At 39.2% G+C, this 144179-nt stretch overlaps 2 protein-coding genes across 6 annotated transcripts; one reads left to right on the top strand and one right to left on the bottom strand.

Annotated features, from left to right (window-relative positions):
* Positions 1–1155: 1155 nt before the first annotated feature.
* On the top strand, positions 1156–93295 carry CDK17 (cyclin dependent kinase 17). 4 transcript variants are annotated; one of them, XM_075080464.1, is made up of 18 exons: positions 1163–1306; positions 37521–37669; positions 42236–42274; positions 52072–52236; positions 58687–58820; positions 75748–75873; positions 79817–79873; positions 81469–81583; positions 82121–82215; positions 83065–83127; positions 86295–86418; positions 87411–87531; positions 88057–88154; positions 88462–88567; positions 89436–89478; positions 90692–90782; positions 91017–91094; positions 91513–93295. In XM_075080464.1, the coding sequence occupies exons 2-18, from the start codon at positions 37552–37554 to the stop codon at positions 91548–91550; spliced, it is 1611 nt and encodes a 536-aa protein (XP_074936565.1). In that variant the 5' UTR covers positions 1163–1306; positions 37521–37551; the 3' UTR covers positions 91551–93295. The 4 variants fall into 4 exon arrangements, with proteins under 4 accessions (XP_074936572.1, XP_074936565.1, XP_074936578.1 ...); XM_075080471.1 differs by lacking the exon at positions 42236–42274 and having other exon boundaries at positions 1156–1306; XM_075080477.1 differs by lacking the exons at positions 42236–42274; positions 52072–52236.
* A 5709-nt stretch (positions 93296–99004) lies between these two features.
* Positions 99005–140515, bottom strand: ELK3 (ETS transcription factor ELK3). 2 transcript variants are annotated; one of them, XM_075080490.1, is made up of 5 exons: positions 140062–140515; positions 122932–123140; positions 111939–112733; positions 106436–106558; positions 99005–100636 (listed from the first exon to the last, which is right to left on the bottom strand). In XM_075080490.1, the coding sequence occupies exons 2-5, from the start codon at positions 123136–123138 to the stop codon at positions 100538–100540; spliced, it is 1224 nt and encodes a 407-aa protein (XP_074936591.1). In that variant the 5' UTR covers positions 123139–123140; positions 140062–140515; the 3' UTR covers positions 99005–100537. The 2 variants fall into 2 exon arrangements, with proteins under 2 accessions (XP_074936591.1, XP_074936596.1); XM_075080495.1 differs by lacking the exons at positions 122932–123140; positions 140062–140515 and adding an exon at positions 114020–114044.
* Positions 140516–144179: the final 3664 nt, after the last annotated feature.

Raw genomic sequence — 144179 nt, forward strand, 5'->3', positions numbered from 1 at the left:
TGCAAACTGGATCACTTTCAGGGGGAAAAGATTCTAAGTGCAGGAAGGAAGTGCAGTTGGCATTGGCAGAGCGATCGTGAGGAAGGCGAGAGGGATGCTATGGGGACTGTGAAGGCAGGAGACAAAGGAAAGAAAATACCACAAGAATAAATATGGAAAGGATGTTTTTGTAACTACTGAGTCAGAAATCGATCTAAAAATGCACATGGCTTCCCTTAACTTCAGTTACTGATTTGTCAGCCGGGGGAGAGGGTCGAGGGGAATGCCTGCTGCCTCAGAGATGAGCTAAATCACCCCACAAAAGCAAGCGAAAACACTGCCAGGAGCCGGAATACGCGAAGCGAGCCAACGCCCCTTCCCGCACTGCCCTCCCCGAAGCCGCTCGGGGAGACCCCCGGACGGAGAGGACCGGGCAGGGCCTCGGGGCGGCCTCCAGGGCCTGGGGAGCCTCTGCCGGGGAGAGCCGCTTCCTCTCGCGGGAGGAGAAGGAAGAGGCGGAGGCTGCGCAGGGCCGCTGAGGAGGGAGCAGCAGCGCCCCCTCGCCTGAGCTCGGCTCGGCTCGGCCCGGCCCGGCCCAGCGCTCCCCCGCAGGGACGGCGCCCCGGCGAAGGACCGCGGCGGGAGCGTTCCTCCCTCCCGCCCCGGGCATTCCCCGCGGGGAGGGCCCCGCGCTCCGCCCTCGGTCCCCCCGCCCGCTCCCCGCGCAGCCACTGGCTAAGCCGCCGCCGCCGCTAGGTGTCGCCGGCGCCCGGGCGTCCCCCGCGGCCCCTCCTGCGCTCCGGCAGCCGGTGGGGCTGTCTCAGTGCGAGCCTCCGCGCTGCGAGCGGGCGGAGACGTCAGTCCGCAGCGGGGACCCGCGGCTCGGCTTGCCTTGGCTTGGCTCGGCTTGTCCCGTCCTTTCCCCGCGCAACGCCCGGCTCAGCTCGGCTGGGCCCGGCCCGGCTGACGCGAGGCCACCCGGGCCGCTCTCGGCACCGCCAGCGGCCGGGCGGGCGGCTCCCCAGCACGGCCTGCGGTCGCTCTCCGGCGGCGGGGAGCCGCGGCAAGGCGAAGGCTGCGGGGGCGGCGCGGTGGCGGCGGCGGGGGGAGCAGCCATGTTGGAGCGGGGAATAAAGTGACTTTTCCTCGGGGAGGGAGCGCGGCCGGCGGCCCGGCGGAGACAGCGGCTTTCGGGGCTGCGCGGGGAGGGGGGGGGGGGGGCTCGGCTCGACTCCCGGCGGCCGGATACCGCTTCTGGGCGGAGGAGGAGGGGAAGGCGACGGGGGAGAGGAACCGCCCCCGGACCCGCGGAGCTCCGGCGCTGCTGGTGAGTTGTGGCCGCTCATTGTCTGCCGGCCCCGGGCTGCGGGTCCGGCTCGCGGCGTTGGGGCCCGGCCCGCGGGGGCTCTCGGCCCGCGTGTGCGTGGGACGGCGCGGGGGGTGGGGGGCAGTGTGAGATGGAAAGGCGGCCGTGGAGGAAGGGGGAAGGTGATGGGAGCCGGGGCGGGGGGCACTCTGCGAGGGGCCGCGGGGCTGCTCGCGGGGCCGGGGCCGGCAGGGCCGCTCTGCGCGCCCGGGCCGGGCTGTGGAGGGCCGGGCCGGGCGGGCTGTGGGGGATTTCCGCTGCCCGCTGGCGGCCGGGAGCGGCTCTGCGGGGGCTGGGGCAGCGCCGGGGGGCTTAGCCCCGTCCGCAGGGGGAGCCGGGGCTTGCAGCCGCTGAGCGCCGCGGGGCTCTTTGGTGATCCTGTGTTGGTAACTATCCTTTCCCCACCGCCTCCTCCCCTTCAAACGAGGCTGCCTTCTCCTGACAGCTCTTCTCCTCTCAGCCTCCGCACGTATGACACATTCGCTCCTATTGCAGGTCTCCCCCTCCCCCCACACACCCAAAATCTGTAGGTTTCTGTGCGTGGCATAAGAGGTTTTGTGCCCTGAGCCCGGAGTTCGTAGATGACAGGATACGTGAGCATTTGCTGACCCTGAACTTGTGTGAACTCCTCTCCTCCCTCCCCTTCCTCTCTCCGATATGTAACGGCTTGAGTCCGGTGAGAGCAAAATGGTTCTTTTCGTGCAAGGACGGGGGAAATTAGGTGGCATTGGGTATATTTTAGATTTCATGGAAATTTACTGAGCCCAGCAGTTCCAGTACCGTGCTTGCAGGAGTGGATTAGCTGCTGCGTTAGAAGAATGTTGACCTTCATCCCTTTTGTCTCTTCTGCAACAATTTCGGTAGCTGGCTGGAGTTGCTCTGAACTCATCGCCGTCTTCGGCACTTTGCTAATGGTGGTCAACAGTATTATGGGTGTTGTGAGGGAAACAGGGCTGAGGTATATCATAATCCAAACTAAATTTTAAAAACATCTGGGTTGTTGGGTTTTTTTTAATTTTTGGTGAATAATTTATGGTGGTTTTTTTTTTCTTTTTATAATTTAACAGAACAAAGATCAATACCAACTTTCTTGTAGCTGTCATGGCATAGATATGAGGAGAGGAAGCCTGGTTTAACATTCTTCCATTCTCCCCCCCCCCCCCCCCCCCTTAATCATATTAATTGAATTGGAAACTGGATAACCGAAGGTTAAATACTCAGATGATGTGGGGCAGAAGAAAACATTTATGAAATTGGACTTAGTACCAAATTCAAGTTTGTTTTCTTATTAGAATTGGATAAAAGTAAAGTAGGTGATCTGGTATTTTATGTGCTTAAGATGTTAAATAAATTGCCATACTCCTTTGCTGTAGGAATTCTGTATCCTCATACGCAGCTCTTGTTTTTTATATCTGCACTTCAGTAAGTGATGTGAGAGAGACTTGTTTTGAATAATTAACACAAAAGTAACAGTTATGAAAACATGAAATCATGTTTGAAATGCATAGTAAAAAATTTCCTTAAAAATTTTCTATACTTGAAAGAACAAACTGAATTTACTTCTCCAACATAGAGAAACCATTATAATGTTAACTTGGCATTAAAGGGGCCGCTTAAATTTGAAAGATGAAAGCATAATTTTTGACGGTGTTATTTAAATACTGCTTTGGCAATAATGAGTCTGGCTTACAAAAATCTTTAGTAAGGATAACGCAGTGAAGTTCCTACCTTGCATTTGCATGCTGTGTGGTGTAGCCCTGTGTTTACCTGGGATGGAGCGCTATACAAATCAGTAGGTGGGGTCTGCCTACATCCATACCAAAGAGTTTGCAAATTGGAGCCTGTGTTGTCTGAAGGAAATTACAGCTTGAAAGTGGCGAGTCATTCATTTTAAGCTTGGCTAAGGGTGCAGTGCATTAACTGATCATCTTAATATGTAAAATGCCACTAATGTGTAGTGCAAAACTTGATTTATAATTCCAAATATAATTAGATTGAGAATAACTGAAAACCAGAAGAGGGCTATGTTTTTTCCCCTGAATGGCTCTGGCTTCAGTTTTTGCCCAATGCTGCAGTGTGACAATATGATACAGCTTATGACATGTATGTTAAGATCTTCTGTATGCCTGTGTTGTTGTTACAATGTGGAGCTCAGGGTAAAACTATGCAGAATTTTTTGAATGGCTTACTAACATACGAAGTCTTCTAATTTCTTAAATTACTACCTGCTGCTAGAAGAAAAAAAAAAAGAATGTTTCACTAGTCTTAATAAGTTCTGGTTCAGTACAGTGTATTTGAGTAATTGCATGTAACAGTGCAATCAGGAACGGCTTCGTTGGAGACTGATTCAGTGAACAGTCCGCATTAAAACCTTTCCAGGAATTTGCTGTTTACCCTCTTTTCCCATTTAATGGAAGCTGTTCATATTTCGCGTACTGATCAGCTTCTATTTGCTGGCCAAGAAAGCTGGTCTGCTTTTTTTAAAAAATGCATATGTACTAGTTGTGTGCTTATTGAATGCATAATCTAGTGCGATGTGGAAATGTACAAGATCACGTCAAAAAATCAAGCTCAATAGTAATAAAGCTTTTCTAGCATAAATTCACCTTTGTTAAATTCACTGAAAGTTGCTTACAATTCTTAAGTTATGGATATCTTAAGTTCTTAGTTGCATGCTTTTTAATGCTTGCTTTTTAAATTTTATAGCAGACTCTAAATATGTAACTCCTGAGGCAGCTGGACGCCACTGTAATCAGTGGCACTCCAGAATTTGATCTAAAACACTGCTCCACAACGTTAGCTTGTAAAAATGCTTTTAAAATGCCAAATGTTTACCTGACAGTTACACATCACATTTAAAGAACAAACTAAACCAGTATTGCTTGTGATAGTTGTCTTTTTTGCAATGCATGTAATTGTAGCAGTGACTTTTTCCTTCTGAGTTTAAGAACTGGAATTTTACTTTTGTGCTTGTTCACATGCTGATGTAGAGATTATCTTACTTGGATGTTAGAGGTAAAAGGATTTTATATTTAAATATTTTGATCACTAGACAGTAGTTTTAATTTACTTAACATATTAAAGAAAACTTTAAGAAATGTAAGACTAGGATTTTGTAAAGAAACTTTACAAATGTTTTCTGTCTTGCTGTGTATACCTTTTGAGGCCTAGTAATGTTTTTCCCTGTTAAGAAGGGAAGAACAGACAGTGCTTCCTCCAGGAATACTAGATTCCCAGAAATGCCCATTAATGATGTAGAATGCTTTCATTTTCCTGTGTATTTTGTGAAGAGTTGTGATGTACTTTTGACAGCTCTTTCTCTGAAGGGTGAGAGTTAATACTTCTTTTGCCCAACGAGTAGTGACAATTCTGTGTCCGATACAAATCCATATATGCACACTCTTAATCAACCTGATGGATCGGCAGTTCTTTCTGAGTTGTTGGTTTCTTGGACTCCTTCAAGTGGAGATGTCAACTCCAGAGTTCGGTAGAACTGGCTAATTAGAACATCTACAAACAGTGGCTTAAACCTGGAGTGTTTAACCACTGATGTTGATAGTCATAAGGAATAAACATAATTGGAGGTTGAGCTAGTTTGTCAACTTGGAGCACAAACACATAAAGAACCATTTTTAACAAAAGTTCTTCAGTTCTGTGATCTGGCTGTATGGAAAATAGTAACCTTAATGGATGCATAGATCAGTTAATTCACATCAGGCCAGCTTTTGATACCTCAGTCCTCATGTAATAAGGCTTTTGGCACTTCCTTGGAGATCATTATACCCAATGTCTGCCTGTATTGTAAAATACCATAGACACATTGATACTGGAAATAATAACAACTCTGTGCTTTACTGGCATATTTGGACTTTAAAAACAGTGCCTGTTTTTAAAGGATTAGAAATTTCTTTAAAGAGGGGACATCAGGCTATCACAGGGCGCCATGTATAAGCATGAACATTATAAAGAGAAGAGGGAAATGGGTGAGTAGCATCGTCAAGAAATGCGGCAGCAGGAGTAACTGTCAAATCACATTTTAATTTTTCATGTGGGGCAGATATAAACATAATGATTTTAAGAAAAGGGAAAGTACCAACTTTATAACATTCTAAAATAAACACTCAAAGGTTTCTGTGAATTTTAAGAAAATTTTCTGCTTTTTTACTTCTGCAATACTTTGAAAATACAGTAAGTTGAAGAACAGTTATGTCATAGATTTTGATTACGACCTTTTTTTCTTATTTTTTTAAGTCTTCTTTGGAACAACTGATTGTGCATATTTTATGATGAACAAGGCTGTGTTGTTATTATTGGGGGTTGGACAAGATGATCTCCAGAGGTCCCTTCCAACCCCTACCGTTCTGTGATTATACCAGAACAAAGAAATGACATGTCTCTCATTTATACTCCTACAGTTCTTGCCTGTCTCTGTGTTTTAGCTTGGACTTGCTATGTATCTTGCATAAGTGAATGTAACTGTGTGCTCTCTAATCATATTTCATTTAATTAAAATCCATACCTTGTAGCTGCATTCCTTTCTCTGACTGCTGCTGGTTTCAAGGCTTGGTAGAGTTGCACGATGGTCTCTGATTTTTAACATCTGCACTTTGTCAGCCTTGCTAAGGATACTTGCATGCTTTCAGTTTGCGTTAAAGCTGGCAGGATCGTGACTTTCTCTTCGGCGCTCAGTGGATTAGGGCATTTTGCAGGCATGTAGCAGTACTGGTGCACTTATAGGGAACTGCCATAACCTGCATAGTTGTCTTTTGGGAGTTTCTCTCCAGGTATTTCTGACTTCCCACTCTTACCTTACTGATATGAGAGTATCTTGATAGGTTTGCGTTTTGTTCAGGTATGTGCAAAATGTTTTTATACAGCAATCTTTAAAGGTAACATTTAACAAGGTTTACAGTAATGGGTGTTGATTGGTATTCACTGAAGTAGAGATCTTCGAGAATTATCAAAGAATATTACTTAGCAAACCCATTGTCCTGTCATTGAGAGAAAACTGTTTAGGTTAAAAAGTTACAGTGGCCTATAGGAATAAAGAAGCTAGTTTACAAAAAAATGTAAAGTTGAATTTGAATTACGTGAATGTGATTGGTAAGGGAAGCCGAAGACTGTGATGAGGAAAACCCATGCTGTCACAGACTATGACAATAAGGCAGGGCATGTTTTAGGAGGAAAATTAATTCTAACAAAGCCATTAGCCAGTTATAAACGCTGAAGAAAATGTTAGCATTTGATGTTCTTCAGAAAAGGTTGATGTTCCGAAGTAAGACCAGGTGACAGCCATAGGTGATGCTGTGAAACACTTCCTAGGAGAACTTGAGGGTGTTAAACAGCAGCCACTGAAATTGTAGGGTAAGAATTGTAAAAGTTGATAGGGTGCTTTCTTCTGATGTTGTTTTTCAGCATGTCTCAAACCACTGAGAAATTCTGTAATTTTAGCCCAACTTCAGGTTTCTTTCAGTGGTTTTAAAAGTTACTAATATGCCTAGTAGTGGGTATTGACCGGACAGGAATTTAAGTAGAGGAAATAATTGTTCATTGTATATTTATAGAAGACTGACCTTGTGAAATCAACTTCTGGTTCTCTTGATAAGATTAAAAACTTCGTGTGGTATAACGTTGTTGATGTTGCAGACAGGCTTCTCTGAAACCTTTTGCTTGTCTGTTATGTGACATTTTGATTAAGGAACTAAAATGATAGATCAAGTGTCTCCATGTGAAATGGTTTAAAACCTGGCGGATAATGTGAATCAAGTGGTTAACTATAAATAGTTGCCGTTACATAACTGCGTGTGATGAGGGCTCCTCATCGTCACAGTATGCTCATGAAGGAGCACTGGGAAATCTGCTCAGTGCCTGCCGTTGGGCATTGCCACTAATGAAGTGAAAGCCAGTGAATATTGCTGATCGTTTTTGTAGCTCCCAGAAAACTGGGGAAACAATAGATACTGCAGAACGGGTCATTAGCGCAGGGTGCGTGCTTGGAAAAATGGCAGCTTCCTGGTTGTTTACTTGATATGGCATTTTATATCAGGCTCTGAAATAATGAATAGCATGTTAACTTTTTAAGTAATGATATTTTGCTGTGATTTTGCGTGAAATATAAGCAGCTATTAACATTAGCTTTTAGCCAGGGAATTTATTTTGTGAAGCTTTGGAATAGTTTCTTGTGCATAATACAGAACAGATATTAAGTGTTGGTCTGCATTCAGTATGTGGGTTTTAGGGAAGGCTGTTATTCATTGATTAATTAATAATTCATTAATAAGAGGAGGATAATCAGTTATGCAAGAATAGATTACATTTTATTATATTTCCACCAGTTTTCTGTATATCTTGAACCAAAGTTGGATTTCTAAATGTAGAATTCATAAACATTCTGTGTGGGCCAAAAAAATTATGTTCATGTACATATGTTTAACTGGGGAAGATTAAAAGCCATTTTTTGAGTCCATGCTTAATTTATTGCCACAGCAGCTTCCTCTGTTCTTTTCGTCAAGATCTTCTTGTCATAAACAGCAGTATTGACATAAGCAGGGGGCTTGTTTCCTTAAGTACTATTCAGTCTTAAAGCTCAGCCGTAAATATCTTACTAAATTGTTTAAGCATCTGTTTGTAAAGTGTGAAACTATTTTGTAATTCACCTTATTTATGTTTGCTCTGAAAACTAAATATAAAACTTAAGTCTTCCTGTATGACTGTGGGAGACTGAGCTTGGGCTGGTGCTGCATGTGAATAACTTTGTTGCTGCACAAACAGTTTAAACTGGCGTAACTTTGGCACTATTGCTTAAAGCTGTAGTTGTTTTCCCCTTCGCTGGCTGCTGCTGTCATCCCATGCTGCTGGCTTTGTACTAGCAGGTGTCTTGTGACCATTTGATGACGATGTCAGGGAACTGATAGAGGTTAAAATAGGCATTTGGGTTCAGCTTTGCTTTTGTTTTTACATTTAAATAATGGTCACTTTCTGCAGAATCAATGGAAAACCAACAGTTTGTAATTATTTATTTTTTTAAATATCCTGAGTAGATGGGAGGGGAAGCTTCCTGTTGTACAGAGAGGAAAGGAGGTCCTCCACTGCTAAATATATCAAACGTATATGCGGTACTGAAGTCTTTTAAAAATGATGTGTTAGAACAGCAGCTCAGAAACTTACTTTGGTACTGAATAACAAGGGACAGTGGGGAAATAATAACTGATAAATCTTATAAAATATAATCTTAGTTTTAAATATGGGTACATCTTTGAGGTGGGAGTTATGAAGGAAATAGGGGTTTCGGTGTGGAAATCTAGTGTTGGAGGAAATAAACCTTAAGGAAGATGAAAATAATTTTTTTTTCTTGAAAATAATATTTAAAAACTGAACTACATAAGCTGAAATTAAGCTATGGTAGGAGTTCAAAACTTTTTGGAATATGCAACAATTAAAAAAAAATTCAGTAACTATAGTGGTCGTATTTTAAGGGGGCCCAGTAGGGGAGTTGTGCAGAGTCCTTGTTTGTTCCGAAGAAGTGATCACCTCAGAAGAGACAAGATGAGGTCTTTGGCTTCATTGAAGCTACAGTTTGGATTTAAATAACTGAAATTTATGCTGAGTGTTTTTGAGAACAATGTCCTGTACAATGCTCAGATAAAGCAATTTCAGAGGCAATTCCGAAAGTTTAAGATTCTGCACAGTATTTCATTACCTCTGTCAATATGATTCAGTAGGTTATGGCAAAGAAGGAAAATATTTTAAAGCTTATGCTATTTACCTTCAGGATTAAACAAGATAAACAGCTTACCGTGTTCCCATTTGCACAAGGCACAGTATTTTTAAACCCGCTGCTTGTAATTCTGGGTTGTTCAGGTTAACTGCATTCCCTGATAGATGTTTTATTGTTGCTTGTTTCTGATACATCTCAATATAATTCTCAAAAGCAAAATGTTTGATCCATAAGCCAAAAAAATAAGCTTTAAAATTTATTTAGGCAGAAGGCCTTTTGTTATTAAGCATACTCTTTTTTTTTCTGGACAGCACAGGAGAAACCACGTAATGGTGTATAGTAATTAATTTGCTCTGCAGGTATATGCTTTTCTTCTTGAATATGCAGTTTTAGTATTTTAGGAACAATACCAAGTACATTATGAGTTCTGAATGTATGGATTTTATATCCTTTGGTGGTAAGCTTGGTTACTGCATTTTAAAATGCATTCAGTTTTAGTTTGTGTAGAATATGTAAAGTGTTGTGTATTATTAACGTGTTCTGAACCTGCTTCCTTTAAAAGGGACATTTTTTTTTCGGTGGTCTTACATAATAGGAGTTCTTGTTTCCTGGTATTTGTGAATATTTCTGGTAGTGGAAGAAGTAGATGTTAGTTGAAGGATTTAAGTCATAAGTTGTTTGTCATTGTTAAAAGTTCTTTTGGGGATGAATGGGTGTCCAGTGACAATTTGTACCTGTAGATGTGTCTTAATAAAATACTTGCATTCTTTTTAACCATATGTTTCTAGGACTGGGTAGATGGAACCTTGATTTTTTTCAGCAAATAATCTATTCACATCTAAAATATGAATTGTGCCAGATGGACTGTTTGGGTTTTGCTTTTTTTGGTTTTTTTTTTTTTTTTTTAAATGTTGATCTCTATAATCACTAGAGAGAAACAGGTTCAGAGAGTAATCTAAAGATCTTAATATAGAGTTGCCTCTCTTTCCGCATTTACCTTGGAGGGAGCCCATCACAGTCATTGTTTTTGTATTACAACATTACAGTTTGAGCTGAATGAAGCGCTTGCTTCAGAATAATTTTTGCTGCATCAGTAAACTGGATAGGTTTCCACTGCTGTCTGGAAAGTACTAGAGGGAAGAGAGAGCAGGAATTACATGGTTGATGGTGAAGAAGGAAGAGAGGGTGGCTGGGGGATGGAGCCAAGCATTTTCTTACTGGTGGTGGGAAACTGTTAACTGACCCCAGAACTGGTATGAAACTTTCTCCTAAGTGCCTCAGGTGCCTAAAGACAAATAGTATGAACCCCACCACCCCTGCAATTTATGCAGTTGGGTCTTTCATACGGAAGCAAGAAAACATGTAGGTTTTTCTTTATTCTTCACTTCTGCTTGCAGGTGCTTAGTATGAGTTAAAGTTCCAGTCCTGTGAGTAGTAGTGATAGTGTATTTTAATATTGAAGTAGGTTGCTGAATGATCTGGTTATATTATGTCTCATGGCAATTTCAGAAACCAGGGTTGCAAGGACAAGTACAAATGATCTGGTTTTTTGTATTATGAGAACCTTGTTCTTAGAATATATATGCTCCACGATAAAATAAGCCTAGTGAAGATTTGAGCATATACTACACCTGCAGTTGATGTTCGTTATTGACTGTTTAATGACATTGCACTGCATAAAGTTAGTTGTAAATTTACATCTTTACATGATTGGATTGCTGTATCTGCTTATGGTAACTGAATTTGTATCTTAATTTAGAGTTTGTTTTTGCTTGGAAGATAGGACGTGACATTTCTGTTTTACGTGTATATTGAGAATGATTTCCTTGGGTTGGTTGACATTATTTGCCCAATTTTATGCTAGTTTAGATAACCTGTTGAAGATGTTATTTTAGGATATAACTGCAATAGGTTTTGTGTAGTGACTTTGCCGGTTTTCATGGAATGTGGCACATCACTAGCTAAAGAAGTAGGTAGGGATGGATTATGTCAATTTCTGATTGCCTAACTTGAGGCTTCTTCAAGATACTAATCCTCAGGTTGCAAGTGCTGAGGACATTTTGAAAATCAGTCTTAACAGTGTCGGCTGGAGAGATGTGTTAAACAGATATAATACCCTGACAGTGTCTGAAAACCTAGTGGTATAGATTCTGATAAACATTTCTAAGAAACAACTGGAAGAGAAGCAAAGAAGGTGTATCTGTAAAATACTGGTAAGCCAGACTTATACTAACACAATTGGATAGCTTTCCTTTTCTGTGGCTAAGTGGTATCTTGCTCTCAGTCTTTCTATACAAATGAATATGAATGTATCCTGGACCATTTAACCCACATTAATGCTTTACATCTCAGCCTTGTTAATTGCACTGGTGCCTTTTCCAGCTGTATGTCAGACAGAACTAACACATACGTAACCTCACTGCTTCCAGACTGGCCTGAAACACAGGCTTGGAAAGCAGTAGTGTTGACTGTCTTCTACAGGGAATATTCTCTCTTTTACATTCTCTCTTAACTACATTGGGTATACAGAGCTTCCAGTAGTAGAGTATTAAAAAAACCACAACTTTATCACTTAAGGAGGAAAAAAATCTCAAACTTCTGATAAAGCACAGGAAGCAAAATTGTTGACAGAGAAAATTCCTTTTCTGTATAGTCACTTTTATGAGAAGAGCCACACCCCAAAGGTAATATATTTAACTGTTAGTGGATCCTAGTGACATAATAGGATTTTTTCCCCCCTTGTATTCAGAGGTTTAAAAGGGATAAAGAAAATCATATGGGTTAATATCCTTTCAGAGTTATTTGTGGTATTTGCCGCGTTATTTGTGTTATGTTCTAATTAAAATTATTTGTTCCTCTATGTTCCTAAGAGGCTTCGGAAAAATAACATGTTCTGTTCTGTGCAGAGGTTGGAGATGTTTATGATGGTCCTTTTGTCGTCTTTAACTCCTGACAGAGCTCTTTCCACAGTGTGCACAAGCCTTGCTTTTTCTGCTAGGTAGTAATACTATTCCAGTTGGATTGAATTATCATGACTCTTTATCACGAAGTCTGGGAAGCTTTTTGATTAAGTAGTCTGAAAGACAGAGAAGCTGCACTCTGTTTTACAGCATAGAGATGAACTTTTATTTCTAATAATGTCCCATTCCCCTCCTGAGATGAGTAGCTTCGCTGTATTTTTGAATGAGACCTTACGAGTTAGCAGTGGTCTTGTTGGGTAGCAAAGGGGACTAATTCAGGTGTTAGAAGCAAGGGAAGGAGTGCATAGCTAGGACCAGATGAGAGCTTTACAGGTAGGGCATGGTATTGTGGCACACTCCATCCAGTGTCTGATATTACTGCAGTGCATTCTTGTGAAGTATTGGGAATCTGGTGGGTTTTTTGTTTTGTTTTTAAGCCAGAGGAAGGCCTAGGGGTTGTCTTAGGGGTTTGCTGTCTGTGCTATAAAAAATATTTTGATCTAAAAAGTCGGACATCTGCATTTATGTAGTGAAACACAGCATATGTAAATCTGCTCTTAGATCCCTGTGCTGCAGGTTTTCTTTGAGAGATGCTGTATAAAGTATTATTCATGATACATGCCGATTATGTGTTCTAAGGCTAATTAAACATTTTGAACTTTAGTAGGCCACAGGGAGGTGTCCAGGTATCCCCTTTTATTTTTTTAAATTCCCGTCATGAAATGCTCTAGATGGAATAATACAATGTTGTAGAAAAGCTAGAGGTCATTACTGGATGGTGCTGTTCGTTGCTCTCGAAGACATGCTCTGCACCATCAAAAGTTTTATGTCAGGAGATTGAAGAGAGGCTAAGAAATGTTTCTTGTGTCTTAACATGTTGTTCTATAGTGATACTAGTTTAATCTTACCTGTGGTTCTGACACAGTTTTTCATTGACCAGCCCTTCAGTAGAACATTGTTCACCTCTGCGCCTCTGTACCCATGAATGGAGTGCTGGTCTCAAGAGTTATGCTATGAAATGCCTTGTACTACTACGCTTTTTTTTTTTGCCTTTTTTTTTTTTTGAAATACCTTTAAGCTTTAAGTGTATGGAAGTTAAATACTGGGAATTCCAGTATTCCAGTAATAAGGTTTAAATTTCCTAAAGGCGAAAACCATCTTTTCTGCTTAATTTCCTATATCGTTTTGTTATCTTTTTTGTCTATCAATATTTGGAGAAGTGCTGTGATCCTAAAAACTGTCACAAGGGAACATCACAGGAGGCATGCTGTATTCTTGTTGTTGTTGGATGTTTTTATACACTTAAATCTTTGCAGCTTATCCGGTCCTTGTCTTTTTTAGTAATTGGATGCTACTAGAAATTATTAATATTAACATTTGAATTTTAGATTTTTTTTTTAAATTGCTCTTGAGATATTTTTTTAAACAGCCCTTAGAATAGTTTTCATCTGCCTTGTTCATCAGATGGCAAAGCTGATGTTTTCAATGTTAATTCAGGCTTCCAAGATCACTAAGTGGCAGAGCGGCAAAGTTAGTCATAGGATCTTATTCTCAGCCCAGGTCCTCCTTGCACTTTTCTGGCATTCCTACATACATGGTGCAGAAATTTACTCACTCAAATAATTCCGTGAGATTAGCTGTAAGAAGTTGTATTGCTATAATAAAGATTGACACTTGTAGCTTCTGATCTTCAACTTTGCTGGCTTAATTGTTATGTTTGATTTATTTTAAATAATTCATTTTAAAAGGATACTGATGTTTCAGTCTGCAATAGTACAATATTTAGGGCTATTAATTTTTCTACAGTATAACAGAATGTATAATACTGGCTTTATTTTTTTTCACTGATCCTGTTTGGAACTCTGCTGGTGTGTATGCTTTTAAGAGTATTGATGAGGGCTGGCGTAATCTGAAAATTATGTATTTTAAACAAATGTTAAATTTCATATGTGTATTCCTTCCCCCTTACGTAATTTCCTAGAATGGGGTAGCTATGTTTGAAAACAATAGAAGATTGCCCTGTAGAATGATTTGACTTGTGTCATTTTTGACACTACTTAGAGACAGCCTATCTATTATATTGAAGGTTTTCTTTAAATTTTGTTGTAAAAGTGGTGTGCAGTCTAACTCTAAATTCAAACAAAAAGAGAAAGCATTATCTATATTAAATGTTAATTAAAATAATAGAAAATAGAAAGGCAGCTGATGGATAGAAGGATATTATGACCTTGTAGAAAACAGATGGTATTTAGGATTATAATAAGCATTAGTAGGCTTTATGTACCATAGGCCTTTATATATTTTGTTTTAGAGATCTGGAAGCAACTTTAATAAATGTGACCTATTTTTAGGTATAGTTACTTTGTTGCACTGTTGAAAACCCTGCTTATGATCTGTTATTGAAAGATCCAATGTAAGTTTCAGGTGTTAGTGAAACATTCATATATATTGAGAGGAGGAGATCAAAATTGCAATTTTAAGGCTGAGTGAAATTTGTATATAGCAAATGAGATCTAAAGAAATGCAACCACGTTTTCGTCACACATGCAAGAGCATGTTCTGTAAGCAATTTCTGCAGTTACCTTTGCACACTTCGTGATTAGTTAAGGTACATTGGACATGTTATAAATACATGTCTGGCACATCGGAGTATGATTGATACTGTGTAAATCATAAATACTTTATTCAGTATTTTCACTGCTCATTACACAGAATTGTCTAGCAGCACTTGAGAGAGTAAATGAATTCTCTTAAGACCCAATTGCTGTCATCAGCAGTATCTATGTGTTTACATTCTCAACTGCATGGGCTGTATATAGACCACTTTTTGTAATCCTCTGTGTGAATAAAGGATATTCAAGTCTTTATCATGCTGAAGTAAACTAAATCAGTTTAAAAAACTGTTCTTTGTTGGTAGTGAAACTGTATCTCTAATTTAGATGTCCTGTCTTAAAACAGCAGTGGTAATCATGTCATAGCATTAAAAGAGAAAGTTGCATTTTAACAGCTCTTTGTAATTATTCAAAGTTAATTGTTTATTTTAAAGGGGGAAGTGAGCTTCCTTTGTATGAAATGGTGTACAATGCTAAAATTAACCTGATCTGTATCACGTGATAAACACTGTTTATCAAAATGATGCACTGTAGTTTAGGATTGTTTAATGAAAATAGCAATAGCTTCAAGTGTTTTTATTTATACAACCAGATCAACATAAATAATTTGAATTAAAAACAAAGTCTGAGGCTTTTTTTCAAGAGGTTGTGTCTCTCTAGGAGTACAGGTAGCTGGGAATGGCGTTCTTGTCCCAGGGGGTGTAAGGCTGACAGGGATCAGGCACGGCCAGCACCAAGCTCTTCGTAGCATGGCTGTGCCAGGGAGAGTGACGTGGCCACCATCGCTTCCCTTCTGGTGGCTCTAGTGGGTGCACTCTTTAATGACAAAACTAGCTTGCTACCTCAAATCTCAGAAAAAGCATCTTAAAGTGCTGCGTTAATCATCATCTTTCTAAGAGCAATATTTGGTAAATTCCTGTGTTCCTGTTCCTGTCTGTATTCTCACTAACTTGGTCATTTGGTCTTCCTAGTCAGCAGACTTGCACTCTGTAAAAACTTAGTGTTGGTACCAAGATAAAAGTTTCTGTCTCTAGGGAAGAGATTAGGTTGAATATATTGTGAGATAGAGGGTAATGAATGCTCATTTGCAGCGTGCATATTTCACCTGTTTGTGCTGTATCTGTTTTAAGGATAGAAAGAAGTTGTGGTGTAACAGTAAAAAAAGCTTTGAAGTGAATATGTCACCTCCAAAAGTCATTACTGACTAGATTATACACCAATATGGGCAGGATCCTTCTGTGGTAAGGTATTTCCTTGGTTAACTCTACCTGTCCATATAAAAGCTAGTAAATCTGGGTGGTCTGACACTTGTTTTTAGTTCACAAAGTTGTAATGTGAGGCACAAAAAAACCTTTGCTTTGATACTCTAAAAAGGGTTCTTGAACTGAGGATTTGTGCCTGGCATTACCCCTGCTATTCTACAGATCCAGCTGAAAAATTGACTGTAAGCCAGCTCTGGTGATGGCACTGGTAAATGCTATATATATAAAGTCAGGATAGATTTGTTTGTGCTCAGTACCAGGCTGTTCTGAAGCTGAACCAACTTCAATAAATTCTTTTTTCCCCCTGCTGCACTGTACATGAGGTTGAAAATATAGACTTTTGAAAAAGTAAACTGGAAATGGCCATGCGTAACACTGACTATGCTTGCTTTAGCCTTGTCCTCACGCTGTGTTTTCCATACAAGGTGGTGATCATGGGGCTGCTGTAGAAAGGTGGCCCTTTCCATCACCTGGTGCTCTAGGGCAGCTTTCCTGCTCTGCAGATTTCAGCAAAGGAGGGTTCCCATAATAGGACTGCAAACAGGGTGGTAAATATGCAGTGCTTTTCTCTCTGGGTGGTACCTTAATTTAATGCCGTTTAGAGGAGTTCATGATTAGTCATTACTGTCTCTTTAGTCAGTTATTTGCTGTGAAGCTATCTGCTGTATATGCTTGTTGACCTAAACATTAATATGTTGAACTGCTGTTCATCAAACATGTACGTTCCAAAAAATTGCACGTTTTTAACTTGTCCTCCAAGATGCTCTGCAAAGTACATGGAGTGTTTACATAATGAAGGGAGATGGTTAGGCCTTTCAGTTGACTTGGTGACTAAATTAGGTAATTCTCACAGAGGATACTTTGACATTGGTCATAAATTAAGTGATCACATGAAACCTGTTCATTACAAGCCTTATTAATAAGAAACATTTATTGTAGACTTACCCCTCATATCCTTGTTGTGTTTTACTAAATGCCAGTTAGGATAATACATAATTAAAACATTTTGAACAATTTCTCAAGTATCATAATAAACTGTGAAACAAACGATGTCAATCTTGTAAGTCATAACAAAACAGGCTGATTTTTGAGCTTGTTGAGCTGTCTTAAGGAAATGCATTCAATAAGAATTTTTCTCAAGGTCTGCAAAACGCAAACTGCAGTAGAAATGAAGTTCCAGACGTAGGTTGTTGAGCAGCAGATAGAATAATAGTGTTTTGATAGTAGTAGAAACACTTTGATCGTTGTTCTTCCTTTTATTTTATTGTGGAGACTGAGTGTTTCGGTATGAGGGGTTCAGCATGGTACTTAAAACTGTTCTTGCTGCGCCTGAAAACGGAAGGTTAACAAGGCTTCTTGCTAGTATGAAAGGCAGTATCAGTGTTTTGATTCTTTGCCTCCCCTTATTTTTCTGATGTTCACTTTGCTCTGTATTACTGTGAAGGAAATGTAATAATGTGTATTTTAAAGCGACGATACAATATGTAGAGTATATTTCAAGTGTTCAGAAATCATCATATTCGGCTTAAAAAGCATACTTGACCTCTGCTTATACCAGCTGTTTTGGGATGCCATATGTGTGTAGATTAGTTTAATAGTCTTCAGATTCCAGTTTGGTTTTTCTCCCAAAAGCTGTGTTCCTTCTACTAAATAAGAGTTCAGTCTGACCTAGTATATTTTGATATCTTACATCACCTTGCTGGGATACACATGAGCTTTTAGAAGGCTAATCTTCTTTATTTTGAAATTTCTTATCAACCAACAGTGTCTTCTGCTTCATTTTCTTATTTTTCTCTTACGCTGTCAAGTTTGAATGGTAAGCAAGAGCAAACCTAGCCTGGAAAGAGGCAAGGTACCTAGTTTACATAACTCTGTTGTAATAGATTTGTGCAACATGCAGAGAGCAATATTTAAGCAATAGGCTTAAAAAGCATTGGTCCCAACCTTTCTTTTCTTTGTAAATCAGATTTGAATGTTTAATGTGCAAATTTAATGATAACTATATACTTGAAAAACAAATCAGTGTTAACTTTATTAACCCTATGATAGGAGATTCTTTAATAGGATGATAGAGATTTTTATTGTGGAGTCTTGTTAAGAGTGATCAAGAGGTGTGGAAGTGGACATGGGGAAAAAGGACAGCTGATAGAGGTCAGTCAGTCTCATCCCTAGGGCATCCTGAGTCTGTGTGTGTCTCTGACATTCAGCACATGAATTCTGCAGTTTTTTCCCCTCTGATGGTCTAATGTGGGACATGTAGTAAACTTCATGTTTACTCTTACTCATGTTTAGTCTTAAAATCTTTCAAACTCAAAATTTAAAGCAGATTATCAGGTAGTTGTGTATTTAGTTACTTCAGAAGTTAAATGTGCAAATATGTTAGTTTGATCCCTGCTGAAGGGAGAAGGTGCTCTTCAGGTATCACTTTATCAGGTGCAGTATAAATGTATCGCCATGAGTCGATCTTGTATGTGTGTAGGCGTGCAAGCAGCATATAGTTATGTTTGCATGTTCAGTATTTTTTTTTTTTATAGTTTCTAACACTTTGTAAAGTTCTCCAAGCTGCTGCCAGGTACAGACTGATTCTTGTGAAGGTAGCTGATCTGTACGTACAGAACTTATGCTGCATATGGGAAGCATATGATCTTTGTTAAGGAGCTGGTAGGGGTTCATGGAAGCGTGTCATGGGGAATTAGGTGTTGGGAAAAGAGGTACCTCCATGCTTGGTTTGTTTCGGATTTGCCTCGGCAATGTTTGAATGACTTTGCTTTTTTTGCTGTCAGAATGTCATTACTTGGATCTTTCCCAATGTTTTTACTCAAGTGATAGGAAACAGAAGGGAAGGAACTAATTGGTATGAGTCTGGAAATCATGCTCTGAATACATGTACAAGCGCATGTGCTTTCTTATCCAGATTTCCAGCATGTGATATGTTACATCAGCAGCGTCATTCTGGGAATGTAGTTAGAGCTCTTGGGGAGTCCAAAATATATTTTCATCCTTATTGCCACTGAAGGAAAGTGCGGGTATTTCTCTCCTTATTCAGCTTCTCCTAAATTCTTGCTTTATAATGAAGAGCTTGTCTTGCTAGTTCATTAATAATTGCTGCCTCCTACCATCTCTGTTGTCAGTTAGGGGGTAGGATTTCCTCCTACGCTCAGGGGGAAAAAAAAAAGAGAAAAATAGGTAGTGATAGAGGCTAAAATTAAAAGAACTTTGAGAAGAAATAGGACAGGTTAATCTCTACATTCTGTAAGACAATTTCTTTCTTTCTGTAAGACAAATTCTTTCTTTAGATTTTAGGTGAAAAACATCATTCTTTTATTGATAGTGGTATATTTAGTGGAACAGGCAACACCAGTGTTGCTGGGCAGAGAATATTTCCATGTAGATCATCTGCTTGTACTTGGATTAGCTAGCATGTATTGTCATTACACATTTGATTACAGCATTTCTGAGTGGAAAGCTATCTACAATTCAGAAGCAGTTGCACCTGATACTTCAGTTGCCTCACAGTGAGAGGCCAAGGCACTTCTAAAACTTAGTAAAAACCTAAACTGTGAAAGCTTATAATACCCTTTGTGCTTTGGCATATTGTGAGGACGGTATAGGTAGCAACACTTCAAACAAAAACATGAGAGGAAATAGTTTGTCACAAGTCTGATGTGGTGGCTTGCATATCTTTTTCATTATCTCGGCTTATGTCTGCAGTGCAGTCACAGCAGCAGCGTTACCGGAGCTGGCTAGAAAGTAATTGGTTTGCATACTGCTACCGACAGCAGCAGTTTGTTGGAATTAGGGGCAAAAAAATGTTATAAAACTTTCTCTAGTCTTCGGTCACCTCCCTCCATGACTTGAAGGTTAAAAACCTTTCTGTTTCACTTTTCCATGTTCCATTTAACTTTAACCTTTGGTGATTGGAGTAAATGCTTTTTCAACAATTAATCTGTTTCTCAGTTTGTGGTTGCAAGTGATCAGCGAATATTTATTTCTCCATCATCCCAAGGATTTGCTACACAGTTCGAAAATGCAGTTTAAATATGCAGAATAAAAATAGCCCATGTTGTGCTGAAGTTGAGATGTTTGCTGAGGCTGTGTGAGGCAGGTGCCTGTTTTTTATTGGATTGTCATCACCTGTTGTCATATTATGAGTTTTTGAAACTAAAGAGAAAGTATTCCACTGTCAGTACTGAAATATGCAATAACAAAATGTTTTATGGGAAATAACATGTGACAATCCTTGTAATAATCCTTTCCCTCTGCTGTTGTCATGCTAGTGAGTTTTTTTTCTTGTGGGGGTAGACAGTTTATAACTTCCTTATGTGTTCAGAGAAGTATATGAGCTTAAGTGGTCACGATCTCAGTTTGAATCATCAGTAAGAGTTATGTTATAAAACAGGTTGTGTGGCATTACTGACACTTTATTCTACTGAACTAGAAAAATGCTTGCAACTTCTTGCCTTTAGACCAAGCCTTCTTTTTTCCCTGCATCTGGAAAGTCAGGTAATTGGTTTTCAGGAAGTAATTTTTGCCTTTTTTTCTTCTTTATTTCTTTAATAGCTTGATTATTTTGCCTGTTCCTTGAACAACAGGTGTCTATAAGCATGATGACTGTCAGCATTAATTGACTTTCATATTGTCAGTCTAGTGGCAAGATTGAGATATACGTTCATATGGAAAAGACAAATAATACTCATACAAAATAGGAAGTAATGCATTTTTAAGTGTGAAGAGGATGAGGTTCATTTGTTTAGATTCAGACTCCTCCTAAGATTTTTAAGGTTAAGGTGTAACATTAATATATTTGTGTTGATTCTCCAGTCTATATGATAGATAAGTATTGATTCTTGGGGATCAGTAACTGGGGTGAATATTTTGATGGTTGATAAAGAAATTGGTTCAGTATTTCAGGTTAGCTATTGATGTACAAATTACAGAGATTAGCCAGAAAAGCTAAAGCAAATGTGATGTTTATTTTTCAGAAGACTTGATTGCGTACATATCTTCAGCTTTTCTTCACAATAACTTACCTTGACTCAGGTTTGGAAACTTCAGAAAAATGATATGATTTCTTACGTATTTCTTACGTATCCTGAAAAGGACAGGATTTCGTATGGAATTCACTCAGTATCTCTCAACAATAAAAATAGATCTGTGAAATTCTTTCAAGTTTTTGGCAATTTCTCATTGTAAACGTTCAATGTTAGATATTTTCATTTGTAATAAAAATCATAGCTGATGTTGAAACAAACTTTAGCCTAGCTTGAAAGTGGAAATTTTTAAAAACAATGCTAGAAGAGGTAAAAAATGAGTACTAAAAGCATTTGTCAAGATTTCAGCCTTATAGTAGGTAATTTCTGATGCTTTCAGTAGAAGCCTCAGTCACAAATTACTGTTTTGTTCTTTAGATTTCAAATCTTAACGTAGCTTTGCTTAATTTGGCTGTGTGTATCTATTTCTTTACCTTTGGCAGAGCGGGAGAATTTATGTCTTGTATCCAGTGCAATCAATAAGCTGTGACACACAAGGCAGAGTAAAATAAAAAGCAGAAATGCTTATTAAAGTACACTTACATAGGGAGGATATTTTTAGATTATACTGGCTTAGAGGTATGGATTTTGTACAGGCACTCTCATATGGTCTTGTAAACACATGCAGTTAAAAACCAAGATGGTCTTATCTTGAGCATGAGACTTCTGAGGATTGAGACTAAATCCATTTTCAATGCTTTTTCTTATTTTGCTTGAAAGGTTTGAAGGTTATTTACCGCGTTTTATTGTTATTGTTCTTACTTCAGAGCCATATTCAACTTACATGCAGTTTGCAAGAGCTTTCACATTTTCCTTTGTTAATGCTTAAAAAAAGATAATCACAAACAAAAAAAAAATCCCACTACCTCTAAGGCATACTCAAGGTTCTGAAAAGGCTTTTTTTGAGTGTTGCCTATCATAATGGAGTCTGAATCAGAAGAGAAGCAACTGTAAAATGCATTTTCTTCCTTCCATTGTTAGAATAACAAGATGTGAACTTCTAAACATGGCTTTAATATTTGATTATACTATCACGTAAGATAAAATATCATAGATTAGGTAATGGGGCAAGAGAAAGAAAAATGGATTCTAAACCCACATTCATATGTTATGCTTTGATGTCAGGCTTTTAGTTGAATCTGTAGCAAGGTAAACTGTCCTGAAAATTGTCAGGAAAAATGGGCATGTTCCTGTACTTACTGACCGCTTTATACTGTTCCTTGTTTGATTTTGATGCTTAACTGTTCTGAATGTGTTTCATGTTTCAACTCCTTGAAAAGTTTTCATCCCAGCACTGAATCCCGATTTGTCTACTTCATGGCTTAAATGATCCCTACAGAGAACTGCAGATTGCTATGTACTTTTGTCCAGGGCAAATGCTTCTTTGAAGATTAGTATACAGGTCTATTGTTTGCATTATTTTCTTTCCGGAAGTACTGTTTTTGATTACATACTTTTCAACGGTAGCCATGCAAATACAATAAAGGAAGTTATGATTTTTTTCATGTTAATATTTTTCTTGTTGAATTTATCAATTTGGGGCAAAATGGTGAGACTATTCACCTTCAGGGATGAAAGCATCAAGTAGCTAGTTAATGTGTCTGTATCGCCTTTTTTCCCCAATTCTAATAGATACCTATTGTTTAGCCATACCTGCTCTTATATATAGTGCAAAAGTTTTAAATAACTGTACCTTCAGTAATAATACATTTATTCCCAAGCAGTCTTGTTTTGTCTCTTGCTGTTCACTGAAGGTAAAATAGTTAAAAAAAAAATTGTTAAGCATTGAGAAAACTAACAGAAAAATCAACACTGATCACCGTATAGCCTTTAACTATAGTGTGTTGCTTTTCACAGTAAAGAATAATCTTTTTTGCCCCCAAGAAATCGATTCTGTCATTAATGTTTAGGCTTAAGGGCTATGTTAATGTACAGCTGTTAGTGTTGAGGGTTTAAAAAAATGTTGCAAGTTAGTAGTCAATTGTATTGGAAATTTTAGTTGTAATTGCTTCAAAACCAGATATAAATATGCATTGTGACAGCTCTGAATTATGTAAAATATCAAACCTTCCTGTCAAATTGGCTGAGTCACATGTTTCTCTCAACTTTTTTTTAAAGCTATTTCAAACTTAAGAAATGGCTATGCAGGGTACAAGATAATTAGAAATAATAGCATGCTTCAGTATTTTTACTTGAATAGTTTCAGCTGCATGGAATTTAAATTGGCCATCTAGGCTAAGGGGCTGAATGCAGATGGCAGTGTAATGGCTGGCTGGTGATCTACTTCACAATTGAAACGACTACTTTAATTTTACAGGCAAGGAAATACAGTTTTAAAAACATAGACTAGAACAACTGAAAATTTTTCAGAGCAAGCTGTTTAAGTGCAGAAGAATACAGGATATGGAAACTGAATTAATAACTTTTAAGTGGTTTGCCTTTGTTTTAAGATGCATCTGATTTAATAAGAATAGTAAATTTTTTTGCAGCGCACATTGAAAATGTAAGCTAGACCATGTAAGGAAGAAGTTTGCGTAATGCTCTGGTTCTTGTTTTGTGTAAGAGTTGTTTGTTTTTTATGCCAGCATCTTCACATAGATTACCGCATGTGTCTCTTGCTGTTTCTGAAAAGGAAAGAAATTGTTGTTGGATTATGTTGCAATTAATTCTGTTAAAGATCCTTTTGACTATTACTTTACTTCTGAATAAAACAAAATTCCTTTTTGGGTTTTGAGGGCTTTGATAAATCTGTTCTTAGACTTTATTCTTTACTTCAGTTCCTCGTGGCCTGACGTCTGGTTTCATCACACTTTTGGTCTTTCCACTTTCTTTGAGGATGGGGTAAGTGAAGAGAGTATCAAAATAGAGCTCACTTGGTGTATTTGTGTCTCTGAGGAATTAGAAGAATTTCTGTGGTATCAGTAGGCATCACTCATTTGACTTGAATGTTCAAATGATTTTTAGATAGTAACACTACATTGACTTAAGCCTTATTGTGAACAGTAAAGGAAACCAGAGGTCTTTGAAGCTCTGGAGATCTTGCGTTTCATTCTCTTTTAAAGATTAAAACCTGCCATAGGCACTTAGGGTTCACTAACTGGATGTGGCAAATCATTAGCATATTTTGTGATGGAGCAAAAGGGATGATAAATCTTCAACCATCCTTTTGTGGTTTTCATAAGACGACTTCACGACTACAAACTAGCCCAAACTTTGTCCTTTACTCTTGTGTGTCCTTAGGAGTCATTTCTGAAGGAGCAACCCCTTGAGACCAGACACTTTATAGATATCTGACTAATTTTGCAAAGTTAAGTAAAAAGTGATAATCATGGCATTGAATAAAGAGGAGAATGGTATCTTGACTGAATGTTTCAATTCTTGCTCCAATGCAAGACAAAGCCTTAGTTTCAAGACGGTCCTGTGGAATAGGAGGTTCTTAAACTTTTCTCTCTTGAATACACTTGAGAACTGGGAAAGTGAGGGTTGGGAAAACAGAAGATTTCATATTTTACTATAAACCTTCGTGAGCTGATGTAAATTTTGGAAAACTTCCATTGAAATTTAAAGCAAGCCTTTTAGTCTCTGAGGTGTCTTACGTTGGCTTAGTGGTTCTTCTGGAAGTTGATGGGAGTTTTAATGTCTTTAGTGGGTGAGCAATTAGGTCAGTGATAGAAATAAAAAAAACCCCTATATCAAGTAATGGTGGAAAAGATTTCTTTAAACAAAATATGAAGTAAGAATGTTAACCTGTGACTGGACTTGTTGAAAACAATTGTTTCTTTGATGCCTGGAATAAGATTGTTTAGGGGGCTGTAAGGTTTTTTGGTTGCTGTTTTACTCCGGGAAACATTCTGTACAGCTAGTTTTATGCAGGGTCCTGTACCTCAGACCACAGCTTCACCTCTAGCAATAGTAGATTTGTTCATTACTCTCGCTGCAGGATCACCCATCAGTACAAACTTGATCCAGATCAAGTGTAAGCAAGTAATAACACTTCTGTTGATTTGATCAGAACACAGAACAATGCTGCTTTTCAGCTTTGTGGTGGCTGTGGTAGCACAGCTGATCCTCTCTGTTCAGTGTAGGTTTGGAACAGAATTACGCTTACAAAGCGTTTTGAACAGATTCATACAGAGAAGCCGGAGAGCTCTGGTGCTCTACATTGTGTGAATGTGTGGGGTTTTGATCTTGTCATTAGGCAGCCTAATACCTGGCTTACTGTCTTGAGATGTAGATCAAGTCTCTGTCATCGTTTTCCCTTTTTATTGGTGAAAGGACTTGTTGCATACAACTTACTCCAGCCCTTTCTCTTGCTTCTGTCCTTGTCCTTGTCCTTGTCCTTGACCTTCCTATACCTTCTGAGTCTTCTCTCTACTTCAGTTTCTTCTCTTATCATTTCATAGCTTGCATCTGTCTGTCATTCATTGCCCATTGCAGTTCCTTGCTCAAGCTTCATTCTCCGATGGCTGTAGTTGTTTTATCATGGAAATATCATGGAAGTCTTTTTAGCCTTAAAAATGGTTTTGTTGTAACTTTTTAAATTGTAGATTCCAGAGTAGCTTCGCTAACAAGAGCAAGCTTGTATGTACTGCTTCTGACATGTAATTTGCTAACCGTCTTTTTTAGTAGACATTTAAATATTGGTACAATACTAGCAATGAAAATAGCTGATACTTTTTTTTTCCCCCCTCCCTAGGACTGCATGGTGGTAGAATATAATTTCTCTTCAGTAGCTCATATGCTTTAATGTAATTGAAGACTGATAAGCTGAAGAGACAATTGAAGTAGCTTTTGTATAAATTATAATGTGGACAGCAAAGCACAGGTTGAGCTGTTAAACAGTAATCATCACAATGAGGTTAGGATCGTGTTTTGATCTTCATAACCCATGCAGTTCTTGTATGTTTACTTGGTTGTTTACCATCTTCAAAGATATCTGTATGAGATTTCACTATCAGTTTCTTTTACATCTGTTTGGTTTCAGTAGCAATATACCAAGGTAATATGTATTTCTTACTTGTTACTTCTCTGAAAATTGAAATGGATTTTTTTAGCAACCCACCTTTAGTGTAGTAAATTCAGTCTTGATTCTTGGAAACGACCTTTACTTTCATTAACTTGAGTGTGTTTTATGTTTTTTCTGTAAAGCAAAAGTGAATGTGCTTCTACTGCAATTTTAGTCAGACAGAAGGCACTTCATGCCTACCACATTTGCTGCCATCATCAGGTTTCTCCTACAGCTCTTTTCTCGATAAAGTTAATGAATTCAGAAGGGAAATGTTTTATAATCACGTAAAAATTAATATCTTTTTTTTTTCTTTCGTCACGGCCAGTAACTACATTTTTGGACCATGCTTCCAACAGTAGAGATAGCTAAGTTGTAAAGCACTAAAGCTCTCTTGATTTCTGAAACAATTTTCTAAACGTTCATCATTTTACTATATTATGACATTGTTTTAGTTCTCTGGTGGTTTCTATTCTCTACTTTTAGGTTTTCATAATTCAGTTGATGTCCTGAGCTCTTCATCTGCATTTTGTTGGAGCATCTCCTCTCCAATAAGAATACATTCATAGGGGTGGAAAGTGTAGTTGTTGGGATAGTCTGAAGAATTGACAGAACTTAATATAATGTCTGTAGTACCTCCTTAAAGCTGTTGAAATTGACTCGCTTGTATTTTGTGTGCAGTAGACAAAGTAAGGCAATCCTGAGGAAGTTCCAAGCTAAGGAGTTACTGACTGTAGTAGAGGAAGGAAGGAAATTAAAAACAAAAAAAGTAACAAACCCACAAAAAAAAAAAAGAGATGGTTCTTTATTATGCAGAGGGCAAGTTTATGCATGCCTGACCAGGTAAAGGAAAGAGGAGAGTGTCAACTGATAGTCCTTTGGCAAGAAATCTTACAGTCTATGGTCACCATACCATTATAATGAAAGAATAACCTGAACTACTGAACTGCTGAGGCAATGAAGATCATCTACAAGAGCTAGGAAACCTCCAGATTATGTCAGAACCACTTATTTAAATACCCTGGTAAAACTATCCTGGAGTTTTACATTAGGGCTCTTTTTTCCTCCCCTGGATTTTTACAGTAAAACTTTCAGCACTTGTCTAAGTGAAAAAACTTATTTTCAGTACAGATCTACATTAGACCATGATATTAAATGTTCCTGAAGGTAAGATTCTGGAGGGAACATTGAGTCTCTGTAGAGGCAGTGATTTAAATTTAACTTTTTATAAACCATTTTCTGTTTATGAGACAAATCTTACAGTTTGGCAGCTTTATCCAGGTCACAGACAGCAGTAGCAATATCAGCCTCTGCAAAGCATTTAAGATCCAGAATGGGAATTAGTTTCCTGTGGATGGGATTGGCCCACTGTTAGTCCTTGGCAGGATGAGACTGCATAAGCATTAGGTTCTAACAGCAGAAGAATTATAGTGTTTGTAGATGAGAATAAATTATTTTGAAGACAAACATAAAATTTCGCTTCTTTATTCTGCCAGGGAAACAAAAGAGAGCAAATGTGTCTGCCCAGCACAAATATGTATTTGGGAACAGTGCTTTGTACATATGGTGTGATTCTTTTGCTGCTTCTTTACAGAGATTTCATAATAAAATAGCCAGCTATCCTTACTCTGCCCTTAAGATGCAGCTTGCAAGATCCTACAGAAATTCTGCTTTGTTGTGTGTGTGTGCCTGCCTTCGTTGACAATATCAATGTTGCTTGCCAGACATTAGTCCCAGTTATTTTACCTTTTTTAATTCTGTTTAAAAAAATCTGGAGACTATTTGTCTTTTAGGTTTTGTTTGCTAATTATTCATGGTTTAATGCTATTGACATTAATAGTTTTTACTTTCCCAGGTTTCCTGCATACTTATGCTGTCTTACTGATGTTTCAGTTACAGATAGCTATTTTTCCACTCTTGCTGGTTGCCATTTGTCTCTCCTTCACTGAGTCTAGCTAACATTTTGTCACTGTCTCAATTCTGTATGACCTCTTTTTTTGTTGTTGTTGTTTGTTCCTTAATCTTCCAGTGGTATCTGTTCAAGGTCCAGAACACTTGCTTGGGTATCTCAGGTAGAGAATTGGTTATGCTAAGAGAAGCTAATGTAAAATTTGAGCAGCGTCCCTAGATGTGCTAGACTGTTTGCGCAGTCGGGGAGGGCAGTTGCCTCTCAAACTCATTAACCAGAGTTGCCCAGATTAAGTATTTGTAATTTAGTTGTTCTGCTTAGTTTCAGAATTTGGGAACCCTTGTCTGGACAGTCTCAGTTACCTGGTGGAAGAGCAATATGTAAGATTGTGTGTTCCCTGACATGCAGGGAAGAATTACCTGCACAGGCAAAGAAAAGGAACATCCTGTGACAGAGATCTTCAGTCTCCAAATCTGTTAGTCTTTTTGTAGGGTTCTTGTTTTTGAGCCAAAAGTGACAGTTGTGACAGCTTGATGCATGGCAGTTGCGTTATTTTGTATGTTTAAATGAATATGTACACTACCACCCCACCCCCCCACTCCTTGAAAGCACCCTGAAAAATACCTTTTGTGAGGCTTGGCAGAACAGCTTAATTTGGGAGTGGGACGTTGCCGCAGGAGAAGCATGGTGACAGAAAAAGAAGAATCTGCTTGTGGTTATTGTGTGATGGGAATCTTAATGCCCTGAACCTATTGCAGAGGATGAAGGCACTTGTGCTGAATGGTTTTGCTTTATTTCATATCCATTTGTTCTTGTTTTCCCAGGTCATCTTTCCTTAACAGCATTTGCTGTTGTCCTCCTTTTGTTCACAGATTGCATTTATTTCAGATCTCAGTTTTTGTTTACCTAGGCCAAATAAGCTTAAGGCAAAACTGCAGTTTTTGAGGCTACTTTTCTGGTACACAACAGTTATATCACACCAGTTAGGACAGTCTTACCTTGCATTTGATGTGCACGAGTGATCAGTACTCTAGTTCTGTGGAGGTATTAAATTGGCTTAAGCAGGCTCGTGTTTTCTTCTCTGCCTTGTAGGGCATATTGCCACCACCTTTTTGTTGCCAACATAACTATTTGCAAAGCTGCTTGGCAAACATATGTCAAAACTCTTCGTTCTTTCCCAGGTTGTCAGCTAGATAATAATTTGCATTAGGAACAGTGGTTTTCTTATGTGTTTGGTATCCTTGGCAATGGGTACTGAAGTGATCCATGTGTGCCTATCCAGTTGACCATTAAATGGCAGCATGAACACTTCAGACAGACGTAGCAACATTTGTCTGAATGTTGTAACAGAACAAATTGGTCCCATGCTGGGACATCTTGACTGCTATGTAAAAATTAATACAGCAGAAAAAAATTTAATTGACTTATACCAGTTACAGAATTGGAGAAGGGAAGAAAAGACAATAATTTGTGAGTTCTTAAAAAATACTGAATCAGAGAAATTTATAAGTTTAGGTAAAAGGCGTTCATTAATTCTAACAAATTTTTGAAGCATAGTTCAAAGACTGTTTATTGCAAGAATGAGTTTATTTACTGACTCTGTTGAATTATCTTCAAAGTATCTCAGTGGAGGTATTACAAGCACTCAGCCTGACTAGGAGCGATTTGTTTAGGCTATTGTTTCTGTCAGTAGTTACTTTCTCAGTTGTAGCCAAGATATTCCATCTCTCTGTTATTTCAGAAATGGTAATAGTACCACAGCTTATTATTGTTAGAAATCTGTAGAAAAATACAGAGTACAGAAGAGACTGTTAGATCTTATGCATTAAGCAAGTCTCCAAAACTGGTATGATATTTTATCATACCAGTTTTTTCTTTGTCTTGTTTTGTGTCTCAATATAATGCCTTCAGTGTATCAGGTCTTCAATGTGGCTTGGTATTTGTAGAAAAAAATATGCATATATGGTGTCAATATTGTAGAACATCATCTATATCATGCTGCTTATGGTGACTCTTACTTGCTAATTGAAAATTTTCCTGTGTTGCTATGTTGTGCTTTCTTCCAAAAAAACCAAAAGAGTACCAGCAAAACGAAACCCTCTATTACTGTGAAACAGCTTTGTTTCTCTTGTCTTTTTTTTTAAGTTGTCTTCGGCACACGCATAGAAATATGAGAGGAATGCATCCAAAGCTGTCTGTTTCTAAACCATACCTTACTCTTTGATATTACCCATATGTACAGACATGTATGCATTCAGTAGCAATGGAAGGGTTTGGTTTCACTTTTGCCTTGTAGTTTTTAAGGTAAGGCCTTTCCTTCTGGGTTGTTTGGTGGTTTGTTTTTTTTTTGTGTTCACACCATACAGAACGTGTATTGAGGTTCGTCAAGTAATGAGCCTAAAAATTTGGCATTTGGAGGAAAAACAGCTGTAGATTTACAGGGATCATACCAATTAACCATAGAAAATAAAATTTTTATCATGGTCTTCGTTTTGTCTTCAGTGTTAATAATTACAAAGCTTTTTTCCTGGGATGAGCTCTGTTAGAGCTATCACTTGGTGGTTAATTTCCAGCAGGCCCTGATACGATTTCCTCAACAACTTCTCCGGTGTAATTAATTTGTGTTTTAAGAGAAAAAGGACAAAAACTTATTTTATTTTGTTTAGAAACTTGTACCACTGTTCTTTGTCCAAATCGGAAGCGTCATTAGTTTATATCTTAGTTTATATTGCTATGGTGTATTTGTTGTGTCTCTTGGTGCTCAATTCAAGAATACTGAAATAACTTGAAAGCTTTTCATTGCATTAGGTCTTGGGTTGTAAATGGAACTTTTTTGTAAGCACAAGAAGTGAATGCTGAAGACTCTGATTATGGAAGTTCAGATGCTTGCAGGACGGGTGGTGCTGGGCTGAGAGCTACTGGAGGTTGAGAAGGCTCTTCAGTATGAGATTCTTTGATTTGGTGCCTGAATCGTGTTGAGGGAAGCAAGCCTTTAGTTTTGAAAGTCCATGCCTTTTATTGATAAAATTGCTCAGTCTCTCAAAAGATTGCAGGTACTTCTCAGTCTCAGAACTAACATTGTCTTCTTGAGCCTAGGAGAGGTTTTGTGCTTAGTTTTCTTCCACAGACTGGCTCACATGCAAGAATGAGGAAGATGGTCCCAGAAGTGATGACTGCTATGTTGTAAAATAATCTCAGTGTTAGGAGCAACAAGCTTGCTTTTCTTAATATTTTTTTCTTCTGAAAGCTCGATTAAGGCATTATGCTTATTAATCAAAGCTAGTAAAATTATAGACATTGCTTTTAGTTTTCAGTGCTCATTATATCTTGAGATGGAAAGTTCCATGACTTATGGGTAGTATATATGCTACCTTCATGTAGCCTTCTGGTTTTTGCCTTCCCCTTCAAGAGAAAAAAGACTTTTAGTTTATGGGTCTGACATCACATGCAAGAAGCTTTTCCAGTCAGCTCATTCATTTCATTGGCTTAAATGTCAGCCAACTTACCCAGACTCATACTGTGTTTTTTTAATTGGCTGTTGAGAGAACAGAACCCTTGATAATTAATGTGGAACTATTAATCAGTACAATCTATCTAATTTAGGGAGACCTATCAAATAGATCTATGATTCTGTCTATCAAACAGAATGTCTCTATTGATTTCTGCTATTTGATATTGCTTGTTTCTCTATGGGGAGAAAGCTTGTGTACATTTTAAAGAATGTAAACTTTCTGTGGTTACCCAAGTAAAACTTGATTCCAAGAGAAAGAAGACAGGCATAGATTATGAAAATGACTGCAAGATATATTTTATTTCTTCTAAATTCTGTACCAGTACTGTAGTTAAATATGCCTGTAGTAATGATCAATATATTTTTTAACTTAAAGGATTGTTTTTAGAAATAACTTCTTTTGATTTCTGTCCTTCGTTACCCTTTAAAGGAAAAAGGATTGGGGGCATGAAGGTAAGGAAGAGTATTCACAATCTAAATTAAATTAGAACAGGCTACCTTCCATATATTTCCTCCATTCACAGAGGTTCTTCCAGTTGATAATCTAGATCAGGAACTGAATAGAGATGCTCTTATTCACTTTGGGAGAAGCCTCTTAGCTTATATTAACTAGGAAAACTAGCCTTGAATAAGAAGGTAACCTTTGTGAATACCTTTCTACCTCCATTTTTCAGTAATTGTTTGGCTGTGATTCTATAAATATGTAAAAAGGGTCTTGACCTCAAAAGTTTAACTCCATATTGAATATTGTTTTATTCATAAAGAAAAGGCTGAGAGGATTCTTATGCTTTTTTCACTGGAAAGTCAAACTGGGCTGTGATACTTTGTAATTATTTTTCTTTCATCAGTAACAAAGGCCTTGTTTGTCAGATGTTGTTTATGTCTGTGCGGTGTCAGTTCTTTGACCTGATGCAGCATAAAAGGTAATAACTTTTTAAGTAGTTCTATTCCTGACAAGATAGTCTGGTTGGCCAGAGTCATGTTGTTTCCAAAGACCAAGTGTGGAAGAATGCAGCAGAAGGTTTTTTTCACTGATGTGAACAAATGTGAGTTGAAACCAATACAAAGGACAGATGTAATGAGTAAGATGGCATATTTATAATCCATTCTTGTAGAATAGAATTGTGATTATATGAAAGTGTATCTGTGTTAGATGTGAATTTAATGAGTGCTCAGACTGTTTTTTTTATGATGTTAGATAAATTATCCATATATTTCTCATTAGTGTAGTAATGGTTTGCTCTGTATTTGATGTGCAACATGCTCATGTGATCAATAGCTTTTTAATTTTTTTTTAAATTTGGGTAAATTGAGAAGTTTAATAAATATAATCACTATGCAAAGCTGGTTTTCTTTTCCAATTAAGGGGTCAATATCCTCAACAGGTGTCTTCTGCTTCTGTTGTTAATTAATATTGTTTTCAGTACTCTAAGCTTTTCAGACCTTTCTTTCTGACACAAGCTTGGATTGTCACCTTCCGAAATACTTATTATTTTAGAAGTATCTAAAATTATTAATGCAGCCAAAGATATGAATGATGTATGGCTTTTTATGTGCTTGAAAATATTTAATAAATCCATAACTGGTGTAATTGAAATGCTAGTGGAAGATTAAATTATTATCTGTTCAGACTTAAATGATACAGTGAATGACACCATGGATTTTGATAATCATTAACAACTGCAGTGCTGAGGAGGACCATATTATTCTTGTTATTCCTGTTTCCAGCTGTGTGGACTGTTTTATTCTTCAGTCAATAATGACTTACTTGATTTTATTTTTTTTTAATCTTCGATCCTAAAAAAATGCCTATTGATAGAATCTTCAGGTCTATTCAAAGCCCTGCCACAGTAAAACTTTTTGCAGTTTTTTAAACCATCCTTACAGAGTTTGGCCCACTGATGTGTCAATGTACCCATTTGGTTGTAGCGATTTTATGAAATCAGGTTGAGTGTGCCACATGTGTTTGCACCTCTTCCTATCCTAGGAGTTCACATGGAGTGCTCTTACCTGCTTTCTTTGAAGTCTTACGCCTGTGGCTTTAGTTTGTTAACTCATCCTGAAGGGCCATGCTGTTGTTCACGTGCTGCTGTTATGTAGGGTTTTTGTTCCTGTCCTTTCCTCCCACTTCAGCTGTCGTCTTCAGATAATAAGTTTTTCAGAACAAGAGCTGCCTTTAGATGTTTGGAAAACAACTACCGCCTTGTAAAGAAGCTTGTAAAAACAGTCAAATAGCAACTTTAGTGTGTATCTAAGTGGAAAAACAATTTTTAAATGCCTAATCTCTATGTAGATGCATCTTAACGCAATATAATTTCTGGGAACAGAAGAGTCAGCACTTAGTCTGATCCAAAACTTATTGAAGTGGCAGGACAGGTTCCCTTTGACTTCAAAGGACTTTAAATTGGCAAAATCTTAGTGAGCTTTTTGTATTTGTGACCATCCTGAAATAAACTGGCTAAAATTTAAGCTATTAAATTGCTTCATTGCTTTTGAAAACTTGAGCTGAATTTGTTTAAATGTACAAGGACTAAGCACACAGCGTATGTTAAATGTGTATAACCATCTCATGCATTCCCTTTTTCACTTTCAAGGTAGCAAGGGTCTGGGAGCTTGAAGGAAGTGGTGAGGTTTTTTTGAGAATTTTAGACATCGGCATTTTAAGGCCCCTGATTTTGGGTGAATAGATGAGTGCAGATTCTAGCTGAGTTATTGCTTTGGAATCAAAATGCTTTAATGTCTGTCTGCTGTATAGCCAGGGTGTTGTGGGCATCTGTGTTTACTAAATGAGAAGTGCTCTTCTACAAGCATAGGAAGGATTGGTCTAACATAGAGAAAGGGAACCAGGACTCAGTTGTTTAAATCTGATCTTACCTGGATGATTTTTAAAAACAGTGGAGTTTTTCAGAACTGTTACAGAGATCACTTTTAAATGAGATTAATAGCAAAGCTACTGAAGACTAAAGACTACTGAAGCAGAGTCAATAAATGTTGAAAAATACTTTTTCTACAGGTTTAAGGAGAAAAATGTGTACGAAACGTAAATTTTAGCATAGTTTTCAGTGATTAACTTGTGTTGCTTTTAAAGACAAAAATACCAACTTTTCAGTGGTAGACTGGAGATCATTTGTAAGAAGCAGCAGTTCCTTTTAATATATTGTCTCTTCCTTCATTTCATGTCAGTATAAGGACTGAACAAGTGTGTCTCTGCCAGCTTTTCTGGATTGTATCAGATTGCCTGTCCTCATTGTGTCTGCAGAAGACTAGAATTTGCATTAGTTGCATTCAAGTGTATGCGTCTATCTGCCGTGACATCTAAAATATTTGATTTGGGTTTGACTTATTCAAAGTAGATAAATTTACAGAATAGAAAAGTCAAGCCCTGGGCTCTGTTCTAAAACTCAAAAATAAAAATAAGTGTATTCTTTTCACAATTGTTAAGAACTCAAGGGAACATCAGGAGTCTCACTGCATCTCATCATAGCTACTAGATGCATGTTACTAATCAAGTAACTCCATTTTGGATTTAAATTAGATTTACTGTTAAATAGAGGAAAGAAGTATGCATCTGTTATGAATTGTAAAAATTAATATCAGACACGTTCCCTTCAATTTTGTTAAACTGAATTAAAATTTACTTTTCTGTGGAATTGCTGTCATTTTAGAGAACCAATGCTAACTTTGGATTGCATAGATCATATTTTCAAAGCTCTGTTCACTGAAATCTTGTCTCAGACGACAAAGATTTAGCAGTTTCTACAACTTTGGCCAGAAATGAGAATAAAGAAGTCAAAAAGCTAAGATATTTCCAAGTGCTAGATACTGGTCACTCCTCGTATCGGTGAGCATCTTGTCCTTTAACAAAACTGAATTACATTTCAGTAGAAGGAAGCATTCACTCACACATGATTCCCGCTCCTGATTCCTTTTTGATGTTAAACTGTTTTAAAGTCAAGCCCTGAACTTAATTCAGAATCTTAGTAAAAAATGGTGCTTCAGCGGTCCATGAAACCCTCCTTTAACAGGAGAAATTTTGTAACTATAGTTAACAAAATATTTGCCTATTAGCCTGAGATTTCGAATGTCTCTCGGATTTTCTAATCCACATGTCTGTTAATTTATATGTAATATTCTTCAGCAGTAGACCTTCTTTTTGATTAAAAAATTGTGTAGGCTTAAATATTTGCAAGATCAAAAGCCAGGAACAGACTGTTCCCATATAAAGGCATCTCCTTTTTTTTTTCAGTTACTGCCCAAGTGGAAAATTGGAAAGAAATTGTTGTGCCGTCAGGTAGCTTTAGGGCATTACATAGCTAAAAATTGCACATATCCTTTTTGAGAATAATACACATAGGAAGATGCAGGCTTCAGAGAACACTATAACAGAATTGAGTAAAACCACATATAAAGGATGCATCCTGCCAATTTAAAAAAAAAAAACAAAAAACAAAAAACAACTAGGTTTTTAAGAGAAACATAGGCTACAGTTTTGGAACAGTTAAAATAAAAGTAGAAATAAAGCAGTTTCAAATCAGGTCTTGAAAGCAGGTCCTGAACAGGAAAAGTAAATGTTCCCCTTGGAACATTCTCTGAATGCAGGTTCTTAACAATAAGAATATCCTGCTTTTGAGTGAGAGAGAGCAAAATTATTCATACTAAGGTGTGGCTTTATTGCACACACAGTGACGCTTTGAAAGGGCAGTTTAGAAACTGCTGGCTTAACTGTATCTGCAGCAGTTATATTTTTATTTCCTACGTATCTTACCTGGTGCCTGACTATTTCTGCTTATAGTAGCTGTAGTTCTCTAAGACATTATTCTGTTTTGTAATCCACCTCTTTCCCCTTGGATGCAGCTGCTGCTGCTTCGCCAGTGATTGTGCTGCTCATCTCAGACTTCGGGGCTCAAATCCCAAAGGTCTGCTTTTATCCTCCCTTAAGTATTACTTACTGTCCTGCGCAGTCTAGTCTTGTTGTGGTTTACTCTTCGTATGTGTTCTCCTAATACCAGCAGACCCTTCCAACTTGTTACACGGATTTATTCTCTTTTTCATTATGTAGCATCTAAACAAAGAATAAGCTACGCAGTTGAAATGTGCATACTTAAAGGGGCAATGTCAATATAAAAGTAATCATATTCACCATTTGTTATTAAATGTACATCTTCAGCATACTAATTCTTGCATTTCTCTGCTTAAAGGAGGACATTGAGGAAGATTTGATTTTTTTAAAAATTTTGTATGTGAATTGTGCGTTTTGGAGTGCAAAGAGGGTGTTGCACAAAAAAAAATACTTAAAATTGTGCTGTGCTTGTCTTTATTGCTGCCTGTGTGACTCTTGGGGGCTATGAGCAGGTGAACAAGTTACTGTGAAATAACATCTAGGTTGAATTGTCCATATGGAGTAATGAAGGACAGGGCAGTGCTTCTTGTCCTGTAAGGGCAAACATGGCACGCTGTGAAGTTCACTTACGAGCTTAGACTTGAGGCAACATGTTTATTGGCCTGGACCTTTGTTATTTTTGCTTGTTTGCTTACCGCTTTCCATGGAGAAAGTGCCTCCTGCTTTGTTCCCAGTTTAGCCTTATTGCCTGACCGTAGAGAAACGTCCATTCTAGCTGCAGTTATCAGGCCCTGGCTATCTATTTCCCTAGGTGGGATTGGGTTTGAGAATTGCTTTTGTTTTCAAGGCTTTTAGTGTTGTCCCTTTCCTCCTTTTGTGAAAAGGGCAAAATATAGAGAAGTTCGGTAACTTCTCATCTGTAAACAAGGGGGCTGAAAGAGAGAGAAGGTTCCAGCGTCGTCGTCCTCAGCAGGTTTGGTGAAAGAGGCTGTGGAGGAGGTGGCAGCGGGCGCACTCAATAAGTTTTCAGATGACTGTTTTATTATTGGATTTTAAAAACTGTTTTGTTCTGGCTTTTAAAAAACAAAGATTCTCATTTTCCCTAACAGAAATAAGAAATGCAAAAAAGTATGGACACCTACCTCTCAAGATATTCTTCTTCAGTCCAGTACAGTAATCTATCTTTAAGGATATTGTTCGAAGGATAACTTGCATATTAACTAAATTTTCTGTAAGCCTTCCTGCATTTTTAAGTGAGGTAAATAAATTTTGTTTTCTGATGAACTAGTTTTTTCTCACTTTTTGCTTTTTAATCTTTTTTTTTTTCAGGCTTCCTTAAGCCAGACTTAATATTGATAGAATGAAAAAGTTTAAGAGGAGACTTTCCTTAACCTTGCGCGGAAGCCAGACCATTGATGAATCGCTGTCTGAGCTAGCAGAACAAATGACAATTGAAGAAAACAGCAGCAAAGATAACGGTAAGCATATCTTTAATTTCCCAGAAATTTAAGAATTTTATCAAGCCCCGCTCAAGTGACTGTTGTTGGGTTTTATTTCAGTTTTCACAATTGCATGGACTTCCTCACTAACCTGTTCCTTTGATTTAACTTACATTTGACTACCCTAATTCTTTTAACAGGTTGATATGTTGTCACGTATTGGTTTGGTTTGCTTTGATATTGAAATGTTATATAAGCTATTTATGAAAAGCTACCTAAATTAATATTTTATTGTGGTGTGCAGCAAGAATCATAGATGCTCTTTCAGTAAACAGATCCATTCTTGTATGAATTTAGTGGGTCTCACATCAACTTCATATGGCTTCAAATTTTTCTCAAAACCATTATTCAGTAATATGACTGATAGTAATTGCTTAAGTATTATAAATAAAACTGTTTACCTTATCATTGGTGATGCAGTGCACTAGTCTGAGAATTCTGTCACCTCTTCATGTCTCTGAATAGTACTTCTCTTCAACTAGAAACGTTCAGGGTAACCAGCTTGTCGGTACATTCTTGTGCAAGTCTTTGGCTGATCCAGTATGTGTACTGGCTGCTATAAAGTCCACATTAATGACGATACCGCTTTTGAATGCAACTGCAGTAATAATGACTGGGAGAGATTTTGCTGCTTTGTTCTGTTTCATGGGCTGCAGCATTTAAGTTATATTTCATCTTCTATGCTGATTAGTGTTATTTCTTGCTCTGCTGACATCTAAGACTTTCGCAAGTGTCAAGTGGTCTGAAATTTATGGGTTTTTTTTCCCCCACTTCACACCAATAAGTGATTCTGAATTTTCCCATTGAAAACTGACAGGGCTGGGAAACTTGGAGTAGAGGCAATGGAATTTGCCCTGCAGACTTTTAAAACCCCGTCCAAGATCTGTTGCATACCAAGCTTTTGAAAGCTGAATTTACCTTTGGCAAAACAAAGCTATTCATATTTTTCGTTTTTATCCTTAATCCCTAGTATACTCATTGCTATTGTCCTGTCTTCATCACGGGCCATGGACAATAATTTGGAAAAGGCGTTTATTACAACTTTTTATCTGTTGATACAACAGGTCTACTCTGAAACAATAATTGTAGTATTTTTGCACTGATGTCTAAGTGCTTTCCAAGACACCAAGCAGTTGTACCACGTGGCTTCATTTGTACTAGCCTTTGTTACTGATGCATATTTTGTTCAGACCTGTATATACTTCTGACAGATTGATTTCATTATGCCAGTAAGTACTAAGAATATTACTTTCATGCTGGGAAGAGGCCATGAAAAGTTGTCACCAGCATCAGTGAGTCCAGTGAACGGGGTTCTTGAATTGATTTGGTTGAAAACCGGATCCAGGTTGAAAACAAGGAATAATGAAAAAAACCTTTAAACTGGGCCATATTCTGGGTGCCAGCTCAAGGGACAGAGGACACAGCAAGTTGTTTACAGAAGCATCAGCTTACTCTGTCTTAAACCATGTATGAATCTATTTGCAGTTTGTAATATTTATCTGAGACTTATCTTAAACAGCAATACTTAGATGTCTTCTGCATGCTTAGATGTCTTCTGCACGCTTGTTGCCAAACTGACAAACTTATCAGTCAATATTTAAAGTGATAAAAGTACAATTCAAGAAAATGTTTCTAATTCATTGTTTAGCTTGTAGTGCTCTTTTAATTTGCTTTCCACATTTTATCGGCCAAAAGGAAGCTTATGTGCTAATATTGTGTGATACAATACATGTTATGCTTACAGCTGCAAAATGTTGTTAATGCCTTAGTAGAGTGTCTTTGGATACATGAAAGTGTTGTTGATCCTCTTCAAAGAGGAAGAGTAATAAATTGTGCTGTTGCTATGTGTCATCTTTAACTCATCATTTTATGTCATTTAGAAAAGTTCTACTGACATTTGCTTCCTTTTTCTGATACTTCTAGAATGCAGATACTAGTATCTGTCCTATCTTTGATCTTGCAGAGATGAACAGGATACTACTTTGTGGATTTTTGTTTCCCTTTGTTTTTCCTTTCTTTGCCAATCCTACTTTTCTTAGAAAGTAGGGTTAGAAAAATGCTTGCTATACCAGCTAGTCCTGCTTTTCTAAAGGAAGCTTGAACTTTCCCACAGATTGAGATATTTTGGAAGGAGTAGTTTTCAGACAGACCATAGAAATCAGGGTTTGGGCAACAACAATTGCTGGAAAAAACAGTAAGGGAATGAGTTCTGTCTTTTGGTGAAAGACAAGTTTGGTAGAGAACATAGCCTGGAAAAAATCCTTAAATGGATGTTATTGTAAAAAAAACTACTTACAGAGGAGTGCTTAAATGAGAAAAGTTTGCCTTGGCATCTTAAAAAATGGAAGTGCTAAGAAGGCAGTGCTAACTGTAAGCGTCCAGCTGGGACACATGAGAGGATGTAGTCTCTTGAAGAATAGTTTATAAGTGATGGCTGCATTAAGATCTTGAAAGTGCATCTTTTACTGCGATGGTGCTGATCCCAGAAGGCAGGAGTAACCATTTTCCTAGTCCTGCTTTTAAGAAGAATAAACAGCTCCTTTGCCCCATGGAACAAAGAAACACAAATATGCCTAGTTTGCAGGCTTTGGATCTGTTCCTAAAGGAACTTAAAAAGCACATCTAGTAAATCAAAGGCAAGCCAATATCTTGATCTACAGAGAATCAAAGTCAGGGATACAAACAGTCTTCAGAAAATGATTCTTCATATGTGGTTTATTTTGAACCATTACATCATGAACTTGAGAAATGAGAGTTGAAGGGCATTGCAGCTGTTGTTCTCATGCCAGAAGGCAAGGATAGACCCTGAACACTGAAGGCCTTTACAGCAGAATTTTCTTCCATTGTTGTCCAATTTTGTTTTGGTTTGGTTTTTTTCTTCCTCGCGAACACCCATCTATGTCTCCTGTCATTCCATTCTGATAGCCATGTTCACTGAAGGATGTAATTTTATAGATGTTAGCTTTTTTTCCTTCCTGAAGAACAGCTGTGTAACTGGGCCTTATTGGTTGTAGAGGCTACATCCATAGAAAAGCCACAGAACCTGAGGTCCACACTCATCTCTGATTTTCACATGCATATCTTGTAAATATTTATTTATAATAAAGTTCCAGTTAAGCACTGCGATCCAGCTGTAGATCACACGCACATAGTACGAGGGACCTTTCTTCATGGTCACCCTTTTGCAATAACCTGTCTTGTTCAGCCCCCTGGCAAATGTTTCCTCTCCCAGAACAATTGCTTCTGATTTCAAATGACTGCTGCTCCGATCCAGATACCTACTTTGACATTATCTCCAGCTTTGAGTGGGTTGTTTGAAGATCTACTTTTAAAGAACAGGACTCCTAATGCAGAACAAATTGTCCCATTTGCAGTTCACAGACGTAAAAATAGATAAGTAAGTTTTAATTTCTTCACAGTGCATTGATACCACTGAATCAGCTAACCTTTTGTATGCAATCTCATTTCATAGGCAGCCTCCTTCATCGTGTGATGTCAGTACAATCTCAGTATGCAGCGCTCATCCATCAGCAGGAAAATGAGATTAGCAGTGATCAACCCATATTGTTCGAGGCAGTAGCACAGAGCTATTGCACTGAATGTAGAATAACCAACAGTTTTGCTTTTGGTTTGGGTGTTTTTTTTGGAACACCATCAAATTATTTTGTGACAAGGAACCCATATATAATTAAATCTGCCTTACAAATTATGTACATCATAATTGGCTTCTGGGTGAGGAAGCATTGCAAAATCAGGTGCATAAACCATAAAAATAGAAGGATCAGTGAAACGCCTAATATACATCTGAAGCCTTATGAACTGTGGACTGTATGAAGTATACTTTGGGCTATTCTTTTATCCAAGTACAGAAGCTTCTCATGGTCTGTTTAAATATATAAAGCCAGTTAGCTGGATTTGTTGTTTATTTTTCATTCTGTCTTGATTGAAGCACACTAACAATGTGCTGGCTTGCTTTTTTAATTCTAGGTTCTATTTTAATATATGTATTCAGATTAATATTAAAAATACTAAATGGTAATTTGTGGCAGTTGACAACTAAATTTGCTTCTGAAATTCTTCCTTGCCAATGACATACTAATGAAATTTGGCTAGAAGTAACATCCAAATCATGCATATTTAAAGCCCAATTAACTGTAAAATTTATGCAAATACTTTAAATACATATGAATACGCTCTCTAATGAAAGCGGAAAATGTGGCTGTATTGTCTAATATTATGAAATACATTATCACAAGCTCCAAGCATGCTTTTAAGAATAATTACAAGATACGTTAAAAAATACATCCACAGCTCTTGCATTAATGTATAAGTAACTTGGAAAGCCATTCTATATTGCCAGTTTTTATTTTATATATAAATGTATACACACATACATACTAAACCAAAACAAGTGAGGCTCTGATAGAAATGGCTTCATTAATTTCTAGAATAATATTTATCTCCATTTGGTGTGTTTTAGCTCAGTGATGTGATCATAGGATCCAGTCTCTCAAACACTTGCATAATTTTTTTGTAATTTTACAGGTGTGAGTAATAATGGAAGGATCAGCTACAGTAAAGTGCGTAAGTGTTTTTTAGGTTTAAGGCCTTAATGACTAGTTACTACTCTGATAAGAGGAATGAATGTTGATAAAAACTGACACACTGCAATACTGTCTCAGAACATCCAAATGTCTTTGTAGTTGTAGTCGTTTCATATCATCTTCAGTACAGCTGAGAAACTCCCATTCCATCTGCTATGTGTGATTCCTTGAGTATGGAAGGAAAACAATGTGTTGCAACATATTTTCAAGACAGTGTTCTTGAATTGAAAATATGAGCACAGAAATACTTACTGGTAATAAATCAATACAATTTCTCTGTTGATACTGGAGGAAAGAATCAATATAAAAATATTGGGGGGTGGAGGGGGGGAAATTCCCAGAAGTGATAGAGCTCGTTCTAGAGCTACAGATTACTGCAAAACACTGACAGTTGCCACAGCTAAATACTGAACCTTGTACTGTCCCTTACACTGTATGGACAATGTTTTTATTATAGTCTGTATGTACCCTTCTGTGCTGTTGGCATTCATCAGTTTTGGTTATTACTGTTCAGTGTGGTTTCTGCATCCCACGTACGCTGCACAACATAGTGTTCTTTCTTCCCTTCTTTTTTAATTTGCTTTTTCCAACAAAACTGGGAGGCTCTGTTCATGTGTGGAAGTGCTTCTAAAGTGAAATGAGCATGAAAATTCAGTGCCTGAAAGCATGCTGCAGAGACCTGTAGTCTTGCAGGGGGTGTGTGTGTGTGTGTCCACTCCTAAGTGTTTTCCTTCACAAGCAGAATGCAGATTTGGCAGAACATGGTGCTTATATGCAGAAGTGGACTCTCTAAATACACCAAATTTCTGCTAGCGTAGGCTTACTGATGGACATGTAGAGGTTTGTTCTCAAATGGCATTCAGATGGACTTGTTAAGTATAGAAAAGTAAAATAGATGTAACTATCCAACACCATTATTTTTGAAAGCAGGGCAAAAAGGAGCTAGATCCTATGTTTCCTGATTTGCTTGGCAGTGTGGCCTCACAGATGCTTGCATTGGGAGCTACAGGGTAGTTGTGTGGGGAGGCAAGGATGGAGGCCAGGGATGCTTTGTCTTGGCTACAATGCTGACTCATGTTGATTTAAATTGTACCTGAAACAGTGTTCTGAAGAGTTTGGTGTAGTGCGATGCCTTCTGGGGTTACACTTTTTAAAAGGAAGATCAGTAAGTTGCAATGTGTCATGCATATATGATAGGAGGTACGGGACTACCATGCTTATGTTCCAGTAATGCTTATGTTCCAGATGACCAGAAGTACTGTCTTGAGAATTATCTTTTAAACAGTATGAAATGTATAAATCTCAAGGGCAGACATTTGGCTTTGAATATTTTTCATTTGATTGTGATCATCTTTGTCTTGGTACCTAGGCTGAAGGCAAAAACTTACTGGCTGTGAAGTCAACTTTGAAAGGCTTTTTTGTAGTGCTTTGTAGATGTCTTGATCTCATTTTTTGCCTTGTGTAGTATCTTCTGGTTTTGTAGTTTAAACAGACTCCTTGGAAATATTTCTGACTTTTCCATCTCAGGTTTAAAAAAAAAAATTACAGGACATTACAGTGCCATTTTAACCATTGAGGTACTTAATTTCTGGGAGCAAGTGGCTAAATGAGTTTAAGTTTCCCTTGGCACATTTCTTCAAACATGCTACCAGTGTTTTTATTCCCTGTTTCTTCCAAGTGAAGAACATTTGCTCTGGACATTACTGCTGTACTGAAATGGATTAATTCTGAGCAATGGGGGCAACCCCTTGAGGTTCTGCTAAGTTTTTAATATAGCACTAGTCAATAATTAGAAGATTTCATTTTATTATTTAATGAATTAATACAGTTTTAAGTGGTTGCTCTATTTTTAGAGTGACTTAATGTTTTCCTGGGTACCACATAATGGAGTCCAAGGAAACAACCCCATAAAATAATGTGTAAATATACAGTATTTTATACAGTGCTTCTCATATAGCTCCCTGAGAATACAAATAGAGCAAACGCATAGACGTATAGCTACTTTATATATTTAAATATTTCTTCTATGGGAGCCATCACCTGCAGTCAACTAATTTTACTGAGCAGGTCTGACAGCCTTAGAGCAGTGTAATTAAATATTTTACTGTGCAGCACACCACCTCTAAGATGTCAGAAATTCACCTGCTTACATTCTAGGATTTCTGAATAAATAAAGGGCTTCTTGACAACAGCTTCTTTAGGAAAGCAGTTTGTTCAAAATATTTTTTAGTACAAGTCCAAAACAAAAAAATTCTTTATTGCCAGTAAACATGTAAAAATTGAGTTATCATTAATAGAGCATACATTCACATTAGTTAAATGAATATGTAGTAGATGATGCCAAAGTATGATTAAGCTATATGACAGTAGCATTTGAGATAGTCAATATAAATAATTTTAAAAGGTTACCATGATGGATCGCAAGCTTCATGAATGCAGGGCTGTTTAGAGAATGACTATTTAGTTCCACATATGTAGAGTTTTGACACTTCCCCATAATCTATCAAAATGGAAAAAGAAATCAACAACCTTGGAAGTTTTCTGGAGCAAGGTTGAGGTCAAGGTGGAAAAGAAACTGTGTAGATCCTGTCCTATAAAAACCAGTAACTGATTCTCAGCGTGTTTATTGAGATTTTGTTACAATTGAGCTGGTCCAAAGTCAAGCTGCAGCTAAAATGGCAAGTGAGGTTCTGCTTCCACCCTTCTGTCAGCACCCGCACTCTGCATGCCCTGTGGTGATCTAGTTCAAAAACCTAAATCAAAATGATACTACTTTTTTGCTGGGGGAGGACCCTAGGCCACCTTTTTGGTAGCAGCAGTGAATTGTGGCAGGCTTGCTGTCACACAACAGTTCATCCTTACTTAGAATATGGAGCATGCCTGGGTTCAATCCCCATTATATACCCAAATCAGATATCATAAATGCTAGGTCTCTGATATTTGTCTTATTTTTTTTAGAAAAAAAACTCCTCTTGTATACTTTATTTGTATGAAAGTAAAATATATATTTATGTATTTGTATGGTTACCATGTCCAGAATGGATAGTGGTTACTGAATAATACATTTTCTTGCAGACTTATTCAGCTCTATCAGAGATGCTTGTTTTAAGGGAAAATGTCACCGTCTATGACAGGTGATTTTGATTCTTTATTAAACGTAGCTGAAGCAAATATTCCAAAATTTTAGGCAGTGAAATCTGAAAGCCAGCTTGGTCTTTTTGTCACATAATAGAGATACTCATGGGACACAAAAAAAGAAAAAGAGGTAGTTGAATATGTGGTATTAGATATTCTTGAAATGTGTTTTAAAATGCATTTACATTCCTAATGAAAACTCTTTCTTTCTTTAATCCACCAGCTGACTGATGTGTGACAGTATGTCAGTTGCTCAGGCCTTGCGTAGAAATGCCAGAATTCTGCAGTCTCTCTGGAACTCAGATTAAGTAAATCCAGTTAAGTAAATCCAGCACAGGAAAGAGTGGTACTGTGGCTCTTTGTTAGGATAGATGGACTAGGACAAGAAATATTGGGGATTTATTGAAAAATTGCTTAACTTGGGAGTAATTTCAGGTCAGGGTTTGTGGTTAATTTAAATTGCGGTTAAAGGAAAAAGAGGATACATCTTTATAACCTCATAAAATAGTTGTGTTTAACTAATTCCTCAGACAAGCTTCTTGGTTATATACACTATTGTCCTACTTGGCTCTGGCAATTCTTACAATTACAGAATAAAAAAAATCAGTTCCACTTATGTTCAAGCATAAATTTCTGTCACTTCACAATTGAAAGACTTCAGCGTCTCATGTGGGTTACTTTCTGTTCTTGTATGTTTGTTAGCATTGGTGTTGGCACTATTTCAAACTCAGCAAAGCAGTGGTACCTTACTGGGCACTCTGTTTTCTTAAAATATATGTGTGTATTCTAAAGCAGATAAGCAACATGATTTAGCAACTCTTCAACATTAGTAAGCCAGGCTGGTTGTATTTTAAACAGTGTTTTCTTTGAGTGGTGCTGTTGTAGTTAGCTTGCATTATGCCAGTAATAATGGAAGTTTGAATGATAGGATGCAAGAAATACAAGAAAACGATCCAAATGAAATAAACTAGAGCTCAGCATTTGCCAAACTTGAAAGTCAAGTAGTACAACAGTGCAGTCACCATGCATTGCCCAATTTTAAACCTTGCTGAAGATGCACACTTGGCAAGATAACATGGATGTGGCATTAAAAAAAAAAAAGTGTGTGTATATACACGTGTGTGTGTTTGTGTGTATGTCTATATACATATGTAAAAAAACCAAACAAACAAAAAAAGCAGGCCACATTCCTATTTCAAGAAGCGTTTAGGAGCACTGGAAAGAAAACCATGTGTTCATCCTGGATGCCAGCATAGTATTTCTAAATACTCTCATTCAGAATGTTTCCAGTAACTTTTTTTCACATTTAAAGACTAGATTTGCATGATAGCTTAGTATGTTTCATAAGAAATTTAAGAATTGAGCTGACACCCCCTGAAAGATGAAAGATGAAGTGCTTTTTTTAGCCAAAATAAGAAGATAATAAAACAACAACTGACCAAATACAATCAAAGAACAACTACTGAGAAGCCTCTCTTTCAGCTTGCTTTCTATATTTACAAATTTTATCAGTTTGGAATTACAGATTACAGAGCAGAGTGAGGAAAGAGAGCTAAAGAAAAATAATTAATAAGGCCCTTGCTGGGGTGGTTGTGCCAGCAGGAGCCAACACCAGCGAACTGCCCAGGTGCGGCAGAAGTCTTGTGCCGTGAGGACAGCCGGAGATCCGCCTGGATGTTCTTCAGTCTCTGAGGATGACAATTAAGGGCAAGTCTAAGATTAGAGCCCAAAATGTAACAGCATTTCCCTAGAGTACTCTACCAGTTTCTAGTTCAGAGACTTCCTGAACTAGATGAGTCTCTATGCAGTTAGTAACCCTGAGCAGATTTCTTGTTCAGTCTCGCCTTGAGTGTCCTAAGCTTCTCATAGTTGTAACTTCCCGCGTTGAGGAGTTTCCACAGACTGCACGGTGTGAAAAACCGCTTCCGGGCGCCATATGCAACCTGCCGTGGCTGGCTTTTTCAGCAACCCTCGCTCTTGTGCTGGAGGAGCTGGTGGATGTAGCTGATTCCTAGGTGCCCTCTTCAGCCCTCCTACAAGTCTGCGGGTTATATCATACCTTCTGCAGTTTTAATCTGTTTGAGAGAGGTAGACCAGAACTGTGCACGATAGTCAAAGTGCAGTAGATCCATGCACTTGCGTAGAGGCATCATGATTTTCTGGTGGTTTTCTACTTTCCTCAACTTCTATCATTCATTTTGGCTGAGACTAAATATTAAGCCAATACACCATGAAAATACCTACTGTGCTACCAGGAGCACCTCCATCATGTCGGCTAAGCGTTTGAGTCGTTACTGAGTTATATTTATCAAGTACAGTGACAATAGCCTAAGGAACGTTAGTGAGTTTTATACAGGGGAACATTTTCTTAAAGACAAATCAAACCTGTAATCACAGAGATAAAATTATAAGAGGCAGTTTATGTATGTATGTAGTAAAGGCATTTAACTTTTACAGTTTTGACTCATCTTATTCAAGACCAGGTAGTTGCACTAAGTTCACACCTTAAAGACTGCAGTGTTGTCCTTTAAATGCAGTGATTCAACATATTAATACTCCTGCAAAAAACTTCATTCTTTACATGAATGAAATTAAATTCTAACTTTGGAAGGAGTACTTAGTATTTAACTCGCTCTGTCCAAAGATTCCTTTTTTCAACAGTACTTTCTTTAAATCTTGTATCTCATAAATGCACAAAATTAAACAGTCCTGTAAATTAATTTCCAGCAAGAGGTTGCTTGATAATTTCAGTATTTGTTCCAGCTCTTAGCTGTTATTGTCACGGTCGCAGAGAGGAGGCAGAGAGCAATGCAGAATTCATGTGAACATTTCTTTTGAAGTTTCTCGCATACAACAACGTGAACTTGCCTGTATATACAAAAATACTTTTCCAGACCATAAGTCTGCATGTGATACCATTGCATAAAGAGAATGCCATGTGATCCTTCCTTTCTGTAAATTAATGTGTATTATGATTTTTAAAAACACTTATAAATCAAGTACTATTCATATTTCTCTTAGTCACAAGTACACTAGTAATCTGAGAGTTTTTGTAACCTTTGTTTCATTGTCTGTTGGTAGTTATGCCTGTCCTACTACATGACCTAAATTATTGTTGCTAAATTTTGTAATGGGCTCCATGATTTAGAACAGTACTTACGACAGTGCAGGAAGGTAATAGTTGCTTGTGATGGCAAAAGTTATTTCTGTATAATTGGATCTTACTAGGTTAACTATTTGTCTTTCATTTTTATATATGTGTGCTGTTTGCATATTAATTTTGTCTGTGTTTATCCCTATAACTGAGCTGAACTCTTTATACGTTAAGATATTTCAGGAATTTGTTTTAAACTCTAAAATCTACCAGTGCCGTGGAAACAAACCTTTCAAATAATAATCTGTTCATCACACTGTCATGTTAGTAATGAACTTAAAACTAAATCTCTACATAGTCATTCAGTGCATTCATAAACTCTGGTCTTTTTTACGTGCTACACAGTTTATGGAGATAGATTAATTTTAGTATGAGTAGGCAAAAGCCATAACCTACAAGCGAAATTACCAACTCAGTGCTCTGTGAATGCAGCTGTAGCCCACATGTGTGCATACACTCCGGTGTGGTTTGTGATACTGGAATCCTCAGTGACTGTGAATGTGCAAGGTGGGTATGGCTGGCCGGGGTGCCTGAGGCGACGTGCTGTCACACTCGCAAGCAGAGTTTTGCTTCCAGACGTGTGACCCTGCCCCTTTCCTGTGCTGCCTTTGGTGCTTCTCCGACCTTTGCTGAGATGTATCTTCGCAAGTTCAGTTTCTTACTAGGATGAGAAAAGTAACGTTTACTTTGATGCAGAATTTGCATTTTTGTGTTTTGTCTTGCCATGGGAGATATGTTTTCAATTACCAAGCATCAGTCTGTCTCAGCACCTTGCTCAGGGTTTAAGTTACCCTCCAAAGCGTAAGGCTATTGACACTAGTGGCAGAGCCAAGAAATATTTGAGTGATTTTTAGCAGTATATTTCCATATTAAAAAAAAAATCTGAAAACTTTCTTCCTATGATTATTATTATTAGGGCTTCAAAACAAAACAAAGAACTGAGCGAGGGACTTCTGCTTTGCTTGGTGTAGCAGGGCTTGGTCAAAAGGCGGAGAGTTTTATTTCCCAGAGATTCCTAGAAAAAAAAATCTTTTTGGCTCTTTTTTTTTTTCCTTTCATAAAAATTTAGTTTCAGAAACACTTAAAATGAAGTTGAATTACATGATTAATGTGTATTATTTATTGCTTATATAAGGAATACAAATGAAATAGTAACTTTAAAATGATACAAACTAGCCACTAAATCCCACCAAACATCAGTTATAACTGGTGATGACTGTCTCAACAAACTATGTACTCATCAGGTATTTGGATTTTCAGCATTACCATTCATTTGTTCAGCACTGTGTGTAAACTTACTGTGAGGTTTTTAGTCTAGAAACTAGATCAGATTCAAACCAAAGACCAGTAAGAAAGTTTGAAAGCAGAAGGTAAATTTTAATATCTAAAAAGTAAAAGCAGTAGTTGTGCTGTATGTGAACCTGTGTTTCCTGTCATGTTGTAATAATAGGAATAGTAATCCAAAAACTGATGAGGGATTTGCTGCCTGCTCCCCTAGGCTAAATCTGCTGTTGAAAGCAGGCAACAAGGCAGCTGATAACGCTCTTAAATTGAAAGGGATGATGCAATGCATTAGAAACAGAAATAAGGATTTGGGACAGAGATGTGCAGAGTTTTGAAGGTGAAGACACTGATCGTACTTCGTGAATGTATACATGGATGTATGGTGTATTTTGCCTCATGTTCACCCGCTTTGAAGCTGTGTTTATGAGGGTGCTTATTGAAAGATGCAGGCAGGTTTGTGGCAGTGCTTGTGTGTCCTTTCACATTCTGTTTTTTGCCTGAAGCTTTTATTTTGGCTTGGTTTTTTTTTCCCTGCAGCAGTTGTGTTAAAAGTGATTTTTTTTGTCTTACTGTATTACTCATATTTATATGTAAAAATCGCTTGCATAATTGTTTTTTGAAGTAACTGGCCTGTCTTTGGGTAGTTCTGTCTGTGTACTTCTGTCTCTTTGCTTCAGACCAATCATCATAATATAGCCAAAATGTTTTTGTATGTGTGGGGAGGGATGGGGCTCCCCTCAGGATCCTCTTGTTAGGTTATTAGGTATTTGTTGCTGTTTTTTCCTTCACTGTTGAAATCCTGCTTTCCATAAAATAAGTTCTCCTAGCTATATTCTTATTTTATTTTGGAAAGGAAAGCAAGATTTGGGGTCTCTGCATGTGAGAATATAAATCAGGGTGATGAAATAGCATCCCAGACTGCTCCCTGTCCCAGTAGGCGTGAGTGAGCTCTGAGCAGATCCCTGCTGTGTTAAGCCCTGGGAGCAGTGGCTCCAGAAACGCCTCGGGAGGTGCCACTCTCCATCCAGCAGCACGCACGCTGCAGTTGCTCAATGCATGGCTGCTGCCTTTTCCATCTTCCGAATAATAGCAAGCACATATCTGTAATGGTAATAATCAAATGATGGAAAAATAAAATTACTTTAAACTGTTTTGGGGCACATGTTTGGGGACAGTGCTTGTACATAGCTGCTGGGTGACTCTCACCCCTGGGTATGTGTTCTGTTGCGACAGTATTTCTTCTTTAATTTCTTGTATGGATGATTTCATCGGTGGTTCTGATAAGTCTAGTTTTGTGACACAGGGCCGACTTCTGTTCTCCTCCTTGTTGGGGTAAAAAAGGCACTGTGTGTTTAGAGTTAGACTGATTCTAGTACCATGGCAGTCCTTGAGTGCCAGGTGATGTGTGCAGAGTGAGGTTACTGAGAGAACATGAATGCTTAATTTCTATGCATATTTGTATATCGGATTTTAAAGTTTCTAATGTTTCATCTTTTTTGAAAGTGCTTATCAATAATAAGTAAAAAAAACTGCAATCCTGGTTTTGAATCTAAGTACAAGGAACTGTTTGAGAGACAGTCCAATAGAAAGCCAAAATAACTCACTGAATACTTAATTATTATGATATCGTTTAAGTTAATAACCTTAATTATGACATGACAGCTCTGGTGGGTATAGACAGGTATGTTTCCTTCTAAAGACTTCCAGTAGTGAGGGCTCACTACTAGTGACCCTTAAGAATTTCAAGAGGGAGAATATTTCCAAAGGCTTGCTGTTGAATTTGCTCATCATGTGAGTTGATTTAACAGCTGGTCTGTTTAAATTACAGTGGAGATGAAACATTATGCAATAAGACAGAACATTAATTTGGAAGAACAAAAATTATACTAATATTAAAAGCTACTTTCTGGTTTTATTAATATTTTTAGACTGTATATTCAGGTCATTTACTGATCCAGCATCAGAGTGACAGAATTTAATAAAATGAAATTCAGGTAATATATAATGCCATGTTTTGTATTAATTTGTTAATAATGAAATGGCAGTAGTGGGATGGTCTACTTCTAGTATGAAAGAGAATCTTACCAGACTGGTGGTTTCCTGTCTAGTAACTGTTTTTTTTCTTTTTTCTTTTTTTTTCTGGCATGTTCCTGACACTCCTACTTGCTTGTGGGAATGAATATTTTGATCCTTGTGAATTGTAGAGCCTATTGTGAAGAATGGCAGGCCTCCAACGTCTCACAGCATGCACTCATTTCTCCACCAGTACACAGGATCTTTCAAGAAGCCCCCTTTACGGAGACCACATAGCGTCATAGGGGGCAGCCTCGGCTCTTTCATGGCAATGCCCAGAAATGGGAGCAGATTAGGTAATTTACTACATTGTTTGTTTAAGTTCATTTTTCTGTGAAGAATAATGTCTGTATTGATTCTTAGCAAGAGATATGGTTATTCTAATGCGTTAATAAATCTCTGGGAATGTAGTAGTCTTTTTCTTGGGTTAGAGAAATTTGTTTTTAAGATAGTGAATGTCTCTTAAGATTTTCAGGAAGAAAGCAATTACAAGAACACACAGAAGTCACCCAGGAATTTTTTGACAAGTTGCAAGGTTTCCAAAGTTAGAAAATATTCTTTCTTAACACTTTGCAAGAGACTTGTGTGTCCATCTCAGTTAAGCGTTGGTGAGAACTACAGTAAATTGAATATGATAAAAATAGAGGATGATCATCCTATATGTGGAATTGAAAAAGGACTGGTATATTACTTAGATTTTTAATTATTGTAAGAGAAGAACTGCTTTTTTTCAGTGATAAATTAAGGCCACTCGACCATAACTATCTTTTTGTTGTGGTCAGGAGCTGTATTTGTGGTTCTGTGGGGGAAATAAGTTATGAAAATTTTTTTTCTTCAAGTAATTTGTCATGTTGCTGCCCCCAGTCATCATTAGTATTTTACCCTGCTTTTATGTTATTTTAAATTATGCTTAATTAATTGATACTAGAAAATGAGAGCAAGTCACAGTTTAATTTGAATTTTATGAATTTTTCAGTCGTCTGTCCTTCTTTAGAAGCATGATAAACTGATCTCCTTCAAGATTAAGCTATGAGTCTTCAAGATAGTAGTCAAACCACTTATATACTCCTCTGCTGTAATATTACTCATCATGTTCAAAACCTTGCCTTTTTATTGTTCGTGCTACCATTCAAACTGAAAAAATCATTTTGTCCTCTTGAACGGACTTTAGCAGCTATTATCACAGAATAAAACAGGTTTTAGTGTGCACGCTTTGACTATTGTATCAATTCCTGATTTTACTCAAGTCCTATGCAATTTTTTCCTTTCTTCTCCCCGCTTTTTTCTCCCCGCTTTTTTCTCCCCGCTTTTTTCTCCCCGCTTTTTTCTCCCCGCTTTTTTCTCCCCGCTTTTTTCTCCCCGCTTTTTTCTCCCCGCTTTTTTCTCCCCGCTTTTTTCTCCCCGCTTTTTTCTCCCCGCTTTTTTCTCCCCGCTTTTTTCTCCCCGCTTTTTTCTCCCCGCTTTTTTCTCCCCGCTTTTTTCTCCCCGCTTTTTTCTCCCCGCTTTTTTCTCCCCGCTTTTTTCTCCCCGCTTTTTTCTCCCCGCTTTTTTCTCCCCGCTTTTTTCTCCCCGCTTTTTTCTCCCCGCTTTTTTCTCCCCGCTTTTTTCTCCCCGCTTTTTTCTCCCCGCTTTTTTCTCCCCCCGTTATGAATATTTAGTCTTTTATGGTTTATTTGTCAAATCAGATGTATACTAACAGCAAAGATGTATACTTCTGTACTCTTGTTCTTCTGTGCTGCCTTTAAAAGCATTCTGTAGAATTTTTTAATGTAAATTTGCTAATAACTTACTCTTCAGAATTTCGCTATGAACTTTCAGCTTTGCAAAAGGAAAAATCATAAACGCTTCTTGGTTTTTTAAATGATTTTTCAGTTTTCTCAAAGCTTTATTTTTCACCTGAGAAAAACACATATATACGTATTGTTGAAGAATGCCATTAGTTTTACTTTGCTCAGGTGATCAAGTTTTATAGGTGATCAAGTGTTTAAATAGCACTCACAAATTTAATGTTAGTCTGTAGGAAGTGTTATAACATGGTTTAAATAGCTACAGACTCATGTACAATTTGTAATGTCACTGTAGTATGGAATAGATTTACTGAGTGTATGTACATATGTGTTAAACACCTCTTGATTTGGATGCAGTGATGCCATTAATGATGCCTTTTTTTTTTACTCCTCATGTAATGAAAATCTAAGCTACTTGTACATGTTATTTGGTGGTAGATAACACAAGCATATACAAGCATAATTACTAATGCTTTTTCTGCTCCTTCTTCACATCTTTCCTTCTTTTCTTCCTGCCATATGAGAATGGTTATTACTCAGCAGGATACTGAGGTTTTCTCCAATGGGATAATGACATTGGAAATGAAACAGTCAAATATTCCATGTTACACGAGACTTTTTTCCTTTGCTTTCTTCATTCATCCTCTTTTCTTTCAGCTTTTTCCTCTATTCCAGTAGTAGAAAAGTGCTATCAGAGAGAGATCCTTGACATATCATGAAATAATGGTGGTTAAAGGATGGTTATTTGGTTAAAAAACACATTAAAACAAGACCTGCCACAGGTGCATCTTCACATAGCTTGCTTTTGAATGAGATTATCAACACAAAAATGGGTTGAGAAGTCCAGGAGGGTTTTTGAGTTTTGTTTTCTAAGCACTGAACTTGGGTTCCTGCTGTTGTGGTAACATGTAAAATCCAAAAATACTTTTAAATAATTTCTACTTGGAAACATCTCTGTTAGCTTTAGGTTTTATAAAATGTTTTGTAAAGACAAAAATTCAGAACTGATCTCTAAAAAGTGTGCCTTTGTTTAAAATTTTGTAGCTATTTTTAATTTAGTATTCAGTTACCATAATGACTTTAAATAATGTAGTTGACCCTCGGGCCAAATTGTGAATCAGCCGTGCCACTGGTGCCGATTAAGGTCTAGCTGAGGTTTTTTTAGTTCATGTATTGCTGTACAGCTTCTGAATTCTTGCACCTCCAGAAGCATTTAACTACTGCAGTCCATGATGGAACCACAAGTAATAAACTCTATTTGTGCGTGACCTGGCTGAATGCAGAACCAACTTAGTTGTCCTTGTTCCATATTTATATTACTGGGAACACTGGAGAGGCACTTGGAATATGCAAAGCCAACACGTCGCTGAAGCTAACCCTCCTGGTGAACCTCATTAGCATCCAGGGGAGAGTTGATCCCTGCTTTTGCCAGTTGTATTGAGGCATGTATTGAGTTATGGAGAGGCTTTGTTTCTTTGTCATAAATAGTGGAATTGAAAGGAATTATGTTTCCATACAGCCTTCATAGATTGGTAATGTTAACAGCAAAGGCAATTTCTCACTATTGCCTTCTTCAATTTGAATCGTTATTAGTGAAACTAATTATAAAATTTAGCCTCTTTATAGAAAAGTAAGCTTTGGAACAGTGCACCTTGGAAGGAATCCAGTGTGCAAGTCACATGATCATTTCTGTAATAATTTGAAAAAGATGTAAAGATCATGCAGTCTGACTCACTACCGACTAATTAGTGGATATTATTTTAGCTCACTTGGAGGAGTTCTCATTTGCTGCACTGTAGGTTCCCTATATGAATTTATTCTGTGGTGCATTCCCCACAGCTGAAATGAGGACAACCTTTTCTTTTAAATGTACTTCCATAGTTTTCCTGTTACACTGTAGTCATCTACAGCTCTTCATTACACGGTCATACTGGATATTTAATTAAGATATGTAGAGTACATTAAAATATAAACATCTATGTAAGAGAACAGCTTGAGTATTCTGTGAAAGCAATTCAATAAATTATTGAACCATTAAAACCTCTGAAGACCATGCAAGGCAGCTTTGGTGCAGGTGAACTTGCATTTAGAAAAGCTTAGTGAAATTAAGGAAGTATATGCATGATTTTCATCATTGCTTAATCAAGTATTATTGTCATGCACCTGTGTAAAATGATTAAAATGACTAGGTTAATGCCTTATTCCTGGGTTTATGCTATTAAAATAATGAACATAAGGCTTTACTAATGCCTTTTTAATTGAACAAAATAAAGGAACACATTTATATTAGATGATAACACAGTCAAGATCTTTTTAAAAGCTTAGAAGTATCCCTATTTAGAATATAATTAACACATCCACAGACCCTTTTAGACAGAAGATGTTTAGCCCATCAGAAATTCAGGCATGTGCTTAATGGTAGATTTGTTTGGATGCTACAGTCGGTATCCTGCTTAAAACCTTTTGGTTATGAGTATGTAGCTTATCCAGACTTACCAGAATTAATTACATCACAGCAGTATTCAAAATAGACTGACCGTCATCTTAGTAGAATTACCTTTGTCAATGAGAATGCTCTTTATAGTTCTGAGTGTTGCATTTCAAAGTCTCATTTTTATAGTCACTTCATAATACATACTTCTGTGAATTGAACATTGTATATTTTAGGATAAAAAGTATGACAGAATCAATCACATGATTACTTTAAGTGCCAATCTTTTTTTTTAAGAGAAACTATGTAATTGCTCCATGGCTTAGAATACAATAAGTCTTTAATTTCATCAGTCTTGTTTTGTGAGGTTGCCCAGATAACTGTCTCTTGTCTAGCTTCTCTAAAGAAAATAGACTTTGAGGCTCGATCAATGGGCTTGTACTAACATGAGGAAAAATAGATTGGGGAACAAGTGTCCGTAGCTGTTACACTTAATTTCACAACAGTATCTTGAGAGCGGTAATTGCTAAAATGGATTGCATGACCTCTCAGAAAAGTGTTTTGAAAGACAATTGTATTAAAGAACTGATACGGTGAATGTGCAGTTTACCAAGTACAACAATGCTAGCATAGCAGCTTTGCTGCAGTGTTTTCAATAATGCTTTTATATTACTAAAAGTAATTTCCTACAGTGTTTTAGAGATTTTAAAAAAGACAGCTATCAAGTCACTACAGAGAATAAGAGAGATTTCTTAGAGACTTGCCAAAAAGGAGTCACGTTTTGTCTGCTTAGCTTAAGGTTAAGACTGATCTTTAGGGACTGCTTTCTTGAAATATTTTCCTCTAGTTCAAACTGCCATGCCTTTAGAAGCACTGATGATTCTTTACCTTGGTTGAAGCCAGAAGATTGCCTCTTCTGATGCAAAGAGTGCAGAGTATTTTTTCTTCTCATTCAGTCCAAATCTGAGTGTGACTTGCAGGGATAATTCTGATGCAGTGTAGATTCTTAATCTAAATCCAATTCAGATCTGCATTGCTGCTGGAAAATTTGCTTTGTGCACGAGATGCATGCTTAGTTTGTGTGTTTGATTACAGTACTTTGAGTTAAAATACGTGCTGTTGGTGCCCTATGAGTTAATCTTTTTCTACCCATTCTGTTTTTTGTAAAAGGAAATTCTTTGTAGTGAGGAAGGATTTGATCCTTTGAAGTCTGCGTGATTCTGTGAGAGCCAATCTAGACGAACGTTTTAGAACATGTGTTGATACCCATACCTTGGCCTCAAGGCTTTTTTTTGTGGGAAGTCCGGCTTTTTTGGTTGTTGATAGTAATAAAATGTGTATATTGAGTTCTGTGAGTATATTGAGTTCTGTGAGTTTTGCTAGTATTAGCATTTTTATAGGGGTAGAGTTTGGAGATTTTTAGTTGTTCCTCAGGTTCTCTTTTACCCTGTACAAGATCATACTTAATACCAAGGATCAGGAGAGGGCAGGGCAATTGGTGTCTTTTGAAACACCTCCTTTATATGTGTAAGTATAAGAAGTATAATCTCTCTAGTAATTTGGAGTTCAAATATTTCAGAGGTGATGATGGAGCATTACTCATAGTGAATTCCTTGTATGACCAATTTCACATTACGTGTCCTTTTGCAATTTGTTTGGCTCTTTATGCTATTAATGACACCACCTTGATCATCATTCATTAGTGTTTGTCTTCCAGAGCGTGGAAGATCCTGTGTGCTTAAAAGAAAAGTATATGTATGTACCTAACACACACAGACTCTTGTGTGCGGATGAATCTACAGGATTGTGTTGAAAGTACCGATTTCAGTTGACGTGAAGATCCAGCAACATCATATAACTCGGGCAGTCTGTTACCTTAATTCCTCCATAGGGTCACAAATTTCACTTAATTGCACCTGAATATCAGGTCCTCTGCTGAATCCATTTGTGTGTTGTAGGCCTCTGTTTAGATGGTCAGAATACGTCCCCTTCTTCCACGCCTCCTGGTTTTTGTCTGAAGTTTCCATATTTGGCATTTCTGAAAATAACGCCTATACCTTTTAGGTTTGGGTTGGTTTTTTTTTTTGGTTTTCTAAAGATACATTTGGGTGGCTAACATCAGGTAGTCTGATTTGAAAATTTTAAATATTATCATTAATGTTTTATATCCAAGAGCAGCAAAAAGAGAGGAAGGTAGCGAGGGAGTTCAGGAACTGAACCTGTGAGAGGAAGGTGGCTTACAGGAATGAAAATTGGGATCGACTGTCTGTCTTTTGTTTTGGAAGACTGAGTTCTGCTGCAAACCGAGTAAGAAAAATAATGAGGTTCATGTAGAAGTCCTGTAGGGCAATCCTGTTCATTTTTTTAATTCCTGAGCCACAAAAAGTATATTAAGACTATCATGACTGTGATGAGTCTTTGACTCTGCCATAAAACCCAATACACAGTAATGATAGAGTTGATTTCCATCTGTGTGAGAGATATTTGATGGGATACTGATTAACTGGTTTTGATTTTTTTTTTTTAAGATATTGTTCATGAAAACCTGAAAATGGGGTCAGATGGTGAAAGTGACCAAGCTTCTGGAACATCATCTGATGAAGTTCAGTCTCCCACAGGTGTTTGTCTCAGAAACCGGATACACAGACGAATCTCAATGGAGGTAATTTACTTTTCATATAATGGCCACTTAAATCAACAAGAGAGTTGGGGGTTGATTGTTGATTATAACTGGTTGGCTTCTCAATTAACTGTAGCCATTCTGACACATATTTCATGCAGAGAGCATTATTTTAATAGTACTTAAACTTCTGTCTCCATTTGTCACACAAGTCAGATGGTTATCTTGCATTGTTTATAAGCTGTTAATTTTGAAAATTAAATAAGTTTTGAAACTTGGATTTTTTGGAAGAATTTAAGTGTAGCATTAGAATATGTAGCATTAGAATATCTTTCTGTCACATTCTGTGCAATTTGCTGAGAATATTCAAGAAGATACAGTGTTTAGACGTTTCTTACTTAAGACTGTTTTATCTTTGTAAAACTAATGCTACAGCAGCAATGGTCCTGACTGCTTCAGCCTTTCCCTCTCTTCCTGTTTTTTAATGAACGGAACTTTACAGGATGGTAAACAAAAGGAGGAAAAGTACCTTAGGAATAACTGTGCACATAATTTCCTTTATTTATGAGTCTCATTATGAATACTAGCCACCCTTGTGCTTGCTTTGTTGTCATTTCCCTTGGTGAAGAAAAACAGAACACTTCCCTGTTTCTTGAGTGTATAAAAGTTAAAATTATAATGATGCCTTTGTTACAGAAGCATTTAAAATGTTGTAGTTGCTGCTTTATAGCATACGTAACAATATGCATATTTTGTAAGATTTTAAATCTTCGTTCAAAGCCTGATATTGAATACAGAATTGGGGAAACAGATCTGGATAAGTTACAGTAGGATGTACATGCCAAAATTTTTTTATTTGTGAGGCATTCCATTATGCTTGGAATTTCAAGACTCCAAGCATGTAATGCTGGCCAGATTCCAAGAACTTGTGAATTAGCTGTATTAATTATATCATTTCTAGCACCTAGGGGGTTTTGTCTTAAAATTCCTAGATTTTTATGTTAGACTCAGGTTTGATCTAAAGGCTGGCAAAGTTGGACTGTGTACTTTGGGAGAACTAAGGTGGATCTATTGATTTATGCAGGATGCTTAAATTAAGAAAAAAGTTATTGTGAAAATTTGCACATCAGAATGTATGCTGGAGACACTAAAAATCAAGCAAATTATTTAAAAGGATTATTTACTTTTTGCTTATTGTCTGTTTCCTCTGCATTTTGAAATGTGCATTTAGAACAGGAAAAAAGTAGGGAAATTAATTACACATAATGAAATTAGCAAACTGAAGTGGAAATGAGTCAAGTCTTCCAGAGAGGGCTAAGAACCATTAAAGGATTCCCTTTGAGATTAGGATTCAAGAAACTCTAAAAGAAATTACAAAAGAACTCAGGAATGGTCATTAAAGTTCAGCAAATTCCTGTGTAGTTTTTCAGAAGGTATCAGATAAAAGTATCTTTTCATTAGCCTCTTTAATTGTGAAACAGTTTTAATATTAACTGCTTCAGAGGCTTTGGGGAGCTTTTATTTCAGTTGTGTTTATCCAATGCTAATTTTCTCCAAATTCCAAGCATTTGTTTTTGATTGAAATTAACATAGTTTCTTCATTGACTGGCTCAGTCAATAAAAGCACTAATTTTTTGGCAGCTATTCCTGTATATTCTGTGAGAATTATAACATTTCTGCCATATCACTTCGGTATTGATATGGTGAGTTTTCCAATAACTTTTCAAGCTAATGTCTAGAACACACTCACTTCTGAATTTTAAGAATGCTGTCACTGATAGGTATTTTTGGTTGACTTAAGTTTACTTCTTAGAAATGCTTTCTAGCGTAGCAGGTGGGGTTTTTATCTGTTTCTGTATTCCAGAGGAAAAAAACCTCTAAGTCTTCATAGCTTTGGTTAAAATACCTTCCTTATCAAAACCTTTTCAGACAACTTTCTCGTTTCCTAAGTGAAAAGGCCTTAAGTGATTACATTTTCTGCCTGCCTTTCTGTCCTCTTATTTTTCCCATGGGCCATTTTCTGTCAGTTTTGACAGATGGATGGAGATCTCAGACGTTAATTTTCTATTAATTTCTGGGGAAAAAATGCTCTGCATCAGGAGAGATTACTAATGCATCCACTGCTAGGAAAGATGCAGCCTTTATTAAAAGACACAGTATCATCATACAAGTTGAGTATCAAGATGTGCATCCACAGAAAACCAGGTTTTACTGGTCTTGCTGTTCGTGGAATGGGATTTCGTGCTTCTTCAGCCTTTGAGGGAACCAAGTAAAGGTTTCCTCTTGTACCAAATCTTGCCTGCATGCCTTGAGTGATTTGTGCCATGGAGCTGGCTGGTTTAACAGTAGTAATTTGGTTATATAAAGTGCAAAAAACAATCGTCGTTGTAAGTTACTATTTCCATTTTATTTTGCTGGTTTGTGGGGATCTGTCATCTCTAGACGACATTGGGTAGCCTGAGGCCATATTCCCTTTATAGTCATTTAGAATGAGTTACAGCTGTACATTATACATGCAGGTTTGAGTAAATTAGTATGTATGTGATAGTGTGTTTTTGCTGTAGTCTGCTGAAGTCATTAGTCACACTTCAAATCCATTGTAGAATGTATTTGGTTAAATATACAAAGTTGGATAAACTCAATACACTGATATTTCTCATTCTTCTGCATTAAGATGAATGTGCTTGTCACACTGTGACTATACTTTTCTGTGTTTAGTTTGGCCAATATTTACTGTATTTGCAACATCTTTGTACATAATTTATTGTTTACATATGTTTGTTTCTCTTGGCTGAATTGACAGAAGTCCTGATTTGTTTTGAAGGTAACTAATCAGGTGAAGCTGAAACCCTGTAACAGTCCTTTTTACTTGTAAGAACTTTGTGTGTATAACCAAATTTTTCATGCTCAGCTTTAACTTCCTCTAGAATTCTGAAAATTAGCAGCCCACAAAAAACCAAACAAATTTTTAAAAATGCATGCTAGAAACATGCATACTGCAAAGTGCTAATTACCAATACTGAGTAGTAGTATTCCTGCGATGTTTTGTGCATTAGAATACACATTTTGATCCGTAGTGTCCATCCCCACTGTAGTGAATTATGTGATAAAGCTGCTTTCTCTGTAATAATTAAATAATTCAGAGCTACAAATAAAACTGTATTGTCGAAGAGTTAACAGATTCTCTTGTCCAGGGTATATGGAAGATGTTGTTGGGAGAGAAAACTTGATCTTTCTAAAATTCTCATACAGAAATATCCTGGAAGACAGAAAAGTGCAAAATAGACAATGGAGATGCAACTAGAAAATGTGTTTGTTGTAGCAGAATCTCCATTGCAATAGAAAGCTGAAATTTCATAACCCTAAATTGACCTGGTTTAGGTAGGAAACCATCATACTGCAATGTAACCTAAATGTGAAGCATTTTAGAGATTAAGTGGTGATACTGCAGAGAGAAAGAATCCTGCTCCGCAGTGGAAAATCTGCTGGGGTGAAATCTTTCCATTCACAACAGCAGCTATGGAGATACCAGCTTGCAATCTGTCATCTCCCCCAAATGACATATAAAATTTAGGCCAGCATGACTACTACAGACAGGGAGATGATATGCATTTGCTTCTGAATTTGACAACGCTGCAGTTATGGGACTAGATATTTTTAAAATGATTGTTCATTGTTATCATGTGCTTAGAGAACAAGGAGAACATACCAGAATCTCATTGTGTTGCCTGGATAAAGTTTATTTTGCCTGTAATCTACAGGCTACTAAAGGGCTGTAAAGCAGTCACTTTTTTTTTTTGTTTTCCTTCCCCTCATTCAGGAACCATGCTGACAGTAGGTGTGAACATCCATTGTGTGAGGAATTTGGCTTCTAACAGCTGTTAGGTTTTAATTAAAATGTCTACTAATCTAATGCTAATATTAATGATTACTTAGTAAATCAGTAAAACTGTTTATCAAAACAATTGTATGGAATAATTTTTTTCAAGGGCCAGAAGCAATAAGGCCAAAGAATGAACACGTGTGTCTGTGTTTTAAGTGCAGGTGCTTTCATCATGAAATGAGAAACACTTTTTCAGATCATGGAGTTAGTTTAAAGCATTTTCGCTTTGATTTGCTGGAACAGACATGGGCAGTAACGCATTAATATAAATTAATGTTTCAAGCTATAAGCGTTCACTGGGGGCTCTGTGCCCATGCACTGGGTAGTGAATGCTTCATTAAGAACTGTGGTGGATAAAAAATAGGGAGATACCGTCTGTGCAAATTGAAACATCTGTTTCCCTTTCCCAGAAGTCCAAGGTCTGTAAGCTGTCTTTGCATGTGAACTGGCGGAGGGCCCATAACCCACTGTTCACCAGCCTGTTTCCCAGATATTTTATCCTGAGAAACAGTTCTTATCCGTCTGACTGTCACATTAGTGACAGGAGCGTGTTCCAGATCAGGCTGCTCCTACCACATTGCTATAGGGTATAATTCTCCCCTGGGAGGATTAGCTGCAGGGTTAGTGCTTTTAGCTGAACAGATAGAAATACAAAGGCTTTGGAGTGATCCTCTAGTCATGTGTGCATTGTACTGGTCACCTTCCAGAAGAAAAGAACGTAGATGAGAAATAAATTTTTGGTGAGCTCTGCTGTTTACCATGAGTGTGACTGCTTGAGGGGTCTTGGCATAGCTTGAGTAACTTGACATACCTTCTCCTGATAAAAGCTCACAAAATTAATTGATATTTCAACTGATGTAGCACTAAGATTCTCTGTTGGTAGGCTTCAGATTAGAATGTGGTGTGTAAGTCCCCATTCACATGTGCAAATAGGGCACTCTTGGCTCCATTAAATTGTTTAAATTCTTTAACAGCAGACTGGATGGCAGTACTGATCCAGGCTTTTGGTCAGAGGCAGTACAGTATTTTCTCCTGCCATTAGTTGTGGAGGCAGGAAGCACTGTATCAAAGACAGCCTGAACTTTCAGCCGTACATCTCTTGCCACTCAAGAGACTCCCTTGAACCCTCGGCAGGGATTAACTACACAGCGCCTTTTCTGAGCAAAGGTTCTTCCTTTGCCCTTCTTTCTGTGGTTGGCAGCCATATGTGTAACTCTTTCTGCCTTATTTATTGGATGTTTTCTAGCCTCTTTGTCTGCACCTCCTGAGAATGTGCAGCTTTTCTTCTGATCGTCTCTTCTGTGAATCCAAGCCTGTGGTCACCTACGAGAAGATTTCAGAACTAGGCAGAAAAAAAATTGAAGCTGAATAAAATCAAGACACTGATTTTTCAGCGGTCATTGTATTATCTCCATTCAGTCATGCTTGGCGCCTGTCTCAACCTTTTGCAAGGTTACACTAGAAAATATGGTATTATTTTTGTAGACTCCTGCTTTCAAGTTCACATGAAACTTGATGGTTTTGAAATACCTCTTCTAAAAACACAAGCGCATGTTCTAAATTGCTAATATGCTTTTGACAAAACTGATGAACCTCCTTTTGATCTTTTTGATTAGTAGACTTTCATTTCTTCTACAGAAGAAAACTGACACTGCAACAGAACATTAATTTGAGCTTGGATAACAGACAGACTTCTTTAACCTGCCTTTTATCATATTTTCTAGGGGTAACTGTTATCAGCAGCTGATGGTTTTTTGCCCTTCTGTTAGGAACTGTTGTAATCATTATGCTAAAGTTCTTGCATTCCACTTGCTAATGCTTCTTCCATTAGAGAAGTTACCATGCTAGGCAGTACCATTTCTATAAGGATGGAATATCTGCTTTTTTTGGTTTTGCTTTCTCACAACTTAGTTATCCTTTTAAGTTCCATCTAAGAGTATTGTGCTGGTACACTGGATGTGTTCAGCCATCTACAAAACACATCTCCAGTAGTTACTGGAATGCAGCAGATAAGAAGTAAGTACTCGGATGCAGTTTCACACCCTGCATTCCAGCCTCACTGTCCTGTCCAGGAAGGTCAGATTCCCAGTTTCTGTATTCAATAAGTTGGTTTATTTTGAATATTTCTCATGGTATTTTTTCCAGTTCCATTCCCTTCCACCTCATTCTTCTTGTAAGCTGATCAATTTATGTTACCACTTCCTTTTGGGCAGTTTCTCTTACTACTCTCTTATGGAAACTGATGAACACGTAACAGAAATCTCTGTTTAAAAATCAGGCAAGTGTAGTAGTAAATAAGGCAGAGCTTGCTTTATTAGTATCTGTTACTGCCCAGCACCTACCGCTGAGTCAAACCCCATCAAAGCCCAGATTTCAGCAGGTTTTATGTTACGAGGCTAATGCCATGGCACGATAACAGTTGATAATTTAGCCAGACGAACAAAATCAAGCATGATCTTTTTATGGTTACTATTATTTTCCTGATTCTTCCTGATACTCTCTAAGTTCACCTCTTTATGAGCTCTCTGAGATGCAATAAAATAATAACAAAAAAACCTCCCCAAGAATAATTTTGAAATATTTCTAGTATAATTTGTCACAAATTCCCTGTGTATTTATACACTTGATGAAAAGAAAGTAATATCTCACGTTTGAGTTTAATTTCTCCTTTCTCAGATTTTTCAAAACTGGTTTTGTGTGTCACAGATGTTTGGTTTGGTTTTATTGGTTGTGAATAGAAGCTTCTGGAATGCAGTTTCTGAATACTGAGTTTGTGCTGAACAGTTTCAACCTTTCACCTTGAAACTGCTGGGAGATATGAAGTAAAGAAAAAACTGACTGGTGTTTTTTTGTTGTTGTTTGGGTTTAAAAAAAAAAAAAAGAATGAAAGAGCAGTTTTATTCAGCTAGTCGGTAGTCTAAACAGCATATCCATGAAATTAAAATCTTGTTAAAAGTATTTTGAAGAAGAAATTGTTCAAAATTCGTATTTTTTACTGCTTACATCAAAAATCCTGTCTGTTGACCTAAAATTCTAATTTTTGTTGTAGTAGTAGCAGCACAAAATACTAATTGTTAGAAATATTGCTGAGAAGATTTCTTGAAAAGTTTTTCATTGTGCTAAAATAAAGAAAAGCAAAGGCATCTGCTTGCGATTTCTGGTTTCTGTGCTTTTAAGAAAATTATTATATATCTTTATTTGAGTGGCCATAGCTACTGTAGGTATTGGTGATAACTTTCTTGAAGTCCTGGCAGGTAAAATCCTTGCTTTGTTGATTGATGATAGCAGATGTGCTCAGAAAAATGACTCCTAGTCCCAAAATAGAGACTAAACCTTAGAATTATTAATAATATCAATATTTCAATGTTTGCACTTGCTTCTCACTTTTTGGTAGCATCTCAACATCAAATCTAACAAACTATGTTTATAATGAGGAGGGGGCAGAGGACGTAGAATATCTGTGTGGTGACTGGTATTTCTCCTGGGTGTGAAACAGCATGTGGGCTCAGTCTCATGATAAAATCCCTGAGAATATTTTGTGTACTTGACTTGATTGGCATATTGATTTAATTGATGAAGGAATTCCATATCTTGGGTCATTCCTGACCCAAATATAAAAAGCCACCTGATTCAGTGCTCAAAATTGATGTGTTCTTGAATTGTGTTGTATTTCAATAGCCTGGCTGAAAACCAGCATGGATTTCTGGAGTGAGAGGTAGCAGTGATCCTTTGTAGATGGGTCTCGAGATTATATTTTCATTACTTCTTCTAACAGAAGGAGAGGTTCTTTGAATACCCTCTCTTCAAATTTAACAGAATAGTGTTTGATTCATTGTGATTCAATGTTTTCAGTAAAATAATAAGAACAAAATTCAAGTAGAAAGGGAAAATGTACTACTCAAGTACAAACCTCCGGCAGAAGGCAGAAAAAAAATGCACTTTCTGCATCACAGTGAAATTATAGTTACACATGTTAGTTGAGTGGAGGGACGATGATGGTTTTATATACCTAATAGGAAAAGTATTATAGATAACTCATCCCAGCTGTTGAAATAGTTATTTTGGTTACAGTAATCAAGGCTTATTTATAAAGATGGTGATATAGAATGCTACAAGGATGCTATAGGTTTCTTTTGGTGAATGTATATGCTGGTGTTTCACTTCAAGACCATGGAGGTCTACAAGGCTGTAACAACAAAATTTTCTATGAATATATTCTCTGATTTGGAATTGTTGGGTTTTTTTTTTCCTGTTTGCTTTTGCCTCTAGCAGTCTTGTTGTGTGTCATAATTCTGTAGAGGATCCAGTTGGCTTCAACTGTGCTAACTCTCATTTGACAAAAATGTGCTGAAATTTGATAAGGCAACCTTCAGAAAAAAACTCCACATAGTATTTGATACTAAAATGATACAGTAAGTACACGCATATAAGGCTGTATATTACAGCGTTTAAATTCTCATTGGCATAAACAAATACTTTTCAATTAATTTGTTTGCTTTGTGTATCATAAAGTAGCACATAACACATTTTTATTTAAAATATGCAAGGAAAGAATACTGTAAAAAGTGGGTTTTGTAAAAGTAAGCATGCCATGAAGTTGAACAGTGATGCATAGAGGGTTATACGATGTAGCATTTTAGATCTTGTTAGACATTCTCCAGTGAACAAAAGCACTATGACTTATTAGTGAACAGCTTGCGGTTGCAGCTGACATGTCTCGCTGGTATTTGCTCAAACTGGTGAGAAGACTAATTCAGACCGATGCTTACACAAGAGAGCAAAGCGTTTTCATTTAATCTATAGTGGATTGTTTGGGCTGTCAAACTGATGTCTGTAGACTTAGAAGAACAATTCTTTTTCTTTGTGAGGTTGTAACAAAATTTTATTGATGGAATTTAACAATATTCTTAAAAGCTAAAATTTCAGGGAGAGGTGGAGAGCTTGTTGTGTGCTGCCATATATTAATTATGTACCATAAGTAATGGTTGGTCTGGAAATGCACCTTATCGACAGACTGAAGAACCAAAGCAGTAAGGATTGCTGCATAATGATGCAGCTTGGCAATACAGTTTGTCATCCACTGACTACGTGCTCCTGACAAAGCCAGCTTCCTCCTTCTTTTGGCTCTTAAACTTGCATCAGCAGATAAGCAGTCGCTTTGTTTTGAAGGGATAGTTTTCTGCCAGTTGACTTTTCTTACACCACATCACGATGTCGTTAGCTTAGAGCCTGTTCTCCTCCACAAAGCGATGGGAACATCTGGCCACAGGCAGTGAAATACTGGGTTTGGAGGTAGACGGCTGTTAGATTAGCTAAATGAAACTTTCAAGGAATAGTGAACTGAGGCTGATACTATCATCAGACTGAGGCCCACGATACCATGGTTTTGGCTTCCAGTTTTTCTGATGAGTCGTTTGGTACTACAGGGCTGCCCTTCGTTTTTTGCCTCTTACTGCTTCACTGGCAGAAGCCTGAATCTTCCTTCTCTTGCTGCGGTTGTGGAGTGCAGTAGCAGCCTAGCAGTTGAAAGATCAATGGCATTTGTAGCCCAACAGATTTGGGAAAAATTTACCATTGCTACTCCAGCAAGAAAGAAACAGTCTGCAAATCGGCACATTTGTTAAAGGGTAAAAATAAAAGTATCTTAGTTTTTCTGCTTTTTGTAGCATAGTGAAGATGAGGATTGGGCTCGGGAATGCCTCAACAAATCCTTCCCTAGGGCAATTTTCTGTGCTTTGTTTTTTTTATTACTGTTATTCTGTTTTGTGAAAATATTAGTGTTTATTATCTAAATGTGCTGTACAAGTCAAAGACTTAATGATTTGAATCATCAGAAGCCAGACTAAAAAGTGTGAATATTTCAAATAGCTTCTTTTTAGAGCTTTTTTTAACATGTGGAGTTCAAACATTCTATATCCTGAGTCAGAGTCATCTTTACTTCACTTCAGTGAAATTTGCTGAAATATGTAGTGCATCATGGCAAAAAATAAATGGTGAGTTAAGGAAAAACAGAAATTGTTGATTTTAACGGCTGATTTAAAGTGCGAACAGTTAAGTGTTGCTTTCGCAAATAGGAATAGGTTCATTCTTTGGAAAAATGTACTTTTTTGACAGAGTTTAAGAGAAGTGAAAATAGATCTGTTGACCAGGAATGAGACATTCTGAAAAAGTGTCATGGGATGGCACTAAAGAATATTATACGGGTCAAGACAAGCAATTAGAAAGAGGAATAGCTGGTAAGCTTGTATTATGGGGAATAGGAGATCAGAGTAGCATATGCTGGAAAAGAAATAGACTTGTTCGAAAGTCAGATGTGAAAAGCAGAATGTGGTAATAAAATGCTAGTACTGGACTGTTGTGAATGGTTTACTGTGGGTGGCAAGTGAAGAAGCTGGTATTTGCAGCAGTGTTTTGGGACATCCAAATGGGGACCGGAAGTAAAGATAACAAAACAGTTTGGGGTTTTCGTTTTTTACTTCCAAATATGTGTGAAAAAACAGGAGGTGTTTGGGGTTTTTTATTTGGAAGATGTGTTTGTTTACTTATTAGGTTACGTTACTCAGCTCACGGAACCTGCAGTATTTAAGTTCAAATGCCTGTCTCCTCTTCTTGTGCCCAAGCGTTAGTAGTCGGTGGTACACAGAACATAGACATCAAGTTACAGCAATGCAGTTGGGTACTAGCCAGAAAAAAGAAAAGGTTCTGCAAAGTGTAGCTCTTCTCAGAGCATTTGCTGTGGCTAGCATTAGAAACAGAGTAAAGATAAGCACGAGTTGGGGTGGTTTACCTCCACAGAAGACAGTGATATTAGTGTCACAAATGCTTGTATGTTTATCTGCCATCAAGCAGAGTAGGACAAATGTGATTCTCATTTCAGGCAAATTATAAAAATAGTATGCATTTATCAGCCAGTAATAAAGCAAGACTGTGAATAAGCATTGCACATGAAGATAGAAAATGGGGTTTTAAGACGTAGAGGAGGGGGAAATTGCTATGAGTGTTCTGGCTACCCTAGCAAAGCAATTGGTACCTGAATATGTTCTCCAGAATATAGTCTGGAACTGGATCAAGAAATAGCTCATTAAGCAACATACAGTTAACTGTAAGCTTTTCAGCGTTTAACAGTACCGTGTTTATTGAACACTTATATATTCTGTTGTAAGTTGACCTTAAAGACAACCAGAAAAGAATCAAACTAGAAAATGTTATTAATTGACCTCATTTGGAAAAATAAATAAGTGGCATACAAGAAAATACTATCACTTTAATTTTCTAAAAGATAGTTTTTATTACCTAAAGTAGTTTGTTGTCCCTGAAAGCTAAGGTTTTGCATTCCAGTAAATCTTTGCTTGTTAGAGTTATAAAGGAATGCACGCAGATTCCCTCTGCATAGTTGAGGGTCTATGTACACCACTTACACACCTGTTAGGTTTAAAAAAGGATACATAACATAGGGAGTTACTCTACTACCTTTAAAAAAAATGAAATAAAAATTTAAAAGGTTCATAAAGGGATGCAAAATTAATTAAGGTTAAAAATGGACATTTAACTCTGTAGTGTTGACAAGCTCAAAATCTTAAATATCAAAAATTAAAGAGCCTAGGGAAAATAATCAGCCCTACCATTAATTTTACATGCTTCCTTATTACTTCTTTAAACAGCATTGTAGCAGGGTCTTGTAACAGCCTGCATTTTTAACAGCCTGCTAATAATTTATTATTATATTAATAATATGTTTTCTTATAAAAAGTTGATTGGTTTTAGTAATTTTCTTTGGTTTAAGGGTTTGGGTGGGGTTTTTTTCATTCTCTTTTGTCTGAGAAATGCTAACACATCATTAGATTCAGCTGGTCATTGAAATTAGTATGGACAAAGTCCATATCTGTCCAGAAAGTGTCTTTTTCATGGAATTCCACAGAGGTTTAAGAGAACTAGAAATTCTTAAAAATCACTGTTTACTGCTGTTGCTTGCACTCCAGCCTGGCATCATGCCAAAACAGCAGCAAGCCCCGGGGTTCAGGAGAGCAGGTGTTGCTGCTACTAAAGCAGCAGTAGCAAGATTGCAATGAGATGGCTGCACAAGCAGCATGAAGGAGCGGAGATGAGCGATTGCATGTAACATACAGATCTGGGCCTCATATGCTAAGGTCAGTGCTTGGCCTGGGTGACGTCTCCTTAAAGGCTGTTCAGCACCAGCAGGGAGATGGGTTGCCTCCCCCAGGCTCGGCAGCTGGCCCAAGCTGGCCAAAGGGCTATTCTCTACCGTCTGATGTGGCACTCGGTGATAAAAGCTAGAGGAAAAGAGGAGGAAGAGGGGACATATGCTGCTATGGCATTTGTCTTCCACTCCCTGAACCACTGCTGGTTGTGCTGAGGCCCAGCTTTCAAGGAAGTGGCTGGACACCTGCCTGCCGATGGGAAGCAGTGAATCAGCTCCTCTTTCCACTCTGCTTGGGCTCGCAGCTTTTCCTTTCCCTGTTAAACTGTCATTACCTCCACCCACAAGTCTCCTCACCGTCCTTCCGTCTTCTCTGCAACCCGCTGGGAGCAGGGAGCGAGCGCTCAGCTGGGTGCAGGCTTGGCTGTTTGCCGGGGTCAGCCCGCAGTGGGGGAATAAGTCTCTTGCTGCCATCAGCTGAACAGGTTGCCTAAGCCTCAGCAGACTGCCTGGTCTTGAACGCTCAAGGCTCAAAATTGGCTGGCGGATAGTAGGGTTCTCACTTTTCTTTTTGACATAATCTCAGTTAAATTAACTGGGGTTTTCAGCTGTGTCAAACCAATGTAATTTTTGTTTCCAGGTTTTCTGTTTAGCTACTAGGAATGTTGTGCTTATTTCTCTCATGCACATCTAATGAATCCTCTTTCATATTGCTGGATAGCATTTTATTATGATTGCTTTCTTCTCCCAAGAGCTGGTTGCTTCAATTATTGCAAAAACTAGGAGGAATTAAGGTTGTACAGGCAAACAAAACCTAATTTCTGTCTTTCAGGTATTTTGCTTTGCTGTCTAAATGACTTTCTTTAATTTTGTCTATATTAGGCAGTTAGGTAAAGGATAATTATAGTACGAAGAGGACTTTATAAATGTGACTTTATATATGTAGCTTTATGACCTTTCAAATATTAGTGTCATAAAAGGCTTCCGACTGGTAGGTAACAATTTTAATATATGGTGTAAATAAAGAAGTCTTGGTGTGGTTGACATTTCAACACAGCCAAATATGCCTGAGTGTTGCAAGTAGAGTAGTAGTGTAGATCATTAGGAGGAGAAATCTATAAGGTACCTGATGCAGTTTCTATGAAATCATTATATTTTCCTCTCAGAAAAGAAACTTTGTTCAGCTCTAAGAAGTTAAGGAGAATGGTCAGTGTTTTTGTTTACAACATGACAAATATGTAGGCTTCCGGCACTAAATACTCATTTTTTGAGGGGGGAAAAAAGAAGTGATTGCTGTCATATATTGTCCATTATATTACAAATGTAAGTAGAGAAATTATACTATAAGCAGGTATTACAATTCTGAAAAAAAACTATCTCTACTTTTACCCTTGGGTTGGGCTGTGTTGGTTTTGGGTTTTTTTTAAAGACAGGTGTTGAGGGTGGGGTGGGGTGTTTTACACTTAAAGTATACTGTTTGTGGGTTTTTTCCCCAAACTGGAATATGTTTTGGCCTTTGCATCAGGAAGTACTTATATTCAAACAATATCTGTATTATGCACTGTGGAGCACCAAATGTTAGTTTACAGCTTAAGCTCAGCTTAGACCTGAGGGTGTCACGTGGATGTCTGAAGTAAGTCATGGGGGGTTTTGCAATTGCCTATTGCAAAACTGGCATAGACAGAGCTTCTGAGATGAGAATGAAGGAAGGGGACTTCTGTAATAGAATTGCAGCTAGGTCCCATTATAATATTTTCTGGTACCTAAAATGTTATCTCCAGTTTTTATGGTAGCTGGACTCCAAAGTAATGAATTCTTAGTAGCTGTAAAGCATCTTAGACTTGTTTTGTTTCCCTTCCTCTCCATTTGAAAAGGTATGTGTTTGTTTATGACAGGCGCTGTGCGCAGTTAATGGCATAGTTTTCAAATTGCCTTTGCTTCCTTCTTCCTACATACCCATCAACTTTGTATGCTTAGAAATGCTTCTTCAAGGCTGTGGAGCTGGGTGTGAAGCACCACTTTGCCTGCCCCAAGAACGAGTGCTGTGGGAGGAGGGAACATACAGATGGAGAGCTTTGGGATACAATCAACTCAGTATTTCATGAGGCCTTTGAGTTGTGGTCTGTGATTTCAGTATCCCTATAAACAGACTCTGTTAAAATACTTACTGTCAAACAAGCACGGTAGGACAATAATAGAGTACTACAGCAGGTTTCTATGCCATGGTATTAATAGATAGGAGTAGGAGAAAGCTAATTTGCCACAGGATATATAGGATAATGATGATATCTACTGTGTTCAGGAAGTTATATTGAAAAACTTAGCTCAGTTCTCTTCTGCTGTCTTGGAATTTGTCAAATTTTGGCTTTATTTTATGTTCTTGAGCAACAGGAGAAAGAAAATCAGGATATCGCCCCAGTGTTGATTTGGGATAACAATAGGATGGTAGAATAAGAGACGTGCTTATCCTTTTCCTGCCATCCTTGTCTTGTTCCAGCAGTTCCACAGTTTCCTGCTGCAGTGAGATGAAACAGCTACTTTCTTTAAGGCAACATAGAGCTCTTTCCTTTGTGCTCATCTGTTTTGATAAGCTACCTGAATTTTCTGAAGAATGCAATAAATTATAGGGTGAATTTATTTATTTAATTAATTTTAATAATCTGAAGCCTCTTCAGTAGGGAAGAGACATTTCTTTTTTCAGATGACTCTACCTTCACTGAATTTTAGTTGCCTGTCACAAAAATAGAATCAGCAGAGCCTGCAAAAAGAAGGAAAATTCTTTAGTGGAAAATACTGGTTTACTGTAGGGATTACTGCTAGCTGCTGTTATAATTAATTAGTTTCTCTACTCTCCCAAAAAACACACAGGCGGTTCTAAAATTGCCAACGTTTTGAAAAATTTGAAATATCGAAGTTGAAAATTAGTAAAGAAATTGGAAGCTGCCAAAATTGAGGCATCATTCTGTTTTCTTTTAATTTCACTTCAAAATGTTGGTCAAAGCTGCCATTCTGTGAACAGTACTTCTTTTGTTTAATGACAATTGAAAAATTCTGTACAAAATAAGAAATACAGACACTGATTTTCCCAGTTACACAAAGAAGCTGACGTTGGGCAGCAAAGTAGAAGCTAATAGATTTTGTACTCTGTACCTAAGGAGGTGTGAGGAGCAAAAGGAAAAAAGGAGGATCAGCTGCCAGAAGTTAAAGCTTCGGTGGCATCTCTCAAAAAATTTCTGCCTGTATCCAGTGGCCGTAGCGAATAGCATATGTAGATCAATCATTTGGGGGATGTGTATTAGCACTTCAGTCTTACCTGAAATTGCACTAATTGCCACAATACATTCATTTTTTTAATATATTTTTAACTGATTTTTTTTTTGTTTTCCAGTTGCTCCAGGTACATGTACAGATCATGCATATACGTGTTTCAAATACATTATCAACACTGAAAGCTTAGCAAGTTGTCCACCAAGATCTCAAGTCTTGAAAAGTCTGATGATCCAGTTCTGTGGCAGCCTAAGCCAATTTAGCTGCCGGCTTCCTGGGCTTGCCCCTGCTGCCTCTTGCCCTGTGGTCAGGCTGTGAGCTTGTGTGACCTTACACTGAACCTGTTTGGAGCACAAAGCTGGCAGGAAGCTATGCACTTCGCCTGAGATAGTTTCTCGATGATTTAGCATGCTGAAATAATTCAAAGCTGCTGCAAAGACACGAGTAGGAACACATGGCCAAGCCTGAGGGGAACCGAATGGGGCTGTAGCTGCCAGAGTTTAGGTTAGCTCAGGGTACCCAGAATTCAAAGCTGGAGGTAAGATAGAACAGGGGTAGCATCAAGAAGATCATACTGCTGTCAGGTCAGTATTGATTAAATCTGAGGTCCACCAGCAGAAATCTGGAGATTCCCTCTTCTGCTAGAGAAAAAAAGCGTGAAAACAGCAGTGGTTCCTGAGATGTCCCCGTAACTTAAGGGCAGAATCCATGGGGGTTGATTGTACAGTTTGATGCTGAGTGTGATTTTCCTTCACTTGGATAAACTACATTTACTGAAAAACTATTCCTGCTGTTCTGGAAATCATGTCCCATTTTTTATGCGCCTGGATGTATTGCCCTAGTATCTCCGTGGTGGTGACTGGCCGCTTTAAGAGAATATTTGGTATTGCGTTTTCCATCATGTTTGAGATTAAAGCCAAAGAAAAAATTGATGAGAATGTGCAGCTGCCCCCATAAACACCCCTTTTTTTCATGTTTATTGAAAGGTGAAGTAATTTTGTTTCCCTCTTGTCTTAGAAATTACAGCTGAAAAATTTACTCGTGAGAAACAGAAGCTGATGTAGGGAAAATTGCATTTATATAATGGAGTTTTGGTTTTCTAATGACCATATGCTAAAGAGCTTGAAATATTACAAGCGTTAATACATTTTTCTAGTTTGGCTCAATGACGAAGTGACTCTGTTTTGTAAGACTGAAAAAATGCGAGTTGAAGCAAGTTTATAACTTTAAAGGGAGAGTGAGATATTTTGAATCATGGAGATCTCTTGTTATTCTAATGTAATTATGATATGAAATGTATTTACCAGCCTCTGAATTATCAGTTTCTGGTATTCCAGGTATGCGTAAGTATGCAAGTAAACTCAGTACATTTATCCACAATGTAATTAATTACATTTTAATATTTCGTTCCTCTTGTTAAAGAAATGAGGTTGTAAAGCACTGAAATTTTGAACCTGTTATCTAAGCAATTTGAAGTATTATTAGAAGAGAGCGTTTTTAAAAACAATTTCTGTGAAATTACTTATTTTTCATTCATATAAATATTTCAGTTTTAAATAGCAACGCTGTAGTAACAGTAACACTACAGGTGTTAAAAGATTTTTTTCCAGGAAATTCTGAATTATAGTTGACCTTTATCTTGTTAACATTATTTACTGCAGGATTTGAACAAGCGTTTGTCCCTGCCTGCTGACATCAGGATACCTGATGGCTATCTTGAAAAGTTGCAGATTAACAGCCCACCATTTGATCAGCCAATGAGTCGACGTTCTCGTAGAGCATCACTAGTAAGTGTAACGCATCTGCCATGATTAACCAACCTCTTGGTTCGTCAGATTTCTTTTCATGCGGATGTCTGTATGCCATAGGTATGATTCAACTTCACTTACACCGTGGCTTTTGCATCCTGAACTTCAGTGTGCACCTGTCAAAATCCATTGAAGAATTTCATCCTTCCTTCCATATTTCTTCTGCAAACTTGGCCCTGTCATTTCGCAGTGAAGGTCTTAACCCATTGAAATCAGTGGCTAAACTGCACTCCCGAAGTGCATACTTAAATCCTTTTGCTTTTTAGAGCAGGGATGATCTGTTTGAGCAAATAGGCCACATAGACTTAGGTCAAGCCAGGGGCTCTCGTGTTTACAGTAGGAAGACCCCAAAGCAGCATAATATGAAGGCAGATCCTCCTCACTGTTCTTGTATTTGATAACATATTTTCTTTCTCAGAATTACCATTGAGATGATAATTTTTATTATTTTTTTAAAAAGCATATGTGGATTCCTACAAATATGAAGCAATAAGTTCACATATACCTTTTTAGATTATTGGGTTATTTTAAAAAATAACTCTTTCCTTGGAGATGGCAGAATGAGGATTCCTATACTGTAATTAGAGTATAAATGCTAGAAATCCTGCTAGAAACTCATAAAATATGTGCATCGTTAAATATTCCAAAAATGTTTTTATTTTAACAAAAATTCTATCATAATTTTATCTATCAGTTTTCTTTATGTTAATCGAGGTCTTAAAGAATTGCTAGGCCATTACTGACCTCCTGAGCAAATTCATTGGTGAGAAAATCTTTGCAGAGAAAAACTGGATAGGTTTATGAAATCCACATCATTCTTTGTTTTCTTGATTTAGTAGCTTATTTGTTGAAAAATAAATGTGGAAGTACATTTAGTGAATTAGTTTTATTAACTGTGAAATATATTCTTTGTGAATTAATAACTTCTATAACAAAGCAGTGGTTGAGTTTTATCATGTATTTTTCCCCTGAAAAAGTACAATTTAGTGTGTTAGACTAAAGCTCTGATCTGCATGTCACCTTTTACAAGAATAATATTGAAAGAAGAAAAGACTGCATCAAAACACTGGAAGTAGTAATAATATAGCAAGTGTAAATATTTGTGCCAGAATTTTGTAGCTCTTCAACCGCTTAGTTACTGATGTAGCATTGAACTGAGGAACAGACTTCCCCAAACCTTCTCTTTTCAAATGGTGGTGAAGTACTTTTTCAGTAGAACCTTTTCAGTGTCAGAATATAGTATTTGGGGGCTGGAGGGATTTTCCTGTATATCTGAATCCCCTTACTCTTTCAATAGTGAGCCCTGGGAGCAGTTGAAGTTCTCTCCTCTTTACCTTCTAGAAGTCAGACAGAAAAACAGTGCCCTCTAATGAATATCGTGTGTGTATGGAATCAGCTTCCTGTCACAAGGTTGTTTTGTTTTGCCTTTTAAAAACGCTTTCAGGGCTTAAAAGTCCAAAATGAAACCTGCCAGCAGTGCTGTGGTGTGCAGGCATGCATTTACTGCATTGTCCTTTCAGGATTTCAAACTAACCTTTAAAAAAACCCAGAAATTCAAGGACTTATTATTCCAAGATTGTCATTGAAAGCTTGCTAACAGACTGTTAATTACAGTATATGAATATTGTACTCTGCTTCAAAGGCATGTCTCTTTTCAAGGCTTAGTAGCAATCAAAGGGAAAAAAACTACAAAAAGTATCAAGTGAGGACTTGTTATACTTTAGGCCTGGTGTATTTCTTTGAAATACAACAAAAAAAAAATTAGCTTTTATGGTAATTGTATTTTGTGTGTACATGTACATTAATGCACAGTAGGATAGGTGTACCTCTTACGCACCAGCCATTAGAAGTAAGAGATTGTAAGTGTGATGCATCAGTGTTTCTGTGTAAGTCAAGATAGACAGATGTGTATTGCAGAAATAAATTAAATAGTTCAGAAATTATTTTGAAGGAAAAAGGAAACTGATCGTAGGTTGAGGAATCTAAAAATAAGTTTCTCTTATGAGTGGTAGGCAACCAAAATGTGATTAAAAATTAAATGCATTGACAGGCAGGTCTCGAAGAATATCTGTCCTCTCTATGTAGGAAATATTTTATGATTTTATTGTCTAAAGAAGACTTTGAGTTTGTTAGTCTTGATGAACAACATCGAGGTTTCTTAGAAATCAGACTTCTAAGTTGTATCCCAGACTGTCTCGCAGTAGCAAGGCTAATGGCTATGAGTTCTCCTTTAGACTCCCGTAAACTAAGCAGCCTATCTTTTTAATTCTAATGCCATCTAATACTCACTTCAAGTTATGTTTGTTTAAGTAGGTCAATATGCACTTCGGAAACATAATATTTATTTTACTAACATTGTACCTCTATCAGTGGTATGTTTAAAGTCTCACTGGAGTTATAAGGGTTGTCAAATATCAACTTTGCTCATATTTTGGGATAAACAGCTTGGCTTCAAGAAGCTTTTAAATATTCTGATGCCAAAGTATCCTTATGCAGTTTTAAAATATTTCAGTTCTAACACTAATTTAATAAAGCAGAATTACTCTTAAAGCTATGTTAACGTAACTGTGTGCCCTTTTTTCTCTTAGATATGTCAAACATGTTTACAGACAAGATCTTATATTTACTTCAGATGTATATTCATGCATGTGTTCTGAAAATTAAGTATTAATTCAACCTTTCCTAGTATACCTTCATATTGTTGTCAAATCTTAATACAGACAGCAGTATTTGTGTTAGACTGTGTTAGCATGAAATAATATACAACTTTGATATCCATTGGATTTTAGGAGCAAATCAACGTATTCAGACTTGTGGGTGTAGGTGCTGAAGCCAGTCCAGAGTCGAAGTATCGTTCCTTAGAAAGAAATAACAAGTGGGGAGCTATGTTTGGAAGTGGGAGGAGGAGGTGATGCTGGGGAGAAAACCTGTCTTTTTTGTCTTAGTGTATGTTCAATTTTCAGTAAAGCAAAACCTCATGAAGCTTACGGATTTTGGGTTTTGATGGGGTACAGGCTATATGCACTTTGTAAATTGGTTTAAAAATTGACATGTGTTACAAGTCTACTTTCAGTATTCTTTACACTGTAAGAACAATAAAAAGCTTCAGTGTCATTAACAATGGGTTTACGTGTAAATAACTGTAAGAGATAACTGTATTAAATATGAGAGTAGTAGTGGATTTGAACAGGAAAAGTAATGATCTTACAGTCTTCAGAGAAGGATGTTATATAGGCAGGCAAACCCTCCTGGCTTGCATTGCAGAGCTGAGTTGGTGATGAAAAAAAGAGAAGGTGAATAGATGCAAGTAAAATACACAAAGACTTGAAGTTATGAGCCATTAAACATAAATTAAGACAAAGCTGAAGCTTGTATGGGATTTTACTGGCAGTTTTAGACTGGAAGGCATTGAGAGGTCAGAAACAGAGGAAAACTGCAGCTGAGATCTTGAATGTCTTATGCATATTAGTAGATCTTGAACATGTTATACATATTAGTAGGGAGCAAATAAGTAATTAAAGTTATTTTGAAAGAAGCAGTAGCTAAGCAAGAGAAAGGATGGAATAGTTTGAGAAGACTGCTGTGCTTTAAGGTATAACCTATTAGTAGTAATCAGATCAGAAGAGTGGAGAGGACTTAAGCAGGAGGTAGGGTAAAGTGGAGTTTCAGCCTAAGTGTAACCCAGTACATAGTCCTTTCAGGATACATAGTAGACTGGCCAACAAGCTGAGCATTAGGCTTGGACGCTGGGATGCATTTATATCATAATATTCTAAATTGTTCTTAAAATAGCAGAACCGTGCAGCGTTCAGTCAAGTACTATCAGGTATTTTTCTGAAACAAAGTTTAGCTTGCTGATTAAACGATGTATAAATAAAGTGTTCAGTCTTAGTGATTGATTTTCCATGTCTTTTCATTGCAGTCAGAAATTGGATTTGGAAAAATGGAAACCTATATCAAGTTAGAAAAGCTTGGAGAGGTATGTATAGCTTTCTTTTGAAATTATTACTGCTTTGATGACAATGTCTTATGTAAAATTTTAGGTAAATTCCATATCCCTCAAAATACACATGGAATTTATCTTCTCAGTAAACCAAACATATTCATCATGTGTAACAATTGTCACTACCACACAAATGTTCTATGCATACATAATAAGCAAAAAATAAAAGAAGGCAGGAAAACCATCACCGCACTGGGGAAGAACAAGATCATTAGCAAATGACCTGTGACATTCTTACGTAGGCTGGCTCTGTGTGCAGATAGACAAAATTATTCTGTTGATAATAAAACTAGTTAAGTCTGGTGCTGTCCTGCTGTGAGTTAGGCGTTAGGGAGCGCTCGTGCTGGACAAGAAGCCTTCAGAGAGCAGTCAGTGGCTATGCATGTTCTGGTAGAGAAGCCTGCGTGCCTGACCTGGGCAGCCAAGTGAAGTACATAACACTGGGTTTGCCTTCCCTTGAGGGAGAGCAGCAGTACGGGTTTCTACCTCCACTCAGCCTCTGACTTCCAGAGAAATGTCCAGGTGTCAGCTCTGTCCAGTTTGACTGAAGTTGGACAATGTGATCAAAAATGGGCAAAGAGCACCAGACGTTACAGAAGGAAGCAGGGCTGGTCAGCATCTCTGCTGTAAATATTGCAGCTAGTCCTCCATTTGCAACGTTTTTATTTCCAAATGCATTTATTTTTTATTTTGCCTCTAGTGCTCGGTAGATAGGTCATTAGACATAACATAACATTGCGTATCTTTGAAGGAATGTTAATCTAGTAGCTGTCAAGTCATAGTTGCGGGCGTACATTATCTCAGTTGCTTACAAAGTATAGTGGACAAGACCAGGTACGTATTGTAATCTAGGGCACTTTGCGTAACCTCATTGCTTCCTCTTTGCATTTGATGGGATTAGTTGTACCTGCTTGCTGTTTTGTCAGAATTTCTTGTCCTTATGTAACGTGCCTGAGAGTTTTGAATCTCTTATTGTCTAAGCAAAAAAAAAAAAATTGAGAAAGATAAGCTTCATAATAATAATATTCACTGAGCATTATGTAAATTAAAATGAAACTCTGACAACTTTCCTTCCCCCCCTCCCCCCCCCCAAAAAAAAAAAAAAAAAAAGAAGAAAAATCTCATATAAAGACAAGCTATCAGAAGGAGTTAAATGTTTTCATAAAGGTAACCGAAGAGTATGTCTGCAGCCTTCGGAAACCTAACTGCAGTGTAGTGTAGAGATACCTGAGCTAGTTTTAAACAAATAGAGACTTCCAAGAGGGTAAATGATCCTAGCAGTGAACTTAATGCTACCTGATATGACTTCTTTGGTAGCTATATGGTGTATAGCTTTCCGTGTAATTTTCAGAGTTAAGCATATGCATCCCTTCTGTCTTCTGTGTGTTCAGATGTGTGCTTACAAAATATTTTTGTAGTTTTACATGTATCAAAAGACGGCAATGTAAAAACTATTCATACCCAAAATAAAACCTGTTGGAACCTCAGATAGAAGTTCCTATTTTCTTTTTTAACTTCTCTTTCAATGAAGGAACAATTTGTAGGAGTTTCTGTCTTCTTCCGTTTTGTAGGGTACTTATGCAACAGTTTATAAGGGGAGGAGTAAACTGACAGAGAACCTTGTAGCATTGAAAGAAATCCGCCTGGAACATGAAGAGGGAGCACCATGCACAGCCATAAGAGAAGGTGGTAGCGCGGTTTTTTTTTTTTTTACACTGTTTAGATTTTGGATACTTCTGGATTTATTTTTTTTTTTACCAAAGTCTTGTTGGTACTTGGACATAACATAGGCTACATGGGAGATAAGTTAAATTGGTATTAGTTTTGATGGGGAAAATGTTAGTCTAGACATATTGAGTTAGTGTTTCAAATTTATTTACTTTATATAAGGGGTGGTTATGTTCTCAAATGCAATGTTATAAATGGGTGATTTTATACTGGATTAGACTGTTCTTAAAGGGGTTCAGAATACATTTTACCAAATTACTACTACTACCTGAAATGTGTACTTCAGGAAATATTTACAGTTTGCTACTTAAATGTCTCTTCGGTGTTTTGATTAAATACTTTTCTTTTTAACTTAATCTATATGAGTATTATGTTCTTAAAGATAGCTTTTTAATTTAAAAAAGTAAATAGCTTATATATATGAACTTGATAGAAACGCATTTACTGTTTGTGTTTGGCATTTATTTGTTTTATACTTAAAATTCTCTTTTGCAGTGTCATTATTAAAAGACCTGAAGCATGCAAATATTGTTACATTGCACGATATTGTGCACACAGACAAGTCTTTGACTCTTGTTTTTGAATACCTGGTAAGTGCTTAAACAACTATCAACCTTTACATTCGATTTAGGGTTTCTAAGTAACACAGACATAACAAAATGCTGTATTCTTTTTAAAAGTACTGGGACTGTTACAGTTTTCTCCTGCATCTAGATCATTCAGCTGAAAATGAGAAAAGTGTATTCAGTTCTTCAGTTGCCCTAAATTAGTAAATACTGTTCTCATCATTTCAGAGTTTCATTAATAGCAGTTAATGGCGATCTACCTGAGCAAACTGTCTACTTGTAACAAAATTAACTATAAAAAAGGGTATTCACACTATTATTCAAACGATATTTTTCTGTTGTGACGTGACTCTTCCAAGTTAGCTAAGGAAAAAAGTACACTTCAAAATAAACAACACTTTCCATCATTTTGTAAAAATCTTTCCAAGCAAGTGTCCACAATTACATATCTCACTTGCTCACCTCTTCCATTGTAGACTTTTCACTTTCTCACTGAAGCTTTACCTAATTAATTTTTTGTATAATATGCTGGAATATGTAAGTATAATAAGAGGGATGAAGAAAAACTCTCCACTTCCAATGTAATTGGAGAACGTAGCAATTTAATAAAATACTGTGACGCACAAAAGATGGAGGAGAAAGCAATAACAAATAATGTTGTCTGAGATGATGCAGCTTGCCAGAAAATGGGTATTTATATCCTCTGGAAAGCAAGTTTTCTGCATCTTCAGGCTTTTAGCTTTTTTTTATCATTGAACGTCTTTTGCAGAAAACTGAGTTTTCTGCAAGAATTCTTTCAGTTCTAACAAGATACATTATTCATGTAATCTGTTGTCCACAATTTTACTTCATTCGATGATGGTGTTTTGACAGGACAAGGATCTGAAGCAGTACATGGATGACTGTGGTAACATCATGAGTATGCACAATGTAAAGGTGAGCGTTTTCAGTGACAATTACTGTCTTGCAGCTTTTTCTGTTCTAAGAAGTTCAAAGAACTTAATAGTCAGGAGCTATATGGTTTAGGGTTTTTGGAGGAGGGTAGGGAAAAGTTAACTTCCTTTTTGACCTTTGGGCCTCGCTTAACTACATTTGACATTAGATGGAGTCTTTCTTTTTGGTTTTGATGGCTTTTAAGTGTTTGAAGTACTAAAGACAAGAGATTATATAACTTTATATGTTATCATTCTCTTTGAAGTTATATATTTAAAATTGAAAACTTCCTGAAAAATAATACATTCATAACTCTTTTGGCCTCTTCTTGTCCTTCTATTATTTATACTCATTTAGTAAGGTAAGACTGTAGTTTGATATATCCTCAAATAAAATTTACATATGCACACTGAGGAAAATGTAGCCTCAATCATGAATGTGGGTTTGGATGCCACAGCCTACCAAACAAGTAAGACACTAATGATACATATTTAAGGATGTGTGATGTTCATCTTTCCATTAGTAATAAAATGGAAATAATTTTCTTTAATGTTTAATTGTCTGTTGCTTTTAACTATGGCTGTGACCAGGTCAAGCGACTCAGTTTCCAACCTGGCCTGCTGAAACTAACTCAGGTTCAGTTGTTACCTCTCTCATAACAAGCAGGTTTTGATTTGTAAAACTGTTTATGTTCTTTAGTACTTATGGTTTTATAAACAAGGTTCCAGACAGAGGACAATAGTATCTTGAAATGAGTGAAGTTGTCCGAGGAGGCTGGGTTACCAGTATCACCCTGCTGTGCTGCAGCCTGTGCTGGACTGCACCTTCAAAACCTCTTCATTAAGCCATATATAATTCATATAAGGGTTGTTATTTATATGGTAGATGTGTTTGAGAATCTCATCTTGAAGAAAATTAACTTTAAGCTGTGATCCTAAAGAACAAAACCATGAGCATGCATGCATGGTTGGAAAATTACTTTTGTTCTTATACAACGGCACATGGCACTAATGTGGTTGACAACACAATGTACTAAATACTGTGAAGTGGTGGGTTTTGTGTGCGTTCCAGTAGAGTTGTCATCCTGGTTTTTGACTTAGTTGCTTGTTAACATATCTGTTCTTAGTTGAATTGCATGTGGGATTCAGTCTAGATCCTGGTTACTGTTTGGATAGCTTTTTCTTCTATTCTGTTGTCACATTGTAGTATCTCTAGGGAAAGACATCTGCCCTTAACCTATTCTTTTGCTTCCTTTCAGAAGTCTGCAAAGGGAAGCTCTTTAATTTGTATCTACCTCAGAGAGACAACAAAAAACATCATTATGCTTGTGTTTTTAATTAACTACAAGTTAATAAGTAGTGCTTTAAGCTTAAAACAAAAAAAAAAAGAAGAAAAGCTGTAAGTGGAAGCTGACTCCTGTAATAAGTGCAGTTAGAGAACAAGCAGAATCTGCTTGTGGTAATACGAGCTAAGCAGGGGAACTGTTTTCCCTTGTTTGCCTATGGTTTAAGCTATGCCCTAAGAGCAGATTTATACGATCAGTACCTGTGACACTGGGAAACCAGGACAGCTGCTTAACTGTAGTAGCTGTAGGTGCTTACCTTACAATAACTGGGGGGGTTTGAGTCATCATTAACATTCGAGACACCTCCCTGTCATCATTCCCCTCACATTCCTCAGCTGACTTTAGGTTTTTGAGTTTGAACAAAATTAAGATGTATAATACAAAGATGTGTGTGATCTCTGCAGGTATTACTGTTTCAAAGAAAATTTTGAGCTAATACCTGTCATCCTGTGCATTCCCAAAAGGATCCATGCCAGCTGTGGTGAAGACCCACAATTTCTGTAGAATAGTCTGCTTTGCCTTCTTGACTAATCCTTGCAGTCCCCATGCATGCTAGAGATGGCTATCGATTTCCGCAGCAGTCCTGTTAATATTACTTGGGACTGACCACCACTCCTGCAACAGTATGAACATGAGAGATGAAACAAAACTTTTAGCTTTTCATTCTGCTCTTTGGGGAAAAAAAATGAAAAAGGAAAGAAAGAAAAAAAATCAATCCCAATTCCTTCTTTTATAGAACAGATAAATCCCACGTAAGCAGACTGAGAACAGATGGATGTAAACTACACCTGCTGTGTATTTGTACAGTTTAGGAGAAAGAATTTGGTGGTATCACCTGGTACAAAAATGAACTGAGTGTTAGAAAATGGTCATATGAAAACATTCTAGTGTTTTCTTCTCAAAAGTCCTGACACATGCTGAATTTGTCTCATTGGTAAACATTGCTTTCTGTAATGCTGTATAATTTTTCATTGTCCATTTGATCATCTATACTCGCTGAGGACTGTTGTGTGGTAAATGCCAGCAATGGCTACCCAGGAGTCCCATGTTTAAGATCAGACCCTTTATATGTGCAAAAACTGCAGAAGAGTACTTCTTAATGCAGTGATATAATAAATGTGCTTGGCTGCCCTCTGCTAAGCCTTTCTTCATCCCTTATTACTTCTGTGTCTGTACATGTGTGGCAATAATATACATGACAGAAGTTGCTTGCTTGGCTTGCTGTTCCAAAGGACTAAAACCTGTGTGTATCAAGGTGAGGGGATGAATATAGATGCCAGAGGCCATTGGGCTGGTTTTTAATCCTCATTTCCCTATTTCTCCATGTTTTGTGATCTTGTGAATCCAAGTGTATTTTTCCAATAACATGCCAAAACGTTCTTTATATAGGTTAGCACAATTGGATATAAAGGGTGCTGAGCTGCATTTTCAGAAAGGATTCTGTAGCAGAAAGGAACTTAAGTATGGTCAGAGAGAGCTACCTTTTAAAGACATTAGTGTGCAGAAGAGCATTGGTAAATGCTTGCTTAAAAATAAACAGCCCTGTGGTTCTCCTCAGTTAAGCAGAACAAATTGCTCTTAAAATCTTTGTTGTAAAGTATCATGTAAAAGCAGTGCATTAGCATAAAGGGATTTTAAATCTGTAAACAATATTGAAGATGTTCAGAATCAGTCATAATGAAAAGAAACTTTCTTTTTGAAGAGTATTTTTGTCCTGCTTACAATACAGAGACTTAACTCTACAGTGCCCAAATGGGCTGTTTTAGTCATGTGATCTGTAGATTAACATTTTTAGACTAATTTATATAAATTTTCTCTTTTGTAGCTATTTTTATACCAGATTCTTCGTGGTTTGGCATACTGTCATAGGAGAAAGGTATTACATCGAGATCTGAAGCCGCAAAATCTTCTAATTAATGAGAAAGGAGAACTGAAGCTGGCAGACTTTGGTATGGCCTGAAATTATTGTGTAACAAATATTTTCTTCACTCAGCAAAAGAGAGGCATCTTTCCTTATAAAGCAAAGATGAGAACATCGGGTCTGTAGTGAATTTGTGCATTCTCAGATGGAAAATGAAAGTCAGCCTTTTATTAGGATATTAGTAATCAAAGTAATACGTGTCTAGGTAATACTGTCGTTTGACTTGTGGTTTGAAAGTAGTGTTACAGCTTCCTTCAAAATTGATGCTTAGTCAGATCCTTAAGGTGGAGCTCAAGTTGTTTTTCCTAATGCTCCACAGTCACTCCAAAGCAGAGTAACCATGATGGGAAAGGGTCTGTCCATGTGCTAAATTGTCAGGTGCTGCTCCATCACTGACACACCAAGTTCCTTTGGGATTTCCTGTAGAGTGGGGCGTTCAGTTTCCTGTTACTTTCTGTGTCAGGAAGGTCCTTTGAAAGTTCTGCTATCACTGGTTTTTCCCCTTGTGTGTGAATGAAAGTTGCTCAGAAGACTGCATCTAACACGATAGACCTAAATTTTATTGAAAATATTACTGACAATGTTAGGATGGAAAACCCCTGCTGATCCAATACTGATTTGGTCTGTTTCCACTGTTTCATCATTCGTTTGTTGCCCTCTGCCTTTTGCAGCATAATTCTGAAATGGAAATAATGCAGAGAGGTTTTCAAAGGGGGGGAGGTGTCATATTAATCTAATGCATTGCTGTTTTAATGAAATCTGTAGTATTACTCCAGGTTTTGACCTGTTTACCTGTCTTCGATGCTTAAAAACGCTGATTGTGAGATTTCTGTAAATACTAAGAGGTAAATTACAAGCTGGAGAAATGCATTTATTCATAGGCTTTTTTTAATGAACACTAAGGGAAGGTATTCACCAAGTATAATAAGGTTGATTTATCTCTTAAAAATTCTTTGTCAATTTAATGCAAAATAAAGATTTCAGCAAGCTGCATGTGACTCTGTTTCCCTTTTTATCAAGGACTGGCTAGAGCAAAATCTGTTCCTACAAAGACCTATTCCAATGAAGTTGTCACGTTATGGTACAGACCACCCGATGTTCTCCTCGGATCTTCAGAGTATTCAACTCAAATTGACATGTGGTTCGTATAGCTTTGTGTAAATTTTTGTTCTCGGTCAAGTTGAAAAAAATGTCAATTCTTAATTATTGTATAGTAACAGTCAAATACTCATCCTTTGAATTTTTGAAGGCTACAACTGAGTTAGATTTTTAGAGGAAGAATTGGCAGACATGGAAGATGCCATTATTTCTCTCTGAAAATGCAGACTATCTTTTATTGCTTAGAGTAAACAGGCATTAGGCCCACAGTGTTAAGGAAAAAACCAAACGTGTTCTTCTAATGACATGATAATGTGGTATTTTACTATGAACTATTAATATAATTGATACACTTGACATCTGAAGGAAGAGGATATAATATAGCTGTGACATAGGTTTTGATTAGTCTGTGACAGTTCTTTTGTTGCTGCATATCTTTCAAAACTGTTTTTAATAGCATGTGGCTAACTAATAATTTAGTAATTTGTTTTAAATGAAGAGAAATCACAGAAGTCTTTAAGAGATGAAAGCTTAAATTGTTTCTGCTTTGTTTTTTTCTCTGCAAAAGGGGCGTCGGATGCATATTTTTTGAGATGGCATCAGGAAGACCTCTTTTTCCCGGTTCAACTGTTGAAGATGAACTGCACTTAATTTTCAGACTTCTGGGTAAATTGATAGCTTTAGCAGTAAAGTTAATGCTGTATGTTTGTTCTTCTAAACACTTTTTCCAAAAGAACTGTAGATTTTGATCTAGAAACAATGATATTTTATATTGCATTGCAGTTAAGGTGAATGATTGTGCTCTTGATGAAAAATGATTGAGCTGAGTCCACAGCTGAGTTTGTACAACAAACTCGTCGTCTGATTTTTGGGTTTTTTTTTCTTTCCTGTTTAAATTACAGGATTAAATGCTTATTGATGTCAAAGTTGTTTATGTTTTTTAAGTTGAATTTGTTGCTTTTTTTAAATGCAGGAACTCCGTGTCAAGAAACATGGCCAGGCATTTCTTCCAGTGATGAATTTAGAAACTACAACTTTCCTAAGTATAAACCACAACCTCTCATCAACCATGCACCAAGGTACTTTCTGTTATATTAATAGAAAATATGCATCCCTGTGGCTTTGCGTATTCATAGATGTGAACACGTTTCCAAGTACAGTCTGCTACTGAATGCTGGAAGACTACGCATCACTTGTGTTATGGTGGGCAGAGAGTAATGCAGAGCATAATCCTGGTACTATGTGAATACTTTGCCTAATATCAGCCAAGGCAGCACAGCTCCTTAATGACCCTATAGAACTATAAACTCCGATTAATAATGCCTGCATAGTAGGAGTATTCACACAGCACTTCCTAAATAACCCAAATTCTCCCGTTTTATAATAGGCCCGTTGTTAAAATGGCAGAGTTTCCTTGAGTAGTCTCTTGAAATCGTTCTAAAACCATTGTGAGGAATTTGAACAGTTATTTTTATTATATTATTATAGTATATGTTATTATATATTATATTATTACATATATAACTGCACGGTTATTACAAACAAAGTTTATAACAGACTACATCATTTTTCTGTCAACTCCGAAAAAAAAATCTAACATTGTGTCCTTCCAGTAAATGAGTAGTGTTAGGGTTTTTTTTAAAAAAAAAAAAAAAAAAAAAAAAAAAAGCTTTTTTGCTGAAATAATAGATGATCCAGGTCAACTTCGTAAATTACAGTCCAAAGGTCAGGATTAGTCTGTCCCTAGCGATTTTCAGATAGTCTTGTTCTGAGAAATTGGTACTTGTATGTAAACACATTAACATGCAGAAAAGTTGAAAGCATTTCCATGTTTAAATGTAATTTTCAGGTTTGATATCATTTAATGAAGTAGGTTCCTTTGCAGTTTTGCTTTTGTAAATATAGTTCAATAACTGTTTTAATTTTTTTAAATATTTTTGTTTTTAGGCTAGACACGGAAGGAATTGAATTGATAGCGAAGTTCCTTCAAGTAAGATGTTTTGTGGCTTTACTTTATAAAAGTGCAAGTTTAGAGTTTTAATATGTTATTTACAAAATGTATTAGAAGCTATAGTATCTGTTGGATCTATCTCAAAGTGGAATATGCAGCTGAGTCTGTAGTGGATGACAGATTTGGGAGGAATAACAGTTTGGGGAAGCCTGTGTACTGTAAGAATTTGAAACCTGATGTTTAATTCTGCTGCCCCCAACCCCCCTCACCCCCACCCCGAAGTGATTTCTTTGCTTACTACTTTTTAGAATCAATTTTATTTTTACATGTTAGCAATTCCCTAAAAAAATAAATCTCTTGTGAAATATGATATTAAAACAGAAATTTTAAATGCAAATACTAGATTCCTGTAACAGTGAACTTAACTTAGTGCTAGAGAAGCAGTTACTAAGGTGGAATATTACTCTTTGATCATACAAACTGTATTCAAAAGGCGAAGTGGTGCGTGGGTTTGATCTTTTAATCTGTATTAAAAATGAGCTGGAAGCAAGATGGAAGGCCAGCTCTTAAGTTTTTTAAGTAGATGCAGAAGCACTGTAAATACACAGTGTTAAAAATTCTTAGTACATAAGGTGGAGTGTACTTTGCTTTGCAGCCTGTGATTTAAAATCTACGTGAGGTCTTCATCTGCTTACACGTTGTGTCAGAACAGCACTGGTAGTCCTTGTTTGGACTCTGTTCTTACCTGTATACAGCTTTTTAAATGTCTGCATCTCTGTCCAAATGTCTGTATATGCCAAGCAGGAGACGTTTGAGGACAGACTGAAGACAAGGTTGTCTGAAGTTCCATTTTATGCAAAACGCTGCAGCATAGTCTGTCGAATCAGAAAATTTTTGTGATCTCATGTAATAGGATTTCATCGCAATTTAATATTACAGTATAACATAGAAGTCTTATCTAATTGTTACATCTATAAATGAAGTTTAAATATATTTTTTTTAATGCATCCATTTACAGCAGTTGTTTTCACTATTTTAGCAATCTTGTTATAAGCTGTTACTAGTGATTTAGGTAACATATGTTAGATTTTCATGTGTGAAATAAAAATAATGAAACCAAATTTGTCCTAGTGAGTTGGTGGGGAAATTTTGAGCAAGTAGAACTCTGTTTCTCCCTTTGATGAAATCACTTGATGCAAAGAGTTTTCTCATGAAAACCAACAAATTTGTATCCTTTGGGTTTTTTTAATAGTATGAATCGAAGAAGAGGATTTCAGCAGAAGAGGCCATGAAACACGCGTACTTCAGAAGTCTTGGAACAAGAATACACACTTTGCCTGAAAGTAAGAGGAGTAGTAAAGTAGCAGAGTATCGTTAAGATAGTACTATAAAGCAAAGTACATTGCTTAAGGAAAAACACTCAAGTCTAATCTGTTGAAGAAGTTTGGTATATATTGGCTTAAAAATTTGGGAGTAGGGGACTTTTTAAAATCTAAACTGTATAATTAAGACTAGAACTTTGTTCAATAAAGCACAATTATGTTTGGATGTGAATTAATTTCTTTGTTACATTCCAGGTGTTTCAATATTCAGTCTAAAAGAGATTCAGTTGCAAAAAGACCCTGGCTTTCGAAATTCCACCTACCCAGAGACAGGTATGGAAAGCTTAATATTTTCTCATATCTGCAAACGCAGTGCTGTGCCAGAGACGTGGGGAACCGAAAAATACTTTGTTAAATTGGTCTGTGTGAATGTACTCAAACAAATATCAAGAGCGATTTGCTCTGATTCCTGTAGAGAGACATAAGCTAAATGCACAGAAGGAGGTGAGTTTTACTAGGAATGGGCAGAAGGACTGTTAATATGAAAACGTCTTGGAATTTCAAACCATTACTGTGTGGGTGAATGGTGGCAGAGTAAAAAAAAAAAAAAGAAAAAATTAAAAGATCCTGGTATTGGTTTAAGCACAAAGGATATTCTTTTGAAATAGAAAGACAGAAGGTGTACATAACAACTGAATACTCCGTTGTGCGAATGCTTTGGTTTCTTACCGTGGTCCACCTTCTGTTGTAGGACATGGGAAGAACAGAAGGCAGAGCATGCTTTTTTAAAGTGGGCAATGCAGAGTCAAGCCCAAGCCTATCCTATCGATCAAGGACTCGGATCTGAAGGCAGTGTTCTCTGTCGGTGGACTTGGAATCGCAGTTTGTCTACACTGTCCTCTTCACAGTGGAGTCTTTTTATTTCCAACCTGCAGATTATGTTTTTATATTTGTTGTCACAGTGTGACAATTTTTTGTACAGTTGGTTTTAAGGTCTCCTCTGCCACTAGAGCCAGTAGGTTACAGCTGTTGATGTAACTGTAGCTGCAATTTTTGTGCAGGACTGAGAAACACAGTGCATTATTTATTGCGGAATCATTGCTGCTAAATAACTACTGTCTGTATAGTTAACACAACAATTCCATGCCTGAAGAAGTTGCAATGGCTTTATAATATGTGAATGCATCTGTTTCTCTTCATAAAATGTTCTACTGCTGCGGGGTTTTTTTGTATTTCTTAAACTGCAGTGTTTCCTGGAATGTAAACAGAGCTTTGCTTGGCTATAGGTGAACCATCTTTTACGCTCTAAGTTCATGGCACTTAATTCCTTATTTAACATTGGAAGTATGTGTTGAAATAGTTGAAAAATTACAATGCATATTATGTTTTTGAAAAGCACATGGTGTGAAAGTTGATTCAAACAAGTGAACAGTAACTTTTATTTGCTTTCAGATCCTACGTTAGTTATTGATAAATTAGAGCATGGAGACTGGATGATAAATGTTGTCAGGCTTACTCCAGCGTAAGATCTCTGCACGTTGTTGTGCATACGGGGCCTGCAGAAGCAATGACTTTTTTACCTTGTTTTTAACTTAGACAAACAAATAGTAGAAAGATGATTCATATACGTTGGACCCTGGCTTACTTTTGAAACTTAGAATTTCATTACAGAGGAACAGGACGGCTAATTACAAGAACACGGGAATAATGTCACGCTTTTCCCACCTTGTTGCTCTCCCATTTGTGCATTATTCACTTGAAATCAACTGGAAAGATGCAAGTTTGTACTTGATAAGAACTCGCTGTACTACAGAGCTTTTACAATGGGAACTTAGAGAGTTTTTCAGATCTTAGATGTTATCTGTTTACCAGAGATAGTAAACATGTTACTTCTATGCTTATGCATCTCAGTGAGCATCATAAGTACACCCTTGGTGATGGTTACAGTATTTTTAAGCATTTGTGTTCACCTTTATGAACCTATTTGTTTAGTGCATCTTAAAAAGACTGTAAATCTTTAATGGTATATTTTGAAATGGTCATGTAAATCTTTGGCTGGTATATCATGAAAATAGTCATAAGTAACTTAATTTTTCCTGACATCACTGTAAAACATTCAGGGGTCCTACCATTTCTGTTCAGGAAATCTTGTAGTTTATTGTTATTTAACAGTATTAAGTGAATTTTTGTATATTTCATTTTAACTTTATTTGTGAATAGTGACTGTGGCATGTTTGGGGGTGTTTTATTAATATTTCATTGATACTGGTAAATTTGAATTGGGTTGTTTGGTTTTTTTTAAAATTTTCTGGAAGAGAGAAATTCATGTGTAATGGTGACTATTGGACCACTACTGCTTTTCAGCATTTGTAAACCGGTTTTACGTTAAATCTTGTAGACCTAACAAACTGCTGTTATTTCTAACTGACCGACCTGTATTAATATTGTACTTTTGAAAGTATAAATATTATGTGGAGTTCTTTTGGTTTTGTTTTGAGATTTCTAATAACAAAGGCCCTGTGTTGTTAAAAATACAGACTAAGTGAACTTGCGGTTCTTGGGGCACTGTTGGAAACGTTTAGCTAGATCTGTGTGTTGTGGGAGTCATCGGTTTTAACTTTGGCCGGTTATTAATCCACGCAGTGCAGAAGTAGTGGCAGTGAAAAGTAACGTGACTCATCCGCGACTGAGGCCGTTCAGGATCTTATCGTGAACATGGTCCGTTGTCTAATTGTTAGCAAGCAAGTCCTGCGTGTCACACGGTATCGCGAGTCTCGCCTAGGTCTAGGAGCGTGACAGGTGTCTGGGATACATGCGCAGGTCTCCCACGGATACCAGTAGGACCGTTGCGTGTGCGTCGGGGGCAGACTTGGCACTGATGGAAAACCTTTGTCCTGAAATAGTTGTTCTATATATTTTTTATAGTAGCTATGGATCTGATCTAGATTTTATACTGATGAACTTTGTAGGAAATACACAGTAGATGTTGATGGTGTTGAAAGAAGTATCAGAAAAACATCTTTTTTTACAGAAGTAGTGAAGATATAGAGTAAATGTTCACTGTGGATAAACGTGGGATTTAGCGTTTTTAGAACAGTAATATTTTATAGGTCATAAAAGAACAAGTAATAATGTGACGCTAATGAGTAAAGGACTTAAAGGTTTAACTGGTAAAACAAAGTGCTTTAATAAATTTAGAAAGGGATCGGCTGCAGCTAACAAAAGGCGGTTTCCATTTTAAGTAGGAATTCAGCTTTTTTGTTACAGATTAAAAAGATCTTCCGTAAAATTGAAGTACTTTGTGTACAGAGATATTTTTTTTCTAAGGGCCTACAAGCAAATTGGTTTTCTTCACTGGAAGGTAGCTTTAAAGAATGTATTTCTTAAGAAACTTGGCATCTGTGGTCAAGCCAGGTTCTTCTTGTTCTTTAATTGCCTGTAATTGGAATTCCTGCAGCAGCAGAGACGGTTCTGTGGCAGCTGCCTGTTTGGGGCAGTAGTCAGCGAGTCTGAAGTCCCTGGGCATTTCTCTGACATCCTTTTCATGCAATTCAGTGTTCTGCCTCCCGTCTGACAGCATCAGGCGCTACGGACTTGGTTTCACTGTCCCCAAGAACTGTAGGGGCTGTTGGCCTTTTTGGGAGAGGACCTCAACCGTGACAAAAACGAAGCAGATAGTCGCTAAAAGTGGATGACTTTTCAAAGTTCAATATGACAACCTTGGCTTGAAGATGAGCGATCAGTTACTGAGAAATGGCCTGCAAGTTATTGCTGATTAAGGAATTAGAAGATACGCGGTGTATCCCATCTACCCCGGGGTAGGAGTGCCAAGGTGCGTGTGTAGGTGCGGGTAGGAATAACGTGGGCTTGAGGACAGGGAAGAGGCAGGTGGCGATGAGGTTGCGTGCACATGCAGGTGAAGGCTGAAGGGGAGGGAGGGCGGGTGGAGGACGGGAATTTACAGGACAGAGCAGAGTGGGAGGTGGAAGGCGCAAACCAGCTGCTCAGCAATGCTCTAGTGGAACATGCATCTCGATACAGCTGTGTTATTTTTGTGCTGCTTTACCACAGCATTAAGTAGCCAGAGTGTATCCCTGAATTGGGCAGTAAAAGTTAAAATAAAAAAATTATTAAAGAATCAACCTACTTTGTATTTGCAAATCATTTGAAAAACTGCAAGGTAGCATCCTTTGGGCCGCTTGCTTGTTGTTTGCGCGTGAGTTTTTCAGTGAAATAAAGGTACATCGTTTCTGTTCTGCAATGTTAAGAGGGAATTAAGGTTGAGAATATATTCAGTTATTGAGGACAAAATATATGAAAGGTATGTTGTAAATATCCCCAAGCTAAGTATTAGAAACCCAGGAATTACCCAGAATTAAGGTCAGATTTGAAGGAAACCCAAATTAGGGTATGGAAATCCACAGCTGTAGCCTATAGTTACACTGAAGAAAAATTAGAACTTACCTTGTCTGTGACGACGTCTGGTCACGGGCATTTGGGCATTTTATCTGGTCACTAAGGGGCAGAGTTGAAATAATTTGTACACCTTGTTAGCACTTTTTGAGACCTTTTTTTTCTTAGTAAAGTTTGGCTGTGAAACAAGTGCAACATTTCTATGAAATTTCTTAAATTGTGGGAGGAATTTGCTTGCTTTTTACAGATTCCCCCCCCCCCCCCCCCATTTCTGAGACTGGGCTGTTAGAGGTTTACTTGCTACTCTTTGGGCTACATGAGGGTCAGCAACATGCATGTATCTCACCAACATCCATGTCAGACCGACTTAAGAGATCGACAGATAACAAGTATAGATCGTAAGACATAAAGGAAGCACTGTACAAGTGTTTAGCTCATTGGTTCACTGTAAAGTAAGCTCTGGCTGTACTGGTAGGATGATTCTGAAAATTACAAAAGCCAAGTAGATACATGGGCTTTGTAATTCATACCGTACAGCCTCTTCATCTGTGGAGCTCAGCTGCAGGGAAATCAAACCCTGTTTCTAGGCCACAGTGGAAATCTGTGGTGTCAGAACTGGGATTAGAGGTTAGCCATTCTAGATATTTTATTTTGTTTTAATCTTTTGCGTGTGGTTTTCACTGGGCTGTACTGTGCCTCTCTCGTTAACTGAAAGAAAGTTTGATGTCAGTGGAAAAAAAGTACATTACAATTTTCCATTATTTTCACGTTTTCTAAAATCCCTTAACTCAAATGACTTCTGTAATTTTTGAGCCAAGTTAAGCTGTGAATGCATGCATATGCACATAGTTACTGATGTAAATAACAGCTTCGTTTATTGTCCTGGCTGCATCCTCCAAAATCACTTACGAAGCAGGCCTGCCTGAGCAGATTGCTTTTATGGTCCTCCTAATGAAATACGAGTCTTGCCCAGCTCAGATGCTGTACCTTGAAACACATTTTTCCCCAGAGCGCTATGAAGTTCCTTCGTTTGCTGCAGTTGGATCTTCTTGCTGAGGGAAACGCTGTCGCTGCAGATGCAAACCAGGGTGAACGCTCTTCCCCCCCATCCCCTCGCCAACGTGCTTCTGCGGAACACCTCCCACGCAGCAGCGTCAGCGCTGCCTGCTCCTCCTCTTTCACACCCCGAGCTTGTTTTTTCAGAGACTTCTCTTCCCCCCTCTTCCACATCCTTCTCCTTAACTTGCCGGAGGAGGCAGCTGGCCTAGAGCCGCGTGAGGGATAATTAAGGTTACATTTATCCCTTCGCACTTCCTGCAGAGTGAACACGAACTGATGGGAACCTTTCAAGGAAAAAACAACACATCCTAGAGTCCTTTCCTCTAGGATGCTGTTCTACAGATACCCCTGCCGAGGCAGGCCATGATGCTGATTGCTCCAGAGTCCTTGCCTGAGGTTCATTCTCCTTTTTCCATTTAAATAAATGTATACTCCTCCTCACTAATGCTGTCAATCTCTTTGCCCTCCAGAAGCAGGTTTGTGCTGCATCTGTGTAGGCAGAGCACTCGCGTATTAGTTGGTAAGAGCAGTTACGGTTTGGAGCGAAAAGGGATTTCAAAAGTTAGTTTTCTGACAACTTCGTAGAGGTATGCTTAAAGCTGAGTGACCCGTGCTTGTTTATCCTCCAGGATATAGAGACAGCCTCAAGATCAGAAGTGAACAGCGACGCTCTTACGTAAAAGACTACCTGTAGTTACCGGGCCTATTCTGAATTCACTTGGTGGTCATGATGGCATCTCTCGATGCTTCCTGTAGGCACAGGATCACACAGCCTCTTAATGTTGAGACTTGTTCTGTTAAAATTAAATGCTGTAGTCTGTTTTAAAGGGCCATCTCCCCTTTAAACAGCCATCCTGTTGACAGTTCATTACTTCTTTGGTAGGTATTTCCAGACTAGCAAATGCCTGTCTGATGAGGCTAGTTTTATACAGACAAAACAAATTGTTCTTTGTTGACGTAATGGGTGTGTGTCAGATCTTTTTTGTTTTCCCCTGTAGTTTGTTATCGCCCATCACTGTTTTCCCCACCTTGAAAGTTATTTTTTTTAGAACCGAAGCCACTTACCAGCGCCAGAGAAGATGCGTACAGTCTCTTGGCAAAGCTACCCGGTAGCTGTGGCCCTGCGGGCGGATACTTGCCTTTCGGAAAAAACAATGGCAAGGTAAGTCAAAAACAGCCTAGTCGAGCACCCAGCCTATATCGTATTGAAAACTTCTTGTGTATTGCCGCAGCATGAATAAAGTGTAAATCTAAAAAAAAAAAAAAGCCTCAGATATGATCAAATTGCAATTACTACCACGATTACTGAAGAGAGAGTAACTCCTGTTCTGTTCTCCAGGATTGCTGGCTTGGAGCTCTCCATGCCACAGAAATACTGACGCTTTCACAGTATTTATTTTAAAACATTTATTTGATTTTCTTCTACAGTTAAAAAGATACCGTTAATAAAATTCAATAGAAAATTACCAATAGAACATCTTCTTTGAAGTGTAAGGCATAATAATCTAGTGTTTTAGGTAAATAGGTGTTAGACTTGAGAGGCTGGACTTTATTTGTATAAATATTTCATTTTGTCCCCAGTAGGAAGAATTTTTTTTCCACAGAACTGACAAATTTGGAAGGCAAATTGCATTTTGACAACTTTCTTTTAAAACTGAGAAGTCAACTAGCAAAAGAAGATGTGTTCTGTTGCTATTTTTTGTTCTCTCGAGGATGAGAAGACAGTGCTACGTTCCTGTTTCTGGGTGTCTTCCCTTAAGCTTTACTGGATTCTCTTGGATCCTCTACAGTAATTCGTTGAAATAATTTTTCGTCCCAGAATTGCTATTTTCTGCTTCCTTTAAAAGAAAAACAAAAGTCGGGGTGGGAGGGGAGGTGTGGGTGTGTGTTGAGGTGTTCTCAGCCTTTTGAAAAGAAAAAACATCTGCCTTATTAATAGTAAGACCTTGGAAGAAACAAAGTCATGAGAATCTGGATGCTTTTTCTTCTAAGAATCTTTTCTCTGTCACTGACTCCCTGCTCTCATCTTCATCTCGGGTTTTTTTGTTTGGTTTTTTTTTCCCCCCCGTGTGGTGCTCAATACTTCTTACTAAATCAAAGACTGAATTTTCATGAGTATGTGTCTTTACTGTTTAAACTCTTAGTGAGAAACACTTCACCTCTATGCCTTGTTCTCCCATTAGCTATACGGGCGTGTACAAGGCGAGACTTTACTGAAGTAGGTGTTCATACTTACTTCAAAATGAGATGAGAGTTGGCTCTAGAGTGTGAATAATTGCCTCTCTGTTACTTAGTTACTGAAAAATACTCCCTGTACCTGGGAGGAATCTACTCACAGAGAAATGTTTGACCTGCAAGCCCTTGTCATTTCATCTCCACTAGACTAGCGAAGCCCATCAGTTACATGCCACCTTTTCTTCCAGCCTATTCTGATTTTACTTAGCGTAAAATTTCCCTCCACTCATATGTTTTGCATAGGTTCGTTGTCTGGTTTTGACTCCATGGGGTGGTACCTCTGGGAGCTCTTACAGCGCCGATCCAAGTGAACGGCTTCCCATGTATTTCATTCTGTCTCCTGAAGTCTTGCACCCAATTGCTGTGTTTATCAGCACTGGTTTGTCATACAGATACAGCAGGTTTTTATCCCATTAATTACTGCGAGTGAAACTAAGGAGTCACTTTTGGTTGTGCAACCCAGGAGCCTAAGGAAAATTCCTGCTGTCTTTTGTCACACTATCTCTGCCCCAAAAATGGCTTTTCAACATCAGAACTGCATTAATAAAATGTTTATTTAGCACCTTTCAGGTTGAAGGATCCAAAAGCACTTTACAATTAACTACACACATCATCACTGAAATGCATCCAAACAGAAAGTCAGCAGACAACTCACTGCGTAAATTTCAAAAAAGAACAGACCTCTGACCAGCTGCTTGGCCAGAAAGCAAAGTAGAAGCTCTAATGACCTGTAGCAAACAGGATTCTGATTTTGGTTTGGTTTTTGAAGGTCTCATCTGAAAAACCTACACGGTAAAGCTGCATTCAACCTAATTTAGCCACCTCAGAAAACTGAAGATTTGCATCAGGCCTGCCAAGATTAGAATCGGTGGTGCCGGGGAGTCTAGCCTAATCCTAACCTGACATTTAGATGACTAAACCATCACCTCGGGGTAGAGGACATACCCAGTAAATTCAAGTTGCAAGTATATGGTAACGCAGTGCTGTTTTTTAATCCAGGGTTCAGCTGTTTATACCTAAACATCTCACATGTACGGTACGCCTCTCTGCAAGCACCAGGCATTAATTTACACTCCTGTAACTTTTCCAGCTTTGGGGGAAGGGGAAAAGCGACCTTCTGAGCTTTAGTAGCTCGGATCATCTTTCCAGGGAAATGGTAGAAGGCACTTGGCACGACTGAACAAAGCACCTGGAAATTCTCGATCGGGAATGATCCTCATTCCCTGGGAGGGCAGAGATACCTGCAGTCTTTCCAGCTGAAATGTTGACAGTTCGTAAGAAGAATAGGCCAAATAAATTCTGCGCAACGTCTCCTTTTCTGCGGAAGTATTCTCAAATGCTGGAAATGTCTCATGAATATACACCGCCCAGTTCCTCCCTGTTGCAACTCCACAGAAGAACTTGGGCATGAATGTGTAAATGTTGGCTTTGTTACTCCTAAATGCATCTCCTGACTGTAACGTTGATTACGTTTTTCACTTCAGCAAAGAAAAATTATAAGGCTATTTTTATACAATTTGAAAGCACTTAATACAAAGTTACATGAATACACTGGATCATATGGCCTATCCGTGGAGAAAATACTGAAATACTACCATAGGGCTGTTCAATACTAGTTTTGTCTTTCAACTTTTTATCTTAATACTAGAAAATATATAAATCATTTACATGACATTATGCAAAAGAAGGCACAGCCGGTTATAGTTTACACAAGCACAATGCATAATATGCAGGAAAAGGGATTAAAAAGAAGCTTCACATCCTTATTAGATACCTTGTCGCAATCCATTAGGAAAAGTACTTCATCAACAACAGAAGTGTTCAACACTTGAGAGCTATGATATAAAAAAATTATAATTCATTTAATGCAAAACAGATTTATATATACTTTTATATATAAACACTGTTTTAAAATGCTAACATAATAAAAGTAGATTATCCATGTAATGAAAAGTGCAAACCAAAGTAATAGAGGGTTTCACAATGTCCTTCTCATGACACAGGAAAAACTAGCCCATAGGAATGAAGTGTTAAATCCACCAGTAAGTCCTTGGTGTGATGAGGCGTCATCAGGATTTCTGAGCATTTGGAGAAAGCAGTACTGGAGAAGAGGCTCCATCCAGACTGGGGAGTGGCACTGGTATGTGACCATTTAGCAGAGTTGGAAACTGTAAGAGGCCAAAAGGTAAAAATTACTCTCTATCTCAAAGCGTTCAGCCTGGAAGCACGTGCATTGAGCATTAGTAACCAACTCCAGATGGTTTCAAGACATGCCATTTCTGTACAGGAAGGTAGATACCAAATGCCTGCCTCAGCCATTAGGAACACAGAATGAAACTTGAATAACTTGAAAACATACGGGGATGTATAAATCTATTATTGGCTGCATTTTATATAAAAGCTCACATAACAATACAGCTGTCATCAGCCTGGGAAAGTGAACGCTACAGAGCAAGTTTTGCCATCCATTCTGCCTCCAAAAATGTTTTCCAGTCTACAAAATACTAATTAAAATCCACGCTTTTCATCTGCCTTTCATGAAAGCTAAGCAGGAAAGAGCTTTGCAAAAGTGAAAGTTGAGAGGTAGTTTTAGGGCAGAAAAAGTACAACTGTGAATACCAAACTGGGGAAAATTACTCTCAAGTCATTACAGTTTCTCTCTGTATTCACTGAGAAACCATAAACCAGGTATGCTGGATCATTCAGTACGTGAAGCAGAATACATTGTAATTTCGTATTAAGCTTCTACTGCTGCAATACTGTGCAAAAAATACTAATTCAATACATAAGCCGTATATTCCTGCCTGCAGCCTGCCTGCAGCGACATGTATTGAGTAGTTCTTAACATCTGACCTGAGAAAAAGCAAAGCAAGTAGGTGGAATAAACTTGCTGCAGCATGAGGCAGGAATTATCCCAGTGGTAGATACTGATCCGGCCTCGAGGCCCGGTTCCACGAGCACGCTGCACCGGGTTTCTGTTGGCTTGAGAGAGACAGAGCTGAGTAACAGAGCTCCTGACTTCAAGGGTATGGTGTATTTTTTACCCCTTATCAGATCAGTCCTTCAACAGGCAACTGTGGTGTAATCAATCTCTACACGTGCGTATAATCTGCCTGTAACGGGATTACTCTTCCACTAAGATGTTAGTTAACGATATCTGTCTTCCAATGGTTGGCTGAAAATCGGGCCGAGCAGCGCAGGCTCAGCAGCATGCCGCGGGGGGCTGGCACCGCACTCCTCGCGTGGCCAGGACTAGCTGTCGTCTCTGTTTTAACCAAACCAGACCTCAGGAAATGCTTCTATCGCTTCTGCCAAGGTTAATTACAACACAAAACTTGATTACAAGTTCTTGCTTTTCTAGTCCAGGTTTCTAAAGTGAGACATGTAAATTACAATGCTTTTCATGTGATTTCTAAAGCTAACAAAAAGAGGGCTGTGTGATCTTTGGAGTCTGCCGAGGCGGGTGGCATCCTGGCACTATGGCCTGAGATGCAAACGATGCTAACGTCACGATTTCATCTTTGCCCAGGTCTCCACCCCAACCCAGCTCTCTTGTTCTTCCTGTTGTCTCAGTAGCCCCTGGGGCCAGGACGATGCTCTTTATTCACACGCCTCCGTACAGTGGGGATCAGGGACTTGACACCTTCCCAGTGCTACCGTCTATACAGCAGTAACAAAGAAAATACACTGAATTTAGTTAGCACTAAATTCAAGCTAACTTGATATTCCTCAAGTTTGGCTGCATTTTCTTGAATTAATCAATTCTGTGCAAGTCTCTTGCTGTTCCAGTTATGTGGTAATTTCAAGCTAATGACGAAACATCAAAATAAGTTTTAATTACACAGCAGTGTGGCTTCAAAGGGAAGACTTTCCAGGTAGGTCAATATATCAAGGTAAATTGTGTGGAAAGAGACTAGATTTCAGTGATGCTCTACATAGGGTGTAAGGGTGTTTAGTCGTAGGTGTATGGGAGTTGCCATCACCTTATAAGCATCAAAGGAGAGGCTTTTACCAGTTAACAAGCATCTACATTCTCTGTGAGGGAGCACGTACGTAGTCATGTCCAGCAGTGCCAGAACAGCACTCACCTCTGTGCCTGGGAAGATCATGGAGTAGATCCTCCTAGAAGCTATGCTAAGGCATGTGGCGGACAGGGAGGTGATCTGAGGCAGCCAGCATGGCTTCACCAAGGGCAAGTCCTGCCTCACCAACCTAGTGGCCTTCTATGATGGAGTGACTGCATCAGTGGACAAGGGAAGAGCAACAGATGTCATCTATCTGGACTTCTGTAAGGCCTTTGACACAGTCACAAAATCACAGAATGGTAGGGGTTGGAAAGGACCTCTGGAGATCATCTCGTCTAACCCCCCTGCTTGAGCAGGGGGCACAGGAATGTCTCCAGGGAAGGAGACTCCACAACCTCCCTGGGCAGCCTGTTCCACTGCTCTGTCACCCTCACAGGAAAGTAGTTTTTCCCCATGTTCAGGTGGAACTTCCTGTGTTGCAACTTGTGCCCATTGCCCCTTGTCCTGTCGTTGGGCACCACTGAAAAGAGGCTGGTCCCATCCTCTTGACACCCACCTTTCAGATATTTATAAGTATTGGTAAGATCCCCCCTTCAGGCTTCTCTACTCCAGGCTGAACAGACCCTGGTCTCTTGGCCTTTCCTCATAAGAGAGATGCTCCAGTCCCCTGATCATGCTGAATCCATGCTGACTACTTCTGATAATGTTCTTTTCCTCTGCATGCCTGGAGATGATCTCCAGAATGAACTGTTCCACCACCTTTCCAGGGATAGAGGTGAGGCTGACTGGCCTACAGTTTCCCGCGTCGTCCTCCTTACCTTTTTTGAAGACTAGAGTGACATTGGCTACCCCCCAGTTCTCAGGCACCTCTCCTGTCCTCCATGCCCTTTCAAAGATGATGGAGAGTGGCTTGGCAAGAACATCTGCCAGCTCCCTCAGCAGCCTTCTCTCTAAACTGGAGAGAGATGGAGTTGATGGGTGGACTGTTTGGTGGATAAGGAATTGGTTGGATGGTCACACAGTCGCATCCAGAGGGTAGTGGTCAATGGCTCAGTGTCCAGATGGAGATTGGTGACAGCTTGGTGTCCCTCAAGGGGCCATATTGGGACCAGTGCTGTTTAATATTGTCATCAGTGACACAGACAGTGGGATCAAGCGCACCCTCAGCAAGTTTGCAGATGACACCAAGCTGAGGGGTGCAGTTGAATCGCCTGAGGAACAGGATGTCAGCCAGAGGGATGTGGACAAACTTGAGAAGTGGGCCCACGTGAACCTCATGTGGTTCAACAAGGCCAAGTGCAATCTCTTGGTATCAAGGCAGGCTGGGGGACAAAGGGATTGAGCGCAGCCCTGCAGGGAAGGACTTGGGGGTACCAGTGGATGAAAAACTGGATACAAGCTGGCAACGTGCACTTGCAGCCCAGAAGGCCAACTGTATCCTGGGCTGCATCAAAGGAAGCATGGCCAGCAGGTCGAGGGAGGTGATTCTGCCCCTCTACTCTACCCTCATGAGATCCCACCTGGAGTACTGCGTCCAGCTCTGGGGTCCCCAGCACAGGAAGGACATGGACCTGTTGGGGCAGGTCCAGAGGAGGGCCACAAAAATGATGAGAGGGATGCAACACCTCTCCTATGAAGACAGGCTGAGAGAGTTGGGGTTGTTCAGCCTGGAGAAGGGAAGGTTCAGGCCTTTCAGTACTTAAAGGGGGCTTATAAGAAAGATGGGGACAAACTTTATAGCAGGGCCTGTTGCAATAGGACAAGGGGTAACAGTTTTAAACTGAAAGAATGTAGATTCAGACTAAATATATGGAAGAAACTTTTCACAATGAAGGTGGTGAAACACTGGAACAGGTTGCTGAGAGGTGGTAGATGCCCCATCCCTGGGAACATTCAAGGTCAGGTTGGACCGGGCTTTGAGCAACCTGATCTAGGTGAAGATGTCCCTGTCGTTGTGGGGGTGGAGGGGGGGCAGGGGGGTTGGCTAGATGATCTTTAAAGGTCTGTTCCAACCCAAACCATGCTGTGATTCTATGAACAGGCTCCTGGTTCATTAAGGGAGGCATCTTACTTTCCCATAGGCTTGTCCAGGGCTTAATTGAACTATGGACATGGATGGATCCCATCCTGATTCTTGTACTTATACAAACACTAGTACTAAAGAACTGTAGGCCATGCCAAGCATAGTGCTATTGTGAAAAGCAGCACACACCTGAAAGAAAAAGGCATATAGGAGCCTGATCTCCATGCAAGCCAGCATGGAAGGGTGCAGAGGCAAGCAGGCAGCTGCAGAGCTGCCCTGGCCTCCAACTGCTGGCAGGATTTAGGCTGTTTTAACAATGATCAAATGTTCTTCTGTCTCCCAGTGCAAATGACCAGGTGAGAGCAAAAACATCTTGTGAAGAATCTCCAGCTCTTTCCTCCATTTCCTGACTAGCTATATGGAGCATGGGCTGGCTTGTGCAGGCAGCCTGGGGAGAGGTCTCTCCCCGACGCCTACGTGGGACAACCCAGCAGTTCTCAGTAGGTTTGGCTGGGCTGCAGCTGTGGTTGTCATTTTCTATTTGGCTGTTAAAATAAAACTTTATGCTGTACAGATTTATTATTGCGGCCTTTGCCTGAATGAGACATCATTTACAGACAGCTGTCTGGGTCTTTCAGAGGGGACAGAGCCAAGGCCACTCTTCACTTTCAATTCCCACAGGGGCTGGCCAGCATATGTCCGTACAAGCTCATTCCAGGCCATGGTTCAGACACTTCCCTCTCAAACGGAATGTCTGGCTGTTTTTAACCACGTGTACAAAGCTAAGGGCCAATAGGGATAAATGAGTTTATCTGAAATACAACTAAGGAACCCTAGGGCTCCATGCTCAGCTGTCCTACTGGAGTTAGAAGAACTTACTACCCCAGTGAGGACCGCACCTGAGCAGAGCACTTGAGCTAAAGCCCAGCCCCGGAGCTGGGCAGCCAGTCTCCCTGAAGGTTCAGAGACTAACACAGGATCCCTGCCTAGCAGCAGTTGCCTCCTGTTAGTGTTGGCCCTCCACAGCAGACAAGGAGTTCATTCCAGGGGTGCCCCTGCATTTTTCAGCTGCTCAGATAACCATCGGCTTCTTGTGCTTCTTGCCAATCAGCTGATCAGCAGAATTGCTTCTCTGACTTACTGAAGCAGCTGTTTTGCAGCAGCTACAGCTGGAGCTGCTAACCATCCCCACCATCCTCTTCCTAAGCCTCAAGCAAATGCTGCAGCTGAGTGCTGTGGCCACCATGGTTTACTTAATAACTTCTGTATTTACCACATGTCTATAAAACTTTGAGATTTTTACTCTCCCAGCACCCATGAGAGAGAGAGGACAATGTTGCCTTTCTCCTGTTGCATACAGAGAGGACGTGCTCAGAGGTGTGAAGTAACTTGGTTGAGGACGCCTGGGTAATTTGCAGGAGAACTGGAAATGGAGCCTTCAAGTTCAGAGTGCCCTTATTGTAAATACAACTATGCCCTGTCTTTCTGAGTGAGAAGTAGCTCATTAAGACAGAAGGATAAACCTACACCTACCTTACTGTGTGAGACCCAAACTGGTCTTGGTTTTGCCAGAGTCCATGTTCCACCACTCTCCTGCTGCTCCCTGACTGGTCCACACTCTCTTCCTGAAGCTCTGAGAGCTCAGTTACCTACTCTTACTGGGGTCCAGCATTTATTTCTGTTTCCTTCATACAATATGTGTGTGCTTGCTGCAGTAGACACTTCCCAGGAGGTTCTGACTTTGCTGCCAAGAGTTTAAATAGAGTACAAATAAGTAGGCCTCTTTAAAGGTGCCTGTCAACTCCTGTACTTTCTTAAACTATTTGAAAAGCTCCAGACCAATGTGAGGAGATGCTCCCCTGACATCTCTTTCACATGTGTACTTTCAGAAATGACACCTGTGCATTGGAAAGACCTACCTGGAAAAGAGTGTTTGGTCCCTGCAGCCTGGCAGGACTCAGGGGAGCAACGGGACTGAGGCTGCTCCAGAAATGAATGCTAGACAGCAGCGGGCTTGGGGTCAGCAATAATCCATTTGGGGTCTGCAAGACAAAAAAAAAAAATCACCCATGATGCATGCCTCGGGAGTTACGGCTCCATACAGTAGTCACAACCCCATAAGTTTTACACTTCACCTACTGGCTCTTCTTCCAGGTGAATGCAGACATACAGCATGCCGAGTACACTGGCCAGCAGCAACTGCCCATTCAGCCCTGCATCCTGTCTCCACAGTGGTCAATACCGGATACCAGCACATTTAATATTCCTTCATATGCAAATTGATTTCACTTCTAATGCGATTTGCTTAAGGAGAGGCACAGTTATTGTTTATTTGAACCATGCTCATGCAACTGTATAAAACACCATGCGTGCCCCAATGTCTGTAAACACAGCCTAGTCTCCTTCAGAATAGTTTTTTTACCTTTTGAAGGGTAGCAATTGCTTGAACTGACTGCAGCTTTTGAAGCATGAATGCAATTGCATGTGGAGCCAAAAGAGCCACTGCTGGCCTTTGAAGTTTACTCCTCTGGTGGCACCTGTTCAAAATGGAAGCTGTTTCAAGAACGTGGCAGGGCGCAGGCTGATGCAGCGAGAGGCAGATGTATGGGTTGGGTGCCCAGAGGGACGGTAGAGAGCACAGCTTATTGTTTGAAAAGGACCAAAGTGGCAAGCACTAAGAACCCAAGGCTTTTCCCAACTCGGAGGTGGCTCCTTCCAGTGCCATGGCGCACAAGAATTGCTGGGAACGTTCTCAGTGCTTCTAAAGCACAACTGGAGGGGAGGCAGAGTTAAAGCACAGGCAAATCTCCATTCAAAGGAAGAATCACATGAATTATTCTGTATCCAGAGTAATTTTTATCTTTCCAAAGAAGAACATGAAAGTGATGTGACAGTTTTGAACAAAGTAGTTGGCATAATGAGTTAATCTCACCAGTAATCTTGATGCCAATTATCAAACTCCGTCCTATTTAGCAAAGCACTTAATGGAATTTGAGTGCACACTTAGCAAGTAAGTGCGTGTTTTGCTGTGTAGGGCAAGTGCCTCAGTGCTCTGCATTAGTTTTTAAAATATGTAAATAGACGACAGAAGATATGGAGTATCTCCCCCTAGTAACCAGCACGTCATGCTTTCTGGTACCTACTAGCTTCCCACCAGGTCAGAAATATGAAGTCCCACATGTGGCATTTGTAACCGAGGTCTCACTTAACAACTGCTTACACCACAGGCTGTCACATCCTGTTGCCAGGACTCTGTGGTAAGCAGGCTCAGAAAGGCAGGTACCACAGGCCGTGTGGATTTTCGAATATGACAGATATCCTATTTGCAAAGCAGTGCCTGAGGGAGCGGCTGTGGTGTTTGAGGCTCTGTGCAAACGCACAGGAATACAGGCCTGCTCTGACGTGCTTGCTCTGGAGTTCACAACAGGGTCAAACAATTAGTTTAACACGAGCAGAAGAGATGGGAGAGACAAGGAGCAGCAAACATTAAGGTCCTCCCAGTGATTCTGTCCCAAGGTGTCTGAAACGCCATTTAATACAAATAGATTGGCTGCTCTGAAAGGGGGTGATTTCTCTATGGAATCTCAAAAGAAGCGGGGTTCATGGAGAAATGCGAAGGGAAAGGACACTGCCATCTTTGGGCTGAAGAAGGTGGATCAGAAACACCAAACCCCATGGGAGAAACCACAGTTATGTCCCAAGGAGCGATAAACACGTGGTATTGCTGGGAAAGCAAAAGGTGTTCATGCGGTAAAACAGCAGGTATGGTGGTCACAGGAGTACCAGCGAGGTCAGGGTTTGGATATATTTCGATGATTGTCTTGATCTCATCAAGTGACAGCTCTTGCCAAGATATATGAGAAAAAATACTTGACAAGCAGGCACCTGTGAACGGCTCCTTCACAAACACCCCCTTCCCAGGACCACGGTGCTTTCACGGGGCAGGAAAACAGCAGTACCCATGACAGCACCTTTTCTGTGCCACATTACAAGCTGTTGCTCACGAGCAAGTGGCTATTGGTGGAGGATTTACAAGGCTGACAGAGAACACACCGAATTAGGTCAGGCTAAATACTCAGAGATCTACTTACAGAAGAGCCTACTAACCTTAAAACCAAAGATGTAAGCAGCAAGACCCAACATTCATCTAAGGACACAGTATCATGCCAACTGTACTGAGAGCTCCAACGAGCTACGCCTCGTTTTTTTATTTTTTCTCTAAGAAACTGTAGATGTCCAGAACTGAAAATGCAGTTCTTGAGAGGGTCGTTTGAAAACAATGAAGAAAATTTGGAGGTGTTTATTTCTACCTAGATACAGCCAGAGCAAGTCTTCAGAGAGAGAGGAGATTTGAAACTGAGCTCTCCTCCATTCATCTCTGGAAGCATGTTAGCATGCCTAACAACAGTGCTAAGCAAAAGCTCATGTCCTCTGATGATCAGAGCACTAATGTCTGCAAGTTCTGCCAGAGCCAACAGCCAGCCAAAGCAAGCCTCCAAATCTGTTAAAATTTAATGCAAAAAGAGCACAGGGCCTCCCAGGCTTGTTCTCAGTATCGCCATCAGCCAAGCATCAAAACCACCAGAGGAAACGTAAGTGTAAACAACACCACAGCACAGGCTATCCTTGAATTACATGCGGAAATTGATGCATCACTTCATTTTCTGCCCTCATGCAGCTGTACATCTGGTATTAGATGCGGAACCCAGTGGGAAGTTCCTACTTAAAAAAGTCATTATAATCTAAGCTTAGAAACAGTTTAAATAGAAATAATTCATTGCACAGAGAGGATTGTGTTAAGCAACAATGCTTATGGCTCCTGGCTTCTCTGACAAAGAATGCATGTAAGTACAATCTTTCTTGTCACTTCTAGCTGTCAGAAAACAGACAAGTGCTGTCACACGTACATTGCTTCCCAGGTCATTAGGCTCGTGCTGGAGCCTGGATGGTGTATATGGATACAATACAGAGCACGCACACTACTTTGTCCATAAGGAAACAGCATGTTGTAAATGTTACAAATGCTAAAGTAGAGGCCTGAAGAAAAAGAGTGAGTCAAAATTATATATCCACATTGGCCAAGGGAGAGCCAACAAAAATAATAAGCAGGAGTAATCTGTAAAAGAAGCAAGTACTGAACAAAATCGAAATATCTCTCTTTGAAGCCAACCAAATGGAACGCTGACATTTTTCTACCGAAGTATGGTACTGTATGCACTGACATCTTCAAGCCCATTTTTCTGTTCTGAAATTGGTTATGCATATCACATGCCCTTTCACAGGGCTCCACCCGAGGGTATTCCTCATGACTGGCAGACACAACGGAAAGCCATCTGAAATACCCTCGCACGCAGCAGGACCTTCTCCGAACCTACATCACTCCTGGAGCAGGAACTGGTTTCTGACATCCTGTTCTGGACCTACCCATGGCAGCAGGTGTCTACCATTGGGATCCGATAAATCAGAGATCATCTGAGATATGATGCACGCTCTTCCTAGGATAATGGGATGAACTGCATATTTCCAGCTTAAATGATGCCTTTTTGCATCATTTTTCATTGTGGTATTACAGTTATCTGAACACAGTTGTTACATAGTTTTTATTTTATATTCACCTGGCCAAGTATTTAGGATGCACAGTGTTTTTTATCCACACCAGAAATAGAAGGCAAAAAGAGAGGAAAAAAGCTATGTTGCTGTATAGCTAAAAGTTGAAATAAATGGACCCATGAACTACCCTACACGGGTGCCATCTGCCTCCGTGGATAACCTGTAAAAAGAGATTTGTAATGGCATTAAGTTGGATAACAGTTATCATGGCCTTAGCTACCCATCCTGCTAAAGGAGAGCCACAATCATTTACCTAATTCCCTTCTACATCTTTCAGGGGCAGTAAATACACCAGTTAATGGATGAATGAGAAAATTAAATGTTCAAAGAAATAATTACAAAATGAGGGATGTAATCTCTGTTCATACTGAGTTTTGGGGCAGCAGTAGATTAAAGCGAGCTTGCAAGAACTCATACTGTCATTGTGTCTGGCATTTCATATGATTTATTTGTCAGATTTGCTCCCTGTTAGCAAAATACTTACTGTGGTTATACCACAGTTAGAGGTTATAAGAATCTGTCAATGCACCTCAATTTTGGTTTGCCACACTTTTCTTCCTGCCAAACGTAACTTCACTTAAAGGCTTTACAACGTCAAAAATGACAGATAACAGCCCACAAAATCCTCTTTCTTTGTGACACAACTTCTTATCTCTGTGGCTTACAGGTGAGTCTGAACTGCAGTGGCTTTGCACAAACTTGCTCTGCAGCTAGCCGAAAAGCTCAGTTCAATAAGAGCAAGTGCTGTGCTGGCTGAGAGCACTTGCCGACACTCTCACCTCTGCCAGGCCTTCGTGCCGTGCAGGCACACAATGCTGCCCACAGCCAGCTCAAAGACCTCTAACACCTGGCTGCACTGCAGGCATCATCCATGCAAAACCTTTTCAAACAGGCATTCTGGATTCAATGGGACCCCTAGACAGCCCAAAGTAAATGACAGCTTGTAACACACACCTTTGTACTTATTTATTTACTGTTCAGTTTGTTTCATTCAATGCTAGGATTTGCATCAACTTTTATTACAGCGGGGGGCATGTTAGGGGGTATTCCCCACTGGGATAATTTTACTCTTGGATTTTTTTGTCTAATTTGGCAGTGGTAGCGTACAACAAAACTCACCAATGAACACACCAGGTCATTATGTACATGATTTTCCTCTTCTCTGAACTGCTAGACTTTTTTCATAGACTTGCTTGAAATGAGAACTCACCATTGACAAATCACAAGTGAGTGATTAAAAAGAATAACCTACTGGTTATTCAGTAGGTCTGTGCTGAAAGGAAGCTCTGGCAAGTACTCTGTGGATCTGTAGAACTTTGGAAATTAAAACTGGCTTAAAAGCCTTGTCTTAGAAACCATTTAATTTGCTCCATGTTCAAAAACTAATTAAAAGGTCACACTGTTTGAATGGATACAACATCTAGAAGAGAAATCTAACCAAGCATTCCACAATGCACATGCTCAAGTCGTGACCTACAAAAATCCCGTGTTCTTCTTGTTGCTTTTTCCTGCTTGTTTTGTAGACCTGGAGGCTGGTTTGAACTGATAAGTGATTCACTCATGTTAACTAAGGGCTGCCTGTCTCATCATCCTTCCAGGCAGTCTGTGAACTGTGACGGCTTTTCCCACACTCACGTAGGAGCCCTAGGAGGAACCTACTTTCCACCCTTTGTTCAGACCTCTGCTATGCTTACCTCTTCCCCATACATTTTTTTTCCATCGGATGATGACAGACCCAGAGAGCTAACACTCTTGGCGACATGGAGGGAATACCTGGCTAAAGCAAGAGTACAGAAGACAGGCAGGTCTTACCTGTGCAGTGAAGAAAGCTGGAGTCAGGGATCCCGAAGGAAGCGCGGGGCTGTTGAGGGCGATGGAACCAATGTCAGTGCTGGAGAGAACCATAGGTGGGGCAGAGATTTCCAAGCCTTTGGGTTTTTTAGCCTTTGGGGGAAGAGATGGAGATTTTGCCTTGGAGCCTGAGGAGAGGTTCAGAGGCTCAAGGGAATCTGAGTCGTGGCAACTGGACTCAAGGAAGAGGCTCCTGTGTTCTGCAGGGAGGGGTGAGGTGGGAGACAGAGACGGCGACCTGGAAGAAGATGACGATGGAGAGGAAATGCTGGCACTGTTGGGTAGCATTAAGGAAGATATTTTAGCTGATACTGATGAGCTGAGAAAAGCAGAGGCAGCTGCTGTTTCGGAAGTGGAAGGCAACGACACCATGGGCCTCATAACTTGTTTGTCTGTTTTGTTTGTCACAAATCTTATAACAGTCCGAACTTCTTCGACTGGTGTGTTTCCTTCTGACTTCTCCTCCAGTTTTTCTGTTTTGATTGGCTTGTAAGGGTCTGGCTGGTTCTGCAGAGAGTTGATAGTGAAAGAGGAGTACAGGCCAGAGTGGATATATTCATTACGGCTTGTGCTTTTCAGGGCTGACAAGCTGTGCTTGTGCTGATCCCTGCTCTCAGAAGGCATCTTACAGTCGCTGTCCTGCAGCAAAAGGCTCTCTCTGCTGATTTCCACAGCATGTGGATCCATTTTTAAAATCTCAGGAAAGGAGACAAACTTGTACACAAATTTTTGTCCGATCACTTTCTTGATGATGTTCTGCAAATACAAAAGCAGATGCTAGAAAGATCAGCATTTTAGAGCCACTGAGTACAGCAAAAGTGAGGGGTTCACAAGGGTAGGAGGGCACTGCTCCCTCCTCAAGCTGAGCAGGTCATTTCAGCGGGGCTTCTAACACTGCTCATCCTTGCTTCATTCCATACTTCTGCTCAGCCAGGGAGACCGTGTCCTGCTCCTCATGGGGCCTAACAAAATCACCATTCCTAGGTGATAAAGTCCTACTGGTGGGTTGTTTTCCTCCTGCTTCCTCTGCAGTAGCTCGGGAATATTTTCTTTCTAGCAAAAAACAATTCTGCCACCTTGCAGACTCGAGGCATGCCACCATTTGCGTTTAACCATGAAGGCAAACTCCTTCATTTTTGCCTCCCAAAACTGACACAACTACCCTGAGTATAAAATACTCTCAGAATGTCTGCAAGGGACAAAACCACCTCAGCCTCCCCACTCCAGTCATTTACCCTCTCTTCCTGACCACGTGCAGAAGGATTGACCTAGGATGACAGTGACTGTCTTTCATTTAACAGTCATGAAGTATGTCTGTGACAAATGCAATCACTTGCATGGGGTGGAGAAGTACTTGTGTCCTGCTGTATTCCCTGTGCTATCTCCAGGTCTGCATTAGGCTCGGGATGCTCACTGCTGCAGGCAGAAGGCTTTCGTCAGTCTAAACTGGCTTTTGAAAGTAATTGTTGAAAAAAAATCCTGAACCACTGATTCCCTTTGAAACTGAAAGTTTTCATGAGGGTCCTGTTTCCAGTCCTAGCTCTCTTACTGCAAAGCTGCGTATGCTGCCTGCTCTAACACAATGTGCGGTATCCCCAAGGATGCGGTGTGAGTTCTTCTGCAGAGGCACTTCATGGCACCAGGTGCTGGCCTGGCCTAGGAAAAGGACTGGGACATTTACCACCCTAAGCCAAGTGCTGTGGAAGACAAGAAGCAATATTTCCTGAGATTTCCATGATGATTTCTCTCTTCTTGAAGCCTCTGGTGCAGAGTTTAAGTCACCTCTGAAAAACCCTTCCCAAGAAGCTTCCCTTTAGTGCAGCACATGCCTGCTGCACCTCCAGCTGATACCCTAAGAACAGACATTTGCTTTGCTATACATATGGGAATGTAAACATTTACAATATTCCTAAAACTCTAAATTGTTTATCATTCTACTACAGATTCTGAGACCAGCAGAGGAAACATTTGTTAAGTTGACTGAAAAGGAAAAACAAAAAAAAGGAATACAAACATGATCCCTATTTATATATGGACAGTACCTAGTGCTGGGTGCTTGCAGTGTCCGCACCTTTTTTTGTCACAAAACCAAGGCTCATATTGGGAAAGAAGAGCCTGCACTTGGGTATCGGAACGTCTTCTGTCTTTCAGCTGAGCTACTGCACTCTGTAATTCATCTATCTGAATGTCCTGGCATTTCATTCAGGCACCTTCTTGAATACAAAATTAATCCTACAAAGAGCCCTGGATGTAGCTTTGCTTCACAGGTCAGGAGCTGTGGCACAAACGGAGAAAGTTGCTTCCCAAGGTGATAACAGGGATCTGTAGCAAGGAGGAAAATTAAATTCAGCAAGCTCAGACTAAAGGCACAAAACTGCCCTCTTCCATGCCATCTACCCACCTGGCAGATCCTGCAATGCCTGTTTTTACCCTCCAAAAGTTCAGGACATACAATCAGCCCGCAGGGTCTCACTCTGCCTGAGCTTTAATTCCCATGGCTTTGGGCTTGGCCTAGGTTTTTTTTTTTTGGTGCTAATTAGGTGAAATGTTGGATGGACGCACTTTTTCTGCACTCTCAATATTACATTCTTCTTGAAAAAAGCAAAAACTTAAAACCATTCACATATGAAAAGAAACACCCCCAACTGGATTTTGTTATCTCTTTTTAATATATATTTTTTAATTTAAAATAGTACCTCCCCTCTGCTCCTGGCAGCTTTGAGTTATTGTTACATCAAGCACTGGCAACTGAGATCCTACTTGGAAAATGTGACTCCCAGCAGAAAAAGATTAAATGTATATAAAGGTGGCACATTTACACTGGCGCAGGCTTGAAACAGGGGAACATTGCTAAAGAAAAACAACTGAATGGGCTGGTGAGTTTATACTTCCTCTGTTATTATTAAATATAGATAAATTTTAAGAAGGTCTCTCAGTGCGGCTCCTCTGACTCCGTAAGCCTGCAGAAAAGCCCACTTAACAATGGCTGGAGATGAAAAGGATTCAAGTGCAGATCCCTGAAGCACTTAGCAGACTTCTCTTAAATGTGGAGCCTGAGGAAATCTCCATCAGCGTGTAAGACAAAATAAGGACATGAATTAACAAAGTGCCTCCAAAATTCCACTGACTTTTCTAAATTTTTTTCACAAATAATTGAAGTGAAGGTAAAAAGCAGCTTATTTTTACCATTACCTCAGCGATCAGTCAGAATCATTCTGAGATGTCGACAATGGTTCAAATCACAGAAGACAATGGCAGGCATCACGACAAACAGGGGTTTTCCACCCTCAGTTTGAAAGGGCAAAGAAGGCTTCCTTATACTGAGGACTGCATTTGCAGGGAGACTAGACCACTTGCTTGGTGGCAGGACATTAAATGTACATGCGCATTTAGCCCTTTTTTAAAATTGTTTGATTTTTCTAGGTAAATTCCCTTGTGAACAGGCTTGCAATGAGTGCTAGTGGCTGGCGGCCAGGTCTGCAGGGAGCTCCAGGACTGCGCTGCCAGGGAAGGCGACTGCTGGGCCAGTGCAGCTGCTGGGGAGGAGAACTAGGCAACCAGGCCAGGAGCAGGGGCTCCAGTCCAACAGCTTAAAGGGAAAAAAAAACAAACCAACCTTATCAAGAGACAGCACTCACTGATGTTTAGAAAGAGGGCAGGGCACTGGGAATGCTCCTCTCCTGTTGGCTTCTTGACTGTTCCTCACTTGAACACTTTACACTTCCCCTCCTCTGTCCCCAGACTATAAAACAGTGACTACAGCAAATGTGACCACCCCCCATTGCAAAGTGCTTTGAAAGCTGCTGATAAGAACTGGGTACAGCAGTGCCTGACATCTGCTCTAGCGCATCAGCCATGTTAGGGAGCTTAGGCTCATTTACATCACATCACTTCAGACGCTCACTTTATGAGCGCCTCCAAAACCAGCCTTACCCAAGTACCCTGAATCACCAGCTGGAGGGATGGGTCTCTCCCCCGTCCTTCTCCACCGACCAGCTGGCTGAGCTGGATGCCAAAGCCTCTGTGGCCCAGTTCCCCCTGCAGCTGAAACCAGGCTATAATGTGGTTGGGGTTTTTTTGTGTGAACTATGCATATGCACTACTACTTTTGGAAGCCTTCCCGAAATACGCAGGAGCTGTTTGCCCGCCCCAACAGCACAGTGGGTTTTTTCCATTTTTTTCTTTCCTCTCAGAAGATTTCCTGTTCATTGGTGGAACTCAGACTTCGTTTCTTCTATCATGTGTTTATTTTCATCAGCTCTGACTCTTACTCCCTGTTTGAGCCTTTTAGAGCCAAGGTGTAACCATACTACCAGTGTGACACAAGGACTTTAGTGGCTTGGCTCAAACCTGTTAGCTAGCAAGTTTGCTGGCTGCAGGAGCCACTCAGGAGACTGAGCTGGGAAATGGGACACAGTTCCTAGTTGAACTTCAGACTAATAAGGGGCTTTGGGGGCAGGAAGACCAGACTGAGACTTTTTGCCTCCTCCCAGTAAGTGACCTATAATCAGGGTGCCAGAGATCTCAAAATTCATGACAGAACAGGATGAACTTGTCTGTAGGTACTAAATGTCCCTCCCTGGGAAAGAAGGAGAAGGACCAGAGCTGCAGCTGCTGCACTTAACTCCCATTTGGATGTGTTACAAGTTCCCTGGCCCCAGGAGCACTGAGGGATGCAACACATGTACGGACACTTAGGCTATAAATTCCTCACAGGACACTATAAGGAGGGAGCCGGGCTGCCTCCAGCTATTGGGAACCCTTCCCGGAGAGAGGGCTGCTCACACCACAGTGTCTGAAGTACAAAGCTGGCAGGAGGTACCTGCAGCTGCATGGTTTGCTCCAAAAAACAGGGCGTGTGTCCACATCAGCATGTGCAGGCAGGCAGATTCTGCTAACATCATACTCTATGCACTTATGCTTATTATACTGTGTGCGTAGAAGCTAGATTTTGTGAATTTTTTGATGGAGGCACAGGTGCTACTAGATTGTGCACCTGTACTGACCTTTGGAAGCGCAAGTCTCTCATTTAGCTGGGTATCAGTCTTTTCCCACCCACCTCCATCTGAAAGGCAAAGGCCATTCCTCTGGCTGGCACCTTTGGCCAGGCTCTCTGCTCCCTCTGCTGCAGTTCACTGGGCATCCCTTTCCCCTCATGTCACACATGAACTCTTTGTCACTCCTTTTGGGGCGTGTTAATGGATTTTCTCCTCTACCCATCACCTCTTACTGTGTATCAAATTCTTTACTCCCATCTTTCCATAAGGATAGCACTCAATAACCATTTTTATGCCACTTCAGACAAGCACTTTCTTGACTTCTACGCATCACTCTTGAAAGAAGCTCCTTCCAATTCTCTATAAAGCTATTTTCTAATGCTCCTTCACTTATTTCCTTATAACACCTCTTACCTGCACCACTATGAAACGTATAGCTGGTACTCTAGCACCACCATACTGCTATTGTTTCACTGTAGCGTTCTATTTCCCTCAAGGTAACTCAGGAGAAGACCTTCACAAAAGTAAAGTAACAGTTTCCATTATCACTGTACATGCTGAAGTTCTGTAAGGAGATCAAGCACAGGACCCTCTTCCCAAAACAACTCTTCCTTGCTGCCACCCGCACCTGGGCATTAGAAATAGGAGGTAGTAATCAGGCTACTGGGTCTGACCTGTTATGTGAGGGGAGGGAATACCATGGGCACCTCTGAATCTGAAGAGCACCTGAGAAGCTCTGTTCCCTGCACTGCAACAAACACAAAGAAGCCTGTATTATTTATGTACGATACATCATGCTGCCAATCCATCTAAACAAGTGGGCAGCCATTAACTGAAACTAAAATGATTTGTTCTGTCTTTAGAAGACAGATTGAATAGTACTCACTGAGTAAAGCCTGGGGCCACACACTGTTCAGAGAGGATGCAAAAACATTGAATAGCTGCTCATCGCAACAGTATGTGACTGTGTAATTAAAAATGCCGCATAACTTATGCAAATATTAAGGTTACCCAGGGAACTGTGATTCTTGCATTTCCTAACTTCTGAGGGCTTGAATTCTATAACTGTTACGTCCTATTAATGTCAGCATCTGCATGTAATTTCCTGGATTCGCCCTCCTTCCCTCAAAAAAAATCCCCATGGGGACAACTCACTAGCTTCCCTCTTGTGGTACCATCTTGAAATGTTCAAGGGGACCTTTAGTAGTCCTGAAACCTCTAGAGACTTCCAAAGGGTATCTCTCGTTACAGCTACCAGAAAAACAAAGTAACTGGGCAACTTTGACAAAAATAAACCTACTAATCCTACTTATAAAGGTATTTTAGTTCTACACGTCAAGCTAAAGTGCTCTGCATAGGACTTGACGTGAAGGGTTTCCTTGCCTGGAAGCATTACAAGAGATTTCTGACCAGCAGAATTGTGTGATGTGATGGACATGCTGCTCAAGCTGTAGGTAGAGAGAATGCAGGATGCCTTTCTTCAGCACTATCTGTCATTTGTTCTGCTGCTCTGTTGAGGCAACAGGGGAAATGCATTAAATAAAAAGGAGGGGGATTTGGGTAACAAACGAAACAGGAAATGGAAAGTCTTCAGATTATCTACAAACCTTTAGCAACCAGAATCACAATAGCAAATTACAATCAAGACGTGCCACACTCAATATTTCCTGGGGTGCTTTATGCGTGAATTTAACATAAATCTAGCCATCAGCCTCAACAGCACGTCATGCTTGCTTTCAAAGCCAGGCTAAGGAACTTGTCCTAATTGTGTTATTTTTCTCCAGTACTGAAATTAATTTACTTTTAAGTTCAGATGAATCAGATGATGAATTTGAACAAGCCAGTGTTCCCCCAAGCAAAATGGCAGAGCTCATAAACCTCCATTTATCCAGTGATCAGTTTTTATTCCTCCACAGTGAATAATTTCAAAGCAAACCATGAAGCAGTAGCTCAGTTAGTGTCAGCTATATACAGTAGCAGCAGAGGGCAGCCCAAGCAAAGGAAGGCCCATCCCATGTGCCACCCTAATTTCTTAAAAAAAAAAAAAAACAAAAAAAAACCCAAAAAACCACAATCAGTGTCCTTTGCTTCAAACTCATATACTGCTATATCATTTGGGTTATAGGCAGATAACTCCCTGTTGATAATTCCACAACCCAAACAAAGTCTTGTTTAGAGTTCTGCCTCTTGCCTTTCCTGCTGCCACTCCCCAGCCTGCAGCACGTTTATCCTACTTACTCAGTGTATATCCCATCTGCCCCAGCACATCCAGCTCTCAACACATGCATCACTGCCAGCAGCAAGGGAGGGGACAAGGATCTCAGAAAGCTCCTTAAGGCTACCCCAGGGTCTAGACTGCTCTTGGTTTATCCCACAAATTGGTGAATGGTCCTGGGGAGAGTAGTGCGTAAGTCTGAGAGGGGTTCTTTCACCTCCCCAGCACTTCCCCGTTTGTTTTGCAGAAAGGAAAGAAGAACGCCAAGGAGCCCCTCCTTTCCTCTTCAACTTCTTCCCTTTCTGTGCTATGCAGCATAGACTGAACTGAAGGCAGACGAAGTGTTTCAGACTGAACTCACTGCTGAGCACTCCCTGCCAGCCTACTAGGATTCATTATCTGCTAGCTTATGCCAGTATCTCTCACACTTCAAAACCTGCAGGAAGCTCCCATGTCCTTCTGCACTCTCCTAATAATCTACCTTTATCCACTGCCTGGGAACCAACAGGACACAACACACCATACCCACACAGACAATGAGAAGCTCCCACTGTTTTCTGCTAAAGAGTTACTCCTTCAATTTAAATAGCAATAACCGGGGTTTTGGTTTGGGGTTCAAACCCTGATTACAACACATGGGGATTAAAGAGCCTATTCTTCTTTCCATCTAGGAGCTATGACCTCCACTGGGCTGCAGAACTCCTGGGAAAATGTCCAAAATCCTTGTGCCACATCTAGATAACATTTGCAGACAGAAGAGAGCACACAGTGCAAGAAAGTAGCTGTAAGAACATCAAGCAATCATCTCAGCCAGAGCCCTGGTGAAGAAACTGTACAGCCACTCCTCTGGCAGATGCTGCGTGAGCAGAGACAAAACAGATGACAAAGGTGTGTGTGTGCTGGCAGGGGGCAACTGAAAACAGTGCAAGGGTAAAAAAAAAAAAAGGTTAAGGGATAAAAGAAGAAAGAGAGCCTCAAGTAAGGAGCCATTATATTCCATGTATTTGAAGAGATCAGAGAGATCTCAAAGGACAAGTGCTACAGATATCTCATCCCTTGTTTTTAAGCAATGTCTGCTCAGTCACTGTGTATTTGGGCTCTGCCTGGATATGCTGTTCATTCACCAGCAGGCACTCTGTCTCCATTGATCCCAGCCAAGTTTATAATCAGAGGGGTTAGAGTCATGTAATGAGGCGAGCTTCCCCATGCTGAGCAGAAGCCTTTTTAGCACTTAGTGAAGGGGGATACATCACACCAACTGCTTAGAACAGCCGCTGCACTGTCCTCTCAGAATCCTTTTGTGCCTTCTCAGTCAGGCCACCTTTGAAACATGTGAAGTGGAAAAATCTGACTTCTAGTGGACAAAAGTACTAAAAACATTTCATTGCAGAACTTACAGCTCTAGATCTGAAACTAAAAAATTCTTATAGGGAAACAAGGAGTCCTTCCAAATTCCAATGTGACTAAACAAAATTCCAGTGTGAGTTAGAAGTCTGATCATCAAATTGTGCACAGTTAATTTGCAGTCAACAGGTTTTTTGATTGTGTTAGACTGGCTGCATAGTGTCCAGTCCCACTGTGCCCTTCAAGAATTAGTGCACTACAAGTAACACGACAACAGTATTCTGAGCTCAGTTCAGCAACAATATCTAGTTTCATCTTCCTTGTGCAGGCAGCAAGCATGTCATAACTGTGCTGAACACTGGTGTTACTCACTGTACAATCTCATCTCACTGCCTTTTCTGAAAATCAGGATGAGAACAGACCCCTAAGCATGGCTATGAAGTCTTCCTTTTTAATACAAAAAAAATCTCTAACAGTCCTTCTTTTAGATATTTAATCTTTAAGAATACAGGAAATAGTAAAACCTATTAATTTAGACATATTATTAAAACATATCCATTTAAGGGGAACTAATCCTGAAAAGATTTAATATTGATTAGTAAAACTGATATAATGTTTATCCAAAAAAGGCTGGAGAAACAATTTGGAAACTCCCCAAATTCACTAGAGTCTAAAATTGAGAAAGGTGAATATGCAAGATATTTTAGCACCTCCATATTTGTGTTCTACAATTTTTTCCTTCCAGTGTCTTGATACCTCTGAGAGATACCCTCCCTTTAAGTATCTTTCTATTATAGCAATCTAATACATATCCTGGTTACTCGCTGTTCTCATTTTTGCATTCTCTGTTGTACTGTTGCCGCCTTGCTTCATGCTGAAGAATAAGACCAAGGACTAAATGTCAAAGTGAAGGACGGTTTCACGAGAGTGACTGTGATCTTATGAACCCGCACTATACCGCAGAAATTTTATTTTCAGTGGTGCTAGCTACCAGTAACCTCTCCTGACCTCTTCTAGATTGCAGGAATGCTCATGAAAATCGAGGCAAATTGAGTCATCTAAATAATTCCAGATTACTATGTTCAATACACTATTATTTCAGTTTTAAATAAAGAGGGTGTAAGTGGAGCTCTCAACAGCTCTGCACTAAGTGTACGCCTACACTACCTGCCTGTAACCAGCTTCTGAGAGTGTGCGAATAACCACAGCTTGCCAGTTATAAGGTTGCTGCTTAAACTATGCTCACTCGTTGGGTCATATTAGTTGTATCAAACTTCAACAGATGTTTCCATGAAGGAGGGGCAAAATTCAGTAGGTCTTGCAAGGGCAGAAAAATTGGATGAAGAAACCCCTACCAAAGCACGTGTTCCGCTATTTTGACTTGAGATACCCAGAAGGTAAGTTCCCAAGTGGGAGTAAATTCAACATTCTACAGCAAATAGAGTCTTCACCTGAGATTAACTCAGTGTGAATCTACTACCTTGACAAATAGATCCAAACATACCCATTCTGACACCCACCATCTGACCAGCCACTCGTCCCTCTGTTTGCTAATCTTATTATGCACTTTCATCCAGTAAGACATCACATTAGTGCTCCCTCATATATATTGCTGCCAATTAAATTATAGGAACATATAATCTAGACTATTGTAGAAGCTAACACAGATTTTGTCTGAAAATAATACAGTGGAAAATTTCCAAACTCTTAGAAACACTGAGCATTAACAAAGGAATAGTTACAGTGAGATCCTGCTGAGGTAATACTACACTGTCATAAGTGTTTCAGCATTGTATTTCCAGCTAATAAACTAGGACCAATACAACTGTAGAAAAGATTTACCAGAAAGCTCAGGCAAGACTAGCTAAAACACCAGCCAACAGGATCTATGCTCCACAAGATGTGTCCCGTGAAAATTCAACCCCACCCTCTAAGCTGTTGGGTTGTTTGTCTTTTCCTTGTTCTGATAAGAGGTGATAGCTGCTGGTAAAGCTGCCACGCTGCCTGCTGCATTGCAGTATCACTGCTTTCTACCACCTCCCTACATTCCAGAAGATCCTATGCAGGCTGTAATAATCAAACAGTTCTCCGTTATCAACAGTTATTTTATTGTTGTCAAAAGCTACAGAAAATATTGGGTAGCCAAACGCATAAACACATGAAAGCATCAGTAAGCGTAAACCTAGGTCAAAACCTCCCCTTATGAGGAAATGGGATGTGCAGTGTTTTCCTGGGCATCTTTTAGCTGCCCTCTTACCTCCACCATGATTGCCTTTAATACTCTTGTCTGTTGTAAAAACTAGTTAGAGGAACTTTTGAATAGCTTCCACACAGAGATGAAAATATTAAATGGTAGTGTTTCTATTTTCTTAGTCTGCATGAGAATAACAAAATTTACCTTGTCATAATAGTATCTGAGCGCTCGGCTCAGCTTGTCATAATTCATATTAGTTTTGTTTTTTCTGAGTCCCCACAGCTTAGCCACTTCTTCTGCCTTGAGTAGCTTGAATTCGCCATCATTAGACGTCCAGCAAATCAGGTGCTCATGTTTCTGGTCTAGCAGCAACTGCAAAAGGAACTGCCACAGTGTGATTGCACTCTCCATACCTACAAGGGACAAAGGAGAGCAACAGTTTAAAAAACATTTGGGAGCAGGTGTTCCACCCAACGCTCATTTCAGTAATAAGCTCTGTGTAGGAGTCATCCTATGTAATTGAGCAAAAGAAGCTACTGTATCATTTACAGCCAACCATCCACAAGGCCTACAGGTCTTACACTCCCGTTTCAGTACTTTTTCCACTGCTATTTTCTGAAGGGACACATAAAATAGAGTAAGTCTTTAGAAAAGCATTGCCTGCGTAGTTCACATGGTACAGGGTCATCTCCAGTTAGTGTCTTCAATTCAATGTATGCAACCACCCTTCAAAGGAACGTATGGGGTGGGGGGCGGGGGGAGGGGGGAGGACTTGATGTCACTACCCACTGAAATGAGCTTAAAAACTGCTATTTACTGTCATGAGAAGTATACTGAACTCATTCAGATATGTCACTGTGAAAAAGGGGAGGAAAAGGGAAGGCCGGAGCAGCTGCCTTTGGTTAGGGGACCAGAAACCACAGTCTTTCCCCCTCCCACCACACACACCGGCCTTCCCGGTATCCTACAGCCTGTGGCTATTTTGTTTCTTCCAGGGCCTGAAATGGCTCTTGGTGCTTCTGTTTGCCAATCCAACTAGCTCAAAAGACATTATCTATTCTGTAGAAATGCTGAAAGTTCACTACCCTTAAGCACAGTAAAGTAAGTAATGTTTACCCTGAACCTTTCTCTAACATGGATCTTTCTTTTCATTATCATACATATGAATGAGAACAAGGAACATTTTGAACAGTGCCTGAGTTTCATCTCTGAGGATGTTTGAATATTTTTTCTCTGCTAAAGGTCATTTGAATATTTTTTTCCCTCTACTTACTGCCTGTGCTACTGAGCCCTTCCTAGAACAAACCTTTTTTTCAGGCACTGCAATAGAAGGATAAGCTTACGAATGACTACATTCCAACTCAGCACAACTTAAAACCTGGGAGCGCTACCACTGAAGACAATTTATTACTGTAACAAAGATGTAGCTAAAATTGACCTTTTAAAATACAGAACTACAAAATGAGATTTTCCCCCACTTTCAACAACCTTGCCAGCCTTAGCGTGTTAACACTGTATCAAATAATTTTTTTCTTAGCCTCTTCTGATGCTTAATTTGGACGCATTATGTCTAACTAACGCAGATTTACAGATGCCAGTATTACTGGGTTAACTGACTATGGTGCTAATGGGGCTAAATATTACCTGACTTATCTTTGTACACGTAACAATGGATATTTTTGTCTTTATCTAAACAAGTCATTACTTTTAACTTCCTTGCTCATTTTTTTCCTAATATATTACTGTTTGTGTCCTAACAGATTACACGGCCAGAATATGCCAGGATTACTGCCTGACGCTTCCCTTGGTGTGTTGACCACAAGAGGGCACAAGGCTTCCAACTATCTACCGCCGGGAACCACAGTACAGCAGCCGGCTGAGGGAAGATTGGCCTCAAGTCTCTCCCAGCGCTAAGGAAATCAGATTGCATACGTTTCACTAGTATAAAGGAAAATAAATGGCATGAGCTTCACTAGTGTAAAAGCAAGTTAAAGATACTAGAGAATGTTGTAAATAGTTTTACCGAAAAACAGAACTTGGAGCTCTATTTTGGTCCAAATAATTTGTAAGTACACTGGCCATACAAGGGTTTGCAGAATCAATGTTGGGTTTTTTGTCCCTGCAAAAGCCTCATTTCTCTAATTACCTGAGAATCCAGTCTGAATGTCAACGACAAAAATATCTATTCCTGACACCCAACTGTGTAACACAGTGACTACACAGCACCTTCAAGAGATGGCAGAGCATCCCAGGACAGTTAAATATCCTTGAAACAGAACTGCCTATGTGGATGATTTGGCACTTCCAAAGGTTTGTATTTCCTTCATTGCATTTTTTTATCACTCTATACAAATCTTTTTCCCCATAGTGTAAGGTGAGAAAAAAACGTATAGCTAGAGTTAAATAGACCTGAAAATTATATACTCACTTTACAGTCTTCAAAGGTTCCTTTAAACTACACCATCTGTGCAAGTATTAACATCTTTAACGAATTATTTATCTATAACATCATAGCTAATAAAGTATCCCTACTAATCTGGCACCATATATACCTACTTTTTAATTAATAATTATAAATTTTGCAACTTCACTAAACATGCATAGGTATAAGCAGCCGTATTACTTCGAAATAATCTTAGTTTCTGTACATCACATACTATACAGCAATACTCTGCATAATTTCAGCTTTTATCATACAACTCTTCCAAACAAGAAATCATAAGCAGAAATATTTTTTTTTTGCTCTGGAAAATTAGAATTAACTTATAAATATATTTTTCAAAATTGTATTAAAATGTGTGCAGGCGTCCCACGCTACAAAGACCTGTCAGTAGAACTTCAGCTGAGGAAATTAAAGATGGAAGAGAGTTATAGAAGCACCAATACAAACTCCACCACCATGCCATTAGTACAATACCTCAGAAGTGCAATTCTCCCATCCAGACCTCAAATTACATCTTCCTTCAGATCATCAGCAACCATGCCTCTTCAGAGAGTTTAGGTGGAACTGAACTCACAGTGAAGCACATTTTGCTGCAGTCTCCTCCACCCCCATTCACCTCTGCCCAAGAAGACTCACAGGGTAACCTACAGATAACATTGCACTACGCTTTCGATTATGAACCTGTTTTCTGATGCTTATAGTTTGTAAAGCATAAACAGGTTTGGATTCCATTTTATCTACTGAGTGTGGGCCGCATGGTGACTCAGCCACAGGCGTAATGAAAAACGCATGAACAGTGCAAGCCTGGGTGAGAACATCCTACAGGAAGACCCACTCCACACGATCTGTCCCGCTGACTAAGGAGAGGGGACTTCCATCAGGTTATCATATAAAAGGTTACTGCCACCTTTTTCAAAGTGGTTCAGTTCTTGGTGATCAGTTCTTCAACCAGCTGAGATACACACATAATCTCGGGGGGGCACTTCAGGTGCTCAATCCAGGGCAGATGGCTGTGGTGGGATTTAGATTTACGCAGCTCCTCAACACCCTGCTTGCTTTACCATCAACTCTCCAAGTGCGCAGCTCTGAACAGGCTTCATAAAGGACCCCTGCATCTCAGAATTCAGCACTGATGGGCTTAATTGGTATGTGCATAAATCTTCTACTGGATATGACCCAAGTCTGCCCATACAGAAATGAGATTAAAACAGCTCAATGCTGCATTGTACTCCATCCCTCCATCTGCCACTGAGTTCCTGAATAAAGCTTCCCATATTGCTTGTATAACAACTGTAGGTATACAATTCCTACATGAGGCAAATCATGCAAACTACATTTTCAGCTGACCATTAATTTTATGGTCCTTTTCTTCTAAGCACCCAACTTGAGGCATTTGGGTCTGAGTTGCACTGAATGTTCACAGCTGTGACTGCCTAACTACCTTTAACAGAAGCTTTGTGCTCAGCATATGCGGTGATGTAAAAGCTTAAATACCTTGAAATCAGTAAACTGGTGCTAATCTTTGAATCTCATTTACATTCTCTAAAATGTCATTTTCAGGGGAATAGTAAAAATCTAAGATCCTGCAGTGACAGGATTTTTAAACTTATGCAAAATATTTCATTTCCAAGGAGGTCAACAGAAATATTAACCTGCCTTTCTCTATGGGCACCATTTGGGGGTTCCACAAAGTATTAACTATCCTCTTGGGATGACAATGTGGCCACACAGTGTACTAAGCCCTAACTTGTGTCTCATTTGAGTGGTAGAGCAAAAGAATCACATGACAGACGTATTACAAGACATGTAATTTAACAAAAAATGTGCTACCTGTACTAAAAGTTATTATAAATTATGACTGGGAGGAGCCAGAAATCTTCAGAAAACATTGTATTTCATTTATGTATCTTCTAATTCTTTTGAATTTTTACTGGCTCAAAGAAAATTCAGTGTCTTGCCTTAAGTTGACAGAAACGGATGTTGGGATGTGGTCACTTCCTACAGGGCGTATTTCACATTTCATTCAACTATTTATTAATAGTAAATAGTAATAATAAATATTCCTGTTACTTCTGTGCTCAGTACAGGATTTGAATGCTGGGCAATAAATAATACATGGAACCACATACTGAATTACATGTATTAGCAGAAAAATAGTTTTTAAAAAATCACTTATTTAGTGACATCCATCTACGGTACAGAATGAGACAAGCAACCTATGTAAGAAACATATATTCTGTGTCACGGAAAGCCTAATTAAAATTCATATAGACAAAAATCAATTAATTCTTTCATCCATTAACACATGTGGGTTTGTCATCTTACTGTTTTTAAGTATTTACACAATGCATCTGACAGTCAAAGATATTTTCTAAGCCACGAAACAAAATTTCCTAGGCTGACCTGACCTAAATAGCCTAGTAATTTTACTTTGTGATCAGTTCCACTACCACTGATGCAAATAATCACTGGCATAGCTAGAAGGAATTATACATAGAAATGCTGTTAGACAGCAAAAGGATATTTCAGGACCAAGTTTTCTGAAAGTCCATTTCTCAGGCAGCTGTGACAGGCAACCACACTAACACCCTCTGCATTACCAATTTACATTCTTCCAAATGTGTGCCCCCCCATACAAAGCCTACCAACTGCACGTGATATCCACACATCAGATTTTAAGTCCAGGACTGATGTGGGCAGGAGGCAACTCAAAATATCTGCTGATAATACTGCCCCTATTCATTTCAACCAAATTAAGGGACTAACGGAAATGTCTGAACTTGGAGCGGCAGCAAAGTCAACACCATAAACTCTCCCTGAAAAGAATAATAGAAAAGGTCCAAGACATCCACAGGGCAAAGCATCCCATCTAAGAGCTGATTTTCCTGCAAAAGGGGTGCCCAAATTCTTCACTTAGGTGAGGGGCCCAAATGCCAAACACTGGCTCTCTCCATAGTGTATGGAGACTGACTTCTACCAGCATGAGCAAGCGTTATGAAAACTTTATGCAAGTTACACTAGAAACGATAAAGACACATGCTGATAAGCTGCGTTACCTCTTTTTTTGACCAAGACAACACGCACAAAATTCCATATGGCAAAATGTCAGTAAAGTGGCATTAAGGTCAAAAAAAAAAAAAAAAAGTAATTAACCTACTGGGCAAAATAAAACAAATAAGCAAGCCATCTTAAATCCAGCCAGCAGAAAACCAGAAGGCTCAGAGACAAAGCTAGCTAAATAAAAAGCTCAGTATCAGAAAGATTTATGACATGAACCGTGAGATAAGTAGGATACTCTTTGGGGCATTAAGTTTTGTAAGACTCTTGCATAGGAAAAGCTAAAAGGAAAAGGCAGAAAGCTGCAAAGCAGCTCTGTAGCATTCAGGATCTCTGCAGAGGTCCTTAGCTTCCACACACAATTATGTTACAGCTGTGTTCTAATCATCTCCCACATACTCCAGGTTTCCTACCTGGATTCTTTTTCCCCACTCTATGTTAGTTCCCCCACAGCCTTTCTAGAATAAAGAGATATGCTGCTGACGCTGGACCATCAACAAGTTCCGAAGGCTAAAATTAGGAATCCCTCCAGGTGTTAGGATCAAAACCAGCCCCTCATTGCACTAGAGGGTCCACAGAGGAATATGTGGGACTCTGAGCTATAAACCAGGTTGTAAGACTTGGGGCAGAGGAGGGAGAGCTGAGGGGGACAGACTGGCTGGGCAGCCCAGAGGCTGAAAAAAATCAGCTGGAGATCAATTACATCAGGAAGACAGAAAAGGTGTTAGCCAGCATTGTGCACTATTGGTAATCACAGAGAGACGGTGATCTGACAATGTACTTGAAAAGGATTAAGAGGCAGAGTCAGGGCAGGGAAATTAATTTCCCTTAGCGTGTGAAGAAACCCCTGATTCCTTCTGTAGGCAAAGCAGCTGCAAAAGATTCAGCTCCTTTTCATATGCCCCACCACAGCAGGCACACACCTCCACTTACATTTCCCTTACAGGCAAGTGTGTGCTGTTGCAAGCACACAGCATTTCTCTGTAACGTGCTCTTTTTTTGTCCTTTTTGACTACTCTGTAAAAATGTGTGTATATTTTTTGTACATCCATTTACTACTTTTGTATCCTAATTCTGGCCAACAGCACTTTCCTCTGAGCAGCGTGACGTGGGGCATTGTTAGCTTCTCATTCACGTTAGCATTCGGCTTCCTTTATTTCTGCAGGTTGCAGCCAGGAAACTGGAAAATGGGCCACAGGAAACCTGGCCTCCTACATCTGTCCCAGTTTGTAATAGCAGCTCTGGTTTTATTTTTCTAAGTATCTCAGGTTCATTTTAACCCTTGAGATGACTGCTGCAATAACATGTGAAAGTACATGACTGTTTTGTCATTATTTTTCTTAACCACCATTTCTCAATAACAGAAATTGAGATTTTGCTAAACCATACGCATTTTTGAAGTCTGTTAATACTTATAAAATGAACAGTTATGTGAGTTTTAAAAAAATTTTCTTGGAAAATAGCAAAATAATTCCATTCTATAATGACAAATATCAAAGAGAAAAATATTTAGAGAATTTAGAGAAAAATACGGAATAAGGCAGCCTCTAGCTGTTTCAGCTATATACATTTTTAACATAGTTCTAAAGTGAATGTCCATATGGAAAGTTGAACAGCTTACAAATCCCCTAGGCCAATTTTTTTCTTTTACATTTTAGTTTCTATAAAAAATTGAAGCACTCTTGTTTTGCATTTGATTACAGAAGCAAAAGTGTGCTGATCAAGAAAAGAAACTTTTCCAGAATAATAAAAAAATCAGTTGGCTGTAACATTTTCCACTGAAAATTCATCTGTATAGCAATGAGTATATCATAAGAGATTAAAGACAACTGCCAAATCTGCCCAAATGTTTGCTCAGAAACATTTGAAAGAACAAGGCAAAAGTCTGAGTCAGTCCTCACACTTTATTTCTCAACAGAGATGCTTCAAGGGTGATAAATAGGATGTGGTTGGTGAAAAGTTAGTGATTCTGCCAGAAAGGAGGAAAAACAAATATCAATTTGTTTACTCAGAAAGTTTTCAAATACTCATCAAAGGAGATCTTACTACTAATTTAATTGGCCTTGAAAAAATAAGCTCGCAACTAAGTGTGTAAATATACCTGTTTTAACTTGTTGCAGAACTTTCTCTGTTAAAGGTAATAAATCAAACTAATGGTGCAAACCATACCCAGGGCACTTTAGGGAACTGACTGCGTGTATGATACAGAACACTGGTAATTTTTCCACATCCAGCAACCAGGACATTTCCTGCCAGAGCATCCTCCGAGTTCTTCCATTGTGTTGAAACTGCAAAAACTTTCTAAATCAGGACTTCCTCCTATTATATTTTAGAGGCGTCTTTCTGGGAAATGCAGATTCAAGTGAAAAAAAAAAATAGGAATTCCTGCAGCACCACCCAGTGGAAACATCAGAAAAAGTTAGAGTGCCCCAGCATATAAGTTCCGATTTGCTGCAAAACTACAGTAATATTGCCACATGAATCCAGACTGGTTTAAGGATGTGCCAAAAAAGCACAGAGGATTTTGAGGGCCGATGTACTTAACAGAGGTTACCATGAGGTATGGCTACTCTGCCACTCCTGTGTAATAGTCTCCTCCTAACTTTATATTCTAATTTAAAAGATTATTTACAGTAATAATTTACAAGGTCTCCTTCTCAAGCAAGAACACCCACTGTTCTGGGCCAGCACATTTGAAAAAATAAACAGACTCCTGTGGTTAAGAGCAACACAAAAGAGACAGCAGCAAGATCTAGCAAAATATTACAGGATAACATCAAGTTCCACTGCAGAAAAGAAAGCACTCGTATACATGCCCAGTAATGCTTTCAGCAAGTACATTTGTTAATACAATGTTGGCAGTTTTAATTTTTTTTAACCAAGTCAAAGAAAGGCTGAGGCAGATGTCCAAAGGAAGAAAGTTCTGCAACCTCCAAATTAATACAACAAAGGACTGGTCGCCTGCCAAGCAGAGGTGTGGTGACACCGCCTCTAAAACACGAGTGTTTTCAGATTCTCCATAAGGATGCAGTTCAAGAAACAGTTTTAATCTGACAAGAGTAAAACCCCTTAGCAGGAGGGAATATGGCTTGTTGTCTCCCTGTGAAAGGCTTAAAAAAATAACCTGCTCAACTATTTCTAAAGCTAGCTGTAAACAAAACTACATAAATCTGTAATGGCTCCAACTGTTCACCTTGGGACAGACGTAAAATGAATGCAGACTCCTCACACTGCTTTCTGTCTGCTCATGTGGTGCACATCTGTGGCATGCTGGCAATACACTACACTCCAATCCGAGGGACTTCTGCTTTCAAAGCCAGCCCTATATGTTTATTTTTCCCATATGACTTTCTCTTACAGTTTTGTCGGCATCAGTAGGACACAGATCATGATTATTTGACTGTCCTAGATAAAATTTCTGATAGCCCCTTCGATAAAATCAGAGAAAATATGCATGAAAACAAACAAACAAAAAAACAGCTCAAGAGGGCAGAGGATACAGCCTCCAGGAACAGTGACTGTTCTGAAAGTTTACTTGACATATCAAGCAATGATTATTCCCAAATGCAAATGCGTTTTCCTTATCCGTTCTCCCTTCTTAAACTGAAGAATTAAAATTTCCAATTTTGTGACAGCAGACTGAATGCTTTGTAACTTACGCTAGTGGCTCTAGTATTTTAAATGGCACGTTAATACTATCAACCGTCTCAAATGTTGCTTTTAATACATTTCATACTCAGATTTTTAAACTAATCTTCCCCTCTCAACTGATTTTTCCTAGCCTAGAAACTTAGATAAACAAGCAGGTCTTTTTAATACTGTAAGCAGGGAGGAATCTGGCCAAAAGGACAGGAAATGCAGTCCTGGGAGTTCTGTTCAGGCAAACCGAGGTGGCTGGCAATTTCCGTGAGACCTGAAGCACAGCAACATCATCCCAGCCTACACTGGCAGTCAGAGCTCGCCTTCCTATGCACGCTGAATTTTCAGAATTTGCTGGATTAGCAAAATGAGCCATTAAAGTGTTAAGTAACATACAGGCTTACCTGTATATTCTCACGTTGCAAAGGGAGTCAGTCATAGCATTATACTAGAACTGGTGTAACACAATTCTGCATACATATAGAGACATTCTACGTGGGCAATTTTTTACCAAAACATTAGTGCTATTGCAACAGTTCTTGAAGCACAAGCCAGGGTGTAAGTTCCTTAGTCATAGGAAATGAAAAACTAGTCACAACACTAGTCAAGGTCCATATTTTTCACTTTAAACGCTATTATTTCTGTGTGCAATGGTCCCATAGTGAAAACCTAAATTAAGAATCGCTCTTACATGTCAAAATCTCAAAAATCTGCTATTCTCTTCCTTTCTCAGTGCTAATCAAAGTTCTGAACTGCACGTTCATCACGCGCTAAGCTACACTGAAACCCAATTAAAAGATTCTTATCTTCTGACATTATTCACTTGTCTACTACACCAACAAGAACCTGAAGGTCACACCTACACACTTCCCCTAACATCGTTGATTAAACACTGGAATACCCAACAGAATGCATCATAACATACATGAGATTTCAGCCAACAGAAGATCTGGTTGTTACTCTCCTGTACTGTCTATGTCCTGTGTACTTAAACTAATTCCCATGGTTGCTGCAAACTACAAAGGAGAGACAAGTGGGACGCTATTTCAATGACTGCAGCAAACTTTACTGTATACAAAGTACCCAGATTGCTTACGTTTAGAAGTGACATCAGTATACCAACTGGTTTTTTTAGTGCCTCTGCTGCCCAGGATACATAACAGCCACTGTTTTGATTTGTGCACTGAATCCTGGATAAGATCCCACATTTAAATAAAACGTAAAGACGCTATCCCCTCTCCTCAACTTGGATGAGACTGCACAGTCAGTTTTATTGTACCTTACTCCCAGGGAATCAATCTAGCCTCGATACTGCTCTGTTTTGGAAGCGGTTGCATCGCAGAGCTTCAGTACTCAAGCAGCAGTACTGAAGGAGTGCTGCAGTCATACTTTCTATACCAGCCCTATTCCATCCTCACAGTTTGCTAAAACTAACCACACATGCCAGTTGCTCTGAGTCTGCTCTGAGTCACCAGACTTCACAGAAGTCTATATCTAGAATCTAAACCCACATTCCCATCTCAGCTATATTAGTATAGCATGGAAGAAATTCTCTGAAGGTAGTCAACTTTCTCCAGATTTTGCTAACAGAGCTGCAATAGGAATTTGTTCTTACTTTCTAAATGCTTTTTAAAGATTGTTTCTTCTCATGAATTACTCTTAATTGCCGGGAAGAGATAATAGTGGTACTTGAGTCTATGAACTTTTTGTTTGTGCTGTATTGTGACTTGATACAACAGAGGCCACTCAACATTACCACAATATAAACATTTAAAAACAAGAATGCTCATTAGCATCCTTCCCAAAAAGCTTAAACTGAAATACATCTGATCCATTTTCTTCATATTAAAAAAAAAAAAAAAGAAGAAATATACCGAGATAGAGTAGAGAGGTACTGTCACCGCATTAGAGGCAAATGGATGCATAATAGAAATCTGTTTACCAGATGAACTGTCAGCTGTTTTGCAAAATGAGGATGGGAAACTTATAGGAGGACATTTGATCAAAAACATTTAGATTTTTCAGATTAAGTATATAATCTAAGTGTACTCTTTTTTGTACAACTGTAAAAGCATATTTTACGTAAACTTCTTTGCTCATTCACTAATATTTTCTGAGAAAGACCCATCTTGTAAAATTGTTTTAACAGGACTGAACACTTAGGTTAGTGCTTAGAAAGCTTTTACCAATTTCGAATGATTGGTAAGAATCATAAAAATTACAACCAAATTAGTAATTCCATAATTTAATGACAGCTAAAACTAAAAGACAATGTGTAAGACTTAAGTTTTCCTCTCCCGGTACCTCAAATGATCCTCAGGTTAGGATCCACAAGAAAACACTTTAAAGCTGAAGAAACTAGGACGGGGTTGTTTGCATGAAAGCCAAAATACATTAACATGTAGTAATCGGTATTTGCAAAGATTATCCAAGCTATATTCTGAGTCTTCAAATACTGAGCAGTAAACTGGCAAGCAGAGACACTGATGTGATTGAAATGACTCTCTGAAATGGATCTGGGGGAAGCCATAGAACGGGCAGTATCCTCCACGCACTCAGTACATCCTGACAGTGCAAATTTTAGAGCAAAGCTATGGAAGACTAGGAGGACACTTGCACAGAGCAAGCAAAAGCTACTCCAATGCCTTTGTCACATTCAAGGCCTAAGCTAGTATTTAAATGTTTGCAACATGCAGCTAGTCTCAATGCACTAACAGAAGTGCTGACACACTCAAAAATAAATACAAGCCTAAGTGCTTTAAAAGATCAAAACAAAGTAAGTTTGTGGCTTCCTACAGAAATTCTTCTCCTGAAGACCCTGAGCAGTACCTAACCACTCAAATACAGACAGAGCACACCGTATATGGTCTTTAGAAACCTTTCTTTACATAGCTGATTGATATTTATCTTAAAAGTTCATAGGTGTCATCATACAGGTGAGCAGTTTTCAGCACATGGCCCATGCATGCAGAGGTCAATGGATTCCTCCTGAAGGAGAGGCAAGAGCACCACAGTACTACTACAGTAGGCTCAACTGCAACACAGGCATTTGCACAAATGCTCCAAAATAACTGTGGATCCACAGATAAGGAAAGGACAAACACCACTGCTCTAGTCACAGCAATGCTACTTGAGCATTGCTCAAGCGAGACACTGACCATGAATTACACTGATTAAGCAGATCAAAAATTCCAGGGTACTTTCCGGTGCTGCAAAAACTGCCACAGCATTCATGCAAAATTAAAAATGCAGAATGAATATACAGCTACTAATTGGCATTGAATTAACTGGCAGGTAGTGCCTTACTGATATTTTCATATCAGCGCTTATGGCAGGTATTTTCTTTAGTTTTTGCTTTCAGAAAAAGCAGCAAGTCTCCTTCAAAGAGCTTTTGAATTAGAATCCACTCTTGACAGCAAACCCTTAAGAATCTGAATTCTGATATAATTACTGGCATATAAAACCACAATGAGTTAAAGTTTTAAGGACAAAGATGCATTTTCTTTTTGTGAAGCGCCCAGATAAGAGGTACTTTGTGCTTCATCTGCTTTGTTTCCATAAATGCAGCCTTGTATTTTGCAGTGCAGTGAGCTGGACTTCCTGTACCTACACCTTGACATTCTCCTCAAAATCATGACTAATTCTTTAATCATTCATTATTCAACAAAATATTTCAACATGAGAACAGATATATTCAGTCTTTCAAGAGCTCTCAGCAGCCTCCAGAATATTAGTTGATTCATTTAACAAGCCACAGACGAAGTAAACATCTGTCTAACGATTCAAGACTGTGAGATTCCCTATTGTGGGAATCACCGAGGAGAAAGCCATGGTGATTCAACCTGGGGATACAGAGTACAACACGATTTTCAAAGGCCCTAGGTTACAGCCTGCTGCATGACCCACTGGGTGTGGTTACAGAAGATACACAGCAGCTCAAAATCAACAGTACTCTCTGAAACTGGCCCAGGCTAACAGTGTCCTATAATCAGTGTCATGGCTCTAAGATGGATTCAAGCAGCAGCACCAGGCATGCTGCACGCCGGAGCCACCACCACCAGAAGAAAACCACTGACTGATAAGTAGTCTGAACTGCACAAATGAGTCCAACCTGCCATATCTTTGTGGGAAGTACTAGCTAATTTATCAGTTATTTGCTATCTTAGATTATTTAGTACTATGACAGAGAACCATTCACAGAGATAACTGTAGCTACATGAGCATACAGATTTTATATTATGTCACCAAGATAAACCAGCTAAAATAACTTTTTATAAATACATGCAACGCAAATAACTGTATGTTGGTTCTCCCAGCCATATCCCACTCATCCTTAGTAGCCAAATGACTTTTTATTTTGGCATCTATTTGTTTTCTTTGATTTTCTGAAGCAACATGTTGTCATGTGATCGCATTCCCAAGGCAAAGATTTGCATTTTCTGTAAGAGCTGATGGACCTCAGTGGGTGTAAGTATTACATATACACCTATCTTCCTACACGGAAGCAAACATACGACCCTCAGAGCAAAGCACAAGCTCTATGCGCCTCGGTGAACCTGCAAAATTACTTTCATTCTGTGCTAAATCCTCCAGAAGAGATTTTTAAACTACGGTAGGTTTCAGCTTCAGTGATATTGAGCCACTTGAGCAGTAACACCTTCCCGTAAGAATACCTCTAACATAACACACCCTTAAGCTGGCCTCCATCCCAAGAAAGGCATTACAATCAGAAGGTAAAGTTTACATAACTGGACTTCACACAGCTTGACGTGAATGCTTCATTCTTTGGAGCGAGATACTTCATCTGTTCTCATGATACAAGTTTAATGAAATAACATTAAGTAACAGGAGCAAAGAACCACTGTGGGTCAGTAAGCAGTGAGAACTGCTAGCAAATAAAACAAAATAGATTTTTGTATCTACACATGAAAGCATCCATGTGTGTAGTGATTCATAAACACAGTTACAAAGAAGGCTGTGGCTGAGCTTCTCCCCCTGAGATTGTGTTGCTTATTTCAGCTGCTGCATCTAGGTGGAGTCGGTGATATCGGAAAGAATACAAGCCTGTAGGTTTTTACTTTTTAAGAACAACTCACGGAGGTGATTTGGAAAATTGAGATATAAGCAATTATGACAACATCTTATCCCTTAGCAGACAGTACATATTCTTCTCACACATTTATATTTGATAAACTAAAATAGGTAAAAAAATAAAATCAGAGTGAAAACACCTTTAAGACATTTTTCTTATTTGAATAGAAACCATCACACACTGTGAGATATTTGGATTTTTTTTCTGTTCCAAACAGAACTGTTGTACTTTTAACACATCTATGAATTACTTTTTATTCACTCTTTCAAACATACAGAACAGACAACCAGTACACTACTACTACATCTGTTTTCCTACGAGGACATCAAGATGTTTTTACTTTATGCTGAGTGAACACAATATATGAAATTTATATAGTGTAGATAGACTATATATACACACACACATATATCTGTAAGCATGAATGCGTGTGTTTTATCTACACCGATTCAGCAGATGGCACACTGAAATTCCAGCAATATTTAATGCAATAAGTGGACAATTTAATGTCCATATTTCAAAGAGAGGTAGTAAGAGCTAGGGAACACTCTTCAGTAAGAGTTTTGGTGTTGTACACCACACTAACTGTCCCACAACCTATTCAACAGGTTTTTGAACATTACGGCCAGTAATTCACCTCTCTTTCTAAAATTCAGAACCTTAGAGAAGGAATAAAACTCCAAAACCAGAAAATAGCTCTCACTACCTGATGATTGCATTTGACTGAAACAAAGATTAGGCATTTTCTGGTTTTCATAGTATTCTAAAAATTCTTCTCCGCCCAACTAGGGAATCAAGAGGCATCTGTGTCTGGATATTGTGTCACTAATCCACTAATAAAAGTCCTCTGTAAAGTGATGTTAATGAAGAACTTTTCTGTGCAGCTTGGACATAGGAAGTACAGGAAACACTGAAGATCCTCAAAGGTGAACACGTGGTATACCGCAATTAGTTTTCCATCCAAGTACGACTTTTTTGCACAATATTTGCTAGTTTAAAGCTATCACAGGATAATTCAAGTAAGTAGCAAAGTGTTATTTCCTATTACATGCAATTTTATTCACATTCTTTGCCATTTCTTTAACTCAAAACCCACTTGCAAGCAAGACTCCATTTTCTTTGTTTGCTCCAGACTTTTTTTTGCAAAAAGTTGTTAACTTTAATTTAAATTAAAGATCAGTGCGGCATGGCAAAAATCTTTCTAATTCTGAACACAGACTTTTTTCATGACCACTATGAAAATAAATCATCACAAGATAATTACACAAACCACTAAGTCAAGTGATATGCACAAAATTAATATCTCTTGGAAATTAAATATGTAAAGTACCAACAGAGCAAGGTTATATGAGTGAATATACTTTTCAGACATGCCCGTCACATTGTATCTTGGCAAGAGAGTCTTTTAGTCATGCAATTACATACGATTGTCACAGATGCACAGAACCTGCTTATTGTAACAGAGCCTTCTGTGTACCCCATTTCTGAACTTCACCCTATGAAACTATTTATGCATAAATTACATTTAATCCGAAATAACCAAAAAGTCTGTATGAGCAAAATATGAGAAGAACCATGACTTTCTGCTTGAAATTAAATGAAACCATTGACTTTTGAAGTTGGAGTGCTCATGACTGAAAAGATGCCGCATTGTATAAACTTGTCTTAGTGCTACACCTCTAAGTAAATAAAGATGTAAGTTGTCTCCCTTTCAACTGCAATGTTAGAAAGGCTGACAGGGCTTCACAAAACCCTCCTGTGTTAGGGAACGGAAACTCCTAATGAGATTAGTTGGTGTGTGTGCAGACATTACTTAGCCATGACTAAATGGGCTCTCTTCCTGCAGCCAGTGGAAAATTCAGGGAACTTTTTCCCCCTGCAGCATCAGAGTCCCTCTAACCTTCAGCAAAGCCAGATCCAAAAACAACTCTCCACTTTCTCTCCCTTTCTCTCTCTCCCTTTTTTTCCCCCCTTCTCTTACAAACATTTTTAGTGTTTTTTTCGGTTGGTCGTGGAAACTATCCACGTCGGCCAAGGGGTCTTGGGGCAGGGGGTGGCTAAGAAGAGCAGGGAGGGCCGGGGAGAACGCAGAAGACTACAAAGGAAACTGTAAAAAGGAGCAAATATATAAACCTGAGAGGGAGAAAACCACAGAGTTTCTTTGTGAGCTGCAGTGACTCATTTTCAAGATGTTGTCTGCTGCCAGTTTCAAACCGGAAGCGCATGGCAATTAGTCTTGCTGTTTCCAGACAAGCCAGAAACTCTCCCGACACTTTTTTTTCTCTTTTTTTTTTTTTTTTTTTTTCCTTTTTAAAGCCCCTTCTGCAGTTTCTGCAGGAGCCTTCCCCCCCACCCCCGCCCGCCCCGCAGCGGCGCCGGGGACCCCGCGGCTCCCCCCGCCACCGTGACAGGCACCCGGGCGGCCCCCGCCGCCCCACACGCCGTTATCACGATGCTGCCCGTGCGTGGCCGGCCCGCGGCAGGGGGACACCGCCGGGACGAGGAGACGCGGGGGGGGCGCGGGGGGGCAGCAAGATGCCACCCGGCACCGCCAAGGGGTGCCCGGGCTCCCCCCCGACCCGGCCCGCTGCGCCCTGTCAGGCAGCGCCCCCCGCCCGGCCCTGCCTCTCCTCACACCCCGGCCCCTTCCCGCCCGCCCCCCACCCACGCTCCGTCCCCTCACCTACACCCGCAGTTCCCGCGGAGGGGGGGGACGGCGGAGCCCCTGGTGCAGCCCTCCGCCCGGGCGGAGACCCCTGAGGAAACGCGACCCCCTACCCCCTCCCCGCAGCGCCCCCCAACCGCCGTCCCCTGCCCCAGGGGGCAGGACGGCCGGCCCGCCCGGTCCCGGGACAGGACCCCCAGCGCCCCCGGCCCTGGCCCTGGGACAGGACACCCGGCCCCCGTCTGGAGCTCCGAGCCCTCCGCCCCCACAGCGCTCCTCACCCCCAGCCCGCGGTTTGCCCCGCCGTGTCCCCCCGCCTGCCCCACCAGCGAGGGGGGCGCCGGCCCCTACAGCCCCCCGCCGGCCTCCCCTTCCCTTCCCCAAAGCCCCCCGAAACTTTGCAGGAGTCGGGGCAGGCGCCGCAGCACTTGTACCTACCCAGAGCCTGAGGGACTTTTCCGCTCTCTCCTGGTAGTTTAGAGGGAGCTGGGTAAAATCCCCCGGTTCTCCATGCTGACAGTCTTCTGCAAACGCTCTGTTGCTCTTGTAATGAGATCCTGATTTTTTTTTTTTTCCCTTTTTTTTTTTTTCTCCCTTTTTTTTTTTTTTCGGCCGGGGGTGTGTGTGTGTGCGCGTGTGCCTGTGTGAGAGAGCGAGCAGGAAGTCAGAGCAGTCAGACAGAGAGCCGGCTCACTTCCTTTCCTGCATTATTCCCCAGGCGGTTTGCAGTCTGTGTAAACAGGCTTTTCCTCCCCTCTCCCCTCGCTCTGGCCACTGATGTGCAGCATGGCTGTAATATAAGACACACACATAGTAAAATGGGTAACGGCAACTCCACAGGCTCGCAGGGAGCTCCGCCGGCTCCCCCGACCTCCACCTCTTCCTGTGCTACACCCCTGGGGAGGAGCTTGCCGCCAGCCCAGCGCTTGGCCCACCGGCGGCACCCCGCCACCAGCGGCTCGGGTCCCTTGCCAAAAACACACCCGCTTTTCCCCGGCCGAGGGTCGGGGGATGCTTGTGAAGCGCTTGCGGGCGGCGCTCCGTCCTTCCCGGAGCATCGCGAGGGGCCCCGGCGAGGCGCTGGCCCTGGCACCGGCCGCCGTCCTTGTCCCACCGAGCTTGGGGGCTCGGGGGGGGGGGGGGGAGGCGAAGCGTTGGGTGCCTCCGTTTCGGGTCGGTAGAGGTTGAGGGGTTGGTGGTGTGCATTAGCTCGCTAGATGCGCTGGCCGCCTTCCCGGGCTAGACCTCATGTCGGTGCAACATGGCACAACACGGCACAACAACATAAATTGAGAGAAATTACATATTAAAAGTCAAGGGGCACTCAAACCGTCAAATCCGACCTGGATCTTCCAGCTCCACATTGTATCTCAGAGGCAGACCAGTGGTATTTTGCTGATTCAGATTTAGATTTTGACCCTCAAGCCCTAGACCTCAGATCTAAACCGTTGGTTTGAATTTATTAAAAGGGACGCATTTCCAATATTTGGAGCTTGCATCCTTTATGTCCTTCCTGGTGTCTCATATATCTGCATTGTACTATTTCTCACTTTATTTGGAAATTCTCAGAATGAGTGACGTTATCTTCTGTCTGCCCAGTACATCAGTGATGTTCAATGCATCATACTTTAAAATAAATATTGCACTGCTGTTCCTTTTAACAGTCACAAGATTTATCATTCCAGCACAATAACTGCAGTTTAGAATGTTCTTGATGTGCAATGACACAGAAGCTATGATAATTTTTTATTGCTCTGTCGGGTTGTTGCTTACGATGTCATTGGGAACAAAAGTATGCTTTGATGGAATTAAAAAGGTCGTCACAGTTGGCCACTAAGCATTAGTCAATAGCATCCAAACCGCTGGCAGTGAGCAAATTGCGAGTCTCTTGTGGAGGTCCATCAGGTTTCTTCCTTCTTGTCTTCTAACATGCCATGGGGGAGCAAGAGTAACACTGTACTGGCACACCAAATTGCATAACTTTGTTACTTTCCTTAAATAATTCCCTTTTGGAAGTCATTCTGAATTTTAGGATACAAATGTGAGGTCTGCTAAATCCTCATTTTGTGTTTCCCAAATAAAGAAGCATTAAAATGAGATGGTATATTTCCTGGATTAAAATGTGCAGTGGATGAAGTCCTTGCTGTAAGCATTAGTTTAAGTCATTAGGATGCTGGAATCAATCTTTGTTTGGAAACTACAGTCGAAGACCCAGTTTTGCAAAACAAGGGTAGACAGAGAAGCTTTCATGGTACCAAGATGTAATGTTGGACTGACAGCTGGGGGTACCAGCATTTATCTTCCACATTTATCTCTCATTGATTTTGTGAACAAGAGAAGAAGCGGAGATGCTCCCAGTTATCAGTGTGGAGGTCTGAGTCGATAAATTCTCAAAACCAGTCTAACTTCTTTTCTTTTAAAAAAAGTAAATAACGCTATGTCTTTTTAAAAATGTTTTAAAATTAAAATGTTTCTTTTATTTATTGTGTTGTAACTTGGTTGACAGCACTGGAGTTTTTTTACAGCACCGGTCCTTTTTTTTTTTTTTAAATAGTGAGGTAGAAACCTAAATAAAGCTGCCGTGCTGGAGGCTGGGTGGCCGCTGGATGAGGGCGCTTCTATTACCCTACGGATGCTGGAGAAGAAAGCGCGGAACTTGTTTAATGGAATAAAGCCACCAGGATATGTTGGAAACACAAGGAATTCAGAAAGCTTTGCTGGAAGTGGAAGAAAATGGGAGCTTTTGGCCAGGGCTACTGATTCTAGCACTATGGATGTTATCCAGAAAATGTTATTTGAAACTACGTCTATATGCTTGATAAAAACACTCTGCTTTACAGAATGGTTGACAAAGCTCCCTCATCTGCTCTATCTGCCTGCCTAAACTGATCTAGACTTATGGTTATGCTTAAGGATTATCTGATGCAAAAATACAAGATGATGAATGAGGAAAATTACAGGTTTGTATTGTGTAGGAGCCTTTTTCTTCCACAAAAGCAATTCCACTCAGAAAACCTGTTTGTTTATGTAGTCATAAAAATGCTAGTTGTGTTTTTAGTAGAGTCACTAGCCAGCTTCTGTGTCTTCATTCACATCCATCCATCAGCACTTCTTATCATTACACTGTTAATTATAAAGCCTGATTCCTGTCCTCAAGCTGTGAAGATTTGGGGTTTTAGCTTTGGAAATTGTTCCTTGCTCAGAGTTGGTCCAGACACCAGCTGTCACACTCATAAAGGACTAAGAGTAACTCGAGACAGCTCCCCTTCAGCCAGTAAAGGAGGTTAACTGCTGCTGAAAGTCCTAATCTGATGGGCTCAGGCGATCCTTGACCAAACACATGGACCCAGGATGTCTCTGTGTCCTGTTTATCTAGGGATACTGCGGTTTGTAGAAGAGCCTGTATTTATAAACCTGTCTTTCTGATCAAAAAATTGCCCCAAAGCATTCCTAAGTATAGTGACTATAATTCTGCTTCATTTTTATTAGATTACATCAATTAAGAAACCAGGCTTTGTCTGTCCTTTCAGATTGTTTCTACCGTATTTTTAAACTGTTCATAAATCTTTTGTGCTGCTGTAATTAACCAATCTGAAACAAGAAAACAAAAAAAAAAAGGTAGATTTGCTGCGCTCCAGATCTCTATTTAAGCTTTTTAGGCTGAGGTTCATATCTGTGTTGGTCTAGCTTTTCATGTAATTTCACTCCAAGCCTGTGTCCCACTGTAATTAAATTATTAAATTAAATTAAATAATTGTAATGTCACTTTATGGTACACTACTTTCCTTAAATGTACATAGATGCTTATAATCACGTATAATTATCATGAACAAAGTTGAAAGCAGTTGGAAATAACTGTTGTTTCATTTACTATTTTAATTGCAACTATATTTAATGAGTGTATACATTGTTTCACCCTCTATAAACATTTTGTTTTTCTTTCTAGATTACAGGCTCTGTAGTGAAGAGGTTTCAAATTTGTGTCTGCCTTTATGACAACTAACACAATAGGTTCTGTGGGAGAATCACTTGTAACCATTCTTCTCTCTTATTTTCTAGTAATTCTAGTTTGAATAACCACCTGCCAGGTTACAGGGGGATTTCCAGGGGATTTTGGAAGGTGAGTATGTAGAAACTAGTTACCTGAGTTGGAATGAGAGCTTAATTCACATAGGATCTTGGTCGCCCTTCACAACATAATATTTAAATACTTAATATGTAAATACTTAAATATTTAGATACTTAAATATTTAAATACTATTTAAATGACTTGCAAATGTTGCATCAATATTGATGAATGATCCTCTAGCTCTTCTCTTTCACACCTTCCCATAGCTGGACAAACACGGGCTTCAGGGCCAACAACTTCATTATTGCAAAAAGTCCTGGGGGATTCATACCGCCCACAAAGTGGTCAGGTCCTCGGTTTTATCTCATCTCGCAGGCAGCTTCACTGGCAAGAAAAGTCCCGTCTGCAGCACTGTCCAGTGCTACCTCCAGGGTGTAACGCTGACCCTAAACCCGTGGTAGCTCAAGAGACCGGACTGCACATTGTT

Source organism: Phalacrocorax aristotelis, chromosome 1 (genome assembly GCF_949628215.1).
Source record: "Phalacrocorax aristotelis chromosome 1, bGulAri2.1, whole genome shotgun sequence".
In the NCBI taxonomy this organism is placed as follows: Eukaryota; Metazoa; Chordata; class Aves; order Suliformes; family Phalacrocoracidae; genus Phalacrocorax; species Phalacrocorax aristotelis.

What these genes read in the sequence shown, in the direction of transcription:
- ELK3 (XM_075080490.1), bottom strand. Translation starts at nt 123,138, where the DNA reads ATGGAGAGTGCAATCACACTGTGGCAGTTCCTTTTGCAGTTGCTGCTA. An exon ending in TCAGATACTATTATGACAAG is followed by an intron (nt 112,734 to 122,931) that starts GTAAATTTTGTT and finishes TTGTATTTGCAG; the next exon opens with AACATCATCAAGAAAGTGAT. An exon ending in CAGCTTTCTTCACTGCACAG is followed by an intron (nt 106,559 to 111,938) that starts GTAAGACCTGCC and finishes TTTGTCTTGCAG; the next exon opens with ACCCCAAATGGATTATTGCT.
- CDK17 (XM_075080464.1), top strand. Translation starts at nt 37,552, where the DNA reads ATGAAAAAGTTTAAGAGGAGACTTTCCTTAACCTTGCGCGGAAGCCAG. An exon ending in GATCAGCTACAGTAAAGTGC is followed by an intron (nt 42,275 to 52,071) that starts GTAAGTGTTTTT and finishes TGTGAATTGTAG; the next exon opens with AGCCTATTGTGAAGAATGGC. An exon ending in AATACACACTTTGCCTGAAA is followed by an intron (nt 90,783 to 91,016) that starts GTAAGAGGAGTA and finishes GTTACATTCCAG; the next exon opens with GTGTTTCAATATTCAGTCTA.